Source organism: Pelmatolapia mariae, linkage group LG2 (genome assembly GCF_036321145.2).
Source record: "Pelmatolapia mariae isolate MD_Pm_ZW linkage group LG2, Pm_UMD_F_2, whole genome shotgun sequence".
NCBI lineage: Eukaryota > Metazoa > Chordata > Actinopteri > Cichliformes > Cichlidae > Pelmatolapia > Pelmatolapia mariae.
The window spans coordinates 2,016,663-2,160,841 of record NC_086228.1 but is presented as its reverse complement, the minus strand read 5'-3'; the positions used below and the strand labels follow the sequence as shown (position 1 = coordinate 2,160,841).

Below are 144,179 nucleotides of genomic sequence, written 5' to 3'. Positions count from 1 at the left end.
GTTCTTTATTTTTTTCATGTGGAGCAGAAAAGTAATCTCAAAAAGACTGTTTTCCCGGAGCCTGCCTCTTTGTGCTCCCGTTCTAGGGTCAGCTGCGACCCTGCATTCTCCTGCTCCTGTCCCAGTTCCCCAGGAGAGGAGGGTTGGGGCCCAGTTGATCCCCGTTCTGGTTTCCAGTCCGGTTGAGGCTCTGCCAGCCTCTGTACCTGTATCAGCTCCTCGGGTGAGGACAGCAGCTGCCCGGCCAGAAGCCCGTTTAGCTACCCAGCTGTCCCTAGTTCAATCTCCTGCTGTCCAGTCATTCACTCAATCACCAGCTCCACCTTCACACCAACTGCCACTACAATCTGCAGCGCCACCCACTCCATTTCAGGAGGAGGATAGCCCTAGACAAATTTTTGTTGCTCCTCAAGACCTGGCCAACTTAGAGACCTTTACTCTCTCCAGGGTCTCCCCAGTGACTGAATATCAGCATTCAGTTAACTCTGGACCCCTGGACAGGAAGAAGCAAGCACAACCTGTCTTTCCTGGGGGCTCCACAGGACTGTCTAAGCCAGTGGTTCCCAAACGTTTTTTGCTGGGCCCCCCTTGTTTTACAAGAAAAATGTTCGCGCCCCCCCACCCCTGCGCATGCGTGCGCGCGCGCGCGCGCGCGCGCGCGCAAACACATCCTTCAACCACACACACCAATATTTTGCTCCATTGCGGTTTATTTCACACCTCAAACATTTATTAAACAATTAAGCAAATACAAATAATCTGCAATAAATTACAGGTAGTAAGAAAATAAACTACTAACTCTTTTACGCTCCGTCCGCACCTACACGGGTATTTTTGAACATGCAGCTGTTTCGGCCACATGTAAACGGCGTATCGAATCATCGAGAACGGAGATTTTTTAAAACTCCTTTTTTTTTGCGTTTACGTGTGGACGAGGAATACAGAGTTTGTCACGCAATGTCAAAGGTATGTGCCTTTTTTCACGTCACACTGTGCGCCACGTTATTGTTTACATGGGATAAATTGCAGAATGGCAGATAGAGACAAAATACTGTTAATCTGACTCTGCAGGTTTTACACACTTATATATACAGGCAGTTACTGTCCCTGCATTTAGAAAGGCAGAGGCATCAAGGTGTAATTATTTTACATGTAGTTGTTTTTTGTCCTGTGTAATAATATTCAACATTGCTATCAATACATTTTTCAAAAAATGTCTCTCTGTGCAAAATGGGTTCAAAAACAAACTGTGGGATACTGTTTGTCCGTGATTTGAACAGCCCAGCGCTGCTCCCGACACAGGGAAAACTAATTCTGCAGGGAGACCTACCTCAGCACTTGTGCAGGTGAAACCAAAGGGAAGATCTGCTTCACCATATTTTCTAGTCTTTGGCTTAGAATGAAGTTGGTTTGGAAACATATTCAGCGATGCTTCATCTCCTGCTTTGCGTTTGTGTGGGAGCCCCGTGCTAGCAGTGTCCAAGCGTTGTTTTGTTTTTTTCCCCATTTCATGCCGCGCCCCCCCAGCAATAGCTCTGCGCCCCCCCTAGGGGGCGGGCCCCACACTTTGGGAACGTCTGGTCTAAGCAAATGGTCCCTGCTGACTGCTCAGAGGAGTTAACACTGCCACCCTCGTTCTGCGCTGGAAGCTCTAGTGAGCTCATGCGGCCAGCTAAGGACTGCATCCTGCTGTTACACCCTGAACAGAGCCGCTGTCCTGCGCAGCTCCAACCAGCGTCGTCCCTGCCAGAGGTCCCCTTGACTGCTGGTTCTGTTCTGTACCCGCCAGAGGTCTCTGTGCCTACTGGCCCTGTGCCTGCCTCAGCTGGAGGGTCCAAGGGGCTCGTTCAGCTGCCTGTCTCCGCTGAGGGGCCAGAGGAGCCGCTTCTGCCGTCCATCACCGCTGAGGGGCCAGAGGAGCCGCTTCAGCCATCTGTCATTGATGAAGGAATCGCTCCAGCACCTTGAGTCCGCTGATGCCTCTGATTCCACTCAGCCACCTCCTGTGTTTCCACCTGCGGTTTCCACACCGTCGCCTGCAGTACTTCAAACAGCTGTTAGAACTCTGCTGCCTGCAGTGCCACCACCTGCTCCATCGCCTGTGGCTTCCACACTGTCGCTTGCTCTGCCACCACCTGCAGCTGCCACGCTGCCGTCTGGTTCCACAGCTGCTGCGTCTGGCCTCTACGTCTGGTGCTGCAGTTGCTACACTGCCGTGTGATCTAGCTCGGCGTGGATCACCTCACCTCTGCCAGCCACTTTCCAGGCCTCTAGCTGGACGTCATCGCCATCGCCGCCGGCCCATTGAACGAGGTCCCTGCCGCCATGGCCGCGTGGTCGGCCTCCAGACCCGTTTTGTCTCTGTCACTGGCCTCCGGGTCGGCCACCTGAATTGCTCGGGCTCATGTGCTTTCGACCTCCAGGCCGACCCCCTGACTTTACTTGTTGACTCATGTGATCTAGTTTGTGTTTAATTATTTTGTTGTGTTTTGGACTGATTTGGACCCATGCTCCTGATTTTTTTTTTTTTTTTTTTTTTTTTTGGCTCTCTGTCGTGTTGTATCCTCAACTTGCTGTGTGTTTTGTTATGTCCAGTCCTCCAGCACCTCTGTTTGGAGTCTTATTTTGTTTTGCTTTTGTGAGCTTTATTTTATGAAGACTTTATCCAGCAATAAAGCAGTATTTTCACTTTAAATCCTGTCTCCAAGAATCCTGCATTTTGGGCCCACCACCTGCCTCCCAAACAGCCAACCATGACAGAGCCTTCAGTTTTCAGGCCCCTCTTCTGTGGAACCAGCTTCCAGTTTTGATTCAGGAGACAGACACTATCTCTACTTTGAAGATTAGGCTTCAAACTTTCCTTTTTGCTAAAGCATATAGTTATAGCTGGACCAGGTGACCCTGAATCCTCCCTTAGTTATGCTGCAATAGGAGTAGACTGCTGGGGGGCTCCCTTGAGGCACTGGGTGTTTCTGCTGTGCACAGCAGAGCTCCAGAGTCAGACAGATGTTACCTGTCAACCAGCAGCAGCCCACATTCAGTTCAAACATTGGCATGAAGTCACATTAAATCGGCCTTTAATGGGTTATGAATTCTGTTTCGCTGCTAGGTTTACCTTTTGATGACAGCACAAAGACCGAGGAGGGTGGAGGGTGTTAGGAGGAGTAAGAGCTTGATGAAGACAGCAAAAGGAGAGAAAGCAAAAAGAAACGGGTAAGAGTGGATGTATAGTCAAAGTCAGTGAGTTAGGAGTTATTTTCTCTTTATTTTTACTTCCTGTAGGATCCTCTGACAGGATGAGGCATCTCAGTCCACGTCTTCCAAATGAAATGTCAGCTCACTAAAAGTTTTATCAGAATGTTTAAATGACATTAAAACCTGGACTGCCTTAATTTTCTTTAATGAGAGCGAGGCTGAGGTCCTGATACTCAGACTTAGTTGTTCCCACAATGCTCCAAAATTGGACCTGTGGCCAATCACATCCTTCTGTTAAGCCCAGTGTTTAAAAAAATAAAAAAATAAAAAAAATAAAAAAATTATCATGACGTAACACTGGACAAAGTGAAAAGTCTTAAAAGTTTGAGGTTTGTATCAAATGAAGCTTTTTTTAAAGTTTAAACCCTTCTTATATTTTACTTTTTTAATCAATGCTTTTAATCACAACCTGACTATTGTACTGCCCTTTAGGTTGGTGTAAATCAGGCCTCCCTTTCACATCTTCATTGTTGTCGTTTTAATTATTAATTTTCTGGTTTTACCAGTATTACTGTGAACTGGGTTCAAGCGTCACGTTACCCCAAAATTATAGAAAAGAGCCCCACCTAGTGGTGAAGCCCAAAAACTGCATGCCTGTGCCACAGTGAGGGCAATGAAAGTAAAGATGTTAATGATGCCATAAAAACATAAAGAAGATGACATTTTGAAAGCGTTGTAGAAGAAACAATGAAATACTGACAGCAGCCTGTTTTACTTCTGTCTGGTTTTATTAGATCATAAAAGATATTTTTGTTTTGATGTTTCTGTCACGGCGTGAGCTGTTTGGAGCAGATGGACCCAAAACTGACTCAACACAGACACACAAGATGTACGTGGCAAGAATATATTAGAGTGAGTGAAGAAACGTTAATACACAAGAGTGTCTATATACAGGTGACGTACTATAGTGACTCAGTGCAAGCAGTGAAAATAATGACACTGTGGGAATAACTAGAAGACTAGTGACTGGGAAAATCATGTACAAAGGAGAGGGCAGGAATACATGCTATGAACTAGAACTACTATGGTGGGCACTATATGGCACTTGGCTGAGAAGAGGGCTGAATGATTTCTGCTATCATGTTAACTTGGTGACGTCTGTGACTGTGGCAGGTGCTGGGATACTATGAACACTATGAAACAAGGACCAGAGCCTAACTGGGCCTCTGCAATCACAGGAGAGGAGAGTTATGTTGAGACAGGTGGAGATAGTGGAAATGATTTCTAGAATGTGTTTGTTCAGGCTTACTTGTCAGCAGGTGGAGATTGGTCGGGAAGGAGGCTAGGTCTGGGTGAGTCAGTGAGTGAGTGAATCCAAATTGGTCCATCAGAGAGGCAGGCAGAGTGGAGATGACTCGTACCTGAGAAGCGGTGGGGTGAGTAGCAGGAATAACCAGCGATCTGACTGAGTTGGTTGTGGGCAGGTTGCGAGCGTTGTCTGTGGATTTAACTGGAGACAGAGAATACAGTGAATACACATACCAGCAAAAGCAAGTAACGTAAGCGGCCAAACTAACGGTGATTAGCAGATGTTCAGGCGAAGAGTGATATCCACTACAATCAGCCTGAGAGGTGCGGACCAGAAACACAGCAGACAGGCATGCCACTCACTCGGACCATGACAGTTTCCAAGCAGAGATATTTGGAATGACTAAGAAACCAACAAGAAAACATGCTCAGGAATGTACATTGGTCCATAAATATGTTCATAGCCTCGTTTTCAGTTTAGAGAAAACTGTGAAGCTGACTGGATGAACTTTCAGGAGTTTTGTGTGAACATTAAAAAAAAAAAAATCTCCAGGAGTTGATGTGTTCATCTGGACGTAGCGTTTTGTGGGAGAAATGTTTCATCATCATCCAAGTGACTTCTTCAGTCTCAGCTGACCGCAGGTTTCCCCAACCAAACCAGATCTGGGCCACCAAAGGGCCGTCATTCTTTGCGGTATGTGGGCCATGTGTAAGCACATTGTGTTGGCCAGATCGGGGCCATACCAATTTTGGTATGTGGGTTTATTGTAACTAGAGACACCTGAGAGTCAGGTAATGTTACACCGTGGTTCAGGCTGGAAGCAACGCTTGACGCTGCTTTCTCTCTAATAGCTAAAAGCTGGGAAACAAACTTCCTTTTCTTATCAAGTGAGCACAGTCAGCTCCTCATATGTGGAAAATAAATGAATAAAAACCCACTTATATAGACTGACTTTGTTTTGTTTTTGCTTTTTTTTGTCTTTGTCGTTTGTTTGCATATTTTTTAATATTATTTTTCATTTTAGTTTCAAATGTTTTTAATTCTGCCGTTTTTGGTAAATTCTGTGACACATTTTGTTACTTTGGTTTAAAAGGAATAGAACAGAACAGAAATATATCATTAATATTAATCCTCAGCGTCCTGCTTCTCTGCAAACCTGCCAGTTTTCAGTTTACAGGGTGATTAGCAGCTCTTTATTACACCACACATGAAAACACTTCCTTCTTGTTCTCACACAGATCATTTCTTCTTCTCTTTTCTTTATCAGGTGTTAAATGCTCTGAAACTCAACGACTCACAGTTTCTATGTTGAGCTCACAGGATGTGATCTAATCCTCCGTCAGACAGTAAAAACAGACCAATGGGAAATGAGACATGCTGATATTGTTTTAACACCTGTGGTCACATTCATCATAAATAATATTAACTATGCTGTTCTAAACTTTAAATAAAGAAGGCTGCTGGAATAATAATGAGATAAACAATTACAAAGACAGAGTTGATGGAGATGCTGAAATCATGAATTTATGGATGTGCTGCATGTCAGAGATCCTCTGAAACAATGAAAGAAAGAGAGGAGGAAGGAAATGTGTCTTTATTCATGCCTTCAGCTTTATTAGAAAGTTAGAGAAATATCATTGTTGGTTTTTTAGCACAAATAATTGGAATGAGAAATGAACAAATAAGAAAGCGTGCAGAAATAAGAAAGAATATAATACAGGAGGTGGTGAATCTCTCTGATTGAAGAGAGCAAAATAAAAAGGAATCCTGCAAAATCCTGCAGCAGGAATTACACTGCAGGAATTTGCAGCTTGTAGAAACACTTTGATGGATAACAATGTTTATGTGCGGTCTGTAGAGACAATCAGTAATCTACAAACCATCACAGAGACTGTTTTCATTGTTATATACAGAGAACAGCTGGTTAGAAAGTCCAGTTAATGTTTGTGCCACCTTGTATTGTAACCATGAGAGGGTCGCTCTCATACTGTATATGTGCAGAGTGTGTAACAATTATAGCAAGCTAGCAGAAGCTAAAATATAATGAAATGTAAGAGAAACACTGAAATGATCAGATGGTCTACAGAGACAGCACTGACAGATTTACCATAAACCATCAAAGGTTCTCATCTTGTGCAGACTGACGCCTGTGGTTTCATGACATTTAGAATGATTTCATTGTCTCCTTGATCCACTTCAGTTGTTTCCTTGAGACAAACGAGTAGACTCCAGGTTTTTTAATGACACCACAACCTGCTCCAAAAGAAGTGACTCCAACCAGCGCTCCATCACACAACAGCGGCCCTCCTGAATCCCCCTGCAGCAAGAACAAACACACAACAGTGTTTCAGGTGTTGAGCTGAATGAACATTTACTTCAAACAAGGAAAAATACATGGATTCTTCATACGTACCTGACAGGTATCAGCGACGTTTGTACCATCTGAACCAGCACATATCATGTGTTTGGTGATCTCAGGTCTGTGGTTGTAATAATCACAAGAGTTGCACTTCTGTCTGTTCACCACAGTCACATTGACAGACATGAGGACGTCTGATGTTCGTGTTGTTTCGGTTCATCCCCATCCAGCCACCAGACACCTGCTGCCAGCTGCCGGGTCTCTCACAGTGTTGCCAAACTTGAGCCACTGCACTCAAGTTGAAAACAAATATTGCATATTGATAATGGCAGTCTATATATTAATCTTACTGAGTTGGCCTTAAAGTATTCATGCAGCACTGCTCTAAAGTCACTAATCATTTATTTACATATTTTACTTGGAAAACAAGAAATTAATGCAGCGATATTTTAAAACATAACTATTGATATACAGATATATATTTTATAAGACAAGAAAAACTTAATCACGTGAAGTTTTTGCTCCGCTTGCTATTATCTCCATACCTTGAGCAACATGAGGTCATTGCCCAGCAGATAATGGTAATAGTTGGGATGAGGAAAACTTTTCTCAACTGCTCGGATCAGCTTGGAATACTTTTCCTCCTTCCTGATGGAGTGGGCTCCCAGGACCACCACCCTCATACTGTAATAGGAAAACAATGTTATTTTTTTTAATCGAGTCCAATCTTGGCTCCGTGACAGTGACCAGGATTGGACTCGATTGTTTGTTATTCCAGTATTAATACGTTTCTCTGCAACACCTCTGTGAAGATGTTTCACTTACAACATCGATTATTGCTTTGTGGATTTTAAACAGCTGAACATGTTTAATTATTCTAACGTGTGTTTTTTGACCTTTGAATAGTTTCTGGATATTTTACTGCGTTCTTGTTCCAGTTCTGCTGTGAAGCAAAAGAACCTAAAAAGGATCAGCTGTGTGGTTACTGTTCAAAACCTTTCTGCATGTTTGTGAATATAATGAAAATATGAGCCAGTATCACCGATGCCGATACTTTTCAATAGATAAGGTGGATGCATCATTGAATTGCTAAATCTCAATTAATTTTCATGACTTTAAGTGTTTTTTGTGATGTTTCCTTTTTATTATTAAATAGTTAAAACACAGATCCGATACTGATGCCGACTTGGTATCAATACAATCAATATTTGGGTCGACCCGCCTGCCACTACAGCTCGTGCCTTACAGGCTTTTCCTTAAAACGCTCAAACAGAATCTGAGTGATTTCCAGAACTTTTCAAGGGGATGTTGTTGTTTTTCACACAGTCAGTTGATAAAAGATTTAATTTCAAATTTTAAGAGTAAGCTTCAGATTCTTACCCAGTGCAGTGGGCAGCTGTCAGGACCCACTGTGGATGGATTAATGTCCCCCCACAGGAATATTCACCTGTCACATAAGCCATGAAAGGCAGTGAGTGTGGCACAACTTCTTTCCCGTTAATAATCTCAGAACCATGACCTGAAACAAACAAACAAAAACTATTGAACAGTCACAGAACAAAATCAGCAGATGATGAAGTGAAGAACAGACGAGTGAAACCAACAACCTGCACCAGCCGCTCTGTAACACTGAAGGACATCAGCAGTGTGACTTTACATTATGCTCTTTTACATGAAGGAGAAAATGATCTAGTAGAACAGAAAACATCGCTCACCTGGCTGGACAATGAAGAGGAGCACAGCTGAGATGACACCACTGAAATTCGTCAGGTGGAACATTTTTCCTGCTGTGGAAGATCAGATGTTGAATGCAGTGAAACCCACTGTGATGCTCAGCTTTATGTGCTGAGCTGAGGGGGCGTGGTCTGAATGAGTCAGAACATGGACACATCCACCCAAACCAGTGGTGAAATATATCATTAATACCTCCACCCATGACCACCAAGACACGCACACACATGTGCTAACATGGTATGTAAAGATGCAGCCACGTTGTCACTGAGTGCAGACATGTATGGATGTGACTGAAACTTTATGTTATTCTAAACGCTGTGTTTTAATTTAGAAATCATATTTGCTTGTAAAACAGACACGATGTCTTAATATTTTGTGGGAACAGATGTAGAAACAGTTGTTTCATCAAAATGTTGCAAACCATCCTGAAACATGATTTTTCATTTGCAGTAACCATTTGACCTTAAATTTGATGCTGTTTGTTCTAAGAGTGCAGTGGTGTCCTGTCAAGTACAAAAACATGACCCACAGACACTCGGTGAAGGGAACACATCACTCATCACACTTTCATATTTGCTGCAGAGTCCAACTTGAGCTTTTAGTGATTACTGTCATATCACTGAATGGAACGCTCCACTTTACAACTCCAAAAAGTGTCACCTGAGAATCGCGTCATGTTTCAGGCTCCACACTCGAGGCTTGGAACAAAGGTGGACCATGCTTTGACTCTCTCAGCTGCAACACTGGAACAAACTTCCTTTAACTATGAACACACAATATTAAATTTAGTGTGCTACTAAAATTATTATTATTATTATTATCATTATCATCATCATCATCATCATTATTATTATTATTATTATTATTATTATTATTATTATTATTATTGTTGTTGTTATTATTATTATTCCACAGCTGGTCAGCTCGTCCTCTTCCTCTGCAAACTTGCTCATGTTTAGTTCATATTCTTGTGGACGGCAGCACATCAGCACTTATATTAAACTGTGTTTCTCCACACGTGAGATAAAAATACTTTTCTCAGCAGAACATTTCATCTTATCTCTCTTTCATCAGGTGTTAAAAGCACTGAGCACCAACATGGTGCAAAGCATTTTCTGTTGAGCTCACAGGATGTGATCCAACCACGAGTCAGCAGAAAGAGAGATGGGTGCTGATTTTGTTTTAACACCTGTGGTTTATGTGCAGCTTACAGTACCACTGGGTGTTGTTTGACACTTCATTGCAACACATCATAGAGCCTTGGTGGCCAACAGCTGCAGTCCAGATCTGAACTCAGATGCTCTTCTTGTCAGACCCAGCTTTTGATGTTTCTACTTTACTTTAATATTGTTGAACTGTATTTTCTTTATGTCTTGATGCATTCTTAGTCAGCCAGGTAAGTAAATCTTAAAAGGTTGATTCTATTCATCTGGACGTTTTCAGTGGGAGAAACGTTTCGTCATCATCCAAGTGACTCCTTCAGTCTCAGCTGACTGCAGGTTTCCCCAATCTCATAATCAGGACATCTGCATAATGACTGAAACCAGCCCACTGAAGGAACAATGGGCTGGGAGGTCTTTCACCATCTTACAATGCTGTGATTGCAGCCATTCATCAACACTCTGTAAATGGTACTTATGGCCATTGATCCAACACGTTCTCACTCCCAACTCGTCAAATGTGTGATGCATGGTCAGGCTCCCTCTGCTTCACTTATCGACGCGCAGGGTACCCCCCTGGCGTCGAGAATTGACGTGCAGGGTCCTCCTATTGAATACTATACTGATCCCTAATCGTTGTTTATTGACGACAAGAGATTTCCGCGGAAGACCCTGTTGTTCGTATATTTATACATTTCCAATATCACATTGTAGTGACGAGTACTGAACACAATATATTATATAATGTAAACAACTACCTGAGAAACAGCAGATACAGCAGATAAATTAATTATAGGCTATTACTTTTGTATCGTTAATTGGATTTATGGAGGGAGAGGTGTATGCTGGGTAATGGCACAGCTAGCGACCGGGTGACTTTATTCACTGCTGTTATCAGTCCATACAATGGGCATTATTTGCATACACACCTGCACGGCATCTGCAGATCACGCCAGTGGTGTTAAATCACGGGGAAGCAGGGTTGAAAGGGTTGTTGTGGTGGTGTGACGAATGTAAAAATAAAGATGGCTCAAACCACGGATATGTGGTCCCGTCGTGCCTTAATTCCACCACATTAATCTTTTTAGCCTTTATTGTTACAGGATAATGGAGAGAAGACATGAAAGCATGGAGACACACAGTAAATGGCCCGAGGTTATATATGAACCCAGGCCTCTGCATTAGTCATATGACATATACTTTACCTCTGTACCCTATAAAGCATTTATAAATGAAACTGAAAGGCCAGCAGGACCTTAAGACTCACAATAGAAAAAAAGAAACAGACAAACACAAAGAGATCCAGAACATACAAATATATCAGTGTTATTGTGACAGCAAAGTTTGATTTAATGTAAGTCACAGTCTTTTAACTAAAATGTCATTTACTTTTAATTTAAGCATCTACATTATTTTAGTTTTAGTCGACTAAATATCATAAGATTATCATAGATTACATTTGAAAGTGACTAAAATATAAAGTGTAAACGTTTGTGTTTTTACTGATGAGAGTCGCTCCACACAGTTTACAAAGCGTAAACCTGACATAACCTGGCATCAAAGGTGAAACGTGTCCATATTTCTATTCTTCTCTTCCTTCTAAGGATTAGCATTTTGCTCCGTTTCCATGAGAAACAGGGAGCTGCCTGTTTGCTGGCAGCAGATTAAATATTTACGTCTAACCTTACTGCACAAGATTACTTTTGACTGGATCACTTCCTTATCTCGCCTTTCTACACAACTTAATTAGTATTAATTGAATCCTGTCTGTCCAAAATGAGGTTTTCATCTAGTTTTTATTTGTTGATGAAAGTGTCAGTAAATTTCATCCTAGTTTTTTCCTCGTAAATTAGTTTATATTTAGTTATCATGAGAAAAAAATGGTCGTTGACAAAAATTATTAGTCAGTGAAATTAATGCTGTTTCATAGGTTAGCATTTCATAAGTATTTCATGTATTATTTGTGGTTGTTTGTTTGTCTATGTGTGTATAGGAGTGTTTATGCCGGAATAAAACTGCATTTTTAAAAAGTACTATACAAATACAGTCATTATTGCTGATAATAGTAATACCAGTCAGCAGCAGTGAAACTAAATTTATTACAGAAGCATTCAGGACTGAGGAATATATCAATTCAAACACTTGTGCAAAAACCAGATGTATTTCAAAAATAGACAAAAAAATGACATCACAGCAAAACGTAGTGAAGTTATGATGTGACTAACCTTTTTGGGGGGATTTTTAAGTTTTATTTTGTTTTTTTTCCCCAGCACTCAGGATTCTGCTTCTGGAAGACAACAAGGATGCACTGAAAGAACTTGGTGACTTCATCATACAGCGTAGATATTTTTGTTCCCCATTTGTGGAAAGGAAAAAATGGAAAGGAAAGTCTCTGACAGTTGTAAAAACTCCTGACATCTTTACTCGATGTAAGGAAGAAGTGAAAGAAGAGCTCAAGAGCTGTGTGAGTCTCTGTCCTCCTGGTCCAAATGTTCTACTGATGTTAGTGGAACCTTCTGAATTTACAAAGGAGCGCCAAAAAACTTTCAAGTACATCCAGATGTTTGTTGGCCAAGATTTCTTTAAACATGTAATGATCATCACAACACATGAGGAAAATGAGACAAACAATTATTTTAAAAAGCTTCTAAAAAAATTGTGAAGGAAAACAGTACAACATGATGGAAGACAATCGTCAAAACTTAATGGAGAAGATTGAGGACATTGTAAATGAGAACAAAGGAAACTTCCTCACAGTCACTGAAGAGACCATCAGATCACAGCCTGAACTCATCAAACCATCTTTAAACCTGGTTCTGTGTGGGAGGAGAGCAGCAGGGAAGACGTCAGCAGCCAAGGCCATTTTAGGTCAGACTGAGCTTCATTCAGTCTCCAACTCATCAGAGTGTGTTAAACATCAGGGAGAGGTGTGTGGACGTTGGGTTTCCCTGGTGGAGCTGCCTGCCTTGTATGGAAAACCTCAGGAGGCAGTGATGGAGGAATCACTCAGGTGTATCTCCCTCTGTGATCCTGAGGGTGTCCATGCCTTCATCCTGGTCCTACCTGTGGCTCCCCTCACTGATGAAGACAAGGGAGAGTTAGAGACCATCCAGAACACATTCAGCTCTCGAGTCAATGACTTCACCATGATTCTGTTCACTGTGGACTCAGATCCTACAGATCCAGCTGTTGTTAACATTATAAAGGAAAACAAGGACATCCAGGAGCTCTGTGAGAGATTTGAAGAGAGAGCCATTTTGCTCATCGTCAAGGAGAAACAGGAGATGTCACAGATGTTAGATATTGTAGAAAATATGAATGATGTGGGATCTAAATGCTTTAGAAAGGAAATGTTAATAAATCCTCAGGTTAATGTTCAAACTTTAAGAAAGAGACATAGCAGAGAGCCTCTCAGAATGGTGCTCATTGGAAAGACTGGCTGTGGGAAGAGTGCAACTGGAAACACCATTCTGGGAGAAGAAAAGTTTAAATCACAGACCAGTCCCGTGTCAGTAACAACATCTTGTCAGAAAGCAGAAGGAAAGGTTGATGGACAGCCTGTTGTTGTGATCGACACCCCTGGATTGTTTGACACGACTCTGTCCAATGATGACGTTGAAAAGGAGCTTCTGAATTGTATCGACATGTTGTCTCCTGGACCTCACGTGTTCTTATTGGTGCTTCAAATCGGTCGTTTTACACAGGAGGAAAAAGAGACTGTGGAGCTGATCAAGAAGACCTTTGGTCAGGATTCAGTTGATTTTATCTTTGTTGTGTTTACCAGAGGTGATGACCTGAACAGTCAATCAGCTCAAAGCTTCATTCAAAAAGACTCTCATGGATTTCTCAATAAACTAATTGATGAATGTGGAGGGAGATACCATGTCCTCAACAACAAAGATCAGAAAAACCACCTTCAAGTCACTGAGCTGATGACCAAAATTCAAAAAATGGTCCACAAAAATGGTGACAACCAATGTTCCCTCTAAGCTGCGCACGTGCGCAATTGCGCACTGCTGCCACGGTCTCTGCGCACAGAAAATCTGCCCTGCGCACAAAAAAAAAAATCTAACCTGAATTGAAATTAAAATTAATACTTTAACAATTCTGTTGTGCAGTGTTAGTGACTGGCTGCTCCCGTATGGGATTAGAACGATGCCACCTTATCCCACAGTCCAGCCAATAATGCGATTCACATTCGTATATATGCAGCTAATCAACGTGGTTGACAGGCTATGACAGCGTCCTTATGTGCTGACACCGGTGTTTTAGCTAGCAAAGCGGCGTGGCTGATGTGGAGTGAAGCCACGTTAATGACAACGTGTACAACCATTGGAGATGTGAGCAGGACAGACGGAACAACTGACGTAAAAAGTGTGGACTTTATACCAGTTTTTAAATTGTGTTGATAGGCCACGTAAAACCAGAGTTGTGATTAAAAAAAAATGCAATGTTTGGTTTTCTTCCTGAATACTATCGTTGTTTATATTTACTGCGGGAAGAAACGACTAAAACGGCGTTTTATAAGGAAAACGATCGAAAGCGCTCTCCGCCTGTGAGCAAAAACCAAACCCCCCCGCTCCCCCTTTCCTATTCGTCCAAAAGGTACCATGTCGACCAATTAAAATATGATATGGCAACGTGGCATGTTGTTAAGAAACGGTTGGACGGGGGCTGGGGGGAAGGGGGGGGGGGTAGGAGTGACGGCCGTGTTTTGAGATGTGAGAGATCTGAGACGTTTAGCGCAAATCTTGTGTAGTTAGTGTGTAGTGTAGTCAATAGTTGTGTTGTGTGTGTCAGAACAATGAGGCGACTGCTGAGTGTTACAGGTGTTACAGCAGTGATACATCTCCTGCTGTCAGGCCTGCAGGTATCAGGCTGTTGTTCTCCTTTATCTCATAGTGGACAGAAATTATTTTTTGGAGTGGCACAAATAATTTGTGTGGCATCAAATTTGATACATAACAGCTGATTGTTCTGTAAATAGTTTGAAATGTTTGTTTGGCTGCATTTAAAAAAAAATAGCTCCAAAAAACTTTTTGCTAAACTGAGTTACTTTTTTGAAGAAGTAACTATATAATTAATTGCCCAACATTGGTCATTATATACTGTATTTTGCAGACAGAGAGTTACAGGACTCTCTCCCAGACCACAGACTCACACTCATAATACAAGTCAGAGCTTTATAACAAAAAAAAAGAAAGAAAGAAAGAAAGAAAGCTGTTTTTTGAAATTGGAGTTCAAGTTATTTTTACTTCTAATAGTGTTAACATACTACAGAGGTCAATGACTAGATTTTTTTACATTTTCATTGTAAGTGGGCTAAAGCAGTTTAAAAGTAGTCTAACATAAATGTAAATGCTGTAATTTGATTATTTTAATAAACCATGTAACTTGGATGGATTATATGCTGGCGTGACCACAGTGCACACGTCTGATGTCGCTCACAGTGGTCCAAGGTACCGCTCAGGGAGTTCGTGTGTTCGCTCAGACACGTGAAAAATTAGAGGGAACATTGGTGACAACTACTATAAGATACCGGTAGAATGTAAAGTAAATCTGATTTTGAGTGAGATAAAAGAACTGAAAAGAGAGAAGGATGACCTCATAAGAAAGCATGAAAAGGAAATTACTGATCTGAGAGAAGAAATGGAAGCACGAAAATCTGAAATGGGAGAAGGTTTAAAAGGAAATACTGATAAAATGGAGAAAAAAATGAGCGACCTCAAACAGGAGATTGAGAGGTTGAAGAAAAGTCAAGAGGAGCAGAAAAATCAAAAGAAGTGTGTCGTCTTATAATAATGTAGGTCGTTGTTTAACATCTTCAGAATAGCCAAAGTCCACCAACAGTATAAGTCAGGAGGCCCAGTTTACTGACTCCAGTTAGCAGAGGTGTTCAGGTACAACTCCTATCTCAGGACACATGAGTAAAGTATTCATATGAATTACTTAGACATTAATGTACTGATGATTTAAGGTGAGAGTGGAAAATATTAATAAAGATCAAAACCTTTTCTTTTGTACAGAATGTAAAGATGGCAACTGAAGCATTTTATCATAAATGTGTGACATAGAACGTCTTAATGAGTGTTGGATTTATATATATACATAAATTTATCCAGATTGATTTGGGTTTATTTAGCCTTTGCTGTTCTTAGATTTAGTTTACCTTGTATTGAGTATGTGAATCATTTGTCACCTTCTGCTTCTTGTTTGCTTTGTTTATTTTGTGTTTTGTTAGTTTTTAGAAATGCGTGTGAAATTAAATCTGTGGATCCTGATGGCCTGTCTGCTTCCTTGTCTGCTTCAGATGAATGTTCGACTGTGTCCGTACAGGTTAATTAACAGGATACAGGATAATTAACAACAGGATTAAGAATTTAATGTCCACAATTCAGACTTTAATTGGATGTTGGAAACCCACAGTGGTTCTGATCTGTTATAGATTACAGTCTATAACAGATTAGGCAGATTCTGTTATAGTCACAATAGAATAACTAAAGACTACTAATGAACCAGAACATAACCCATAATACAAAATACCACAAGAACACAAGAAAACAAAATGCTGGGCCAAAAAGACCGAGAACCATCACAGGTGGTGTCTGAGAGGCAGATGCTGTCCAAGATAAGGGCAATGCTGGATAATACCTCCCGCCCACTCCATGACGTGCTGGCTAGTCACAGGAGCAGAGCTCAGTGAGAGACTGAGATTACCCATAATGCACCACTGAACAACACAGGAAATCATTCCTGCCTGTGGATATCTCCCTGTACAACTCCTCTATCTAATGCACAGTGCACACTGCAATAGCAACACCCTTTGCACACACTTTACAGTAAAATAACAAATGACAACATTTTACAGGTTAGAGTAAAATATCAATCATTTAAATTTCACCTATAATACTCGTGATATTTATAATTGAGCTATTTGTATATATTTGTAAACTTTGTAATATATGATATTATTTAGTTCAGCTTGTTATTGTCATGGTCCTGGCCAGTCGACCTGCCATGTCTCTGTTGTGTTTTGTGTTGTTGTCTCCCAGTCCATTGTTTCCTCCTGTACATGTTGGTGTGTGTGTGTGTGTGTGTGGCGGTGTCCAGGCTGGAGCGTTTTTACTGCCATGGAGCCAGCCACACCTGAGGAGTAATCACACTCACCTGTTGCTGATCAACCTCATCAGGAGAGCTACTTAACAGAGTAGCTGAGCTTCAGTCGACGCTGTATCGTTGTGAGAAACTCAGTCAGTCCCAGCTAGTGTAATGAAAGTGTTTTGTGTTTGCTGGTCGTTTCAGTTGTACTAACTGGAAGCGACGGGGGTTGGGTGTGTGTATATATATATTTTTTAAATTCCCCTCTCGCCCCTTACGTTGAAACCAAGCACACCATTGTTTTTCTTGTGACATTACCAATAAGTGTGATGTGTCACATGGCCCTCTTCCTATTGAAAAAACAAAAGTTGTATCCAAGATGGCCGACTTCTAAATGGCCACCATGGTGTTAGAGTGAATTGTTAAATGTTGTCATTTTTATGCTTACCATCCATTTCTACATTGTTTAACTGTAGGATTAAAGGAATTCCACAGACCCCTCCCCAGATTCTCGGGGTTCTGGGTAGGGGGCTGTAATGTTTTATTGCAGATACATCCTATCTGGAGGATCTATTTCTTTTGATGTAAGCTTCATGCGTTTACGACCCTATGGTCAGCAGGAGGTCTCACACACACACACACACACACACACACACACACACACACACACACACACACACACACACACACACACACACACACACACACACACATTCCTACTTACATATAGAAGTTCACACATATACATACAATGCCTTAGAACCATGGGGGCGTTGCTTTGCTGTGTTTTGTGTGAACTGTCTCTCAATAAAAGCCAGCGAGAGGAGGCCATCATCGGGGTCATTGTCGTGCTGGACACAGATGAGAGGCCTCCCTTGCGCAAGTAATCGATCGAACGCTGTTGCCTTGTTTTTCTTTCATGGGAATAAGTCCTGGATACAGCGGGGTCTGAGTTTAGACCCAACATTTATTTGGTCCTTCGAGAGCCGGAGCCTAACACATCGCATCCACCGAGGAGAGGGAGAGGACGCCACCATAGTCTGCTAGCAGCCATCGTCTGGGACGATTGATGAAAGCCCTAGTACTTTGCTTTGTTCTAGGCCGGACAGTTTGCGCCTGAACTCCCCTCGGGATGGATGGCGATTGACGGGAACCAGAGACTCTTCCCATGAACGAAAACAACACGAACAGTGAGTAGAAAAGGCCTTATGCGTCACTGAGACTGCGCGGGCAGACGTGGGTCCAGGGGAGCACTGGTTGCGCGGGTTACACGCAAACCTAAAACAATAGAGAGCGGCTACGTGACCGTGCGGTTTCTCGCAGGTACGGGAGTGCGCCAGCCGTGCGGGAAGGTCGCAGGCTACTAAAGAAACGGCTCCGTAGCTGCGCGGTTTCACGCGAGCACGGGAGTGCGTTGGACTGTGCGTTTAGGACGCAGGTCCATGAGAGCTGTGCGTGCAGATGCAAGCGATAGGCCTATGTTGTGTGTGTGCGGGCCAGACGTGGTCTGCGTGAGTGTGGCTGATTGTTGTCTTGTAATGGAGACTAAACTGTGTAAGTCTGCCTTGAAAGAGGATGAAATACACTGCAAAGTTTTTATTGGGCAGCACGTGGTGTGTGGATCGTTGAAGAATGAAGTGAAATTGTGCTCTAAGCAGAAGTGAGTGTGTCTGACGTCACGGTGTGTGTGAAAAGGTATCCAGCTGGGGCAGATGTGATTCTGCAGGTCACCTGCCCAGCGGACAAAGAAATAACATAGTTGTGTGGTGAATGATAACACGAAGAGTGTTTGGTGTTTCTCAGCCTGAAACAGCTGTAATGCTACTTTCTGTTTTGAGAGAAGGATAGTTTAAGAGAGAGAGATGTGTGTTGTTTTAAGCAGTGATGAGATTAATGAAAATGTGATGAGAGAGGAACACAAAAACATACAGAAAATACATCAACTATACTAACCCTACACGCATATACACAATAAATGATACTCATGAAGACCAGACAGCATCTTAAGCATGAGATTCTGTTTGTCATCTTGTCCAAGTCACTAGTAAGATGAAAGTGATACATAGACTAGTGGACTGAATATTATAGGAGGACAGATGACTGCATCATAGAGGAAAACAGAATGCTGATGAGGGGTCTTAAATGAGTGAGCTGAGTGAGCTGATTGTGAGTTTCTGGTGTGTGAAGAAGTTTTACCATGGCACACATTTGGTTACATGAGAAGAAACTTATTATGTGCTGAGACAACAGGGTTATGCTGTATGTTGTGTGTGGCTGATTGGATGAATGTTTGAGATTGATCTAGTTGTTGTCTTTTGTTATTAAGTTGAGCCTGCCAAATGGGTTGTTACAATTTATCCCCCTGGCATGAAGAACACGTGTCATGACTTAAACAAGGCCTTTCTTTCCTTTGCTTTCCTTTATTTTATTTCCTTTCTTTTTATTTTGTTACTTTCATGGTGCACTGAAGGTTTCGTTTGATGATCTCTGTTTGAGCAGAGATGCACGATTAGAACAGAAGCGTTATACGACTCGTCGTCGAGAAAACTGTTGCAAAAGTGAGCTTCTCCAAAAATTAAAATGGGCTTGGGAGAAAGCCACTTATTTGGGACAATCAGAAAACAAGTCCCTGCCAAAAAGGATTCAGCGACGGAATCCGATCTAAAGTTTTTCTTTTTCTTTTGAAATGACGTCATTGCTGGCAGTAGAAACTTATTGCGTCACGAGAGATTCTACTGTCAGCAAATAAAAAATGAGTGGAAAAACTGACTGACAAAAGCTGACAAGACTGACTGACTTAACACCATTGTGTGAAGTTAACCCCCACCTGACAAAGGTGTGGATGTATCTCTGTGTGTGTCTATTGCAGGAGCAGCAGGAGACCACAGGAGGAAACTTGGGTCACATGACTATGTGAACTCTGCAAATTTAACCTTTTAGTTTAAAATTTTCTGTGTCTGTGAATTTACCATGGGTGTGTTATTCACTACCTTGTGTTGCTTACAGAGATTACTGTGAGAAAGAGTGTATACGAATGCGCAGCGCTTACATTTACCTTTCTTTTTACAGCAGATGGCTAATCATGTGATTTGATCATGTGATTTATAGCAGGACACATCTTAATGATCAAAGAACACTGATCAATGGCCATGATCGTTCCTCCCTGTCCAGGATGTGTACATCCTCATCATGATGAGGATGTACACATCCTGGACAGGGAGGAACGCTGGTTTGAGGGCGGAGTCAAGGAGGCCATTTACGTGAAAAGGGAAAGACCATCTCTGAATCGAGGAGGGGGCCTAAGGGTACATCTGTCACCATCTTACAATGCTGTGATTGCAGCCATTCCCCAACTCTCTGTGAATGGTACTCATGGTTATTGATCAGTGTTCTTTGATCAGTGGTTGTTGATCAATGGTCATGAGAATTTGCATAATAATGATTAAGGAACTGACCTCACAGCCCATTGTTCCTTCAGTGGGCTGGTTTCAGTCATTATGCAAATGTACTGTTTATAAGGTTTGGGGAAACCTGCAGTCAGCTGAGACTGAAGAAGTCACTTGGATGAGTGCTTTTGTGTTTCTGTTCATGGAGTGAAACTGTGGAACAGTTTGAATATGGAATTAAAGCAACGTCCAAACATAAAACAGTTCAAAAAGAGTTATAAAAATATGATCTTCTTGAACTATAAAGAAAGGGAAAATATTGAAATTAGGTGAATGTCTCTAATAAAAAAAAATCATGATGTGATAGTACAGCAAATAGTATACAGTATATTAGAAATCTGTTCACTATTTTTATTACAAATTATATCAATAAAGAAGCTGACTAAATATTAACTGATAATTTATGGCAAAGGGGTGGGATCAAATAAGTGTTTACTTCTTCCCTTTCAACGTGCAAATTAATCAGAACGTTTTTTTTTTTTTTTTGGGGGGGGGGGGGTTGTATGTAATTTGTATAGTATTTTTTTTCTCTCTTATTTTCTTTTCTAAATGTACTTGTATATTGTACACATGTTGAAATAAAATAAATAAATATAAATAAATATATAGAGAGAAATCTCTCTCTCTCTCTCTCTATATATATATATATATAGAGAGAGAGATATTAATTATACCTTCCTTTATCCATACATATATCTGTCTCAACTCTGGGTTTTTCTCTTTAGATTGATTTATGCCTCACTCTTTGAGGAATAACCAGAATGACTTCCTCTCAAATTGCTGGCACACAGGCTGCTCTTTACAGTAGACACTGTCAGATTATTCAACATAAGTTTTCTAACTAAACACTGGTGGTTATCACAGGTATTTTAGATACTTTTTGTTTCCTTTTTTGATATAACTCTGGATAGTTGATCAACACACCATCTACCTCCTGTCCCACATAAAAATCATTGGATTTATATGTTGTTGTTGTTTTTTTCCTTTTCTTTTTCCTGTGTGTTAAATGACTTCAACAAGGTGACTCCTAAAAAAAGCTGCTTATGTACTTCACACTTATTTGATTTCATGTTGTGGTTTCTTATCACATATACTCAATAGAAAACACACTAGGACTGAAACAGTGTTAATATAGTACTGTGTGGAGTAAAGGTCAGGGACAGATCTGTCTCAGATTTCCTGTGAAACTGGTTCTATCACCCTCCGCTCTTAAAGCAAAACATAATCCATGCACCACACCCTCTCACACCTTACCCTTTTCTTCCTTGGACCACAACAGGGTTATTCCCAATGCGTGACTTAATAAACAATGATTTTAAAACCACAGTTGGAACATCAACAATTAAGGATTGTGTTTTTATGTTTCATAGTCAACCATCCCCTTATCTTATCGGCCTTGTTGTGTATCTTAGAAGGCAAATTACACATTAGTCATACTTCCAAAAATATTTTGAATTTCGTTTACAACTCAGATGCAAAGCTGTTATCAGAAATCTTATGCACACCAGGAGCATGTACCCCCACTTTCAAAACCTTAGGGTGTCAAATCCACAACCAAACATGAGGTCATTACACACGAGCCAGAAATGCAAGTCACCCTTTACTGACACACTGTAAATAATACGGGCCGATTGTGGCTCAAGAGTTGGCAGTTCGTCTTGTAATCGGATGGTTGCCGGTTCGAGCCCCGGCTCTGACAGTCTCGGTCGTTGTGTCCTTGGGCAAGACACTTCACCTACAGAGGTCAGAGGGCCCGGTGACGCCAGTGTCCGGCAGCCTCGCCTCTGTCAGTGCAACCCAGGGTGGCTGTGGCTACAATGTAGCTGCTGTCACCAATGTGTGTGTGACTGAATATAGTGTAAAGCGCTTTGGGATCCTTAGGGACTAAGTAAAGCGCTATACAAATACAGGCCATTTACCATAAGTTTAATGCTGGATAACATGGCTAAGAGCCATGCACTCTAAGATTTTCAAAGTATTTGTACAATAGTTTAGCCACAAGCACAATTTCCACTTCTGGATAAAGATCAGTCTATCTTCATGTTTCTCAGGAAATTAAGTATCCTACATCTGTCGCGGTATGTGCTGGCAGGATGTGGGGAAGGAGGATCCAAACTCTTGAGATGAAAGCAGTGCACTTATTTACAGTGTAGTAAAATCATCCACACAGCAAACAAACACGCAACAAATCCCTGTGCACCACTGACTCCCATGCTGTGTCTTCTCCTAGTGTCCGTGCACCTGTGTTTGCTGCCCTCTCGTCTCCACACTCCTGAAGGGAAAACACAGAGGCAAGCTATGGTAAGCTCACACTAACTGACTGCTGACAACTTCAGCGTAGCTTTCAGCCCAATGGTCGCTAAGAAAGTTTTGCACAACTAGCACAAATGCATCCCACACACCGAGTTCAAGCATGTTCCGCATGGACAGCTGGGTCTAGTTTTCAGTTTTCAGTTTTATTTGTCATATGCAAGTTAGCACAGGGTCAACATCGCAATGAAATGTGTTTGACGAGCAGCAGTCTCTCAGCAGCATGATACAGTAGGAAAAAAATATAATAAAATATAATATAATAAAATAAAATAAAAATAGAAAAATAGTAAAGAGCAAAATATTAGAGAGACATGGTAAAAGAGAAAAGGTGACTAAATATATATGTATCTATAAATATAAATATATGTACACTAGTGATTAAATAAGAAAATCTTGAAAAGAAATATGACGGGAGGGCAGATGGGATATTGCACAGGAATGAGCAGCAGAAATTTACAGTATTGCACTTTTTAAATATAAATTACAATAACAATAAAGTGAAGTGACCAGTGCAGATTAATCAGAGTACTTGTGAAGCTGCAGGGTAGCTTCTGAGTCCTGTGTTGTGGTTGAGGTGTCGTATGGCTTGGTGGTAAAAACTGTTTTTAAGTCTTGTAGTCCGAGCAGACAGACTCCTGTAACGTCTGCCAGATGGTAACAAGGAGAACAGCTGATGTGCTGGGTGGCTGTGGTCCTTGATGATGCTGTGTGCTTTACGGAGGCATCGCTGGAGATAAATGTTCTGAATGGCAGGAAGCCTCGTGCCAGTCATGTGCTCTGCTGCCTTCACCACCCTCTGTAGTGATTTACGGCTGCTGGCAGAGCAGCTTCCACAGGTCTACAGATGCTTTTTAAGTAAAGGTTTAACTACAGCCAGCTTGAAGGCCTGTGGTACATAGCCGATTATTAGAGATAGATTGATCATATTTAAGATTGAAGCATTAATTAATGGCAGGACTCCTTTGAGCAGTTTTGTAGGAATGGGGTCTAAAAGACACGTTGATGGTTTGGAGGAAGTAATTATTGAAGTTAACTCAGAAAGATCAATTGGAGAAAAAGAGTTTAAATGAACATCAATGGTACTAAAAGTAGCTGTAGATAATATTACATCTGTGGGATGATTATTGGTAATTTTATCCCCAATGATAAAAATTGTATTTGTGAAGAAGTTCATGAAGTCATTACTAGTTAACGTTAAAGGGATTGTTGGCTCAACAGAGCTCTGACTGTTTGTCAGCCTGGCTACAGCTGAAGAGAAACCTGGGGTTGTTCTTATTTTCTTCAATCAGTGATGAATAGTAAGATGTTCTGGCTTTGCGGAGGGCTTTCTTATAAAACCCCCCAAAACAAAACATTTCAACAATGAATATATAATTTGAATTTATACAATTTAATTCATTCTGGTGTTAGCAATTAAATGTTGTGTATCTAGCACTAAATCACAACAGCGGTCGCCTCAAGACACTTTATGTTGTTGGTTAAAACACAACAATAATACAAAGAAAACCCCAACAATTTAATGACCCTATATGAGCTAACATGAGTGAGAAGGAAAAACTCAATTTGAAATGGTAGAAACATCTGCCAGAACCAGGCTCAAGGAGAGACAGCTACTGTGACTGGCTGAGGTTGATGGGAGGAGACAGGACAACATATACACTGTGCAAGTGAGCAAGAGACACATACTAACTATGATTAAATGCAGAGAGGTGTATAAACACAGAACGAGTGAAGAAGAAAAAATAAATATATCATGGGAATCCCACAGGAGCCTAGGCTTAATGCAGCACAAATAAGGGAAGATTCAGGGTCACCTGATCGATCCTAACTGTATTATTTGTCAAAACAGAAGGTTTTAAGGCTCTCAAAAGCTGAGACAGGTGTTTGTCTACTGAATTAATATTGGGAGCTGGATCCACAAAAGATGAGAGCCTGAGAGCTGAAGACTCTGCCTCCCATTCTACCTTAAAATACTATAGGAACCACAAGTACGCCTGCAGTTTGAAAGAGAGAAGCGGCCATTTAGGGATATGTAGTACTGTGAGAACTTTAACATAAAATAGAGCCTGATTGCTCAAGACCTTGTACGTGAGAAAAATATTCAAAAATTCTAATTTGGATTTCAAAGGGAGTCAGTGAAGACAAGCAAATATGGGTGAAATATGCTGTCGCTTTGTAGTCCCTGTCATGACACTCTCAGCAGCATTTTTGATCCACTAATATTGCACAAATTTTGATGCAGCAGATTGAGGTGAAACCTGGCCCAGAGGTACAGTAGCTGTCCCAGAGGAGAAATGTGTTGAAAATTGGACATCAACTATTAAGGATGATTGTTAATGAATTTTTGATTATGATGCAACCAGGCTGTCCCTATCCAATGTGTGATTGCGCGCGCGTGCGCGTACGATTGGTAAAGAAGGAGGAAAAGGCGCTGCCGTAACAGCTAGTGTAGACGCGCAAGAAAATTTATGCGGCGGATAAGAGGCGGCTGGCTTGACTGCGGCTCACAAATGACGGCTCACTTAACCGCGGTAGTCAGTGTGTTGGCTATAGTGACTGATTTTAATAACTGATGACTGGCAGCACGAGAGGACAAACTTGGAAGACAAATTAGTCTCATGAGTGTCGGGTGAGTTTGTGTTCAAGCCTTTTTTGCTGATAAAACGGTGAATGTGCTGCAAACAGCTTCATTAAACTAAGGGACAGAAAAAGGCTTCTCTCTCACACTGAATTCCAGATTTTAATTAGTTTCTATAACTTCAGGTTTAGTTTGAGTTCCGGTTGAGGACAGACGCGGAAATGGTGTAGAAGAATAGTGCTGTTTGCTCTTTATTTCCAAGGTTACTACTGCACATATTACTCAACCATAACTGAGCAAAGTGATCACGTTTGTCTTAATCTTTCCATTTAATTTATTCAACTTCCTTACTGGAAATTAACCGATATGCCAACAACAACTAGTAACCAGGCCTCACTGCTAGCAACAGCTGTGAAGTGAGAAAGGTAACATTGATGTGGTATCAGAATACATGGTGAACATAATTAGGATGGGATTTTTTTTTAGCCTGTCCTGTTCAGCAGTTGTAGAAGCAGAATTGTGGTCTGAATGCTTTGTTTTGCCAGACATATTTGCTTTCCTATGAGGAGTAATAGACTCTGTACGCTTGTTAATGTTTTTGTTTTATTAATTTACTTTATTTTATTGTTCATGTCATTGTCCAATCGATTATGCTGGAACAGGGAGTGAAGGCCAGATTGGAAAAATATAAGAAAGCAGAGAACAGTGGGGGAAAAAAGTGGTGAGGGGAAAAAATAAGAGAAAAGGGGTGTGTGTGTTGGGCGGGGGGGGGGCTGACCAGCGGTGACCAGTGTGAAGCAGCAGGGAAGGGATGACCTGTTGCTAACAGCTAGCTTTTAATTTAAATATTCTGGGCAGATGCACCTAGGGTGCTGGGATGGACCCCCTCACTACTGAAATACAAGAGGGAGGTGAACCAAGTAAACTGCATTTTCTTTGCCCCTGAACTTTACCTGTAATGCAGGGATTTCATATTTGTCTTTGTGGCACCATCCCTGGGACCTCTGCACTTACATGCCGGTTACAACTTATGGCTCTTATCTGATTTTCATGAGTTCCTTTAATTGCTTTCTCCCTCTAACTTTGATGCCATCTTTCCCCCATTTTTATCTTTATTATATAGCTCCTGTAAGATTTACACCTTAATCTAAGGTACTTCTGATATTTCTGAGTCATGTTTATTTCAGCTTTATTTTACAGTACTCTTATTTGACAACTGAATTTCAGCCAATGTAGCTGTAGAACATTTTCAATGAATGGATTGTGACATACCGGTTTTCACTTGTCAGCTCAAACTAAACAGGATTAACTGCATTCATGTGTGTGTGTGTGTGTGTGTGTGTGTGTGTGTGTGTGTGTTTTCAAATCCTGTGAAAATGGTGAAAAGTTAGAGGACATACCTTTATGATAAGCCATCCAAATCACAGAACACTGACATAAGTAAAAGTTCCCTTATGTTGCTTTAAAGGTTACTAAGTTTCACTAAAGCTTACTCAAACCTACTTCCTTAAACCTGAATGCATGCTTTGGGTGACACTGTCACTTGGTGTTCACTCTCTCTGTGGCACTGAGTGTCACTTCCTATTCCTGTCCTACACAGTGGTGTGTTTGAGTAGCTTATCTGCATAGTAATTTAATTAAAAACTTTTAGATAACTTCTTTTTTCATAGTATAATCTTCACGTCCTTCATCCAGAGCACACTTTCTGTGTATTCACTACTTAATTTATTGCCAAAAGTATTCACTCACTGTCTTTACTGTTTCACTAGCTTAGCTCGTAGCCGACTCGATAGCAGCATGGCCTCTTCACCTGTCCCTCCTGCACTTTCACTTTAACCTGTTCATGTGTCTAACCGTTTTTCCCCACTCGGCGACACACCCGCCGGGGATCAAACTCTGGTAATTGGTGATTCTGTTCTCAGACATATGAAGCTAGACACACCGGCAACCAATGTTCCCTCCAAGCTGCACACGTGCGCAATTGCGCACTGCTGCCACGGTCTCTGCGCACAGAAAATCTGCGTTGCGCACAAAAAAAAAATCTAACCTGAATTGAAATTAAAATAAATATGTTAACAATTCTGTTTTGCAGTGTTAGTCAGTAAGTGACTGGCTGCTCCCGTATGGGATTAGAACGATGCCACCTTATCCCATAGTCCAGTCAATGATGCGATTCACATTCGTATATACGCAGCTAATCAATGTCGTTGACAGGCTATGACAGCGTCCTTATGCGCCGACACTGGAGTTTTAGCGGCGTGGCTGACGTGGAGTGAAGCCACGTTAATGACAACGTGTACAACCATTGGAGATGTGAGCAGGACAGACAAACAATGGAAAAAGTGTGGACTTTATACCAGTTTTTAAATTGTGTTGATAGGCCACGTAAAACCAGAGTTATGATAAAAATATCTGCAATGTTTGGTTTTCTTCCTGAATACTGTCGTTGTTTATATTTACTGCGGAAGAAACGGTAAAAACCGCGTTTTATAAGAAAAAAGGCTCGAAAGCCTGTGAGCAAAAACAACCCCCCACCCCCCTCTCTCTTTCCTATTCGTCAAAAAAAGTACCATGTCGACCAATCAAAAAATTGTATGGCAACGTGGCATCTACACTGTAAAATGTAATATTGTGTTTAATAAAAAATATTAAATAGGCTGAACTCAATTTTTATCAATTTGTTATTAGAACTCAATTTAAATAAGTTACCAGTACTTTTTATGCAAAAACGTTGATAAACTCAATTTATTTGAGTTGTATTAACTTAGAAAAACTAAGTAAGCTGGAAGTTTTGCTTCTCAGTGCGGAAGGATGAAAGATGTGTTTTGAAAATGCCACGTGACTACCGTCCTCCTCCCTCCCGGATCAGTCCGCATGTTCATGGCGCCAGCATTTGTTATGGAATATATTGAGCAAACCTGGAGATATTATTGTTGTCATTGCTGTGGATCTTTACTGACTTGGTGAGTAAATGTTTACTCTTATTCAAACTGATTTTGTGGCTTCTCTTAGTTTAGCACCAGGTTTATAATCTTGCTAGCTAGTTAGTGTTAGCCTAGCGTTGCTGCTGCCGCTGGGCTCATGTTACTTAAAAATTAACACCACAGCCTTAAAAACCTTACATAAAACTATGTCTGTGAAATTTTCTGTTGATTGTTTGAAATAAAAAAAGTGAGATAAGAGCCCAGACAAAATTCTTCGGGAGGTGCAGCCGTTAGGGGTGGGGTGGGGTGTGGGGGATATTTTCAATCCATAGCCATAACTAACTAACTAACTAACTAACTATATATATCATGTTTAACCTGAGTAGTAAAAGACTGCAGGGGGGTTGAAAACAATACGCCAGGAGTTAGCTGTGCTCACGGGCTCTATCGAGCCTTGACCTCCATCGCACTGGTGGATAACAGAGCTCTCCGAAAACGTGGAAGCACTTCTGCAAAAATGTGATATTTTGATAAATTAAGTAGATATTTGAGCATTACACAGCTACATTCTCACCTGAAAATATCTTAAAAGGTTATTTTGTGACCCAGAAAGGGTATTCTGGGGAAAAGGGGGATTTGTTGGCCACAGTTGTGGGAGCCTGTGTAAAGATTACTTTTTCTGGGTCACAAAATAAACTTTTAAGATATTTTCAGGCGAGATTGTAGCTGTGTGAATTTCAAATATCTGCTCGATTTATCAAGACATCACATATTTGCCATAATGCTCCGACGTTTTCAGAGACGTCCATTTTTTTTCATGCTTTGTGGCAGCTTTTGAACATCTGTGGCATCTATTAATGTCAAATCTAGCCTTTATTTAACAACATGAGCAAACTGTAAGTTACAATGATTGCACAGCCATTAAGGATCAAATCAGTTTCTGAAAAATGTTCTGTTTTTTCTCCCTCTGCTTGCTTCTTACTGTCTTTGAGGCTCGGGACCAGCACTCCTGTTGTTGGACAGAAAGACATCAACTCAGTGGTAAGTGTTTTGGTTTTCCAATATATTAGCAACTGTCAGTGACATTTATATTAATCAGGCTGAACTTTAATCATACTTTAGAACAGCCTGTTTTAGTTATTGTTTTATTTGTGCTTTGGTTTGGGGAAGTTGTTTCTTTACTGATCTTTTCCTGTCTTCTGTTATTAGACTTGAGATATGACTGCACTATGCTGTTGCTGTGACTCCAGTTAATTCTACAAGACATGCTGTGTAAGTAAACAAACAACAACAGTTTGGTCTGCATTTCTTCAAACTTAGTTTAGAGGGTCTACACTGTATATAGTGAAGTCTGCAAGTTTTCTAACAGCAAAATTTGTTTTGTGCCCAAATCATTTTGCACATCATTAGAATGAAAGTTATTGGCCATGTTTGCATAGCCCTTTTTAAGATGATGCTTTCATGACATTATTGTGTGTCGGGTGGTGTTCACAGCTATCCAGACTGACAATTGGGACAATCCCTCCCCATCTCCAGTGGGGAGGGAGCCTGAGATTGTCTAAATTGGAGTCTGTTTTATACCAAATGCAGAAAAAAAGTGTTTTAAGAAAGTTATTAAGTTCATGTTCCAAAAATTATGATTGTTTGCTTGCAGGACAACAGGAGAGATGAGTCCTCCATCACAGATGGTGTGGTCAGTGAAGATGGTCGCCTGCAGGTTCAAGCTCATTGCATCTCCAACCCACATCCACTGCCACTGTACTGAAGGGAAGTTAAAGACTTTCTTCTGCACCTACATTTGGATCACCTCGATCCATGATAGTCATTGAGGCAGTAATGCCTGGACTGGAAACAAGCATCCTCAAAATATTACAACACTACAGCTCCTGTGTTGGAATGAAAAACAAATGTGTTGTTTAAATCAGAGACTGCACTTGTGACAGAACAACAAATATTTTATTTTGATTATATTAGTAATGTAAGTACAAAACAAACTTGTGGTAGGCCTAAACTTATTTTCAGAATAATTACATCTGAGACTTTGTTTCATTGTAAGATTATAACAGTGATGGCAATATAATTGTTTGTTGTTCAGCAGAACAGTGTCCAGTATGTTGGCTGTTGTACTTTGTTGTGTTTGAAAATAAAAGTTGGGCTGATTTTAACATCATTACAAAAATTGTTGTTAATTATTTTTAATCATATTCAGGTTACCACAAATTGTTTTTTCATTTAGTTGAACTTGAAATGTTTGTCAGTAGGTAAACAATTAGTATTGTCAGAAAGTCAGAAATATCAAGTTATTCTTAATACTGCCGACTTGCAATGTATAAGTTGTCCTAACAGTCGTCTTAAGTAAGCTTTACTTAGTTTTTTTGAGGCAACGAGTTTCCGCAATTTTTTTGAGTTCTGGGAACTAACAAGGCTGTACAGTGTACTCAAAATGAGTAAGCTGCCCTAACTTGGTCATCTTACGTAAACTTGATCCAATTTTTTTTGAGTTCTGGGAACAAATGAACTTGTACAGAGTACTCAAAATGAATAAGTTGTCCTAACTTAGTCATTTTTAGCTAAGCTTTACTCAATTTTTTTGAGGCAACGAGTTTCCTCAATTTTTCTGAGTTCTGGGAAATAATTAGATTTTACAGTGTAGTTGTTAAGAAACGGGGGAAGTTTTAGGAGTGACGGCGGTGTTTTGATGATGTGAGAGATTTGAGACGTTTAGCACAAATCTTGTGTAGTTAGTGTGTAGTGTAGTCAGTAGTTTTGTTGTGTGTGTCAGAACAATGAGGTGACCAATGTTCCCTCTAAGCTGCGCAATTGCGCACTGCTGGCACGGTCTCTGCGCACAGAAAATCTGCCCTGCGCACAAAAAAAAAAATCTAACCTGAATTGAAATTAAAATTAATACTTTAACAATTCTGTTGTGCAGTGTTAGTGACTGGCTGCTCCCGTATGGGATTAGAACGATGCCACCTTATCCCATAGTCCAGCCAATAATGCGATTCACATTCGTATATACGCAGCCAATCAACGTGGTTGACAGGCTATGACAGCGTCCTTATGTGCTGACACCGGTGTTTTAGCTAGCAAAGCAGCGTGGCTGATGTGGAGTGAAGCCACGTTAATGAAAACGTGTACAACCATTGGAGATGTGAGCAGGACAGACGGAACAACTGACGTAAAAAGTGTGGACTTTATACCAGTTTTTAAATTGTGTTGATAGGCCACGTAAAACCAGAGTTGTGATTAAAAAAAAATGCAATGTTTGGTTTTCTTCCTGAATACTGTCGTTGTTTATATTTACTGCGGGAAGAAACGACTAAAACGGCGTTTTATAAGGAAAACGATCGAAAGCGCTCTCCGCCTGTGAGCAAAAACCAAACCCCCCCGCTCCCCCTTTCCTATTCGTCCAAAAGGTACCATGTCGACCAATTAAAATATGATATGGCAACGTGGCATGTTGTTAAGAAACGGTTGGACGGGGGCTGGGGGGAAGGGGGGGGGGGGTAGGAGTGACGGCCGTGTTTTGAGATGTGAGAGATCTGAGACGTTTAGCGCAAATCTTGTGTAGTTAGTGTGTAGTGTAGTCAATAGTTGTGTTGTGTGTGTCAGAACAATGAGGCGACTGCTGAGTGTTACAGGTGTTACAGCAGTGATACATCTCCTGCTGTCAGGCCTGCAGGTATCAGGCTGTTGTTCTCCTTTATCTCATAGTGGACAGAAATTATTTTTTGGAGTGGCACAAATAATTTGTGTGGCATCAGATTTGATACATAACAGCTGATTGTTCTGTAAATAGTTTGAAATGTTTGTTTGGCTGCATTTAAAAAAAATAGCTCCAAAAAACTTTTTGCTAAACTGAGTTACTTTTTTGAAGAAGTAACTATATAATTAATTGCCCAACATTGGTCATTATATACTGTATTTTGCAGACAGAGAGTTACAGGACTCTCTCCCAGACCACAGACTCACACTCATAATACAAGTCAGAGCTTTATAACCAAAAAAAAGAAAGAAAGAAAGAAAGCTGTTTTTTGAAATTGGAGTTCAAGTTATTTTTACTTCTAATAGTGTTAACATACTACAGAGGTCAATGACTAGATTTTTTTACATTTTCATTGTAAGTGGGCTAAAGCAGTTTAAAAGTAGTCTAACATAAATGTAAATGCTGTAATTTGATTATTTTAATAAACCATGTAACTTGGATGGATTCGATGCTGGCGTGACCACAGTGCACACGTCTGATGTCGCTCACAGTGGTCCAAGGGATCGCTCAGGGAGTTTGTGTGTTCGCTCAGACACGTGAAAAATTAGAGGGAACATTGGAGGCGACTACTGAACATTACAGGTGTTACAGCAGTGATACATCTCCTGTTGTCAGGCCTGCAGGTATCAGGCTGTTGTTCTCCTTTATCTCATAGTGGACAGAAATTATTTTTTGGAGTGGCACAAATAATTTGTGTGGCATCAAATTTGATGCAGAACAGCTGATTGTTCTGTAAATAGTTTGAAATGTTTATTTAAAAAACGCCTTGGCTGCATTTTACTTAAACAGCTGCAAAAAACTTTGTTGTTTGCCAAACTGAGTTACTTTTTTGAGGAATAACTATATAATTAATTGCCCAACATTGGTCATTATATACTGTATTTTGCAGACAGAGAGTTACAGGACTCTCTCCCAGACCACAGACTCATAATACAAGTCAGAGCTTTATAAAAAAAAAAAAGAAAAAGGAAAGTTGTGTTTTTGAAATTGGAGTTCAAGATATTTTTACTTTCAGTAGTGTTAACATACTACACAGGCCAATGGCTAGATTTTTTTTTTACATTTTCATTGTAAATGAGCTAAAGCAGTTTAAAAGTAGTCTAACATAAATGTAAGTGCTGTAATTTGATTATTTTAATAAACCATGTAACTTGGATGGATTGGATGCTGGCGTGACCACAGTGCACACGTCTGATGTCGCTCACAGTGGTCCAAGGGACCGCTCAGGGAGTTTGTGTGTTCGCTCAGACACATGAAAAATTAGAGGGAACATTGCCGGCAACCATAGTCAATTGTCTTCCAGGGGCCAGAGCAGGCGACATTGAAGGAAATTTAAAACTGCTCAATCTACTCAATTTTGAATCGGTGTGTAACTTTGCCAAAACAATGTGGGACTCTGTAGTTTTCTCTGGTCCCCTCCCCAATCAGACCAGGAGTGACATGTTTAGCCGCATGTTCTCCTTAAATTGCTGGCTGTCTGAGTGGTGTCCCAGAAACGATGTGGGCTTCATAGATAATTGGCAAACCTTCTGGAGGAAACCTGGTCTTGTTAGGAGAGACGGCATCCATCCCACTTTGGATGGAGCAGCTCTCATTTCTAGAAATATGGACAAATTTATTAAACCCCCCAAAATATGACTATCCAGAGTTGGGACCAGGAAGCAGAGTTGCAGTCTTACACGCCTCTCTGCAGCTTCTCTCCTCCTGCTACCCCCCCCCCCCCCCCCCCCCAAAAAAAAACCCCATCTCCATTGAGACTGTGTCAGCTCCCAAACAGACAAAAAACAAACTAAAAACCAGCAATAAACAACTTAAACATAAAAAATCACAAAGAAAGAACAATACAGTATCCACATCTGAACCAAAGAGTAAAACAGTGAAATGTGGATAATTAAATATTAGGTCTCTCTCCTCCAAGTCTCTGTTAGTACATGACTTAATAATTGATCAACAAATCGATTTACTCTGCCTTACAGAAACCTGGTTGCAGCAGGATGATTATGTTAGTTTAAATGAATCAACACCCCCGAGTCATTCTAACTACCAGAAACCTCGAAGCACAGGCCGAGGGGGCGGTGTGGCAGCAATTTTTCACACCAGCCTATTAATCAACCAAAGACCCAGACAGACTTCTAATTCATTTGAAAGCCTGATGCTTAGCCTTGTCCACCCCAGCTGTAAAACTCAGAAACCAGTCTTACTTGTTATCATCTATCGTCCACCTGGGCCTTACACAGAGTTTCTCTCTGATTTCTCAGACTTTTTATCTGATTTAGTGCTCAGCTCAGATAAAATAATTATTGTGGGTGATTTTAACATCCATGTAGATGCTAAAAATGACAGCCTCAACATTGCATTTAATCTGTTATTAGACTCAATTGGCTTCTGTCAAAATGTAAAAGAACCCACCCACCACTTTAATCACACTCTAGATCTTGTTTTAACATATGGCATAGAAACTGAACATTTAACAGTGTTTCCTGAAAACCCTCTGCTGTCTGATCATTTCCTGATAACATTTACATTTACAATAATTGATTACACAGCAGTGGAGAGTAGACTTTATCACAGTAGATGTCTTTCTGAAAGCGCTGTAACTAAGTTTAAGAATATAATCCACCCACTGTTATCATCTTCAATGCCCTGTACCAACATAGAGCAGAGCAGCTACCTGAACGCTACTCCAACAGAGGTCAATTATCTTGTTAAAAATTTTACCTCCTCACTACGTACGACTCTGGATACTGTAGCTCCTGTGAAAACTAAGGCCTCAAATCAGAAGTACCTGACTCCGTGGTATAATTCTCAAACGTAGCCTAAAGCAGATAGCTCGTAAGCTGGAGAGGAAATGGTTGTGGCCTTGTAGTCGGAAGGTTGCCAGTTCGAGCCCCGGCTTGGACAGTTTCGGTCGTTGTGTCCTTGGGCAAGACATCTCACCCGTTGCCTACTGGTGGTGGTCAGAGGGCCCGGTGGCGCCAGTGTCCGGCAGCCTCGCCTCTGTCAGTGCAACCCAGGGTGGCTGTGGCTGCAATGTAGCTGCCATCACCTGTGTGTGAATGTGTGTGTGAATGGGTGGACGACTGGATGTGTAAAGCACTTTGGGGTTCTTAGGGACTGAGTAAAGTGCTATACAAATACAGACCATTTACCATTCTTTACTCACTATGTGTTAATAGACCTCTCTGCATTGAATCTTATCTGTTATTAATCTCTGTCTCTCTTCCACAGCATGTCTTTATCCTGTCTTCTTTCTCTGTATGTATTATTGTAGGGTCTACCTTACAATAGAAAGCGCCTTGAGGTGACTGCTGTTCTGATTTGGCGCTGTATAAATAAAATTTAATTATGTTATTAATTATTTTCTTTGTTTTTGTGGAGGTGCAGATCACATCATGGCTACTGTAGGAACTGGTAAGTCCATCCATTCTTTAAAACCTTGTAACAAATTATTATTTAAAAAATAAATTAGACTGAAGGTGGTTGCATAAGATCACATAACATCTGATGATGTACACATGTAAACACTAGTTCTAGAAGGTTATTCCAAAAGATGTATTACTGACATTTATAATGTTGTTTCCAGTTCTCATTTTCACATTAATCTTCTGACTGCACTCCTTTCCTGTTAGTTCATGGATTGGGTATTATATTAGCAAATAGATTAGTTTTGGGATTAACTGTGGGATTAGCTGTAGAATTAGCTAACATATTAATTAGCAGATTAGTTATCCCATTTAACATTTCTGTGACTGCTTCAGTCCTTGGAGAAAAAGCAGTGCATCGAGATGCAATGTAAGGCGTTCTCTGATTGGTTGCAGAGACAAAGGCTGGCTGCTTTATTTTTCCTATGCTGCTGTTTGTGCCAATAACTTTGCACCACTAAGAAGTCTGTGTGCTTTTACATAGGCCATTCTGCCCTGATATTTACACCCTGCCCAACACAGATATATGAATAATATCAAGGGTTTCTGCAATGAAATGCACTGCAGTACATTTTACTATAATTTATTTTACTTCTAACAACAGTTCTAAAAGTTTTTTTTTAATAAAGGTCCGCAAATCAGATGATGTGCTCAGGCTGAAAGAAAAGGAAAACAGATTTAAAAACTTAGACCAATGTTATAAAAAGGGCTTAACATAAAATCTAAACTCACAGTAATGAAATTGTTTCAGTGGCCAAAATTTAATAAAAGTAAAGCAGAGACATAAAGTCTAATTCACATCTGTCTCTGTGCTAAAGAGGGCTCATGAGGTGCTACCAATTACTCATGGTTTCTTTAATGCAATTCTCATTGAAAATAAAATGGTGATCTCTAGAGTTTTGTTTTAGGGCCTTTCCTTTCATGCAGAAAACTCACAGATGACCAGCCTCCAAGTTGGCAAAAAAGTGCAAATTAAACCATAAAAATAAGTACTAGAAAGAGAGAGCAGATTTCTCCTGTTTTGGCTTCCCTTCATTGGCTCCCTGTTAAATCCAGAATTCAAAATCCTGCTCCTCACATACAAGGTCTTAAATAATCAGGCCCCATCTTATCTTAATGACCTTGTAGTACCATATCACCCTATTAGAGCACTTCGCTCTCACTCTGCAGGCCTACTTGTTGTTCCTAGAGTATTTAAAAGTAGAATGGGAGGCAGAGCCTTCAGTTTTCAGGCCCCTCTTCTGTGGAACCAGCTTCCAGTTTGGATTCAGGAGACAGACACTATCTCTACTTTCAAGATTAGGCTTCAAACTTTCCTTTTTGCTAAAGCATATAGTTAGGGCTGGACCAGGTGACCCTGAATCCTCCCTTAGTTATGCTGCAATAGACGTAGGCTGCCGGGGATTCCCATGATGCACTGGGTGTTTCTTCTTCACTCACTACGTGTTAACAGACCTCTCTGTATTGAATCATATCTGTTATTAATCTCTGTCTCTCTTCCACAGCATGTCTTTATCCTGTCTTCCTTCTCTCACCACAACCAATCACAGCAGATGGCCCCGCCCCTCCCTGAGCCTGGTTCTGCTGGAGGTTTCTTCCTGTTAAAAGGGAGTTTTTCCTTCCCACTGTCACCAAAGTGCTTGCTCACAGGGGGTCATATGATTAAGGGGTTTTCTCTGTATGTATTATTGTAGGGTCTACCTTACAATATAAAGCGCCTTGAGGCAACTGTAGAGATGTAGAAATGAAATTATGAATTATTCGATTATAAATTGAATGAAAATAACCTTAGCTACCTTATGTGTAACATTGGAAGTAGCTGTTTTCTGTGTGATTCTATGTGCAAACCCTAAAACACCTATCATCCATGTTAAGTAAAATTAGTGCATTCTTTCACAATTAAAAAAAAAAAAAAAATCATATTCATTAAAATTTGTCATACCGAGCCTTTAAGTACTGCTGCTGCTATTTATTTGATTGTTGACCTAGAAATTTCTAGATCAGCGGTCACTAACAAGGGGGGGCCACAGTCTGGATCTGTATCCACAAGCTGTCCTATACAGACCCATACCTACAACCGAAACCAACGGTTATGGTTTAATACCTAAAGTGGGGCTTCTATTTTAACTGGTGCAGCTTTTCTGGTGTTTATTGTTGTGGTTCAGTGGCTGCAGAATTGCACAGAAGAATTGGATGCGAGTTAAGCGCTCCACTCAGCCAATCAAATTTGTGCATTCTAGACGGTACATACCGGACTCCACTGTGCTAACAGCTGAGTTAGTAAGTTACACATGTAACAACAGCAGAAAGAAGAAAGATATCGATATATGAAAAAGAAAAGTTAGAAATACAAACGACTGCGTCAGAGAAAGCTAAAACAAAAAAGAGACCGGTGACATGGAGAAAAAAAGGAAAAAATAAGGAACAAATGGTGCTGTGCAAAAAGAAAAATGGAAAGTGAAAACAGGGCAATGGGTGAATGCTGGGCCAGATGATCTCTAAGACGATGTGGTCCCCAACTAAGATTTACACGTGTGTCCAATGATTTGCGTGTAACTTCTGAGGACTCACACGCACATGCTTCAGTCCACACACAAATACGAAGGTTAAAAGGTTAAAAATAAATACTAAAGATTCAGTTTTCCGTGTCTTGCCCTTGCATTCACAGATAATATGAAACCACTGACACGCAGTTCCAGTTATGAATGCCTGCCAGATTTCAGTAAGTCTGTGTAAAATTTATAATATTGTGTGATGGGAGGTGTACCAGGTAAAGTGTTTTATTGTTGGTGGTGAAACGACTGTGGAATGAAATACATGCATTTACTTCAAGTTTTATTGATTTTTAATTTCTTAATTTAAGGGGAGAAATAACTTTTTAATTAACACATAATATTTAAGTTTAATTTAAGTCAATTACTTTTCTGATTCTCTTTAGTTGTGTGGAAATAAGTGATTTACTTTTCTTTGCAGTGTCCGAGCTCAGGGTGGTTCTGCTAGGGAACAGCTGGTCAGAGATGAGAGCAGTGGGGAACATGATACTGAGACAGGAGAAGTTCTGTACTGAAAGAGCAGCAGACTGCTGTGTGGAATTCAGTACACCCTTTGAGCAAAAACAAATAGTTGTCATTAACACCCCAGACCTGCTGCTCACCAAAATCTCTCAGGACAAATTGAAGGAACACGTAGGAACCTGTGTGAGGCTCTCTGATCCTGGACCTCATGTGTTCCTGCTGGTTCTACAGCCTGAAGACTTCACTGAGGAGCACAAACAGAGGCTCTGCAGAGTCCTTCAACTCTTCAGTGATCGATCATTTGACCATTCACTAATTTTCATGTCAACATCCAGAGAGGAGAGCTCATTTGAAAACTGTGTGACTCATCCACCGCTAAAAGACATGATCAGACTGTGCAGATACAGATACCTGTGGCAGAAGAGCTTTGAACGTTCAGAGCTGTTAACACGTTTGGTTCAAACAGCAAAGGAGATAAATGAAGATCATCTGAGCTGGGATGTATTTGAGGATGAGGATGGCGGATTATTCATGAGACCAAAGTCTGTTTTAAACCTGGTTCTGTGTGGGAGGAGAGGAGCAGGGAAGACGTCAGCAGCCAAGGCCATTTTAGGTCAGACTGAGCTTCATTCAGTCTCCAACTCATCAGAGTGTGTTAAACATCAGGGAGAGGTGTGTGGACGTTGGGTTTCCCTGGTGGAGCTGCCTGCCTTGTATGGAAAACCTCAGGAGGCAGTGATGGAGGAATCACTCAGGTGTATCTCCCTCTGTGATCCTGAGGGTGTCCATGCCTTCATCCTGGTCCTACCTGCAGGTCACCTCACTGATGAAGACAAGGGAGAGTTAAAGACCATCCAGAAAACATTCAGCTCTCGAGTCAATGACTTCACCATGATTCTGTTCACTGTGGACTCAGATCCTACAGATTCAACTGATGTTAACTTTGTAAAGGAAAACCAGGACATCCAGGAGCTCTGTGAGAGCTGTGGAGGAAGATCAGTTGTTCTCAACATCAAAGAGAAACGGCAGATCCCAGAACTGTTGGAGACTGTGGAAAAGATGACAGTTCGCAAAAACTATACAATAACCATGTTTACACGTGTCTGTGTGGATAAAATCACCACACTTCAGGCGGAGCTGAAAAACTTGAAACCACATGATGTTGGCCTTTGTAAGTACTTTTTTTTAAAAAAAATTCTAAACCATGGGTTTTATAAAACTTTTATAAATCTGCCAAGGTTGAAGATCATGTCTACACACATAAAATCCAGACATTAGAACAGACAGAATTTTCCTTAATCAAACTCCATTTCTCATATTAATTAGACTTATACTTTCATTATATTTTTGATTAAGAATAAATAATATTTGCTATGTGCAAAAGTACATAGAAACTATATTTATCATTTTAAACACAAAAGACTGGACGTCAAGGCTTTATACACTATCTCAGATGTAGTGAGAGGTGATCCAGAGCGTCTTCAGTCTCTTTAAATCCCACCGTTCTCGATAAATTCAGGCTAAATAGTTCAATATTGGTTTCATAAGGCCAGAGAATTTTGTTTCTCATGAGCTTAGTCCTTCAGGTACCTTTATGTTCCGGGTGGGCTGTCATGTGCCTTTTACTGAGGGGTGTCTTCAGTCTGGCTAGTCTACCATATAGGCCTAATTGATGGAGTGCTACATAAATAGTTGTCCCTTTGCAAGGTTCTCCTCTCTCCACAGAGAAATGCTCGAGGTCACTGAGTTCTATGTCACCTCCTTGATTAAGGGCCTTCTGCCCCGATCACTCAGATTGCCTGGGCAGCCTGCTCTAGAAAGAGTCCTAGTGATTCCAAACTTCTTCCATTTGTGATGGAGGCCACTGTACTCAGTGGGACCTTCAATCCTGCAGACATTTTTCTATATTCTTCTTGAGATCGGTGTCTCGAAACAATCCTGACTCAAAATGTACAGACAATTACTCGAACTTCATGGTTTGGTTTATGCTCTGACATGAGCTGTCACCTATGGGACCGTAAATAGAGAGGTGTGCTTTTCATTTTTGTCATTATAAAGTATTATTTGTAGAATTTTAAGATACAAAGGGAATTTAATCCATTTTGGAATAATCTTATAATATGACAAAATGTGGAAAAAGTGAAGCACTGAGAATACTTTCCATATGTAAATCAGGCTGAGGTCTGGACTTTGATAGGACCATTGCAACACTTTGTTTCTCTTCTTTTTCAGCTATTCTGTGGTAGATGTCTGGCTGTGCTTGGAATCATTGTCCTGTTGATGACTCAGTCTGGTCCAAGTTTTAGCTTTGGGGCAGATGGTCTCACATTTTGTATAAGGTGTTTGTGCTGATACACTCAAAAAATGAAATTGGGTGGTTGTCACATTTACAAAATTCAAACTTCAGTTCAGTTCAGTTTCAGTTTTATTTGTCATATGCAAGTTAGCACAGGGTCAACATCGCAATGAAATGTGTTTGACGAGCAGCGGTCTCTCAGCAGCATGATACAGTAGGAAAAAAATATAATAAAATATAATAAAATAAAAATAGAAAAATAGTAAAGAGCAAAATATTAGAGAGACATGGTAAAAGAGAAAAGATGACTAAATATATATGTATCTATAAATATAAATATATGTACACTAGTGATTAAATAAGAAAATCTTGAAAAGAAATATGACGGGAGGGCAGATGGGATATTGCACAGGAATGAGCAGCAGAAATTTACAGTATTGCACTTTTTAAATATAAATTACAATAACAATAAAGTGAAGTGACCAGTGCAGATTAATCAGAGTACTTGTGAAGCTGCAGGGTAGCTTCTGAGTCCTGTGTTGTGTGTGTGTAAGTGTTGTGGTTGAGGTGTCGTATGGCTTGGTGGTAAAAACTGTTTTTAAGTCTTGTAGTCCGAGCAGACAGACTCTGTAACGTCTGCCAGATGGTAACAAGGAGAACAGCTGATGTGCTGGGTGGCTGTGGTCCTTGATGATGCTGTGTGCTTTACGGAGGCATCGCTGGAGATAAATGTTCTGAATGGCAGGAAGCCTCGTGCCAGTGATGTGCTCTGCTGCCTTCACCACCCTCTGTAGTGATTTACGGCTGCTGGCAGAGCAGCTTCCGCACCAAACTGTGATGCAGCTCGTCAGCAAGCTCTCAATTGCACACCTGTAGAAATTTGAGATGATGTTGGCGTTCATGCTAAACTTCCTCAGCCTCCTCAGGAAGTAAAGCCGCTGGCGAGCTTTCCTGATAGCAGTGTCTGTGTGAAGGGTCCAGGAGAAGTCCTCAGTGATGTTGACTCCAAGGAACTTGAAGCTGCTGACCCTTTCGAGCTTGACACCGTTGATGTGGATGGGCTGGTGTTCCCTGACTGGTCATTTCCGGTAGTCCACTATCATTTCTCTAGTGTTGCTGATGTTGAGAGTCAGGTTATTTTCCAGGCACCACTCGTACAGTGCCATCACCTCCTCTCTATAGGCCGTCTCATCGTTGTCTGTGATGAGGCCTATGATGGTTGTGTCATCCGCAAACTTGATGATGATGTTGGACTCATGTTTAGCAACACAGTCGTGTGTGAACAGGGAATATAGGAGGGGGCTAAGCACACAACCCTGTGGCGTACCTGTGTTTAGGATGAGTGATGACTTGTAATGTGAACAATATAATTTCATGTTTCTGTGGTGAACGTAATTAAATCATCTAGATCTGCATGAAATTTAGCAACTTAATTTATTCTTGTTGAGATGGCATGATACAATCTAGTAAGAGTGGTTAGTTGCCTGGACTCACAAAATTCACAAGATCACACAAGACTTCAAACCATGAGTTTTTACCTGTAAAGGACAAAAACGTATAGAAAATTCTATATCAAGCCTTGTAATCATAGCTTCCCTATTTTTTTGAAGTCTAGATTGACAGCTCGGTGGCACAGTGGTTAGCACTGTTGCCTCGCAGCAATAAGGTCTTGGGTTCAAATCTGCAATATGGCCAAGTTTGCAGTGGGTTCTCTCTGGGTACTCTGGTTTCCTGCCACAGTTAAAGTCATGCATTAATTGGGGTTAGGTTAATTGGTCTTTCTAAAGTACCCATGAACATAAGTGCAAATGGTCTAAGGAGCTTGGAAAGAAAAGCGTCTAGACTTCTTTGAGTTGCTTGAAGACGTTTCACCTCTCATCCGAGAAGCTTCTTCAGTTCTTGGGTCAAATGGTGGAGAGTCCCAGATTTAAACCCAGTGGGAGTTTCCCCCCAAAGAGGGACAAAGGACCCCCTGATGATCCTCTACCTAATCACATGAGCCAAGGTGTGAAAGTGGGTGTGGGTCCTAATCAGCCAGGGTTTTGGGTGAGCTCATTGTGAAACCTGGCCCCACCCTATCATGTGATTTCCTGAGGTCAGATGGCCCAGGATGTGAGTGGGCGTTAAGGTGTCTGGGAAGGATCTCAAAACTGGATTATAGATGCCAGACAGTTGGTGTCGTAAACCAGCGCCTCTGTTCAAAGATGGTCGCTCACAGCGGACATAAATGGCCTCTCTGTCCAAAATGTGAACGTTGGCATCTTCGAAAGAGTGACCTTTGTCTTAGATGCTCTTTCGAAGATTGTCCCTCTTTGGGGGGAACTCCCACTGGGTTTAAATCTGGGACTCTCCACCATTTGACCCTTAGAACTGAAGAAGCTTCTCGGATGAGAGGTGAAACGTCTTCAAGCAACTTAAAGAAGTCCAGATGCTTTTCTTTCCAAGCTCCTTAGACTACGATGACCTGGAGGACTGAGAACCTTCACAGACATGTAAGTGCAAATGGTTGTCTGTCTCTCTGTGATAGGCGACCTGTCCTGTACTCTGACTCAGGGTGGCTGTAGCTCAGGTGGTAGAGCAGGTCAGCCACTAATCACAAGGTCGGTGGTTTGATCCCAGGCTGCATGCCAAATATCCTTGGGCAAGATACTAATACCATGTTTGCCTACTGGTGATGGTCAGAGGTCCGGCAGCCTCGCCTCTGTCCTGTCAGTGCGCCCCAGGGTGGCTGTGGCTACAGTGTAGCTTGCCATTGTCAGTATGTGAATTGGTGGATGACTGAATGTAGTGTAAAGCGTTTTGGGGTCCTTAGGGACTAAGTAAAGTGCTATACAAATACAGGCCATTTACCATTCACACCCTTTCACATCTGGGATAGGGTGATAGGCCAGCTACCCTGGTAAAGATAACAGGATGGATGGAGTGGAAGTTATTATAAATCCATTAACATTTTGTTAACCAGACTCTAGACTTTGTTAAACACTCCAAAGAAATAACTCTTTAAATTAACTTAAAATAATCATGGTAAGGATTTCCACATTAATAAATGGCTTTCTATTACGATTAAGCATTTTTGTTGCACTAACGTAATTTGTATGGGTTGGATCAAGTTGGACTCAACTGTAGTAAAACAGTTGATTCATCATTAATTAATCAAGTTATTCCAATTCAAGTACATTAAGTTGGAATAACCGAATTGCATAATGCTAAAATAACGCAATTTAATTACAGGGAAATTCTTTCCGTGATTTTTTTTTTTTATGTTCATTCAAAGAGTCATTTTTTTGAGTTTATGTTGTGTTTGGATTGGAGTTTTGTGCATTATGGCCATACATCTTTGCTTTGGTCACATTGTTCCATAAGTTTTTGGTTTGTTTAGCTGCAACTACTACGTACTACTGTGTTCTTGAAAACAGTCTTAAATATTTTCCACATGTGAATAATGTTTCTCACTCTAGAATGATGTACATTAAATTGTTTGGAAAGGTTCTAAAATCACTTTGCAAATTTATGAGCAGAAAGTCTGAAGTCGATGCTAATGTTTTTCCTCCTCAGCATTGTGTTAACACTCACATGAAGAATTCTAATGACCAGCAAACTGCCAAACCCGCTGCTTTTATAGAGGTGCTCTTACCTGCTGATGATCAAGTCAGTCAAGCACATTTGATTATCAGCAACTGGCTGCTATTTGTCTTCTGAGTTCCTGGGGAAGTGTAAGGGTGTATTTATGAGATCTCGGCACTGAAGTTGGTAAACATTTTGCTGGCAATGCCTCGGTGGATTTTGGCCACAACCTTTTGAAATCCTTTTACATGGTCTTTAATACCGAACCTGACCTGTGAGCTAAAAGGAAAAGAATATGTGTTTTGTTTTTTTCACTTGCTATGTTTCCAAATAGGACAAACAGTGTACGCTTGGCTGACAGTTTTGACTTTGTTCCCTGTCATCACTGAGCCATGTTTTACAGTTTTTATTGTTTAGTTGTTTTTTTTGTAATGGAAAACAATATCAATCAGTGGCAGTATTTGATGTCCTGGTATGAAATGTTTTTGAACATCTAACTGAAATTAGAAGGTACTGAAAGATTATTTCAGTGAGTTAGAATTACCTTTAAATAACTATGTATTCTTAACTTACAGTGGAGGAAGAGAAGCAGAGCTCAGACTGTCTGAGGATTGTGCTGATCGGAAAGACCGGCAGTGGAAAGAGTTCCTCAGGAAACACCATTCTAGGAAGAAAACAGTTCAAAACTGGCGCAAGCCAGACATCTGTTACCAAATGTTGTCAGAAAGCACAGGGTGATGTGGACGGTCGTCCTGTTGTTGTGCTCGACACTCCTGGTCTGTTTGACTCAACTTTGTCACATGAAGAGGTCAGTGAGGAGATGACAAAGTGCATCAGTCTTCTGGCTCCAGGACCACATGTCTTCCTGTTGGTGTTGCAGATTGGCCGACTCACACCAGAGGAGAAAGAGACTCTGAAACTGATCAAGAAAGTCTTTGGAAAGAATTCTGAGAAATTCACCATCATTCTTTTCACAGGAGGAGATACACTCGAACATGAACAGCAGTCTATTGAAGATTACATTAAAGATGCATGTGATGATTCCTTTAAAAGTCTGATCGCTGACTGTGAATCGAGATACCATGTGTTCAATAACCGTGAGAAACAAAGCTGCGCACAAGTCAGTGAGCTGATAACAAAGATTGAAACCATGGTGAAGAAAAATGGAGGAAACTGTTTCACCAATGAGATGTTGCAGGAGGCTGAAGCAGCGATAAAGAAACAAATGGAGAAGCTGCTGAAAGAGAAGGAAGAAGAGATGAAAAGACAAAGGGAAGAACTTGAAAGAAAACACCAGGAAGAAATGAAAACAATGAAAGCAATAATGGAAAAGCAAAGAGAAGAAAATGAACAAAGAGATGAGCAACTCAGACGGTTACAGAACGGCATCCACATTCAGTCTGAAGAGAGAAGGAAAGAACTAGAAACTAGAGAGAAAGAGAGAGAAACAGAAGAACTTAAAAGACGAGGATGGGAACAAAAAATTCAAGAACTGGAGAAAAAACTACGATCAGAGTCAGAATCAAAGGAAATGATTAACAGGGAGCTTGAACAGTACAAAGAAAATATAAGAGAGCAGGATCAACTGAAGGAAAAACAAAATCAAGATGATGAACAGAAAGAGCAGAAACTCAGGGAGCTCCAAGAAGAATACAACCAAGTAAAAGAAAAATATAAACGTGAAAAAGAAAAAGAGGATCAAATCAAAATAGAACAAGAAGAGAAACTAAAAGAGTTAGAGGAGAGCTATAAGAAAGAAATTGAAAACATACAGGAAGACATGGAGAAGTCTAAAGAAGAGGCCAGAAGATCAGCTGAAGAGTTGAATGAATTCAGAGAAAAATATGAAGCTGGGATACTTAAACTCATGGAGGAGGTGGTTGATCTAGAGATGGAAAAGGAGGAATATGAAAGATTAAAGGATCTGTCAGACCACAAAGAAAATAGTCTGAAGCAGGAAATAGCTGTTCTGCAGAGTAAACATAAATCAGAAATGGCCGATTTAGTCCTGATGCTCCTGAGTCAAAAGAAGGAAAACAAGAAAAAAATAAAAAGCATGCAGGAATCGCACAGAAAAGAGGAAGAGAAGCTTAAAAAGGATCTTTCAAAGGAGAACAAGGAAGAAGAGAAGGAAGAAATTGGTAAACTAAAGAAGAAACAAAAGGAAAAAATGAAAGAATTGAGGAAACAGCTTTTGACCCAAAACAAAGAAGACTGGGAAACAGAAAGGGAAGAGCTGTCCAACCAACATGAAAAAGAAATTTGTGATTTGAAGCAAACTTTTTTAACAAAGCTGCAACAAAATCAAAAGAAAAAATTAGTTGAATTAAAGGAAAACCACGAGCAAAAACTGAATGAATTCAAACAAAAGCTTCTGAAAGAAAATGAAAAAAATGAGAAAGAACAAGTTGATGAGCTGCAGAAGAAACAGGAAAAAGAAATGAATGAACTAAAACAGAAACTCGGGACCCAAGATGAAGAAAGTACCAGGAAAGAACTGGAAGTAATGCAGAAAAAACATGAAACAGAAATTAATGAGCTGAAAGAAAAACTTCTGACTACAGACGAGAAACAGCCCTGCTTTGTCTCATGAGCAAAACTGCAGTCTTCAAGAGAGAGACATTCATGTCCTTTAACCTTCTAAGTCTTTCTTTTTGCTATTTGGGCTGATTGGGACCTGATGAATGTGTGTGTGTGTGTGTGTATATCTATCTATCTATCTATATCTATATCTATATATATCTATCTCTATCTCTATCTCTATCTCTCTCTCTCTCTCTCTCTCTCTCTCTCTATATATATATATATATATAGAGAGAGAGAGAGAGAGAGAGAGAGAGAGAGAGAGTGTGAGAGAGAGATATATATATATCTCTCTCTCTCACACTCTCTCTCTCTCTCTCTCTCGCTATATATCTATATATATATATATATATATATATAGATAGATAGATAGATAGATAGATAGATATATATATATATAGATATATATATATATAGATATATATATATATATATATATATATATATATATATATATATATATATATATATATATATATATATATATATATATAGATATATATCGATATCTATCTATCTATCTATATACACATATATATATCTATCTATATATATACACATATATATATCTATATATATATAGATATATATATACATATATATACTGTCAGTGCGTCCCAGGGTGGCTGTGGCTACAATGTAGCTTGCCATCACCAGTGTGTGAATGTGTGTGTGAATGGGTGGATGGATGACTGAATGTAGTGTAAAGCACTTTGAGGTCCATAAGGACTAAGTGCTATACAAATACAGGCCATTTACCGTTTTTTTTATATGGTGGTCCGTTAAAGGGGTTAAGCCGTATATGGGGTGGTGTGAGATGACGCTTTTATGACCAGAGATGTTGTTAATAATAATAATGAATTTATTTATTCATTTATATAGCGCTTTTCTAGGCTTTAAAATTCCACTATTCATTCACACACTGGTGGAGGCAGCAACAGTTGTAGCCACAGCTGCCCTGGGGCAGACTGACAGAAGCGAGGCTGCCATATGGCGCCATCAGCCCCTCTGGCAAACACCAGTAGGCGGTAGGTGAAGTGTCTTGCCCAAGGACACAACAACCAGGACAGAGAGCCCGGTTACAAGACGAACTGCTTGAGCCATGATCGCCCTGTAAATGTTAATTGGTTGTAACCAGGAAGTCACATATATAGAGACACATACACACGCACACATGCACTGACATGGTCGCACACACGCACACGCACGCACACACACACACACACACACACACACACAGTGGCTTAGCTTTCATGACACACCATATGGGTTTTACAATGGGGGGTTGTGTAGCTGTGTTCACTGATTAAAAAGGCTGCGAGGGAAGGCTGGAATTTGAAGTTGTCGGGGATCAGGTGCTGAGCTTACAACTCTGAGATTCCGACTGAGCTTCCCTTGCAAGTCAAAATGGATTGCGCTCTGATTGTCTTGCTTTGTTCATGGGGATAAGTCTCTGAACTACCGAAGCCTGTGAGTGCAGACCTAACACTCATCATCCACTGGAGCACAAACTGGGTGTCATCAGGATGCTACAACACAGAGCAAACACCATGCCCACAGACACAGGAAGCAGAAGAACATCACATCAACAGTAACTGTTGGCTGTTGGCTTCATGAGGGCTTCAAACAACTTTGGCAATTGGTTATATGAAGGTTCCTGATGACCTTGTCTTGGGGCCAAGGGGGTCCAGTGTGTTGTGGTGTGGGCAGCAGTCAGAGGTGGAGTCCTTGGTGGTTTGATCCCCCGCTGCTTTAAATGGGTGTAGGGACATAGAATATCACCTTACTGATGGGAAATTATTTTCTAAAATCACCCTTGGTAAGGCGGTGGGTATACTTTTGTACTTTTGAGTTTTGGAGTAGTTTATGATTGTCATTTTGCAGATATATTGAATATCAGTTTATATAATCTAGTCTTCTTCCCTGGGTAGGGTGTTTTTCCTTTTCACCAAAATGTATATTTTTATTAAGGCTTAATTTATATGAATTCTTGTGATATTTTAGAATACTTAAAGATGATTTGAAATTATGATTTGCATGCAGATTTAACTTTAATTAAATTTAATGATCATTTTGTATGGTTTTCGCCTGCTCCGTTGAATGAGGCGGGAAAAATGTAGTTTGGGCTATTTTCTGCATTGAATCATAATCAAGAAACACTTTAAACCAAATAAGCCATGTATAATGTCCATTTATTGTTGTACCACTTTATAATAACTGCTTTTATTGCTTTTTGCCTGATAAATACTGACTTTGTTTCATTTCTTTTTACACACAATAAAAACAAAGTTAATGTAAACTGAGGATGTTTTTCAGAATGAAAGTAATGAAATTAAAATAAGACATACGGAATATGTTTAACAGAGGCAGAAAAAAAGTTGTGGGTGATTGTGCTCAGCTGAAGAAACACTGTGGAAAGCGTTGTGGGCAGATGTTGTTGCTGATGATAAAATATCTAGGACATTTAAACTTGGAGCTTTTTGTACACTGATCATAGACTGTATATAAAGGATGGACACAGCCACCTTGAGCAATGGGTTTCTGAACTCAAAGGTTTTTTATAACTCACTGGCATTTTTGGCTCCTGCCATGTTGGATTTTTGGATGCGCCAGTGAAGTGCCAAGTTATTAGCAACAGCTGGCAAGCTGTAAAAACTAAAACTAAAATCACACAATTGAATTTGCCTTTGTGGTCACCCGGCACATCCTATCATCTGTCAGGTAATTCCATTAAAAATGGTGAAGGGATTACACAAGGCTGAAATCCTGTTTATTTGAATGAAACATCTGAAAATGGGACTGTGTTGGAATCTTCTCACTTTTGGAGCTGCAGTTTTCTTTCAGGCACTAGTTTTCGTCGCTGCATTCAGGCCTGTGGGACGTTTCTGCTGCTTGTCTCTGGCACAGGGCTCTGACTTTGGCCTCTGACCCATTCTGCACATTTTTAATGTTGTAATGAATGAAATCCTGAAACCAAACTAAAGAGAATAAAACTTGAAAGGTGACAAGTTATCAACATTTTATTGTTCTCAGTGTGTTCATATAATTCTGAATATATAATATCTGACTGTTTCACTAACAGAAAGCTGCAGCTAACTTCAGTATATACCTCAGTAAATTTCTGTGTAGAGTCCCATAAAGAACAACAAGAAGAAGAGAGAGAGAGCAGCACTAAGGAGAAGAAGCTCAAGCTGAATGATATTCATGATGAATGAACTGTAAACTGGTTTTACCGATGGACTCAACACCCTCACTTCCTCTAAATTCACGGCTGTGTTTTCCCTTCTTTCACTTTTATCAGACATGTGTTTTATCTTTTTATTATTTAATATTTTTTATTCGTTTTTTCTGTTTTCACAAATAGTACATAATTACATAACATAATAAAGTGTACAATTCAGAACCAAAAGTAAATTAAAAACAAACAAAAAAAAACAAATAAACAAAACAAAAACAAACAGACTGATAACTAAGCACAGGACACCAGCTCAGTTCCATCTAAAAAATAAATAAATTAAGAGAGAATACAATACCTCCGCGCTTGGACCGTCGTGGTGGTGGTCTGGTCACTGTTCACCGAGACAGTTTCGCTTGCAGGACTATGGACTTTGAGTTTTTCCCCTTCGTTTGAGTCACAACTTCTTAAGGTTGGTTCATCAGATATATTTTATTGTGTTTTAATTTACCGCCCTCCCGGCCCCGCTGGTGTTTTTATTCAAGATTTTACGGACTTTTTATCTTCCATTATTAAACTGGACAAAGTCTTAATGATTGGGAATTTCAACCTGCACATGGATGATCTTAGCTGTAGCATGGCCTCTGACTTTCTATCCATTACAGACTCTTTTAATTTTATTCAGCATGTCTCTGGACCCACCCATGTTAAAGGCCACACCTTGGACCTTGTGTTTTCTCTTGGCTTAGACATAACTAATGTCTGTGTTAACGACGTACAAGTGAGTGACCATTCCTGTGTTACTTTTAGTCTTAGCTTAGCTACACACCACCTTCTAATCTCATGTTCCATAAGCGGTTCACAAATCAGGACGTTGCTTTGAAGTTTTCTAATATGTTGGACCCTCATGTGATCAGTGGCTGCACTGATGCTGATGTTGCTACACAGTGTTTTAACAATCCCTGCTTGGAGATTTAAAATTCAGTGGCACCTATGAAATCTGTCATTGCTGCCTCAAAAAGAGCTCATCCATGGATAAATGATGACGTCAGGAAGGTAAAAAAAATCTGTAGAAAAGTAGAATGCCTTTGGAAATCAACTAAACTCGAAGTTCACAGGCTCAACCTTAGGGAACTTTGGGTTTCCTTACATGAAACCATAAAAACAGCCAGATCAGGATATTTTTCTCAGTTAATCTCATCAAGCAAGAGAAATTCCAATTTTTGACTCCATAAACTCTATTGTTTCCCCCGTGGTCCACCCAGTACCCGTGACCTCTATATCTGAGAGTGATGACTTTCTGAATTTCTTTGTGGATAAAGTTGATAATGTCCGTATGAGCATTGGTTCTTCAATACCATCTGTTTGTGTCTCTGGGACACCTCCCCCTCATTTACTGTCAGTGTTTAGCCCACTGAACATACATGACCTTTCACTCCTGGTGGATAAAATGAAAATTACCACTTGTGCAAATGACATTCTACCTGCTGGGCTTTTCAAAAATGCTCTCTCTGTCATTGGCCCCTCTATTGTAGAGATATGCAATGCCTCTCTTTTAACAGGCGTGGTTCCTAGGTTCTGTAAGCATGCTGTTGTTGAGCCAATATTAAAAAAGAGCAGTTTGGATCAATCTCAGCTTAAGAATTATAGGCCTATCTCTAAGCTTCCATTATTATCAAAAATTCTGGAAAAAGTAGTTGCAGATCAACTTACTGCTGTTTTACAAAAACATGAAATTTATGACAAATTTCAGTCAGGTTTCCGTAAAAGTCACTCAACAGAAACCGCATTACTTAAAGTCTCTAGTGACATTATGATGTCAGCTGACTCCGGAGCATCCTCAGTCATGGTTTTGTTGGACTTGACATCTGCCTTTGACACCATTGACCACACCATCCTGATTAACAGGCTCCGGGACATAGTCGGTGTGTCCGGTCTGGCTCTGGAGTGGTTTCGGTCGTACCTCTCCCAACAGATCTTTTAGTGTTTTTGCGAATCGGTTTATGTCACATTCTAAGGATCTGACATGTGGGGTACTGCAGGGTTCAGTTCTGGGTCCTATTCTTTTTCTTTTTACATGTTACCTCTGGGACTTATAATTAGGCAGTTCCCTGAGGTGTTTTATCACCTCTATGCTGATGATATTCAGCTCTATTGCTCTTTTAAGCCGATGGAAGTCCATAAACTGTCCTCTTTAATTAATTGTTTAGCTTCCATTGAACAGTGGCTTGGTGACAACTACTTACAGTTGAACTCTGAGAAGTCAGAAACATTAATTATTGCCCCCGACAACCAGATATCTCTAATCAAACAGCATCTTGGTTCTCTTGGCTCATCTGTTTACTTGAGCCTCAGATACCTTGGTGTGATCTTTGATTCTGCCATGTCCCTAGAACAACACTCTCGCCAGTTGATTAGGAATTGCCTTTTTCAGCTAAGAAACATCTCCAAACTGCGAACTTTGCTGTCTAAATCTGAGTTAGAAATGGTTATTCATGCTTTTATTTCATCTCAGACGACCCGACTGAGGTACTTGCCACCTGCTGGCATAATAAGGCACAGCAAGAACATAACCTGGAAAATACACTTCATTCTCACCCTAGACTAACGTATGACACATACACATCAACGAAAACTAAACACATTTTCTCTATAAATTCAGTTAATTTTAGTTAGTTTTGTGAACGGTCATTTCAGTTTTAGTTAGTTTTCCTTTTATTGCAAAGTCTCGTTTTTATTTTTATTTCCGTTAACGAAAATGTTTTGTATGCGTTATTTCGTTAGTTTTCGTTAACGATAATAACCTTGGTCAGCGCTCCTGTTGTAATTAAATGTGCTATATAAATAATTAAACTATTAAACTATTAAACTATTAAACCCCTGAGGTGCGTCTCTGACGTTTTGTGTGCGGCGCGGTTTTGCTCTCCTGCATCCATGTTTCCAAGAGTCACGTCTCTATACAACACATCTATGATTGAATGAGCAGTTTCCTCTGACCAACGCATCTGTTGAAATCTGACGAGATGATGCTGAACATGCAATAATCTCATGTGGCTTCATTGTGGAGTTGGACAAGTGCAGTCATGTCACCATCTCAGCCTTTAACCCTTTAAATCTAGTTAATGTGTTTATTTTACACAGTTTGAGGCATCAGTGTTCCCCACTAACAAAATGGAGCATGAAACTACGTGAAACACAGATAAGATTAGATTTCTTTGCACTTCTCATTCTCAGCTTTAGCAGGAGACTCATCCCTGTGCATCAGTGCCAGTATTTCTGTTGTTGGTGTAAGTGATTGGCCATCTCGCCAAGACCTTATTGGCTGTGGCCTGACCAAAGAGAACCCCAAAGTCTTCAATCTTCAAAACACATGGCTACCTGTAGAGGTCCTGGATGGCTGGTTCTGTCAGCCATCCAGGGCCTCGAGGGCCGGTGTCCTGCAGGTTTTAGATCTCACGCTGGATCAACACACCTGAATCAAATGATGAGTTCATTACCAGCCTCTGGAGAACTTCAACACATGATGAGGAGGTCATTTAGCCATTTAGATCAGCTGTGTTGGCTCAAGAACACATCTAAAACCTGCAGCCCTCGAGGCCTGGAGGTCCCCACCCCTGGTTTACACAATCACTGTACACACTGTATGTATGTACCACTACCTCTGCACTACAGCTGCTACAGTATTTTTTAGGAATCTGTATTTATTTATTTTTAGTTTTTATTCATATATGTTATATTTATTTACATAGTTTATCTTATTTTTATCTAAGTGTTACTTATGTGCACTTTTACTTTTCTGTGTGCAATATTGAGCAGGCTGAGTATTTCATTGTTGATGTGCTATTGTTGCCTGTTTATGACAAACAACAACTTGAAACTTGAGCTGATCTCTCAGATAATGGAGAGGATGTAGTGACTCATCTGTGAAATAACATTTGTGCAAAATCTAATAACACTTAGGTGTATTTGTCTAAATGTTAAACAAAGAATAGGGCATTAAAACACCTTCAGCTTCTCTGACAAAATAATTATCTTAACATCAGGCTGTCTGTCCTCTGCTGCTGAACATGATCAAATATATTAGCATACACAGGTGAGAGCAATGATACATTTGTGGTCACATGTAACATTAAAATCAGGAAAGACAAAATCGTAGCAACAATTTCTCAGATGGTAACGATCAACAGACAATTTAGTGTCAACAAATCCAGTCATGTGATCTCATGTGTTGGGTATTAAACCCAACAAGAGCATAAAACATATATTAGAGTAAACGTTGACGCTGAGCTTCTCTGGACTCGTTTGTTAGCTCAGACAGCCTAGCATCTTCTTTTTGAGCTCCAGATGTCAGATTTAGAAACACGCTGACATTTAACTGCACATTCAATCTGAGATATCTTATTATGTGATAAAAAAGTACGAGTTAAACAGCACATGTCAGTGTTTCTACATGATAAATGTGTAATTGCTTTTCTTTTTTTTCTAAACCAAAAAAGGAACTTTTCTATAATTTAATTGTTTATCTTTTACATTACTACTTCAGTGCTGTACGAATGGCTGTGGTTTAGGTCTTTATCAGCAGGAAAAGATGTAAAACTTATAAAAATACAATTAAAAGTCCCAAAATTTGTGCCCTACTTTATATTTTCCATATGTTCACCACACCGACATACATATTCTCATAATTTAAAACAGGTTTGAGTATAGAAATGAGCAGATTGTTCAACGTTTCTAGTATCTCTTGAATATGAAACTTTTACACTGTAACTTAAAAGAAACAAAACACTAGTTTGGCTGTGTGGATGTGCAATCATCAGTGTAGAGGATGAAGAGCAGGGGGGAGCCAGTGGAGGTGAACGGAGACCAGAAAGAGAGTTGCTGACCTGAACTTTCTGAGTCCTGTTGATCAAAAAGTCCAATATCCACAGTATCAGCTGATCATCCAGGTGAAATCGGGAGTGGCCATATCCTGGCCACTAAAAAGTTTAGTGGCCAGGATATGAGGCTGCAGAGTGATGAACGCTGATGAGAAATCAGCAAACAGAAGTCTGGCAGAGGAGTCAGGGAGCTCCAGATGTTTGTGGATGGAGTCCAAGATGAAGATTTTTGCATCATCGGCACCTCTGCGTGCTCGGTAAGCAAACTGAGTGGGTCCATCAGGGGGTCGGTTACTCTTATGATGTGCTGTTTTATGATCTTCTCCATGGCCTTCATCACCAGGGAGGTGAGGGCCACAGGATGAAGATCATTCAGAGACTTTGGGTTGTTTCTTTTGGGGATGGGGATGACTGTGGAGTGTTTCCACAGGTGGGGGACGGTGTGACTGTCAATTGAGTGTTGAAATAGAGTCTGGAACACACTTCCTAGTTGCTCTGCACAGTGCCTCAGAACTCGACTGCTGATGTTGTCAGGGCCGGGTGAGCTCCTCTCCCTGGTCCTCCTGAGGGCTCTCACCACATCCTCAGTCCTGAAGGTGAGTGCAGAGCTGCCAGGTTTGAGTGAGGATCTGGACTCCTCAAGCTGGGTGATATTGTTATGGTCTTAAGCCCACTCCACATATGCCGGATGTTTCAGCTGCTGGCCCTCAGGTCTGATCCCATATGGAACCAGCTTCCAGTTTGGATTCAGGAGACAGACACTATCTCCACTTTCAAGATTAGGCTTCAAACTTTCCTTTTTGCTAAAGCATATAGTTAGGGCTGGACCAGGTGACCCTGAATCCTCCCTTAGTTATGCTGCAATAGACGTAGGCTGCCGGGGATTCCCATGATGCATTGAGTTTTTCCTTTCCAGTCACCTTTCTCACTCACTATGTGTTAATAGACCTCTCTGCATTGAATCATACTTGTTCATCCTATCTTCCTTCTCTCACCCCAACCGGTCGCAGCAGATGCCCCCACCCGTCCCTTAACACACATTAGTTAAGAATCTAGAATGGGATGGCATCGTACTATATCACTGTCATCAGGTGGGGACAAGGCAAAGCAAATGTAGCCTGTGTTTTACCTGATGGGTACAATGTAGCTATTGAGGGGTTTCTGCTGCTTATAGTGCTGGAGGGCAGGGCTGTGTTGATCTGAGACTGTAGACATTAAAAAGTCCATAGGAGAGATGGTAGCTGAATCAACAAGTGTTATGAGATAATAACAAAATGAAAAAATAGGTGACAGCGCTTGGAACCACAAGGCAACAAAAAACTGTGAGAAATACACTCGGCTCTGCCTGTGAATCACTCTTTGCTTCTCTTCCTCCTTCCATCCCCTCATCTCATCTATCACTCTCCACTTGCTGTCAATCTGAGAACAAGGCACAACTTGCTATTGCAATAAACTATTATTTACAACTAACAACTCTTGCACTTAATCGATAATGACATTTTAGACCTTCTTCAGAATACTGTATATACTGCGGGCACAAGTCTGCATCATGGTGCTGATCCAGAATCCTTCCCTTGGTATTTCCTAGTGCCATAATAATAAAGTAAAAAGAATACAAAAATAAATAATAATATAAAATAATGTATGTTTAACTATCCAATCTGTACAGGCAGAAAATTTATTAAATGTTTTAACAATAGAGACACAATAATTTTGTTAATATAATCTGTTTCTTAATGTATGTTCTTTAAAATACAATGTGTGTGTTTAAATATCATAATTATAATAATCCATAATTATGTGGACATGCATATTAGATCGTTTTAGTGAAATATAATCCCCCCAGAAAGGCAGGAAAAGCCCTGTAACTTACTTTAAAACTAAATATGTTCCCTAAAACGGTGACAGAGCTACAGACCCATGACAGCCTTACCCAGTGAGCCAGCAGCTATGACCAGCACTACTTGTGCAGTTAATAAAAGGACAGGTAATGTTTGTCACGCTGTTACACACACAGCATGCTCGTTTGTTTCAGTTCGTCAGTTGCCACAAGACAACTTACCAACGTGTACGTAATAAGCTAATACTCCTGTGTGCTGTAGACTACAGTGTGCGCTGTACACCTACTTACTGGTTGTGTTGCATCAGTCTGTCTCTGAGTTAATTTGTGTTTCTCCTACAGCTCCGGACCGCCCACGGAGCAAAAAATCCTTTTATTTAGCAAATCTGTGATTAATTGTTAAATATTATTGTTGAGGGGCACAGACAGGACTCTGCGAGCACACACATATTTTTTGGTTTTTTTAATTAAAAAAAAATTGCCTCAACAAAATGGCATTTTGGGCACCCATCAGGAAAGGGGTGGGTGCTCAAGTCCCTCCTGCCCCCCCTCCTCTGCACATGTCTGGGCTGTCCTGCTCGGGAACATAATAATAATGGATTGCATTTATATAGCACTTTTCTAGGCACCCAAAGTGCTTTACAATTCCACTATTCATTCACTCTCACATTCACACACTGGTGGAGGCAGCTACAGTTGTAGCCACAGCTGCCCTGGGGCAGACTGACAGAAGCGAGGCTGCCATATCGCACCATCGGCCCCTCTGGCCAACACCAGTAGGCGGTAGGTGAAGTGTCTTGCCCAAGGACACAACAACCAGGACAGAGAGCAGGGGGATCGAACCGGCAACCTTGCGGTTACAGATGAGCTTCCCAATCTCCTGAGCCAGTCGCCCCACATCTGGTCTGAGAGGAGTTCAGTGGGAAACTTCATACTGGGAGAGAACAAATTTAACACAGTGGAAGAACCGACTGTTGTGTGAGAGTCAGTGGACTCATTCAAAGCAAAGAAACATTTCTCATCAACACACCAGATCTGTTTCATTCCAGCATCTCTGAACACAAACTAAGAGGACACGTGGAAACCTGTGTGAGACTCTGATCCTGAACCTCATGTGTTCCTGCTGGTGATACAGCCTGAGGACTTGATACAGGAACACAAACTGAGTCTCTGTGACATCCTGAACATCTTCAGTGATTATTCTTTTGACCATTCACTGGTTCTGACATCAACACCCAGAGCAGATGTAGAGACCTTTACAGGTCTTGATCAGAAGGTGCAGATTTCAGTCTCAGATACAGTACTACAGATACTAACTACAGCATGATCTGTAGTTACTAAATAATATAATTTTTTTATTTGGAAATATCGAGTCAGTGCCAATAACTACACCACCTTCACTGTGACACCCATGTTTCTAACTAGAAATACACAGCACACACACAGAGCTGTTACATAAAAGACACTGTCCACAAAAAGTGTCCAACACTGCTTCATCGCTTCATCTCTTTTCTGAACAAAAGTTAGGATATTGTCTTTTTTAATTAATGGAACTAAAACTGAAACATTTCACCGTTATATGTATACAGTTATAATTGACTGAAAATCCACTAAGTAAACCTTGACAACCTGCTGTCCCAGAACTAACGTCATGTCAAAGAACAAACCTCTTCTCAAACATAATCAGTCTTTGCACTGTGCAGTACAAATCCATCTGTTTTCAACACTGTTCATGTTTTTCCCATCTCATAGATTAGAAAAGCTTCATGACGCAGAGATTAATTTAGTGCTTTAATAGAAAGACATGAAAACATACACAAGAATGACAGAAGCAATCATAGTAAAGGTAAGTAAATGTCATGAACCAAAGCAAAAGTTTATTTATATAGCACTCTTCACAGACAGACAGGTGAAGAAACATCGAGACGCTTGGGATAAAGAAAGAACGGAGATCTGGGAGCGAATACATGAAGAGGATAAACTGAACCAGGAGGAGGTGAAAGCAAGTAACAGAAAGCTGCAGGAGGATGAAACACTGCATCCATTCATGGATTATTCTGCTGCTGTCATTGCTTTCATTTTTATGTAACACACTGATGCAAAGACCACAGAAAAAACCACACGTGAAGTATTAAAACATGCTAAGCATGCATGTGTATATGTATAAAAAGGAAACAAGTGTGTATTTAGGAGGTGAAGAACAAAAATCTAAATCAAAATGTGACGAGTCAGCAGTGACAGCTTGGACACAGGTGCATCACCATGAAGGTGGCCTACCCACTGAATGTAAGCCTTTAACTGTCTAATGTTACTTTAGTTACATCTGTGCTTCAGTGGTGAGACATCATTTTATTGCTGTGATTTTCTAATCTTAGACAAATGTCCTCCTGACATCAGTGCGCTCGTCTGTGGCCTTTTTTATTTCTCCCATCTGTGAGATCAGCTTACAGGAAACAAACACTGAAACAATAAAGCTGCCGTCGTTTAACAAAGTTTAAAACACTTTACTGAAGCACAAAGTGCAGGAAATCCTAAATGTCACCCTGTGAGGACGCGGGAGGTGAAGACGTGTCCTTCCTCTTCTGAGACTAATGTAGCTCTCAGCATCAGACGCTCTGCAGTGCACCATGAAACGGATTCCTAATCCCGTTCCCATGGCGGCAGATCGTAATATTGACCTTATTTTGAAATGTACATGTTGATTTGTGTAAATTACTCAGACGAGGTGGAAAGTTGAGGCTTATAGCAATAAACTCAAACAACCACTCAGTGATTAAGTAAATAAATGATATTTTATTGAAAGACTTTAACAGTTTGTAGAGTTTCATGACAGGTTGTATGACCAGAGAGATGCAGTGGAAATTCTTGACTAACCGTTTGCAACAGCTCAAACTGGACCAGAATTGTTAAGTGCGTTTTAAATGTGGTTGAAGTGAAACGTTTACTGTAACACTAAAACTTGAACCTGATTCGTCGTATTCACAGCATCTTCAGGCGTGTCCATGTGAGACAAACCAGACGCACGTCTAGCTGGGACAGTGGAAGTACGGCGACTCCTGCCAGGGCAGAGGGGGAGGAGCACGGAAGCATTTTAGAAGCACTTGCGGTGAACAATGGCGGGGCCGGACTCATCGTACTCCTGCTTGCTGATCCACATCTGCTGGAAAGTCGAGAGAGAGGCCAGGATGGAGCCACCAATCCAGACGGAGTACTTCCTCTCGGGGGGAGCGATAATCTGGAGACGAGAACAGATTAGACACGAGGCAGGTAAGTACTTAAAGTTGTGGGCCAGTCTAGACTGGCCCACAACTTTAAGTCTAGACTGCCCTCTAGTGTACACTAGAGGGCAGCAAAACTAGCTTCAGATAGATTTATACAGTTGTGCCAAATGCCAGAGGAGGAGGGTGTAAATAACCAGGAAGTTAAATGGCACTGATAAAGGGCAACACCGAGCCTCCCGTCTGGCATGGTCAGAAGTTGATGACAGATTTAAAGTTTGCAGTTTTTAAAGTGCAACACTGCACAAGTTTACAGTTTAAGAGATCCAAGTAACAAACCTTAATTTTCATGGTGGGCGGGGCCAGGGCAGTGATCTCTTTCTGCATGCGGTCGGCGATGCCGGGGTACATGGTGGTGCCACCGGACAGCACAGTGTTGGCGTACAGGTCCTTACGGATGTCCACGTCACACTTCATGATGCTGTTGTAGGTCGTCTCGTGGATACCAGCTGACTCCATACCTGAATGAAGTTTTAGTGCAGAAGTGAGAAATCTGACGTCAAGAGACTTGATGCACCAAAGCTTCAGCCTCTTTCAGAAAAATTCAAACTCCAACAGGCATCTTTGGAGGGTACGGTGAGGGACGGAGAGATTTCGCAGGTCTTTCCTCCCCACTGCTGTCAGACTCCACAACAAAGACTTTTGCAGCTGATTAAACCCTCACACGTGCAATAAGACTGCTATATGTGCAATTCTTCTTCTGACGAAGTTGTACTTTTGTATTTTCTTACTCAGTTGTATATAGCATTTTTATTTCTATTGTATATATTATTCTATTTTATTCTATTGTATATAGTATTTTATTTTATTGCATTCCAGTGTTTTCTAATTTCTGCTACATAAATTTGCACTTTTGCTGTAACAAAACAAATTTCCCACCTGTGGGACTAATAAAGGTCATCTTCTCTTAATTGATGATTTACAAACCAATGAACGAAGGCTGGAAGAGCGCCTCGGGACAGCGGAACCGCTCATTGCCGATGGTGATGACTTGTCCATCAGGAAGCTCGTAGCTCTTCTCCAGGGAGGAAGAGGAAGCTGCTGTCTGCATCTCCTGCTCAAAGTCCAGAGCCACGTAGCAGAGCTTCTCCTTGATGTCACGCACGATCTCACGCTCGGCTGGAGGTCAGAGTTGACAGTTAAATGGACACTTAGACGGACGTACGCATCATGGTTTGTAAATGCAGTAGCTGCAGATTATGGCTTTACGTCAGCATGCTTGAAGGTAAAACTGCACACAGACCAGTGGTGGTGAAGCTGTAGCCTCGCTCCGTCAGGATCTTCATCAGGTAGTCTGTCAGATCTCTGCCAGCCAGATCCAGACGGAGGATGGCGTGAGGCAGAGCGTAGCCCTCGTAAATGGGCACAGTGTGGCTGACACCGTCACCCGAGTCCATCACAATACCTGCAGGACAGAACACTCAGGTCACTGTGGAACCACTCAGCTTTGTGGCTCCTCTAATGGATACAAGCTGCTGCTCTGAGCAGGGACAGAATACTCAGACCCTGCTGCGCCAACCCCCAACTGAAGAAACGAGTCCCAAGCTAAACAGGGAAGTTAATCTGAAGCAGAACTCTGCACAGCAAGATCCTGAAATACTGGAGACCCACCTGTGGTACGACCAGAAGCATACAGCGACAGCACGGCCTGGATGGCCACATACATGGCAGGAGTGTTGAAGGTCTCGAACATAATCTGCACCAGAGAAAGACTATTTAATGTACAAGTACAATAATTACACTATTAGCCTGGAAATTAAAAAAAACATAATGAAGTTAAAGTGCAAAATGCATCTAGGCTAGAAAAACTTCACAGGTACAGGATCAACAGGTTCAGCATATCAGCTGCTTTGACCAGAGATGGTCTTTCACACACCTGTGTCATCTTCTCCCTGTTGGCTTTGGGGTTGAGAGGAGCCTCGGTCAGCAGCACTGGATGCTCCTCAGGAGCAACACGCAGCTCATTGTAGAAGGTGTGATGCCAGATCTGCACGACAAAGGCAGCTTGCAAGTTTAACTACAAGCACGATTAAATCAGAAAGTATTCAGTCTGAACTCTGATTCTTCTCAGGTGATGAAATCAAAGTTGAAAATGGCATCTTTCAGCAGCAAGACAAGAGGAAACCCCCCCCAAAAAAAAAAAAATAAAACTAAAATAAAAAAAAAAAAAAATTAAAACCAGTTTAGCTTGTTGTGATTTCCTGTTGAAACTGGTCAGATTTCATTCAGGGGTTTAAAGAAAACTGTAGTGAAAGACGTCAGCTTTAATGAAGTCCTTCACCTTCTCCATGTCGTCCCAGTTTGTGACGATGCCGTGCTCGATGGGGTACTTCAGGGTCAGGATGCCTCTCTTGCTCTGAGCCTCGTCTCCCACATAGCTGTCCTTCTGTCCCATTCCCACCATCACACCCTGCAGACACAGTTACACACATCAGGCTGATGCACAGGCTTGCAGTCAGATTCCTGAGAGTCAGGTGATGTTCCTACCTGGTGCCTCGGGCGACCGACGATGGAGGGAAAGACGGCACGGGGGGCATCGTCTCCGGCGAAACCCGCTTTGCACATACCGGAGCCATTATCAACAACGAGGGCAGAGATGTCGTCCTCCATGTCTGAAAAAAAGGCAGTCACTGAACTGACTAATATGTTGTTTTCTTCCAGGTCTGACACACAGTAAGATTTTGTGTTTTCCTTAAAAGCACGAGCCTTGAACTATTAAAGAAAAGTTTGAGCGTTTTCCATTTTCCTGTTTCGGGGTTTCTCTTGAAATTAATTTCACCTCAAAATTAAGATTTAAGCTGGTTCAGCTTCAGCCTGCATCACTGATTTGTTTCCCCTCCGGCAACAACATGAACGCTCATGGTGGGTGTGGCTTCTGGCCAAACTGAGTTGTTTTGTCCCCTTTTTCCAGTCGAGAACATTTCAACAAGTTCAGCCAGAACAAACCCTCCTGCTCTGCAAACCCAGATTCTCATCTGGCTCAGTTCATTATGAACAAGGTCTGTAGTTTCTATGCACTTGTCCAGGTCACACTAACAGTCACGCATCTTTTTAAGTTGGCTGAACAGAAAACTACAGCAGCAGGTCTGAGTGAGATTCAGGAGCTCTGATTTTGTAAGAGTTAAAAACAGGAAGCACAGAGGAGCAGCCCTTCCCTCGGGCCATCACTCATCCACTGAAGATGATTCTGACAGTTTTTAAACTTGAATAAACCTCATGCAGTGAGAGTCATGAACATTAAAGAAATGTATCACATTTTTCACTTCAAGTTTCAGAAGAAACATGACCTGCACATATTACAAAACAGTGAAATGTTGGCTGACTTCAGCCTTTTTTCTCTTTAACGTCACTCAGTTTGTATGTTTTCCTCCAGTTTTACTTACAGACCTCAGCATCATAATTCAGTTTTCATCGTGCAGGCTGCTGTACAGACGGTTTCCACCGGCCTCTGTGAGCTCAGTCAGATCAAAGTTAGCGGTTTGAGAACCGGTTTGTTCTTTAGCGCCTCTTTAATGAAACCGCAGCTCTGAGTAACATCCGTGTTTCAGCTGCGACAGCTTTAACTTGAAATCTGAGCTCTTTAATTAAACCGAACTTCAGCCTAATTGTTCCACTTTGACCTCCGAACTACATGAGAAACTGTACTCTGAGTGTTACCTGTGCAGGTGAGTCAGGCGTGTCTGTGGTGAAGTCTCGCGGATGTTTCTCTGGCCCAGCTGTGCGGTTACTGCAGCAACAGTAGCGCGAGCGCACCGGTTTTATCCGCGCTCGCGGGACGGCTGGCGTTTCCCATAAAAGGTAACGTTCTGACAGCTCGCGCTCTGATTGGTCCAGGTGACCAGGACCTCTCAGGTGCTCTCAGCTGGCGCGCTGATTGGCTGTAGGAGGCATCCGTCAAAGGGGAGGGGCCAGTACCAGAGACGGAATCCTGATTTCTCCTCCGCCACAAAAATCCTGCAAAGGTTTTAATCTAATATGGAGTCCGCCTGAGAACGAGGACGCTGATTGGCTAGGAGCACCGGAAGTACGCTCTGGATTAAATGTAGTTTATTCTCTGCATGATGAATATTCAAGAAAGCCCCAATAAACCAAATACATCACACAAATCACCCAGAAGGTTAAACAGGAAGAAATAATAATACAAAAAAACTTTATTTATTTATTCAAGTTCAAATGTTTGGTCACATGATTGCAATCAGGAACCACTGACACGGAAAACTGTGGCTGGAGTGAAGCGAGAGTATGAGGGGTGAAAGCAAACATGCCTTCATCATTCTCCTCTCTGAGACAGAAACGTGAAAGGAAGCAGTTTAGTAGTTGTAGCTGCTCATGAAACAAGAACCTCAGATTCCCAAAATTCCAGGGAACTGTCGAGGAACTCGGTGTGACTTTGTGGCTCTGCAGAGCTGCTATCGACCCAATGATCCACAGGTCTGTGCAGGTACAGATAAACGCTCCACCTGAGGCAAAAATAAGTGTTGACGTCCTGTTCCTGCCTCTGTGACTGAGAGAAACAGGCTGAAAACACTCAGACACACTCAGGTCATGGTCTGAATGTATTTTTCCTCTTCTAACACACATTTTGATCTTTTTCTCTCACAGAGAAGGTCTTTCCAAACTCAAGGTTAGTATTTTAACATTCATGGGAAAAAACTGAGTTTCACAAGCCTGCGAGCTGAATCAGAGCACTGTGGGTGAGAAAAGTGTAGAAGGCCTGAAGTCTAACGTCTTTGTAATCATTCATTCTAAACAGTTAAATTAATCTGACTCTAAACTAACGATCAGTGGCTGTTCTGGGATGTCAGCTGTGCAGCATCTATAAGGCTTATGAGCTGTGAACAAGTATTTAGTGAACTGAGCTTCATGAAATCACTGAGGTTCCCACAGAGACAGAACACTGTGCAGCACCTGCACAAACATCTGTAATCAGATATTTGAAATCTATATTGGATGATACAAATAAGCTGTTTCCAGCTCAGTGTTTTCTGCTGCAGGCTGGACTCTATCAGATGACTCCAGGACATGCAGATTTTTATCACACAGCAGTTTGTCTCACTCCATGCTGGCTATGAATCACTGCGGCGGCACGTTTCTGTAATCGTGCTTCTCTGATGTTGTTTTGTGCGGGTAAAAGCAGTTCATGTTAAAAGTCCATCCGACCATGGAGCGACCGGCCGGGGTCCCTGCACAAGAATAATTTACTGCAGTAAGCAAATATAACAGCAAATTAAAAACCACAACAATCTGTATTTCTTCTCAAAGCATCGTTTGTTATGGACTATGTAAAATAAATATTACATATTCATAATGTAAATAAACAATTTTTTTAATCTAAAGAAAACAGATGTGATGCTCTGACTCTGGTATCACAGAGTTTACAGTCATTTATGTAAACATTACATGTGTTTTATTTATATGATCAAACCAGTCAGAGTCAGTTTTACCCCGATAATAAACAACCAGGCAGCTCAGAGATGGACTGTCAGTGTGAGCTGGCTCTGAGGGCGTCCTGCTCCTGCCTGACCCACCTCAGCAGCTCCTCCACCCTCTCTCTAGGGAAGAGACGGACACGGGACACAAGAAGCTCATTTCTGTTGTTTGTATCCATGATTCACTCCACAGAGGTCGTAACCACAGGTGACCTATAAATGAACTGCTTCAGGGTCAGCTCTATCTTCACCACAACACACCTGTACAGCATCCACATCACTGCAGAAGCTGCACTAGTCTGTCTATCAGGCTCTCCTCCCCTCAATCATGAGGAAGACCTCGAGACACTGGAGAAACTCTTCCACTCGGGGAGCCAGTTGTCCCACAGTGGCTCTCTAGCTCCGGACCTGGACCTTTTCCACCTGAGACCACGGCCTTGACTAAGAGCAGCTGATTATTGGGGGTTTTCTGCCTTTGATGCATGTGTAAAGTCATCATGTGAGAGATGATGAGTGGAGAGAGAATTTCACACAGATGCAGATTTCTAAAAGTTTCTGATCTGATGTAAAAGAAAATGAGTTTTGGTTTTGTGTTAGTTTCAGTCTGAATGAGAGGTGGCTGTGAGTTTACAAGAACAAAGTCACGCTCGCTGTCATCTACATCCTCTTCTGCTGCGCTTTCTTTCCCTTTGTAAATCTAATGAAACTGTGCAGTGTGTTTTTTAAAAGTTATCACAGATTGAACACTTGAAAATGTTTGACTGAACATCAAAAAATTTTCAAATTATTTTGACAAATTTTGGTGGAAAAAAATCAAATCATAAGATCAACAAATGTATTTTGTGCACAGTATAAGGAATAGTATTCTAAGATATGTATATTTTCATTCATACACTCTAACATTATAAATGTATTCAGCATATGAAACAAACAGAAACCTGAGAACTGTGCAAAGCAGAAATGCTAAAAGCTGCAGTTCCTCTAACGTCCACAAGGGGCACCAGCACAGAACCAGTCCCCATAGACTCCCATGTATAAACTTCACGGTAGAAATAAACAAGCTTACATCCTGATACAAAAACAGTTTTGGTCTCTGTACCTAATCTCCCCCGTCACATCATACATCTGTATGGGAGGTTTTTATTTTTATTATTAACTCATTTGTTTAAATTGCCTAGCTTAAAGTTGGGGGTGTGGCCTCTTTGACTGACAGGTAGAAGGTGACACAGTCCCTGTAGTCCCTGAACCCGACGTCTGGACTTTGCTTCTTCTGTTCGTGACTTTTGGAGAATTGGAATCCAGTTTTATGACAAATGATACGATTTCTGTGCCGTTAGCTGCTGTTAATTGTTAAATGTGCCCCGAGGTGACTGTTGCTGTGATGTGGTGCCGTATAAATAAAACTGAACTGAAATGCTGTGCATTATAAAAAGTAGTCATACCTTTGATGTAAGTAAACACAGTATTCACTGTTTTCTCTCTCAGCCACAGCATGACATTTTTACATGGAAAACAAGCTGATATGTTTCTGTTGTTACCAAATCTAAAGATTTGTTTACTCGATTTCTGATCACAGAATAAAATAAAATGTGCAAAACTGAAATCTTTGTAAGTTTGACTTTTTCAGATCATCTCAGTCAGCTGAGAAACAGAAATCCAAACTTCACTAGGATTGTGTGACATCATGAACATGTTGTATAAATCCCACTAACACAGCTGCTTTGCTCGTTCAGGTTCATCATGCTGAGTCCTTTTCTGTTTGAATGTGTGCACGTTCACAGACCCTCACAGTGCAGTGAAGCAGTCTTAGAGCAGCTGATGCAGCTGAGTCAGATCACTGGTTCAAAAATCAAACAAACAAGCATGAATGTGCATCTTTCCTGCACTGAACTGAGTTCATTATCACACAGAGTCATGCAGCTTCCAGATGAATTTGTCCTCATTTGCAGCTTCCAGTTTCACAGCAGCACAATGAGTTAAACTGTGAAGGTGGATCTGTGACTGATCCACAGCAGCAGAATCACACTGAATCAAAGTCAGGTCTTATCTGTGTTCACAGCTTCACACGCTCTCATTTTTTAACTAGACAAACTTTCTGTAGAAGAAAACCTTTGTTCACACTGACAGTTTCCTGCAGGTGAAATGTCCCTGCAGCTGCATCAGAGACGCTGAACACTGTCAGCTGTTGTTAGTTGTTGTAAATTCATATTTCAGATGATTTTTCACAGAAAGGTGAAGTTTTTGTGGTTTCAGTGTTGTCTTCATGCCTCTCACGTTTTAATGTTCAGTCCAGCCTTCATCCTCATCCTCTTCCTCTCAGTCCTCTGAATCAGTGACGTGTCCATTAGAACTACACACAGTACTGGACCTGTGCTCTCGTGGTGCACACAGGTCAACATCGCCACTGAAGTCAGTTTATTACTGTTTTTTTTTGGGGGGGGGGTTGTTATTTTTTTACATTTGATTTCAATCTTGATTTTTTTTCTGTTTTCCTCGTGTCGTACTTCACAGTTCAGTAAAGCTGCTGTTGTGCAGAGTTCATCATTTATTGTCTTTCACTGTGTGAGGAAGCACCCGTCTGTGCTCATATCCTTTTTTAATGCAGTCAAAACAAAGGCTGAACGTTTCTGCTTCACAGTTGCTGCACATTTGTATGTTTTAGCTGCACAGACGTGTTCCTGTTTCTGTGACGCGCCCTGAACCTGCACAGACGTGTCTGTGCGTTCAACCGCAAAATAAAACAATTAAAAAGCTTCATGCATTTATTTATGTTTGTGAGAAACTCTGAGTCTCTTCTTATTTTACATTTCAGGATGTGATTTACAGGATTCCTGGGTGATACATGAGAGTCTGTCCTCCCCCAGGTATCTCTGGGGGAGGACCCCCCCCCCCCACACACACACACACACCCCATCTGTCACTCAGTCTGTCCTTGTATGGACTTCACTACAGCTGAATCCTCCAGCTGACACACCTACTGCAGAGAGGAGGGAGGATGTTTTACAACATGTAGCGTTTCATAATTTCACAGATTTATCTAATTTATCTGAACGGTGAAGAAACTTTATTTAAACACATGCAGGACTCACAGCAGAGATTCAGAACCTGAGATTCAAATATTTAAATATTTAGAGACAGAATATTTCAAAGCTTTATTGATCATTGAACACAGTATTGTACACATCTGTTAACTCTGAGGTTTGCTGCTTCCTTATATGGACGTACCTGACAGCAGAGCAGCTCGACTCTGCTGTCAGGTACGTCACCGTGCAGGAACACAGGACGTTTCACAGAGTTTAAGTTTCACTGAGAAAATAAATGTGAAGCTGACAGCCTGTGAAGCAGAAAGATCATCTGTGGTGAAAATCAAAAATGCCTGTTTTTGTTGTTTCACACTCATACTGCCCATAAATATTCATACACATCATTCTGACTGTAGCGAGTTTGTAGATTCAGTCACACTTAAATCAAATGAACACATTCTTTTTATCACCACAGATTTTACACCATAACCAGATCATCCAATGTCAAGAGACTCCACGAGATTTGGGGAGACTAAAAAGGAAGTGATCCACCTTGCAGTAAAATAAGGGGAAGAGTTTAATTCTTCCTCCCTGTTACTGTTCTGATCGTGTCACCTGGCTGCAGAGCACCGATCTCTCTGCAGGGAGGCGACGCACCGGTCTGCCTCGGCACGCTGATTTAGATCTCCGGTGTGCGTGTCGCCCTGCAGTCAGGCAGAGCCGACATTGTCCACATTCTCTGGCTGGTTCGGGCCTGTTCAGGGAGACGGGGGCGTGTCGGCCCGTCTGTGAAACCAGGCACGCTCCTCCCTCTCAAACTGATTGACATGGAACCACACAGAGACCAAAAAAGGCCTGAAAGCTGCAGCAGAAACTTCCTGGACTGGTTGGATAGCATCTCAGTGTCCCTGAGAGTCATGCGTGTTCTTCATGAAGCCAAACTGCTTTTCATGAAACTCGGCATGCAGAGACTTGAAGATCTTTCCACACAGTGTCTGTTTCTCTGTGAGAGACGCAGCTCCGTCCTGTGCATCAGAGAATTAGCCATGACGAAATGAAGACATGCTGACTGACAGGAATTATTACTTCAAGGCTCTGCAGGCTGATTGCAGTTAAGTCTTAAGTATTGACAAGAGTGCATCTAAAAACATTGTTAGTTAAAATTCATTAAATGATTAATTAATATTTTAATGTCATTCTGTAAGTAGAACGGGTCATCAGCAGATGGAGCATCTCTTTTTGGTTTTCTCCTTAAAATGTCATGATCCTGGGCCATGTTGGCCCAGCATTCTTAGTTTTCGTGTATTTTTGTATTTTGTTCTTTATTTAGGCCATGGTTCCTGGGTTGCTCTGTTAAGTTGTTCCTTATTTGATTTCCCCTTGTGACTGTTACCCCCTGTGTGCCCCTCTGTGTATCTGTGAGCCCTCATCTCCCCTCGTGTTTTATTCCATGTTTCCCCAGCCCGCTATGCCTGTGCTCTCTCTCTCTCTCTCTCTCTCTCTCCTCCTGTCTGCACATCTGTACTTCCTGTTTTACTTTGACAGTCTCCCGTCAGTGTTGTGTTTACTCCTGTCGTGTCTCGTTATGATTATCTGTGTCAGCTGTGTTCCCCGTGCGCTCCCACTTCCCTCGTTAACCCTCTGTGTATTTATGTCCACGTCTCCCTCAGTTCAGTGTTGTGTCGTCAATGTTTCCTCCCCGAACCTGTGTGCCTTTCTGTGTTCCCTCGGTTAGCATTCCCAGTTTAGTTCTGTTTCTTTGTGAAGCCTGCAATAAAGCAGTGATTTTGAGTTCAGCTTTTTGTCTCCGTGAGTTTGCGTTTGGGTCCTCATCTGCCTCCACACAGCTAGTTCATGACATAAAAGCCTTCATTTCTCTGTCATGTCTGATTTCTAAGTCCTTCGGCGTACTCAGTACACTTTTTCTCTTCTTTCATGAGGTTTCGTCTAACAGTTTGTACTTTTTGCTGTTCCTTCAGAGCTTTGAGCTCCTCGTCATGTTTTTCCATCAGAGCTTCAAAGCGTTTCCTATATTTTTCTTTAAATTCTTCAGTTTTTTTTCCTGCCTTTTATAATATGAAGAGGGGGTTAAACCCTCTTCATATTTCTGTCTCATCACTTTATTTTCTTCTTTTTTCTTCTCTTCTCATTTGTCTCTTTCCTTTTCATATTCTTCTTGAATCTTTCTAAGTTTTTCTTCATCTTCCTGTCGTCATTTTCTCCCACCTTTCTTTTTGTCTCTTCTCTCAGGCTTCTTGTCCTTTTTTTTATATTTTCTGGTCTGTTCCAGCTTTCAGGGATTTTCTTTTCTCCTGAATCTGACTTGATTTTTTTCTCCAGAGCTTCTTGTTCTTGTTCCTACTGCTCTTGTTGATGTTGTTCCTGGTCTTTTGTTTTCCCGTCTCCATCTTCTCTGAGTTTTTGCTTTTTCTTTCTCTGCTCTCACTCTTTTTCATTATTTCCTCCATTTCTTTGAGTTGTTTCATTCTTTGTTTTCTCTCCTGTTCAATTTTCTCATTTTTCTCTTTTTTTTGATTCTCTTTTCATTGCTTCCATTTCTTCTTTGTGCTTCCTTTAAAGTTCTTCCTTCCTTCATTTCCTCTTCCCTTTCCTTCAGGATCTTCTATTCTTTCAATCTAATTTTAGTTATAGAGCACTTTAAAACAGCCACAACCGGTTTGTGCTTCACCCCGCTGCAATAGTTCGGCCCAAACAGACTCCTCGACTCTGCGTTGTGTTGTGTTTTTAAGAAGACAAGGAATCTCTGATCCATCATTGCCACTTTGTTTTCTGAATGGAAACAACGGTGTTGTAATAGTCCAAAGGGCTCGCCACACACCACTAGTGATGTGTCGGTCGCGAATGAAACGGCTCTTAGAGCCGACTCTTTGAAGTGAACGACGCGAGCCGGCTCCCGTGGGTTTCTTTTCTTTCTCTCACCCTCTCTCTTGCACTTTTTTCCCGCTTCACTCCACATACGAGCCTTGTGCTTTGCGCTGGGCAGAGGGGGGAGGGGCGGTGGTTACACTCGCAGTAGCACAGGAACAGAGCGGGAGGGAGAGAGAGAGAAAGAGAGCCAGGGACAACAACGTCACATTAGAAAGGTATAGTAATCATCCACAACTATTTTCAGTTGCGGATGATAAAGGATTCAGAAAGTTCAGAAAGTTTATTCATGCAGGCCCATATGACAGAGAATATGCATCTTCTTTTTGTTTTCATATTTTAATTTATATTTAATTGTGTTGTGGTTTGCAGTGTTTTGTGTTGTTTCACTTTAAATTTGTTTAAAAGGAAAAAGCTGAAAATTTAAATAGTTAAAAGTTGAAATGTGAATAGTTGGTTTTTGTATTATATGATTTATTTATTACATTTTATGTGGAGTGACTAAATAAAAGTATATTTACGGTGGCTTTCAATTGTGTAATTTAAGTGATCTAGGTAGCTGTTTTGGAAGTTCAGTTAATGCTAGAAATGTGTTTTGGAGTTTGTACGTGCTTTGTCTCTAGGGGCCACCGTATATATTTATATATAAACATATATAAATAAAAACACGTTGTCGTTTTTTTTACATTAGTAATTCCTTTTGTGCATAATTTTATATTGTTGTTAATAATAAATTAATTAAAGCAACAAAACAACCTGAAGAGCCGGTTCGGAGCCGAAAGAGCCGGCTCTCTAAAAAGAGACGGAAATCCCATCACTACACACCACTCTGCACAGCACACTATGGCAGAACATCCCATTAGCATTCCGATGTAGCATACAGTTTTACACAATAATAAACAAATGAAAAGTACATAAAATTACATAAGTACATAAGTTTTATGTGTCTGTACTACTTAGCTACATTGTGTGTGGAACAATACAACTCACCTCTCGTATGGCTACGGCAGACTGGCAGCGATTACTGCAGCCAGCCTCACCTAACCAGCCACACCGAGAGGGCGGGCGCTGTTTCTCCATTGCACTAACATTTGAGGCAAGTTGAATAATACGACATAAACGCTGTTACACCAGCACAGGACCAAAGTGCTGTACAGTAAATAAGCTAGGAACAATAGATAAAACGAAACAGCAAAAAATATAAACTAAATAAAACAGCTAATATATAAATGTTATAACAGCCATATATTAAAATAATACAAAACAAGCTAAAATCAACTAAAAACAAAAAATAATAATAATATAAAATAAAAAAAAGCACAAAAGGTCCAACTGTAGGTAACATCTCTTTTAAGAGTTGAGGAGGGACAGCATCATTTGTAGACCCTGCAGGCTTAAAACGGCCAACAGTCTCCTTTAAAGAGGACAGAGTCCCAGGCTCAAACCTGTCAAAGACAGCAGAGCAGGAAACAGAGACTGAGAGGTCACGAGCACAAGGAGACATGTGAGCCCTGGTGGAGGAGACCTTCTCAGTAAAAAAGTGTAAAAAATTTTCACAGGCTTCACACGAGGGCTCGATACAGTCAGTATATGGTACACTAAGAACAGAGTTAATAGTTTTAAATAAAACACGTGGGTTGTGACAGTTTGACAGAATAATGTCAGATAAGTTTTCTGTTGGCATCTTTTACAGTCTTTTGATACTGACACCAACAGTCCTTTAGCATCTGAAATGACACTTGTAGTTTGTGCTTTTTCCACTTGCGCTCAGCTGGATGGCACTCACGTCTGACAGCTCGGGTCGTGTCATTCAGCCAGGGCTCGGCCTCCTGGAAAACATCTTACTGTAGAAGCAGCTGCGTCCATTCTTCTTTACCATGTTATCTGCCTTTGTCAGCAGCTCTGTGACTTGTGTGCGATCTGTCTGACTGTTGCTGTTGAAGACCTGATGTCTCCCTACACAGTTGTGTAGCAGTTTCTTCACAAAGTCATCATTCTTCTATGTAACTTTCAATTATTTCCCTTTCTAAATCATCTCCTCTGGTGAGAAAATGAAAATGAAATCTTCAGATTTTTTGCCAAAGTATTTCTTCATCAGCTCCACAGAGATCTTTTCCTCCTGTGTAAATCTGCAGCACCAGTGAGATCACATGAGGTCCATGAGACAACAAGCTGTTGCATCTAACGAGTTCTTGAACATTTTTGTTGGACAGACTGTATCAAACAGGGCGCGGGTATCGACCACAACAACAGGACGTCCATCGACCTCTCCTTCTGCTTTCTCACAGAGCTTTGTGTCACGGCCCTGTGGATCAGCAGGTAGCTGATCAGTAGTGTTATTGTTTCTCTCTTGCTCTCTCGTCGGGGTTCAAGCCCTCAGCCCACGCACCTGTGAGGAGTAAACACCTGTGCCTCATTATCGTTGTCAACATTTAAGCCGGAGGATGGCAGCTACTCATCGCTGGATTGTTGTGTAACTCGCATCAGTGTAGCCCTGACTCTCAAAGCATAGTTTATAGCTCTTGCTGGTTCTGTGCCTGTGCACTAACGTGTATATTCTGTGCATAGATTCCCTGGACCAGTCCCTGTGTTTCCCAAGAGGATTCTTGTCGTGAGCGGTCGGAGAGCGGCTAGCAGCGAGCAGAGTGTGACCGAAGAGGAGTGAGAGTGTTTTTCCCCTACCCCCCTGATTTCTCGGAGCCCTTACCTCTGTCATTGTTGTATATAGCACTATTTCCTGCACTGTTTGTACATACACCTGGTGAAGTGTTTAATAGATTCCACTGTGTTCATCTCAAGCATCGGAGTCCTGTGTGTGAGTCCTCAGTGATCTGTGACACTTTGACTTCGAGCTGCCTTTAGATTTAAAATGTTGTTTTTACACAGAATCGTGTTTCCAATTGCACTCTGGTCATTTCCCATTCAGCCAATCAGCACCAGCCTGAGAGGCTCTCTGCTCTGATTCTATCACTACCTTGTCACTCTTCATTTTTACATCTTGGTGTGTTATGGTAGGTTTAGTAAAATTTTCTGTCACAGCTTTGGTGAACATGTTCTTTGTGAAATATGGGTCCCTAAACTATAACATTTCCCCACAGTATCAAACATCTCTGGGATCTGCTCTTTGTCCTTGATATTGAGAACAACAGATCTTCCTCCACAGCTCTTACAGAGCTTCTGCATGTCCTTCTCTTCCTTAACAAAGTTAAGAACAGTTGGATCTTTAGGATCTGAGTCCACAGTGAACAGAATCATGGTGAAGTCATTGACCCGAGAGCTGAATGTGTTCTGGATGAAGAAAGATGAAAAACATTAACTCACCGAAATCCACCAATTTTAATGACAAGAAAAAGTCTGACAGCCACTCCTACGGGGTTAGTCATATTAGAAGATCTGACTCTTAAGGTGGCATGAACAGAGTTTTCTCTGAATAAGTCTATAAGAACAGTGTTGGAAGTGAAAACGTATGTTGTGCCTACTGCTTAAAACAATACTTCATATGTTTTTGTGATCTGAGCTTGCAGACACTACAGAACATTACTTTTCAGATTGGAAATAGTACACCATCTTACTGGAACCGGCAGCAGTCACACCATAAAGGTTTTGGTTTATAATGGAGCACTGTAACAAAAAAATAATTTCCCCCTGGGATCAATAAAGTATTCTGATTTAATCTGAACTTCTAGTTTATTTTCTTTGTACCTTTTCTACTACAGTTGAGCTGTCAGTGTTTTTAGAAGATGTGTCAGAATCTACCGCAGGTTCTTTTAGTTTTTTTGTTGACGTTTATAATATAACACAATAGGATAATCAGACTTTAACAATACAAGTTCAGCTGTATCTGTCCCTCAACACTTAGAGAATATATTTCTCTTTCTTTATTTTTGGTAGAATCTACTCACCTGAAATAGTAAGCATGTCTTTGTACCTCCACACGCAGAGAGGACGGTACTTCTGAGATCACAATCACACAGTTGATCATAGAGAAGGAAGGAAGCGTGTCAGGAAAAAACATGGAACCTGATTGGATAGCATAACTGTGTACCCAGAGCCCTGCCCCCCTCAAAAAACTCCAGAGAAAAAGCAGGCTCAGACCTTTAGTTAGTGAGTGATTAAATTGGGTTAAATTAAACTGCTGACTGAGAAACAAAAGTAGTCACGTTAAACCAATCATATGACCAATTTAAAATGACATAGCAACCCTGACTCTCCATTTTTTGTTGAAAGTGGGGACTTCAAAGTATATACCAGTTTTTAAATTGTGTTCAAAATATATGCAATGGGTTTTTTTCCCCCCCTGAATACTACATTGCTAAGGACAGCAATAACAAGCACTCTCTGGTTGTGACCGAAAAGAAAAGAAAAAACAGCCCTTTCCTGTTGCTGGCAAAACGTACCATGACGACCAATCAAAAAAATGATATGGCAACATGACATTTGGTTGTTTAGGAAGAGGGGGAAGTTTTAGGAGTGATGGCAGTGAGTGAGAGAGACAGAGAGAGAGACAGAGACCAAATTTTGAGATGTGAGAAATTTGTGACGTTTAGTATGTTTGGAGTGTGTAGTGGATAGTTTTGTTGTGTGTGTCAGAACAGTGAGGCGACTGCTGAATGTCAGCCATTTATGTCCACTGTGAGTGATCATCTTTGAACACAGACGGCGGTTTACGACACCAACTGTCTGCCATCTATAATCCAGTTTTGAGATCCTTTCCAGACACCTTAACGCCCACTCACATCCTGGGCCATCTGACCTCAGGAAATCACATGATAGGGTGGGGCCAGGTTTCACAATGAGCTCACCTGAAACCCTGGCTGATTGGGACCCACACCTGTTTTCACACCTTGGCTCATGTGATTAGGTAGAGGATCATCAGGGGGTCCGTGACCCTCTCGGTGGGACACTCCCACAGAGCTTAAATCTGGGACTCGCCACCATTTGACCTTAGAACTGAAGAAGCTTCTCAGATGAGAGGTGAAACATCTTCAAGCAACTTAAAGAAGTCCAGACGCTTTTCTTTCCAAGTGTCACGGCGGTGGAACGGACTTAGGCGCAGACTGAGAAAGCACGGTTCAGTTCTTTATTAATCACACTGGTGCGCTATATACACGTGAAGGGGGGGAAACACCAGGGTCCCGGGGGTCAACAGGTTGGGGAAACACACATCTTTGTACTCACTCCGCTCCTCGTCCAAACAATCTCCACACAAGCAGCTCACTTTCACTCACGGGGTCAAGGGGTCACAAAGAGGGCAGATCCAGAGAAACCTATTTACAGAGACGAGGATTAATCCAAGGCAAGCACGGGAACAACAGAATCGCTATAGAGCCGGGCAATACTAACGAGAGTTACTCAATATTCCAGCGATGAGTAGCTCAGAGCCCCCGCCTCAAGAAGAGTCAGAGATCAAATTGCAAATCACCGGTGATCAGCTGCAGGCGCGTAGGCCAAGGGCGGGAGTCCAATCTGAGCTCCGCCCAGGCAGACAGACAAGAGAGAGAGAGAGAGCAAAAAAACAAGCATTCGTGGCCACACTGGGACGGCGTTCCATAGTAGGCCCGGGGAGGCACAGGGACCATGACACCAAGCTCCTTAGACTCCCATGCACAAGGCGACCGCGAAAACGGCAGACAAATAAACGTCACCACATCGATGCTGTTCACAAGACGGAAAGATATATGGAGCCCCAGAAGTGACAAAATGAATGAATTATTTATTTATTTTAAATTTTATTTAATTAATTACACATTAATTCAATCTATATTTAATTAATTAATAATTGACACAATTACTTATTTATTTCACATTTTAATTAATTGACATGTTTAATTAATGATTTAATGGTGTATTTATTGAATTCATTTTTCGGAGTCCTGAGCCTGCGGCTGTAATTAAGTGTTAGACTTCATGGTTTGTAAAAAAAAAAAAGAAAGAAAAAAAAAGAAGAAGTTTTCATATAATTAGTTTAAATCCGCTTCATGAATGTAAAGGAACAAAACATATTTTGTAATACAGATAGAAAAACAGAGGAAAGAAAAATAAAAGCGTCACAGTTTCCTAATCATTAATGATAACCTCATCTACATGAATAAAATGAGCCAACTTAACTATTCATAAATCATCAGTTTTTTAGTCTCCTCGTGTCAGTGTGTGTTTCCAGTTACAGAGGCTTGTTACAGGATCGCGCAGGTTTTAGGAAAGTCTTCAGCTGCTGGTTGTAAAGGAACAGCTCCGCTGTATTTCTTTATGAATTCACTGAATTCTTCAGCTTTCCTTCTCGCTTCCTCTTCATATTTCCTCTTAATGTCTTCCATCTCTCTCTTGTACTTTACCTCTAATTCTTTTTTCTCTTTTCTGTATAGTTTTTTCCTCATTTTATATTTTCTCCTCTCCTGTTTATACTCTTCTTGAAGCTTTTTATGTCTCCTTTCCTCCTCTTGACGTCTCTGTTCATTTTCTTCGTGTCGTTTTTCCCACCACTCCTTTCTTTCCCTCTCCCAGGATTCGCGTTTTTCTTCCATTTCTTTTCTAATTTGTTCCAGTTTCTGATCAGTTGCCGGCCTGTTCGTTGATGACCGGATTCGTTCCTTCAAAGCTTCCCGTTCTTGTTCCCATTTCTTTTGTTGATGTTTTTCCTCCTCTTTCTTTTTCCTCTCCTCTTCTTCTCTCATTTCATTTTCTTTCTTTCTCTGTGGATCATCTTTTTTAATCTTCCCCTTCATTTCACGAAGTTGTTTTTCTGTTAATTCTGTGTCATTTACAGTTTCTGTCTTTATTTCTTCTTCATGTTTTCTTTCAAGCTCCTGCATTTCTCTCTTCATCGCTTCTTCGTTCTCTTTCAGGATCGTCTCCTGTTGTTTCTGTATCGCTGCTTCAGCCTCCTGCAGCATCTCATTGGTGAAGCAGCTGCCTCCATTTTCTTTCACCATGGTGTCAATCTTTGTTATCAGCTCACTGATTTGTGTTTGGCTTTCTTTATCATAGTTATTGAACACATGGTATCTTCCTCCACAGTTTGAGATCAGATTCTTAAAATAATCATCACATCCCTTTTCAATGTACTCTTCAATGGACTGCTCTTCATGTTCCAGTGTATCTCCTCCTGTGAAGAGAAAGATGGTGAACTTCTCAGAATCTTTTCCAAAGAATTTCTTGATCAGCTCTAATGTCTCCTTCTCCTCTGGTGTGAATCTGCCAATCTGCATCACCAAAAGGAAGACATGTGGTCCTGGAGCCAGGAGACTGATGCATTTCACCAACTCCTTATGAACTTCATCATGAGACAAAGTTGAGTCAAACAGTCCAGGAGTGTCGACCACAGCAACAGGACGACCGTCCACTTCACCGTATGCTTTCTGACAGCATTTGGTGAGTGACATCTGGATTGCTTTGGCTTCAAAGGCCTTTCTTCCTAGAATGACATTTCCTGTAGAGCTCTTTCCACTGCCCGTCTTCCCAATCAGCACAATCCTGAGAGGATCTCTGCTCTGTTTATCCTCATCTACAAAATAACAACAGCTGGATTTAGAAGCTAGTTTTAAAGAAGAAAGAAAAAAACAGAACATTATAATATAAGTAAATCATTATATATGGCATAAACAGATATTTAGTCTAAGTGTACTTACAGGATTTAAGTTCAGCTTTTAGTGCTTTATTCTCCTTCTGCGCAGTTATAATTTGAGCTATTGTGGCATGTCCAAAAGTTTCTTTTGTATAGCAGCTTGATTTATCTTTACGCAGTCTCATCTTTTCTGCAGTCTCCAACAATTCTGGGATCTTGTCTTTGTCCTTCATGTTGAGAACAAAATACCGTCCCCCACAGTTCTCACAGAGCTCCTGGATGTCCTTGTTTTCTTTTAGAAAGTTAAGAACAGCTGGATCAGTAAAATCTGACAGGACAGTGAACAGAATCATGGTGAAGTCATTGACTCGAGAGCTGAATGTGTTCTGGAAGGTCTTCAACTCTTCCTTGTCTTCATCGGTGAGGTGACCTGCAGGTAGGACCAGGATGAAGGCATGGACACCCTCAGGATCACAGAGGGAGATACACCTGAGTGATTCCTCCATCACTGCCTCCTGAGGTTTTCCATACAAGGCAGGCAGCTCCACCAGGGAAACCCAACGTCCACACACCTCTCCCTGATGTTTAACACACTCTGATGAGTTGGAGACTGAATGAAGCTCAGTCTGACCTAAAATGGCCTTGGCTGCTGACGTCTTCCCTGCTCCTCTCCTCCCACACAGAACCAGGTTTAAAGACGGTTCTCGTTTTTGCCGGGGAGGTTCACTGGATTCATTTATCATCTTTTGAATCTTCTTCATTAATGATCTACAGTTATCTTCGTACATGTTGTAGCGTCTTCCTCCACATTCTCTAAGGAGTTCATTTACAGATTTGCTATTTTCATCCCTGTTGGTTATGACGGCAATAAAGTGTTTAAAGGAATCTTCACCAAACAAACTCAAGATGAACTTCAGAGTTTTTCTGTTCTCCTCAGTGAAATCAGAAGGTTTCACTAACAGCAGCAGAACGTTTGGTCCAGGAGGACAGAGACTCACACAGCTCTTCACTTCTCGTCTTATTTTCTCCTCAGACAGACCGAACATGTCGGGAGTTTTCACCACTCTTAATGATTTTCCTCTCCACTCTCCACAGGAGGCCACACATTGCATTTTTAGGGATTGTTTTTGGTATTGAAAACTTTCACAACCAGTAATGATGTTACCAAGTTTGGTCTTCTTGTCCTCACTTTTCCCCAACAACACAATCCTGAACACAGACACTGTGACAGAACAGAGAGAAAGAAAAGTAAAACACATGCATGGGAGGCTGACGTCATCTGTGTTTTCATACTTTGGTTAAAATGTGATTATTTAATTATTTGTGATATAAATTGTGTTCATATACAGCTGAATATAAAAATTATATTTCCTCGATCTGGAAAAGTGGATATGGAGGATGGTGTGGTGGATTTTTCTGAGAAACTGGTGGCACAACAGATTCAAACTGAACAGGTTTAAGATTTAAATGTCTCCTAACAGCTGTTCCTCAGCAGAACAACCTTCAACTCAGGCTTAGAAACACAGCTAAACACATATTAAATATATTCAGGCATTTCAGTTTCCTATAGTGTATCAACTAAATAGCACAACCTCTAGAACAGGGGTGTCAAACTCAATTGCACAGGGGGCCAAAACTCAAGGCACACTTTAGGTCGCGGGCCAAACAAGATAAACATTTATTGAACACACTAAAACAATGTTTTTTAAACATAAATATGAATAAAAACAGACAGGAATATTATTCCAGATTAAATAAACTTAAAAAAATAAACTTTAACTTTAAATATTTTGCTCTTTATAAAACTATATCCTGTCAAAATTATGCAAGTTAGAAATATGAACATGCTGCCAAAAACCCCAGAAAAAATAAATGAAAGCATATACAAGGTTGGAGCCGCATGTAGACGGAGCTGGGCATTGCTTCAGAAATGGAACTAATAAACTGTGCGGGCCATTCAGTGTCGTACTTTCCCTTGAGTGTATCATTACACTGCAGCTCCATCTGAATCTGCACAGGTGCAGTTCAGCAAAGTCCGCTGACTTGGTTCAACATTACTTGGCAACAGGGAAAGTGAGGCAGGTTGCACTGGTGCATTTGTGACAGCTTCACTTGAAATGCCTTCACCGCATCATACATGCCATGTCCATGAACTGACAGATTTCCTTGCTGAGCTCAAAAACTCGATTGAGAATTTTTATCCCAACTCAGCCAACGGAACTCTGTATGATGTGGAATGTCGGCAAACTCTGAATCTATTTCCCACATAAAAGACTGAAATTGACGGTGATTTAAACTTTTAGCTCAGATAAAATTTACGGTTTGCGTTACGGTGATCATTACATGCTCCATTTTTAGGACTTTACCACACAGCCTTTCCTGGTGTATGATGCAGTGATATGCTGTTAACTCACCGGTACAGTTCTCCTCCTGCATCTTTACTCGCATCCTGCTGACTAGTCCGCTTTTTTCACCGCACAACACCGCCGCTCCATCTGTTGTAAGTCCAACAAGTTTGTCCCAGGGCAGTTTCATGTCGGTTACACTTTGACATACATTTTAAAAAATGTCTTTTCCTGTCGTTGTCCTGTGCATCGATTTAATATTCAATATTTCCTCTCCATGGATGAAGATGGCCAGCTGTGCAATGTCCATCATGCCTATACTTTCATCCACAGCAAGAGAGTATGCAAGAAAGTTTTTGCTTCTTTCACACAACTGTGTTCTTAAATCAGTGGCCATCTCACAAACCCGATCAGCAATCGTATTTCTCCTCAGGCTCACATTTGCCAAAATCTGCGTTTTGTCTGGACACGACGTCGCACAGCTTCATCATGCAGCTCTTCAGAGTGGTACCGGGCTGATTTGGCTTTCTCCTCTGCTACAATAAAATTTGCTTTCACAACAGCTTCACTTTGAGATTTTGCTCTGGTGAAACACGTCTGCTGAAATGTCAGATTCTTCTTTAGACTTCTACTTTCTGTAGTTTCTGCTCTGCATTTAGGTTTTTCAGCTTATCCTGACGTTTTGTCTCGTAGTGCCGTCTTGAATTAAAATCCTTAATTACAGCCACATTAGCTCCACTAATAAGACACACGGGTTTACCGGCAATGTCTGTAAACATATATTCAGTCACCCACTGGCGCTGAAAGGCTCTGCTTTCAGAATCAACTTTTCTCTCCACCATTGTGAGCGGCTAGCTTCGCAATAACAGAAGTTTGACTTGATTGATGCGGGAATGTTCCCAGTTAGCCTAGCGTTCAGCAAGGAGGCTGCAGCGCTGCATTATGGGATCTGTAGTTTGTATATTATTAGCGCCTCACATCGCCGGGCCATGCATAACAATAATAATACATCTATATAAAATGATCTCGCGGGCCAGATATAAATGTACGCCGGGCCGGATGTGGCCCGCGGGCCTTGACTTTGACACATGTGCTCTAGAATAACAGTTTGACTCACACTCTGGTGGAATGAAATCAAAGCTACTGCTGCGTCCCCGGGGAGGATGAGTATCTGAGAAGATAAAGATGAACAAATTTAAACAGCATTAACTGGCATATTTACATGTAATCTGAACATTGCTGGTCTTTAGGCACAGCCTACTACTTTTCTTGCAATTCTCAAAACAGCACAGAACAAAAACAGTTTCTAAACACTGACACAGAGTATGCAGGGAATTTGTATAATAAGTTATTGAATAATATTTATCAAACATGCAGTACACACTATCCAGTTCAGTCCACATTTTCAGTGTCGGAGTTTACGCTTCTTTCCAAAACCTGAGAATTTGTCTGATACAAGCCTCTAAAGCAGCCATCAGTACTCCCATTACAGACTTATTCAGCTACAGTAGGACCCAAGGAGACACAGTTCCCACTTAATAACAACCCGAGGTTTCTCTTCAGCACTGTAGCCAGGCTGAAAAAAAGTCAGAGCAATGTTGAGTCAACCATCCCTTTAACGTTAACTAGTAATGACTTCATGAACTTCTTCACAAATAAAATTTTAAGCATTAGAGAAAAAAATTACTTATAATATACCACAGGCCTTCAAGCTGGCTGTAGTTAAACCTTTACTCAAAAAGCATCTCTAGACCCAGCTGTCTTAGCTAATTATAGGCCAATCTCCAACCTTCCTTTCATATCAAACATCCTTGAAAGAGTAGTTGTCAAACAGCTAACAGATCATCTGCAGAGGAATGGCTTATTTGAAGAGTTTCAGTCAGGTTTCAGAGCTCATCACAGCACAGAAACAGCTTTAGTGAAGGTTACAAATGATCTTCTTATGGCCTCTGACAGTGGACTCATCTCTGTGCTTGTCCTGCTAGACCTCAGTGCAGCGTTCGATACTGTTGACCATAATATCCTATTAGCGCAATTAGAGCACGCTGTAGGTATTACAGGTACTGCACTGCAGTGGTTTGTATCATATCTATCTAATAGACTCCAGTTTGTTCATGTAAATGGAGAGTCCTCTTCACACACTGAGGTTAATTATGGAGTTCCACAGGGTTCAGTGCTAGGACCAATTCTGTTTACATTATACATGCTTCCCCGAAGCAGCATCATTAGAAGACATAGCATACATTTACACTGCTATGCAGATGACACCCAGCTCTATCTCTCCATGAAGCCAGGTAACACACACCAATGAGTTAAACTGCAGGAATGTCTTAAAGACATAAAGACCTGGATGGCCGCTAACTTTCTGCTTCTTAATTCAGATAAAACTGAGGTTATTGTACTCAGCCCTGAAAATCTTAGAAATATGGTATCTAACCAGATTCTTACTCTGGATGGCATTACCTTGGCCTCCAGTAACACTGTGAGGAACCTTGGAGTCATTTTTGACCAGGACATGTCCTTCAACGCACATATTAAACAAATATGTAAGACTGCTTTCTTCTATTTGTGCAACATCTCTAAAATTAGAAATATCCTGTCTCAGAGTGATGCTGAAAAACTAGTTCATGCATTTATTACTTCCAGGCTGGACTACTGTAATTCTTTATTATCAGGATGTCCTAAAAACTCCCTGAAAAGCCTTCAGTTAATCCAAAATGTCTTGGTCATTGTGTCCTTGGGCAAGACACTTCACCCGTTGCCTACTGGTGGTGGTCAGAGGGCCAGTGTCCGGCAGCCTCGCCTCTGTCAGTGCGCCCCAGGGCAGCTGTGGCTACAATGTAGCTTGCCTTCACCAGTGTGTGAATGTGTGTGTGAATGGGTGGATGACTGGATGTGTAAAGCGCTTTGGGGTCCTTAGGGACTAGTAAAGCGCTATACAAATACAGGCCATTTACCATTTAGTTTCACAAGTATCATTTTATGTTTCGTGATTTAAGCAGTTTTGTAAAAAGAAAAAACCTTCACATTTTAACAATTTTGACTCTACATTAGGCCTACATTTTTGGAGTACTCTTCCTAAAGTCAGTAAGGTTTTGATTTAAAAAAAAAAATTCATGTTTTGACAAATGTGAAAAAGGTTTTGATTGTTGGAGTGTCATTTGCACAGGTGAGTCTGTGATATAAAAAATGCCTTGACTGTTTTCGAGAACTGCATTAAGATTTGTGACCATGACATTCCTGCTATGAGAACTGCACCGAAGCAGTCAAGAAAAAACAAATTCGGTGATGCAGTAGCTCACCTGGCTCATGTTGCAGTTCACAGGATATTGTAATGCGTGAAATATAGAAAGTAAATCTCCAAAAGTTGAATCTGTTCATCTGGACGTAGCGTTTTGTGGGAGAAACGTTTCATCATCATCCAAGTGACTTCTTCAGTCTCAGCTGACTGCAGGTTTCAATCTTATAAACAGGATATTTGCATAATGACTGAAACCAGCCCACTGAAGGAACAATGGGCTGGGAGGTCAGTTCCTTAATCATAATTATGCAAATTCTCATGACCATTGATCAACAACCACTGACCAAAACCCACTGACCAAAACCCACTGATCAATGGCCATGAGTACCATTCACAGAGAGTTGGGGAATGGCTGCAATCACAGCATTGTAAGATGGTGACAGATGTACCCTTAGGCCCCCTCCTCGATTCAGAGATGGTCTTTCCCTTTTCACGTAAATGGCCTCCTTGACTCCGCCCTCAAACCAGCGTTCCTCCCTGTCCAGGATGTGTACATCCTCATCATTGAAAGAGTGTCCACTGGCCTGTAGGTGTAAATAGACTGCAGAGTCCTGGCCTGACGAGGTAGCTCTTCTGTGTTGTGCCATCCGCTCCTGGCACTTAACAGCGTACACTATGTTACTCTGTTTGTGTCGGGGGACCCGATCCTTGGGGTGGACCAGTTTTTGGCGCAGCGTGTTTTGGGGTTTAAAAGCCACAGAAACCCGGTGTTTAGAAAAAATGCGTCTCAACTGTTCCGATACTCCTGACACATACGGGATCACTACAGGTTTTCGCTTGGGCAGCGGTTGTCCTTCTCTCCTGGATCAGCTGAAGCTTTCTTTAGGTGCCTTTCCAGCTTTGACAAAAGTCCAGCTGGGATAACCACATTTACTCAGGGCCTTCTTGATGTGCTGTTCTTCTGCCTCCCTGGCCGCTGTGTCAGTGGGGATGGTGTTCGCTCTGTGTTGTAGCGTCCTGATGACACCCAGTTTGTGCTCCAGTGGATGATGAGAGTCAAACCTTAGATACTGATCCGTATGTGTAGGTTTACGGTACACGTCAGCTTTTAGATGTCCCCCATTACTGATGGAAATCTCACAGTCTAAGAAGGCTAACCTGCCACTTTTCATATCCTCCCTGGTGAATTTGATGTGTCGGTCCACCAAGTTAATGTGATCCGTGAAATGTAGTACGTCCTGAGATTTGATTTTCACCCAGGTGTCATCCACATATCTGAACCAATGGCTTGGTGGTGTTCCAGGGTAGGATAGCAAAGCCCTCTTTTCCACTTCTTCCATGTACAAATTGGCCACGATGGGTGAAACTGGGGAGCCCATGGCACACCCATGTTTCTGCCTGTAGAACTGACCCTTGTATGTGAAGTAGGTGGAATGAAGACACAGTTCAAACACACTTGGTCGATGCTGAGAGCGGTCCTGTTGCTGAGGTTGGTGTCATCCTGTAATCTCTTACGGACTACGTCCAACGCTTCTGTGACTGGGATGCAAGTGAAGAGAGATGTAACGTCATACGAGACCATGGTTTCATCTGCCTCCATAATGACATCTCTTTGATCAGGGCTTTGAAATGTACTGTTTATAAGGTTTGGGGAAACCTGCAGTCAGCTGAGACTGAAGAAGTCACTTGGATGAGTGACGAAACGTTTCTCCCACAAAATGCTACGTCCAGATGAACAGAATCAACTTTTGGAGATTTGCTTATCTGGATGATTGAGCATGCATCAAGACATAGAAAGTGATACATTTCCAGACTTCTCTAAATGTGAAGTTATGGCAAAAACAAAAAAAAATTTAATTGTGAAGTTATATATTTAGTAAACACAGGCCACAAAAATACTCTCTATGCTAATTATATCAACAGTGTGAAGAGACAGGATTTTATTCAGAGTAATAGAATTTGCTCACCAGATGCTGCAGTTGCCATAGTGTCACTCAACTGGAAACATCAGAGACACTACAGGCAGAAGATACAGAAGTCTCATTGCCTTGAAATATTCACTATTTGAAATAACATCCACTTATGGCCATTTAGGTAACATAACATGTTATATTATCTATAGGCATTTACATATAAATTGCACATATGCATGCATATGAATCTCATTTTGACTGTGGTTGTCTTGGCTGAAATTTAGTTTTAGATTTGTTAAATCTAAAACAAATATCTAAGTTTACTTTTCTGAATGCTCCAATCCGGTTTCCATGATGTCTTTGAAAAGTTGCAGATTTCTTTTTTAAATATTAAAAACTAAAATAAAAATAAATAAATAAAAAAAAACTATGTTATTCCTGATCTGTCCTCTGGGTGTCTCACTATCCTATTAAAAGTATCAAGCTCGTTGAAGCTATAGAAACACATGCAGCTTGAAAGTCAAGTGCATGGTGCTTTTCATGGAAACCTTTTATAAACATCTTCATCAAAAAGGAGAAAAGTGAACGAGTGTTGAGTATTTAAACAAAAATGGACCAGTTCCTATTTATTCTCAGAGGTAAATGGGAAGCCTGTGTGTTTGGTGTGTTCACAGAACAGAAAAAATATAATATTAAGCAGCACTATAAGATTTATCATAGTACAAGACAATACAATATAACAAAAGAACAGCTGAGAACAGAGAAGATAAACGAGTTGCTGGTAGGTTTGAGGAAACAACAATCACTTTTTACTCATAGCTGAGAGATCTGTGAAGCAGCAGTGAAAGCTATTTACTCGATTGTTAGCGAAACAGCATCAGGTTCAAAGCCGTGCTTTGATGGTGAGTTTGAAGATGTGCTTGCTGTGTAGAACTTGGGTGCTCCGACAAGCCACAGGCTTTTGCAAACATCAGCCTGTGGCAGATAGGATTTCAGATCTTGCTGAAGATTTGGTCATCAAATTAAGCACAAAGTCATTAGTTGCATTTTCAGTTGCGATTGATGAGCACACAGATATTACAGATGTTGCTTAACTTGCCATATTCATTCGTGATGTTGACGAGACACTGACTGTCACAGAGGAATTCATTGAGTTGGTGCCTATGACATTTATAACTGTCTTAACTGGACAAGGTCGGGGTGGACTGGGCCCGTGCTATCTCTTACCATACTACCCCAAAATGACAGGCTTGTTGCATTTTTGGAACTAATTCCCTTTGTGAGCAAGCCTTTTCTGTAATGAACAGCAACAAAACAAATATGTGTTCCAGGCTCACACAAAAACACCTAAATGAAATTCTGAAACTGGCAACTGCACAGGATTTGACTCCTAATGTCACGGGCTGTTGTGTCAGACCGTGTGTGAGGACCCAGGCGTGGGCACAGACGAAACTGAGTTTAAACGAAAGGCTAGCCTTTATTATGGCTGATGTCATTGAGTTTAAACAAGGCAAAAGCACAGTGGCGAAACAAACTATAACTAAACTGGGAAACCAATACTGAGATACAAGTATAAAAACAAGTATGAAAACTATGACTATGAATACAAAGACTAAGACTGTGACAACTATGACCGTGAAGACAGACTGAATGAAACACAAAGACTAAATACCCACAGGGATGATTAAGGGAAGTGACCACACATGGAAGCTTACACGCATGAACCTAATAACAGGACAGGGGAAGTGAAACCAAATACAATGAACAAAGAACACTGGACTCTTTCAAAATAAAACAGGAAACATGGAGACGTAGACAAGACACAAGGGGAACCTGATAAACCATGAACTAAACTGCAAACTAGGCCTGACCAAATAACTAGATAACTGAAAAGAAACTGGAATACAGATGGAATAAAAAAGTAACATGAAACACTGGGTCGCATGACCCAGGACCATGACACCTAATACTACTAAAAAGTTTCCAGGTTTCAGGAGCAGTGAGTACTGTTTCAGTGTATTCTTCCCCCAATCAGAAGATTTAGTAAATATGTGTGTCAGCCTTTTTAAAATTCTTTACAAATTGTTTGTAAAGCACAAATAACCAAAGTTGTTCGTACATTTCACTTTAATTGTTATGGCATGATGATGACAGTTATTGAGTTAATAAATAAATGAACTTTTTCATTTTCAAAATACTGTAAACTATGAACATTTTGTGGAATTGAAGCTCTACTGGGATCTATAAATTGTATGTAATGCCAGTAGACTGAGTAAAACCTGAGGTATCGTAAAAACTGCACATTTTTCTGAAGATATGCTGTTTGATAACTGGTTTGCAAAAGCACAGTGAAATTTCTTTACATCAAAGCAAAAGAAAAGTCTAGAGGCACTGGTTTTCATATGGTCCTTATGGTTTCAGTATTCAGGCCGTCTTGATCTCAGATTAGCCTGTATGCGGCCCGAAAGTTAAAATTATTTTGACACCCCTGGTTTAGAGTCTGAATTCATAAATCAGTGAAAATCAGCTACAACATGTTTATGTTGAAAAGCTAATTTTGGAGTAAATAATTAAATGATCTTGCAACACAGAATAGTTTTTCCTCCAGTAATTAGAGCATTTAATTTCCCTGATATTCATGCTATTTTTATGCTATTAATGCTATTTTTTACTATTATTATTTGACATCCATTTGACATCCATAGAAAAGGTGAGCTACAGTTAAACCATTCAGTGTTTATCAGTTCATGTTGAGCTGTAGATTAACTGTGGGAAAGAAATTCTGTCAATATCGATAATGTCACTGCTGGAAACAGCAAGTACTAAAGCAGGCAAAGACAAAGCCAACACTCAAAAAAACATAAACATAGAAAAGTGTAAAACTAAATTCCAGTTGTCCAAACAGCGAGTCATTGTTCCATAAAGCCAACCTTTAACCTGCAGTTCACTTTTTTTTATTGTGATACTGATGTATCGTATAAAAACTGTCAGTTATCGTCAATTATTTACTCATAATATAACCAGAGATCCACACGATCTAGATTTAAAATCCTTTAGTAATTTAAGTATGATACAAGGTTCAGTGCTTAAATCCAAGGTGCTGTGGTAGAGGCCCCTAGAAGAAGGGGAAGTTTTTTTTTTCATTTTACCACAAAGATTTCAACATATTCTGTGGGCACATCAAAGTCAGCAGCTACAAGTAGAGAAACTGTGGTTACATGTAATTTGTATCACTTGGTCCTGATCACAATACATCTTTATAAATACTTTAGACTTTGGAACAGTGAAATTATTGATCATATCAAACTGATTCATTAGTAGGTTATTAGCAAGACTCTGTAGAACTTGACTGCATGCTGAGGTGGGAACCTCTAATCCTACTCAAGTAAATTTAAATAAATGTAAGTGTTTGGAAAAAAGTACTTCCAAAAGTACTTTTATTGCACCATGTTCATTCAGTCATGTGCTGCTGTAACATGAATCAAATGGCTGTATTGCCACCTCAGCATGCAGTCAAGTTCTATAGAGTCTTGCTAATGACCTACTGATGTTATTCAGGTGTGCTGCAGCAGGGACACATGGAAAAGTTTAGGACACCGGCCATCGAGGACTGGAGTTTGACCCCATGCACTAGAGGATTGAAGAGTTGAAGCTTTCAGAATAATATAACATAATCATAGTTTAAAAGTGCAAATATGTAGCACAATAATCATAATAAAACTTTCCCTTATAAACCTACAAATCCGCTTCTTTTGTGTTAGACTTTGTGGTTTTGTCCTTACAACTGAGCAATATTTACTGTTATATATTATGAAAATATTTGAAACACCGCTGATAGCACAAACACAGAATTATGTAAGCGAACAAAATCATCAAAAACTTAACATTAAAGAAGGGATCATAACTGTAGTGTCATTCTGACACAGTCATTTTTCTTTCAGTGCATTTTTGGTTGAGTCTGCCTACCTGACATTGGGCGACGGTGGCTCAGGGGGTTGGGAAGCGCATCTGTAACTGGAAGGTCGCTGGTTCAATCCCCGGGCTCTCTGTCCTGGTCGTTGTGTCCTTGGGCAAGACACTTCAGCTACTGGTGTTGGCCAGAGGGGCCGATGGCGCGATGTGGCAGCCTCGCTTCTGTCAGTCTGCCCCAGGGCAGCTGTGGCTACAACTGTAGCTGCCTCCACCAGTGTGTGAATGTGAGAGTGAATGAATAGTGGATTTGTAAAGCGCTATATAAATGCAATCCATTATTATTATTATTACCTCGCCAGGTTACCTCCACACTCAGAAGGAAAGTTCAGACTTCACAGGGATCACTGACTCACTGAGAACAAAGTTCATGCATGTAAAAAAAAGAAGGTGTGTCAGGAGAAAGTAAAGAACCTGATTGGACAAAATAACCAGGTCACTTCACATGGACACAGTCACTTCCCTCAGGTATGTGGAAGGTGTAAACCTTAGATGACCTTTTTTATTATGAAAACATGAACAGTTTAGCCTGTGGCCCTTAAATCATCACAAGATCATCACATATGAGATACAAAATCATATACTTCAAGTTGTCTGCATGTACACACCTTCTCAATGAAATTTTGCCTAAAATAGAAAAAAAAATGAATATTGTCCAACTTCTGAGAAGTGTAGTCCTTTGGTAATTAATTAATTATTTAAGTCTCTATTTCAAAGAATCACCCAATGGTCATTCAGAGTGGACATGGCACAGTGGACATACTAGAAGGCCTCCTCTTTAACACCACCCATCTTCTTGGTCAAAAATGCTCCACCTATCTGCACTGTGAACGACCATCCTTGAACAGAGGGGGTGGCTTACAATACCAACTATCTGCCACCTACAATCCAGTTTTGAGATCCTTCCCAGACCCCTAAACCCCCACTTACATCTTGCGTCAAGTGACCTCAATAGGTCATATGATGGGGTGAGGGAAGGTCTCACAATGGTTTCACCCAAAACCTCTGCTGATAATGACCCGAACCTTTCTTCACACCTTGGCTCATGTGATGAGGCACAATAGTGGGTCTATGACCTTCTTAAGGGACAATTCCCAGTGGGATTTAAATACATGGAATTCTTCACCATTTGGTTTTAGAACTGAAGAAAACTCTCAAATGAGAAGTGAAACATTTTCAAGAAACCTAAAGAAGTCCAGTCGCCTTGTTTCCAAGCTCCTTAGACATACGTAGTCTACATAGAAATTATTACTACTTTTTTCCCCTCACAATGCCTACACTCTGCTGTGTGGTTTGGTGCAGCAATCATCAATGATGGAAAGAATCTTTTTTTAATCACTTTCCTGTTGTTTCAAAAGAATACGAAAAGAACCCAATTAACAGATTAACGGGGATCAGATAAATAGTATAACAATTATAAGTTACTTAAAATTTTAAAACCAATCATTTTTTACATTTTTATTTTCATTATCGCTTTCTACTTTTTTCTTTCTCATCTTCTTCATCTAGTTGACAGAGAAGCATCAACTACTCTCACCTTCTCATCTTCATCTCATCCTCTTCCTCCTCACCTTAAGCCTCACTTCTGAACTGAAGTTAGGGTTCTAACATAATAAATCCTACATGAACATATTTAATTTAATCTTGATATTATTGCAAATAGTCATGATCAGCAAATCAGACATGCTGAGAAGAGATGGCTAAACAACAACAAAAAAGAAAACATTTTGCCAGGTAAGATTAGATGCTAGCATCCCAAACATTTAAACTTCTTTTCCTCTGATCAACAGTTTGATTACATTCTAACATATCAACAGTTTATTTGCTAAGTGCGAGTCCACCAACCTTAGATCCACTTCAAAAAAAGTTTCAGTAACAGCTGCGAATAGCAGGACCAGGAGCTAACAGCAGCTAACAGAGGCAAAAACAGCAGCGCTTACTGATGGAAAATTACAGATATCCTTAACAACTCACCTCCAAAAAGTTGATTCTGTTCATCTGGACGTAGCGTTTTGTGGGAGAAACGTTTCGTCACTCATCCAAGTGACTTCTTCAGTCTCAGCTGACTGCAGGTTTCCCCAATCTTATAAACAGTACATTTGCATAATGACTGAAACCAGCCCACTGAAGGAACAATGGGCTGGGAGGTCAGTTCCTTCATCTTAATTATGAAAATTCTCATGACCATTGATCAACAACCACTGATCAAAGACCACTGATCAATGTCCATGAGTACCATTCACAGAGAGTTGGGGAATGGCTGCAATCACAGCATTGTAAGATGGTGACAGATGTACCCTTAGGCCCCCTCCTCCATTCAGAGATGGTCTTTCCCTTTTCACGTAAATGGCCTCCTTGACTCCGCCCTCAAACCAGCGTTCCTCTCTGTCCAGGATGTGTACATCCTCATCATTGAAAGAGTGTCCACTGGCCTGTAGGTGTAAATATTCACCTCAATATACTTTTTGGAGATTTACTTTCCTGGATGATTGAGAATGCATCAAGACTTAACAACTCACCTGTATCACTGTCATTAATTACAAATGAGCTACGTTAACTTCTGACTCAAGCTGTTGGGGAATTGTGTATGTTGCCCCCCTGGTGTGACAGGTACCTGGGAGGGGTGCGATCCTAGATCCCGCGGCTGTGTATTGAAATAAAGAGGCACAGATCATGAACTTGAACTGCAGGATTTATTCTGCAGATTTGCCTCTCAGGGGGGTTTACGCTCCTCCTGAGCGCTATGCGCCACCTAGTGGTATTTTTAAGGAATGCCATGGAAGATGTAAAGTGTAATGGGAAAATACTGAATCAACAGTTAAAGATATAACCAAGACCAAAAATATAACTGGGGAGTTCCCTTTTTTTCTTGTATGAAGGCATGAACTGAACTAACATCCCCATAAGTCTTTTTATCTCTTAACTTTTTAACTATTGGTTTAATCCAGATTTATCAGGCACACATTTCAACTTAAACACATATGTAAACCTTTTACACTCTCCGCATTTTTTTCATGTTAAGGGATGCGGTTGTTCCCAGATTTATTCCCTGTTTGATACGCCTGGGCAAAGCGTGTGCAAAGCAAAGTGGACGACAAGAACAAGAATGTACTCATAGCCCTGACTTTGCTCTAGGTGTAGGTAGTCAATACAAAGCAACTCAAGAGGACTGCTGGTGGTTATATGTTCCATAGGAGCTTTTTGGGGAAGATTAGGACGTTTCTGTTTAATACAGACACACCTTTTGTTTACATAGTCCTCTATGTCATCCTGCATGTTGGGCCAATAAAACCGTTCACGGGCAAGGTGTGTTACATTATCGGCGCCAACATGACCCATGTCATTATGAAGTGTTTTTAGCACCAGGGGCTTTAGCTTTTCAGGAAGCACAAGTTGTTGATGCTGACGATTCAGTCGATATAGTATTGCTTTCTCCACCACTAGCTTCTTCCATTCATAAAGCAGTCTTTTTGTTTGTTTGCTCATTTTTCTCTTATCTCTTTCATAAGGAGTCCAGTTTCCGAGCTTTAGAGAAACCTCTTTATGGGTGGATCATCCTGCTGTGCCGCCTGAATATCTGCAGATGTAATATTGGAAATACTCAGGTGGCACAGTGTCTGCATTTCCCCTATTCACCTGTAAAGCTGCTGCCTCAGGCACCTCATCTTCCTGCCTTGCTTTGCTTCCTTGCCATGCTGCGGACACAACCTCTGATGACATAGTCTCTGTGTGATCTGCAATTCTGTCTTGGAGTTTTACTGGGTACCTTGACAGTGTGTCTGCATCTATATTCAGCTTCCCTGGTCTGTATTTGATGTCAAAGTGGAAGTCAGCTAGTTCACCAACCCACCTATGCCCAACGGCGTTTAGTCTGGCAGTGCTCAGAATGTATGTCAAGGGGTTGTTATCAGTGTAGACTGTGAATGTCGGAGCATAATACAAGTAGTCTCGAAACTTATCACAGATGGCCCACTTGAATGCCAAGAACTCAAGCTTACCAGAGTGAAGGTGATAGTTTCTCTCAGCCGATGTTAGTGTTCTTGAGCCATATCCGATGACACGCAACTTGTTTTCCTGACGCTGGTACAGCACTGCACCTAACCCTTCACCTGATGCGTCTGTGTGTAGAATGAATGGAAAGTTGAAGTTTGGGTATGCTAGGGTGGGTGGAGTCGTCAGCACATCCAAAACTTTAGCCAAAACACCCTGGTGCTCTGCTGCCCATATTATGGGTGTTTTTGATGGCAGCTGTCCTTTTTCTTCCTTCTTAGCTCCCCATATGGAAAATATATATATAAATCTTATAAAGTTTGTATCTGTCTTGTGTGAAACTTGTATGAAAAGCATACAAGAGTGAAAACAGATATAAGATCCCTTGAAAAATTATATAATGAAACTTGTATGTTTTGGATACTTACTAAAACAATATATGAAAGTAATGAGAAAGTGGCCACTTTCATGAGTAAATCTTGTAAGCCTTATATGATTTACTCATGAAAGTGGCCACTTTCATGAGTAAATCATATAAGTTTTTACTATTTCTTTTCCATCTGCTTTTGTTTCCATTTGTCTCATGTTGATTGTTGTTTTTACCTTTGTCAGCATTGCTAGGTTTCTGGGGAAGTTCAAACAGCAGCTTGGCCAACCGGGAAAAGTCTTGAATGAAGGAGCGATAGTACCCCAGGAATCCCAGCAAGGACTTAACATCTCCAACAGTGTGAGGCACTTTATCTTTGTAGGTCATCTTCCACCTCATCCTTGATGGTGTCTACAAGCTTGTACAACACCTCTGTCTTAGCTAGGGATGGGTATCGAAACCCGGTTCTTGTTGAGAACCGGTTCCCACTGTTTCAATTCCTTGGAATTGTTTGCCATTTTTGCAAACGATTCCCTTATCGATTCCAGTCGCCCCGAATGATGTCACCATGTTGCGGAGCGTCATTTACCTGGCAGGAAACATGGCGGCTCAAACGCTCAAAAGTTTGGTTATACTTTATGAGAACGGATGACAACAGGGCAACTTGCACTACTTGCAAAGTAGATATTTCATTTAAGGGAGGAAACACTACGAATATGCAAAAGCATTTGCTCACAAAACACGCGATGACCTTAAATGAATGTCGTGTTTTTAATTCCGCTCTGGACTCGTGAATCTCAACCCAGCAGCAGCGGTAACATTTGCACGTCCTCTCCCGTTAATGCGGCAGGTAAATAATCAACTAACAGTGCATATTATGTTAGCGCGATCTGCCTTATTACAAAACCTGCCATTACTGTGCATTTAGGTGACCATGATGAGAGACACAGACCGAGTCTGGCTGGCTCAGATGCTGGCAGTTTTCGCTGCAGTCTACCGTTAGCGTCTCCTTTCAGGCCAGGATAGACGAACGTCACCGAGCAGTGACTAAGTTTGTGGTCAAAGCCTTGCACCCATTTGCCACAGCAGATGCCCGATTTTCAGTAAGTGAATGTGTTTAATTGTAGGCAGGGACATTACTGGATATTCTTGTGTAATTGCTACAGAATAATTTATGTTATACTTTGTTATTGCTACAGAAGAATATTTATTTTATTATTTTACATTTACAATTTTTTTCCCCGGGGACCCTGTGACACTTCATTGAAGAGCCGTAGGCTGTGGATCTCTTAAGATCTCACTGTTGGGTTTGTAAGGCCTTGTTACTCCTAAATTTCTATCTTGTTCAAAGAGAAGATATAAAACAAAGTTCTAAGCTAATCGACCTTAGTGTTCTCCTTTTTTAAAAATAAGAATCGATAAGAGAATCGATAAAGAATCGAATCGTTAAACAGAATCGAAAACGGAATCGGAATCGTGAAAATCTTATCAATACCCATCCCTACTCTTAGCAGCGTTAATAAGCTCATGAAGCTTTCTCTGTATTCCTTGTCGCAGCTCCTGCAAAGCCGCCATTCTGGTACCTCAGATGGAGCAGGCGTAGCACGTTGGTCCAGGACGTTAGTCTTAGTTTATGATTTATGATTAGCTGCCGTCAACAGGAGGCACTAATCCCGGACGAGCCCCCACGATTGTTGCCCCCCTGGTGTGACAGGTACCTGGGAGGGGTGCAATCCTAGATCCCGTGACTGTGTATTGAAATAAAGAGGCACAGATCATGAACTTGTTTACGATTCAACTGCAGGATTTATTCTGCAGATTTGCCTCCCAGGGGGGTTTACGCTCCTCCTGAGCGCTATGCGCCACCTAGTGGTATTTTTAAGGAATGCCATGGAAGATGTAAAGTGTAATGGGAAAATACTGAATCAACAGTTAAAGATATAATCAAGACCAAAAATATAACTGTATTTGTTGATGAGTGCTGACCTTTTATAAAGCAAGTTTGGTCAGGATTAATTAAGAGGGGGGTTATTTTCTCTAATCTCTTTGAGAGAGTTTTGCAGATTATTTTAAGGTCTACATTTATAAGGGATATTGGACGATAGCTTGTGGGAAATAAAGGGTCTTTGCCTGGTTTTAGCAGGAGACTAATGTTGGCAGAATTCATATTTGTCAGGATTCCTGGGTCATTGACCCAGTATTTTCAGTTCATGTCCACTTCCTGTTTTGTGTTAGCGTTACTCTGTGTGCATTATGTTCTAGTTCTTATTCCATGTATAGTTCGTTCAATTATGTTCAGCTGCTCACTCACCTGTCACCTATCAGTCATTATTCAGCCAGTATATTTAAGTCCTCAGTTCTCTCCTGGTCTTTGTCGTGTCATTGATATCGTCATTGTTGTCGTTCCTGCCTATGTTCAGCCAGTCTCTCAGTCAGTTAGTCAGTCCTGCCGTTCCTGCTCTGTTCATTCTCTCTAGCCAATAAATCTGCATCGTTTTTCACCGTGAGTCCTGCGTTTGGGTCATCTCTTCCTCGCCTCCACACACGACACGCCTGACAATATTTCATGGTAGTCTGCCATTTTCCTTGATTTCCTTCAACATTCTGTGAAATACTCATGCCAGACTTGTACAAAATTCTTTGTAGAATTCTGCAGAAAGCCGTCTGGACCTGGAGCCTTATTTTTGGGCATACTTATCAGAGCTTCCTGGAGTTCACCTGGCGTCAGTGGCGAATCCAGTGCCATTGCTTAACTGCAGTAATTTTGGATGAGTTACATTGTCAAGAAACTGATCAATTTCACTTTTAGACGGGTTTATTTGTGGTGAATATAAAGTTTCATAGAAATCCCTAAAAATGATGTTTAGTCTTTCAGGGTCACATATTGTGTTCCTATATATTGTGTTTTCTTTATTTATTTTTATTTATTAAAAAGAAACGTAAAAAAAAAAGATTTTGTCTTCAGTTAGCAGAGCAGGTACCATGGTTTCAGGTTTTTGGTCATATGTCCACACAGTGTTACGGAATAAATATATATTCATAGTGCTTATTTTCTATTTATATTCATTTATGTAGGTCAGCAGATCAAAGACGCTACTTTTCAGTTAAAAAGTGTGTGAAAGGTCACAAGTGGTGAGCAAGACTGAAATACTGTGCAAAAACAGGAAACTGTGCAGAGGACAGGACACATGCAGGGAGAAAAGCAGAACTAAGTAACACACACATCAAGTCAGGCCAGAAGAAGTTATTTGAAACTATGTGTGACATTAACAGAATATATCATCCACACCCAGCTTAATGCTTCAGATCTGCAGAGGGTTTAGCCTGCTGCACATCCCTTTCCGGAAGTAATGATTGAATAAAATAATTATAAATAATTGACCACACTAGTCGTGTTTTCTCTGTCCAGTAAAAGAATAAAAGAATCGGATTTGATAACAGAGGTCTGCTTGTCTTTTCTCAGCATTGTGCACACAGAGCAACCTTCATGTGTTTTTCTCATTTTCTTTGATAGGTGGTATTACATAAGTCCATCATAATGCAGCTAAATGGGTCTGTGTTATTGTGTTAAATCACTGTCAGAATGTTACAGTATATAATACTGCATATTCATCCATCGTACTGATTACTTAATTATTCTGTACTTTTCATGACACAGGTAGTATTATGGAGGTAATTAATCTTACCTTATTACATCTTTATTTAATATTCATTATCTTAGAGTGAACAATTGATGTTCTATATATTTTTTACCAATATAAATGTGATACAAACTCTTCTGCTTTATTAACCTACAAGAAAACTAAATAAAAACACAAAATTTGCATTTGCATGTGTATGTAACTTTATAATTATGGAGCCAAGTGTAACTTGTTAACTTTTTCTAACTTTAATATAAGTTACAAAAGAAGTGTACGGAGCAAATACCCACATAGCAAAATTGGTATGGCCCCGATCAGGCCCACACAATGTGCTTACACATGGCCCACATACCGCAAGGAATGACGGCCCTTTGGTGGCCCAGATCAGGTTTGCCAGCAGAGGTGGCCCACACATGGGCCAGTTGCAGACACACTGCTGGCCCAGAACAGTTTCAGCTCTGGCCCCAGATGTCAGCCTAATGTGTACCTTAATCAAGCCATGTGATAACAACATGTGCAAAAGCAACATGACAAAACTGTTGAGAGAGTGAACAGACTGATTCTTACATAGCGCTTTTCTACTCTCCCGGATTACTCACAGTGCTCTATACAACATGCCACATTCACACACTTTCTCTAAACTGAGTGCTTCTTAACTACATTCATTCAGGGATCAAGCCACTAACCTTCCAATCAGTAGGTGACCTGCTCTACCTCCTGAGCTACAGCCACCCAGTGGTAAACATGAGTAAACCTTCACCAGGTTTTGGATAAAGTGTACACTCACAAACTTGTCAAACCTGCATTTGAAACGTTGGCTACCATAGCAGTATAGTATTGCAACATGGCATTTGGGTCTTCTTACTAAAATAGGAAAATAGGAACATAAACAGTGCCATCTACGCCAGGCCTGGCCCACATCTGGATGACATATCACTTACCATGCCAGAAGTCAGCCAACAGTGCCGGCTTGACACCAGATCCAGGCCAGATCTGTCTGCTATGTGGGTAATGTGTCCTTTCCTGTAAAAGACCTCGAAGTTATATGGGTATTTTAAATCTCTATAATATGGACCCTGAAAAATGCAGTGTACTAAGGTAGAACCTCAAATTCCCATCCTTTCGTGGTCCTCGGGACCAAAAATGGTCCCGCACCAAAAAGTGCTCTAAAAATGTTATATATCAATATTTTTTTCTACTTTAAATTAGTCAGTCTTTTAAAACTACTTCTTCTTAAAATATCCATATCAAGTTTTAATTATGTTTTCATTGTTTTAACACTTTAAATCCCAGTTTAGGTACATGAGCACCCTGTTTTTTAACAGAAAAAAAAATAAAAAAATTAATATTTTCCATAAAATACATTTGAAGTAATATTTGATTGTTATTATAATTACGCCTTTAGATGGTCCAAAGATTGGCACCAACATTCATTTTGATCCATTATTATTTTTTCTGCAAGAGCACATTTTAAAAAATCCATCCTTTCGTGGTCCTCGGGACCAAAAATGGTCCCGCCCCAAAAAGTGCTCTAAAAATGTTATATATTAATATTTTTTTCCACTTTAAATGAGTCAGTCTTTTAAAACTACTTCTGCTTAAAATATTCATATCAAGTTTTAATTATATTTTCATTGTTTTAACCCTTTAAATCCCAGTTTGGGTACATGAGCGCCCTGTTTTTTTAACAGAAAAAAACTAAAAACTTAAATATTTTCCATAAAAAACATTTGAAGTAATATTTGATTGTTATTATAATTAGGCCTTTAGATGGTCCAAACATTGGCACCAACATTCATTCTGATCAAATACTATTTTTTTTGCAGAAGCACACTAAATGTCATATAGTGCCATATCAGGTTTATCATTTTTTGCTTACACCAAATGCTTACTACCTTGTTTTGTTCTAAAATAAAATAAAAAAAATGTCTAAATAACAATACAAGATCACTTTGAACCAGAAAAACATTTATTTTAGAAGGATGAACATGAACATTTATGTTACTGGGAATCGGAGAATGTTGTGTCCCGGGGGCCTTGCGAAAAGCTCCAGCGGCCGCCACCAGCAGCACCATTGCCCGCTGCCAGTAGATGGGGTTTGGGTCTTGGTGTCAGTGTCCCCAGCACGACACGTCCGATACCACGTGAAAACAAATATAATTTCTTTTTGTAGCCCTCAAACTGAATGTAACGATACAAATTTTTGACTCGTTTTGCTTCTCGCGAAACAAAGACACTACTTCGTGCATCCCAAACCAGCGGAAATATGTGCAGTCTAATTTGGCACGACATAGCACATGTGAATAGTAAGATTCAAGATTCTTTTTTTGTCACATGCATAGTTACACAAGTACAACACGCAGTGAAATGTATCAAAAAAGTTCCTTACGCTTTCCCCCAGGGCGCTTCTCTGTTATGCGCCCGGGTTGAGTAGCGGCCTGGCTTGCGCTGCGCGCCCGCGCCGTGGGGACAACAATGGTCGGGCAGCCGATCAGGCTGGGTCGGGTTTCAAAGTGTCCAAGATTACATGCGCAACCTTATCACCAACGTTTAGAAGTGATCTGCTGTCGTAGACAATAAAACTAGAGGATTTTGGGATGTAAAAAAAGAGCAAAACATAAGTAAACAAATAAAAACGCGCATAGTAAACAAATAAAAAAAGGCGCATAGACCGGAAGGACGTCACGGCCATAGTAACATTTAAAAATATAATTTTCTGTTGTAACCTTCAAACTAAATGGTAATGTAACAATACTTACTTTTCACTTTTCACGAAAAAATCAGCATTTTTCGTACTTCCGACTGCGAGCGGGGTCTTTATTCCCGAGACTTCGCCAGTTGGCACGGAGTCTGACCTGTGCACGCCGAGTACGGTGCCCAGCCTCGCCATTGTCCGTCAGTTTTTCGAAATTCTACTGTGACTGTTCCCTTGGATCTCCTCTTCGCTCACAATTTGCAGATAGTTGTGTCGCTACCCGATTTGTGACCGTTGGAGTTAAAAAAACCGCGTCCCTCTTCCATGCGTCTGTTCCAGGCGCACTGTTTACAAACGCACAAAATGGCTTTCCGTCAGTGACTACTTCCGGGTCAAAGGTGATTTAACCGCAGCAGTTTTTATAAATTGTATTTGAAGGGAAAAATAAACTCTAATTTGGTTTTGGTCCTTGCTTTAATTTAAATTGTTTATATTGCAGTGTGGCCATCTGAGAGAAAATACTTTTGAAAGAAAAAGTGTGTTTGTGTGTCTTTTTTTTTCTTTTTTAGACATAAAGGCCTTTATATTTTTTAAAAAAGCACAGTTACTATTATCCAACATCATTATTCAACACTGATAGTGGCACACAACACCAATTTTTTTCACTTTTTGTTGCAGAACAACACGCTCAAAATCTGTAATTTTGGCTGAAGTTTGTTCATTGTTTGAAATATGAAAAAATGGCGCCACCTGGTGAATAAATGAAAAAATTACAATTTTAAGGCCCACACTGCAAAATGCCACCGTCACTCAGACAATTAGATTAACCGTAGTTAAAATAATGGTGCACTGAAAAATAGCGTTTATAATGGGTTTCAATGGGGCAGAAATCGGCCACGAGGTTCTTTAGAGGATGTATGTCTGTAGCTCAGCCATTTAAGCTCATTTAAGAAACTCAGACTGAAATTTTAAAATAAAATGAAAGAAAAAATACATTTTTGAAAATTTGGCTATATTCCATTAAACACAGTGAAAATGGCGTGGAATTAAAAAGCGCAAAGGCCACGAAATGGTCCGAGGTTCTACCATGTGAGATGGTCAAATATTGCTGGTTTTCCATGAAATTACACACTAGTTCAAACTACTTACACATTACTTACATTATTTCTTTGTTTCCTGTAAAAACCTGACTTGTTACCCCCTTTCTTTCTTTCTTTTTTTTACTGTGGATACCTCTAAGTATTTGTGGGTAAATATAAATAGTTTTTTATTTCAAATAAAATACACTTTACTCTACGCCTTTAGTTTTGCCGATATTTTGTCGTGTTAGGAAATATACTAACAATCAGAGATTTTCTTTACAAAGTGTGTGATTTTATTTCAAAGTTGAGGATTTCTGAACACTGAAACAAATTTTCCATAATCAATTTCAGAAAGAATATCAGCTGATATTCCTGCTGGAGCTTCATAAACCTTTCTTGCTCCTCTTGACGTCTCTGTTAATCTTCTGGATATTGTTTCTCTTACCTTTCTTTCCTTCTCGCAGGACTCTCGTTGCTTCTCTGTTCTGTTCCAGCTCTGTGTCGCTTTTCCTTTGATTTTGTTTTTTTTCTCAGGAGATTTCAGTTTTTCTTCCCACTCATGCTGTTGGACTTCTCCTTCATTTTTCCTTTTCCTGTCTTCTTCTTGTTCTCTCATTTTCTGCTCTTTCTTTCTCTGCTCATGGTTTTTTAATGTTTTCTTCCTTTTCTTTGAGTTTTTATAATCTGTTTTCTCTCCTGTTTAGTTTCCTTTTTTTCTCTTTCAATTCTTCTTTTCATTACTTCCATTTCTTCCTTGTGCTTTCTTTGAAATTCTTCCTCCTTCCTCTTCATCTCTTCTTCCTTCTCCTTCGGGATCTTCTGCACTTCCTTCTGTCAGGATCCAGCGTCTCTCAACCCAGTGTTTTGAGTTTCTTGTGTCTCAGTGATTTTGTATAATGATTTATGTTCTAAGTTCACTTGGTTACCCTAGTTTACAGAGTCTAGTGCCCCAGTTTCAGTTTCTTGTATTCTCTGTTTAGTTTTCAGGGTATTTAGTAGTCCCCCCCTCCCCCCCATGTAGCTGCCCTCTGTGTCTCCCTCTGTGGGACTTTGTATATAGTGATGTGGGTTATTATGCTTTGCTCCCACTGCTTGTGTTCCGTGTTTTCCTCATCCCATCGTGTGCTCCTTCATGTTCTCTCTCTCCAGGCTGTCTCTGTGTACTGTCTGTGATATGTTAAAGTCTGCGTCTTGATGTCAGCATTTTCAATTTCGTGTCCTCCCCGTCCTGTCATGTGTAATTGCCCTCATTACCTTCTGTGTATTTATGTCAGAGTCTCCTTCTGTTCCGTGTTGCGTCGTCCCTCAGTGTTGTGTGCGCATCCCGTGTTTTCCCTGTTTTTCTTTGTGAGGTTAGCTTTTCCCAGTTTTGTAAATCCTTATTTTGAGTTTTTCCCCGTTTGTGGTTAGTCCTGTGTTTGGGTCCACTCCTGCCTGCACACAGCTGCTCCCTGACACCTTCTGTATCGCTGCCTTGGCCTCTTGGCACATCTCCCTGTTGAGGCATCTGCCTCCATTCTCCTTCACTATGCTATCAGCCTTTGTCAGCAGCTCTCTGACCTTGATCTGTCTGATTGTTGCCATTAAAGACCTGATATCTCTCTCCACAGTCATGTAGCAGTTTCTTCACAAAGTCATCAGAGTCTTCTATCTAACTCTCAGTTGTTTCATTTTCTGTGGAAAAGTTCTTCAACAGCTCAGTAAGCTTCAAACAGAATTCCCTTCCAAACATATTTTTTAAACCAGCTTTCTCACTCTGATTGTGTTTAAGCATTAATATTCAAGGGGTTTATTCTATATATTCACACTTTCATTCAATATTTTCAAGGTTCACTCTAAAAATTCAAGGCTCATTCCACACATTTGAGTTTTATTCAATGTGATCAAGAACTTTTGAACTCATGAACCTCCCACCACTAGTAGGAGCTGTGATGCCAATGTTTAGGCTGTTATTTAATCAGTGACATCACCAGACAGAAACTGGCAGTAGAGAGACAGAGCCAAAGATTTTTCACCTGCTGTGTTATGGATTGAATCGTTTTGGAGTTTGTCAACTCTGAGTTTGTTTACATGAAAGAAATATTAAATCATATTTGAAACAGTGGACATCTTTTGTTGCTTTTGGTCATTTCATTTCATTGCGTGTGTGGAGACAAATGCTCTGCTGTGACAACCTCAAACTGGCAGATAACTATGTCATTACACTCGGTGTTTATCAGCCTTTAAAGCTCATTTTATTTGTTGAGACTTTATTCCTCCAGCATCAGGCTCATCCTCTCTTGGCTGACAAATACTTCTTTTATAAAGATAAGGGATAGAAAGGATGATCCTTTTCAATTGCCTAGATAGAACAACAATAACATATGGAAAAATAAATTTCCACAGTTTTTTTAATCATCAAGAAGAACAGCATAAAGGATATTCATATATATTTACTACTGAATATTTATAAAATTACAACAAATGTCCAAAAATCTACTAACCAGCTGAAGCTTCTTCTATTGTTTAATATGGTACTACATGAAAATAATCAACATAAAATATACCAAAAAATTAAACAAAGTTTCAAAATGTTCCATAACCTGAAAAGTTGCATGGCAGTAATTCATACTACACATGTTATTTACTCAAAAAGAAACAAAATGGAACGCAATCCTGAAAATAAGAATTTATAAGATAAATTGAGAATTCTGTCTGTAATCTGTAACTGTAAAATGTTCACAAATTGACCATAAAATTTATGAATTTGTATCTGATCAATTAGAAAATCATAAGCAGTTTAATCTGGATTCTGTTGCGCTCGATTAAGTACATTCAGATCTATAAGCATCAGCACACACTCTGGCATTCTCATCTCAACATTTAACTAAATGTACAGAAAATCTTTTATTCATGGAGCTCTGTCACCGAAACACAAAAAAATCCCCTCATAAAATGCTGCAGGAAGATGTTGTGTCATCCAGAAGTTTTTGTATTAGTTCACTTATTTCTGTTTCATGGATTTTCTGCAGGTTTTCTTTTTCCTCCTGGTTTTTTGCAATCTTCATTTGATCCTCATGTTTTGCCAGCAACTCTTTGATTTTTTTCACGTTTCCTCTCTTCTTGGAAAGACATTTTATCACATCTTTGATTTCTGCTTGATGCTTTTCTCTCTTTTGTTTTTCAGTGTGCTCAGCCAGAGCCTTTAACAGGTCATACTTCTCATCTTTGTCTTTAAGTTTCTTCTCGTGCTCCTCCTTCTGAGCTGCAAATTCTTTGTTTTTGTTCACTTTGAAATCATTGAACTCTTCAGCTTTCTTTCTGGCCTCATCTTCATACATCTTCTTCAGATTTTCCACACGTATTTTATAGTTTTCTTCCAGCTGATTTCGTTCTTTCTTCTCCTCTTCTCTCCTCTTTTGATCTTCTTCTTTTCTTTTCTTTTCATTTTTTTCTATTTCCTGCTTGTACATTTCTTCAAGGTTTTCAAGTTTTATTTGCTCTTTTTCTTGTCTCTGTTCATCTTCTTGTCTTCGTTTCTCCCACCATTCACTTTGTTCTTTCTCCCAGGCTTCTTGTTTTCTCCTCATCTCTTCTCTGTTCTCTTCCAGCTCTTTGTTCACACTTTTCTTTTCCTCTTTTTCTGACTGAATTTGTTTGTCCAACGTTTCAAGTTGTGTTTTCAAATTCTGTCTGTGTAATTGTTCCTCATTTTTCCATTTCCTGTTCTCTTCTTCTCTCATTTCCTGTTCCTTCTTTCTCTCTTCACACTCCTTTATATTTTCTTCCATCTCCTTGAGTTTCTGGTCTCTTTCCTGCTGAAGTTTTTTCTTCTCTTCTTCCATTCTTTTTGTCATTGCTTTCATTTCTTCCTCATGTTTTCTTTCAAACTCCTCTCTCAGTCTCTTCATCTCTTCTTCCTTCTCCTTCAGGATTCTCTCCACTTCTTTCTGTATCGCTGCTTCAGCCTCTTGCAGCATCTCATTGGTGAAGCAGTTTCCTCCATTGTCCTTCACCATGGTGTCAATCATTGCTATCAGCTCACTGACCTGTGTGCGGTTTTGCTTATCATAGTTATTGAACACATGCACCCTTCCTCCACAGTCAGAGATCAGCTTCTTGAAGGAATCTTCAGAGTTTTCAATGTATTCTTCAACAGACACATTTTCATGTTTCAGTGTGTCTCCTTTTGTTTAAAGAATGATGGTGAACTTTTCTGAATTCTTCCCAAAACCTTTCCTGATCAGTTCCAGTGTCTCCTTCTCCTCTGGGGTGAATCTGCCAATCTGTAACACCAACAGGAAGACATGTGGTCCTGGAGCCAGGAGGCTGATGCATTTCACCATCTCCTCATTGATCTCTTCATGTGATAAACTGTTGTCAAACAGTCCAGGAGTGTCGACCACAACAACAGGATGGCCGTTCACGTCACCCTGTTCTTTCTGACAACGTTTGGTGACCGACTTTTGGAAAGGCTTAGATAAAAATGTATCTCGTCCTAGAATTGTGTTTCCTGAAGAACTCTTTGCACAGCCACTCTTACCTATCAGCACAATCCTGAGACACCCCGCGCTCTGCATCTCTTCATTACCTGCATACAATGTCAACAATCAGTACAGTCTACATCAAACATGGGTTAGAGGGAGAAAAAAGAAGAAGAAAGTACTTACAAGCAGCAGTGCTTCTGTTCTGTGCAAGTTGGGTGATGAATTTCTCTTGTTGTAACATCTTCTCTAGTTGGGCTTGTCCAAATGTGTACATTGTGTAGCAGTATGATTTGTCTTTGTGGACACTGATTTTTTCCACAGTTTCCAACAGCTGTGGGATCTGCTGTTTGTCTTTGATGTTGAGAATGACAGATCTTCCTCCACAGCTCTCACAGAGCTCCTGGATATCTCTGCTTTCCTCAACAAAGTTACCAACAGCTGGATGTGTAGGATCTGAGTCCACAGTGAACAGAATCATGGTGAAGTCATTGACTCGAGAGCTGAATGTGTTCTGGATGGTCTCTAACTCTCCCTTGTCTTCATCAGTGAGGGGAGCCACAGGTAGGACCAGGATGAAGGCATGGACACCCTCAGGATCACAGATGGCTGCTAGGGTGCAGATGCATAGCTTGGTAGGCCCTGTGCTTTTGCCAAGGAGATCACCTAAAAAAAACCCCATCTAAAAACCCCTAGATCTTGACATCAACTTTTTGTTTTTATACATTTTTATCTTTTGTGGAGTCTGACATGTCCTAGAAAAGTGGACAAGAATATCATTCTCCCAGCTAAATGGAGTCACCATCTCTTGTTCACAAGATTCTTGGATTTTGGGCATGCTAGACCACCCCCAGGTAAACATGAACAATTAAATGCTTCACAATTGTCCCTGGAGATTTTGAGACTTGCTTTGATGCTGCTCTTGGTTGTGATGTTGAGCTAAATCCTGGACCTAATTCAGGCACTAGTGATTTGGACTGGCTACAGCTAATTAGCCTAGTTAGCCTATGGGCACAGCTATCTCTGCATTGTTTTCCATCTCAACTAACGGTGTTCCAACCACTGTCTCAGTTAGTGGGGCTGGAACTGCAACTGGTGGTGTTTGCGCCCCTGTTGTCCAGACCTCCGCTTCTGCCATTTGGGATTCCACTTCAGCTGCCTGGGCCTTCGTTTCAGCTGCCTGGGCCTCCACCTCGGCTGCCTGGGTTTCCACTGCAGCCACCTGGGCCTACGCCTCAGCTCATTGGGCCTCCACTTCAGCTGCCAGGGCCTCCATTTCAGCTGTTTGGGCCTCCACCTCGGCTGCCTGGGTCTCCACTTCAGTTGCCTGGGCCCCCACCTGCTGTGCCTCAATCACGGTCTCTGGTAAAGGGTTTCCCATCATTAAATGCTCATGGCATTGTCAGCAAAAGAACAAGAAATTGTCATGGTCCTGAGTATGAGGACTCAGTGTTTTGTGTTTCTTTATATGTTCTTGTTTATTCTGTTATGTCTTTTGTTTAGGTTTGCTATGTGTTAGTTTTGTTTTATGCCTGCCTGTGTTCCCTCTGTCTGTCCACGGTGTCACTGTGTCTGCTTGTGAGTCTGTCTATCAAGTTCAGTCTGTTAGTTTCCTGTTTTATTTTGAAGGTCCTTGTCTCATGTGAGTGTGTGCAGTTTACGTTTCCCCTGTCCCGTCAGCTGTGATTTCTCCCAGGTGTGTTCCCCTCCTGTCTCTCATCCCTTGATTGCTGCTGTATTTAAGCCCTGTGTGTTCTCCTGCCTGTTGCTGGTCCGTCTGCGTTATATGGTGTTTTCTGGTCAGTGTTATCTCCCTTTGTCATCTCCTCCATCATCATGAGTGGTTTCCCTGCGCCTGTCTGCGTCTCTCTGTCCCTTTCCCCGTTCTGCTATCATTTCAGGTTTTCTCTTTAGTTTTCCCAGTTTAGGTTACTCAGTTCTGTTTTTTGCCACCCTCACCTTGTGTATTTGTTCCACCTCCATTAATAAAGCATCCTCATATCTGAAGTGCCTGCGTTTTGGGTCCTTAAAAAATTCCACACAGCTCATCCTACGAGCCGTGATGGAAATCCTGCTATTAAAAGTTACAGAGGAACAAAGATCTGCAAGACATTTAATCAGGCTAAAGTAATTTGGGACATTAAAAATAAACCAAAGGGACTTCTATGTGGACACATTAACATTCGCAGTATGTTACCAAAGCATTAGGAACTGGAACATATTTTAAGCGATTCCAATATTTCTATTTTGGGTCTCTCTGAATCTTGCCTCACAAGCTCTTCTCACGAGTTTGCGGTTGTCTTTCCAGAGTACACAGTATTCAGAAGGGATAGAGTTGGAACAAGAGGAGGAGGAGTACTTGTGTATGTAAAAAAAACCCAAACATCTGGACTGCTGTTTACTTAGTTCACCAAAAGAAGCTGAAATAGAACATATTTCTGTTAAAATCAGTGTTTCCCCAGAAATGTCACTGATCTGTTTATATCCCCCCCCCTCAACAAAAAATATTTTTTATGAACAACTGCAGATATTACTTAAATATCATACTATAAATAATAAGTCTAATGAAATAATTGTAATGGGAGATTTTAATGTCAACTGGGACTGTGAAAAGGACAGAAAAACACTCAAGGATATAATGGAGACTTTAAACTATTCTCAACACATTGAACAACCCACGAGAATAACGAGACACTCTAGAACTAACATAGATCTGGTTTTCAGTAAAAAGCCTTGGCCTTGGCTGCTGAAGTCTTCCCTGCTGCTCTCCTCCCACACAGAACCAGGTTTAAAACAGACCTGGGTTTTATCATCTCTTCAGTAAAAGTGAGGAATGCTTCTTTGTTTTCTTGCAGCATGTCTTCAATCTTCTCCATTAACACTCTGTGCTCATTGGTAAACATGTTGTAGTGTCTTCCATCACAGTCCTGAAGGATCTTGTTCACAGAGACGCTTGTTTCTTTCCACTGATGTCTGTACGTGCTGATGATCATCGAGTGTTTAAAGGAATCTTCTCCAAACAAACTCAGGATGAACTTCAGAGTTTGTCTGTTCTCCTCAGTGAAATCAGAAGGTTTGACTAACAGCAGCAGAACGTTTGGTCCAGGAGGACAGAGACTCACACAGCTCTTCATCTCCTCTCTCAGTCTCTCCACAGACAGACTGAACTTGCCGGGTGTTTTCACAGCTGTCAGTGATTTTTCTTTGTGATTAGGTTCCCAAGTGTTGTCTTTTCTTTGTTTTTCCCAAACAGCACAATCCTGAGTCCACGAGCTGCCAAACAAGGAATAAGAAGAGTTTAATGATGCTCTCATCTGCCGCTGAATATGATACATCTGAATATTTCTAATTCATCAATCGTCAGATAGTTTTGAACATTGAAATTAGGGATGATTCACTTGTAAACTTTAAACATTGGGGTGGCAGATTAATAAACGCATAAATTAGGAATTTTCACCCATAGTATTGTAACAATTGTTAAAGGTTATTTTGCTGTGGCAGGTCGAAAATCTCTGTGAACTGTTGTTGTTTCTTTAAGAGACATCTTCGGTTGTGCTGCAGTAAAATTCAGTGAGTGTGTACGGGAAGGGGACGGGGTTCTTGTTGTATATGTGAACATTACAGTATGGTGAAAATATGACAAAAATGGAGCATCAATACTTAAGTTCAAACTGTACAACAGGGTCATAAACTCTTTACTGTAGCAACATTTTAGTCCAGTGCGCTGCTCAAAATGATATTAGTAACGTGCATAAAAGAGGATTCACTTTTTCTGATTTTGAGCACATCTGTTGTGTAAATATCAACACTCCACCGAGTTCTTTTGATTCCTCAGAGGCGTCCGACAGAAGACAAAACACTGCTCAGTAGAAGATTTAACACTTTATTACTTCTAGAAGGGAGAAGCATCCTGCTGCCGCGGATCTCAAAACGAAATCAAAATATTCCTCAGAAAGTTCTTCTCATATCTGTTGCAGAAGTTCCCATAAATGTGGACCTTGTAGGTTGAAGGATCTAGGACACAGCTCATCACTGTGTTGGTAGATCTTCACAGACTGACCCCAATCAGTGAGGGTGGGGAAACATGTCTCCTTCTCCATTTCACTCTGTATTGCAGTGCCTCAGGGCTGTGTGTTAAGCCTCCTGCTGTACTCACTGCACACGTATGACTGTGTAGCCAAATCAGACACCACCTTTTTTTTTTACTTTGCTGACGACACTGTTGTGGTGGGCCTGATCTCTGACAACACCGAGAAGGCCAACCAAGGGGAGATTAGGAACATGGAGAACTGGTGCCAAGAGAACAACCTCCTCCTGAACGTCAGCAAGACTAAGGAGCTGATCGTGGACTTCACTACAAAGCAGGCCAGGAATTATGAGCACACCAACGAGTGGACAGTTTCCGGTCAGTGTGTCCGCATCCCTCAGAACCTGTCATGTACACCCTGGTTAGGAAAGCCTGTCACCGTCTCTCCTTCCTCAGAAGACTTAGATACTTCCATCTGCTGCTAAGGGTGCTCAAGAACGTTTACTCCTGCACCATCGAGAGCATCCTGACGGGAAACATCTGCACCTGGTTTGGGAACAGCACCAAGCAGGACAGACAAGATGTTGAAAGAGTGGTGCGCCCCACCGAAAGCATAATTCATCAGAGCTTCCTGACCTGCTGTCCATCTACACAAAGCAGTGCAACACCGAAGCCCAGAAGATCAAGATGGACCTCTCCCTTCCCAGCAAAGGACTCTTCTCACTGTTGAGGTTTGGGAAGTGCTCCCAAGGCCAAAACAGAGAGAATGAGGAGGAGCTTCTTCCCCCGGGTTATTTGGGCCCTGAACCAGGTGTAGGACTGGACTCTCATACATCACATTACTGCACACACACTTTTTATTTGCACACTTCTTATAATGTCTTTTGTAAATCGTTATTTGCACATTCGTTTTACTGTAAATTTCTAAGTAAAAATCTGTAAATCTTACTTACAATAAGCATTTCACTATGCCCCACTGTGTATAATTGTGTGTATGTGTGTGACAAATAAAATTTGAATTTGAAAATTATTTGTTTTTACATTCATCAGGTCCCAATCAGCCCAAATGGCAAAGAGAAGTTAAAAATGCATACAGTGAAAGAGTTCTTAGGAGGTTAAGTATAAAAGGGTCCATTCTACAACTTCTTGTTTTGTTTTTTTTAGGTTGTTGAATATAAACATTATGTTGTGCTGATATTGCACATCCCTTTTTTTAGAACCAAAGAGATTTTGAAATCTGCATAAAATTGTATTTTAAATTACTTGTGAATATTACTTTAAATACTTAGATATAAAGTTCTGCTTAAAATAAAAAAAAAGATCAGTATTGTTGAACTGTGAAATATTTTGGGTTTATTTTTTTCATACAAGTGTAATAGAATAGCTTTAGTGTTTTTAAAAAAATACATTTTAGTATGAACCTATACCAAATGCAGCAAGATATTTAAAAAGTTTTATTAATTATTGAATACGCTATATCAGATTCATATTGGTATCGGCAGATATCCAAATTTATGGTATCGGATATTTTAAAAAGTGGTATCGTGCCATCTCTTGTTTTTGTTTTTTTTAACCTCTGGCAGTTCACCATTTACCTTTGCTCCATTTTGTCAACAGATTTTATTATGTTTATGCTTAAAAGTACATTTCATTATAAGATGTGTTTGCTCTTTTAGTATTCAGTTTAAATAGAGAAGTTACGCTATCCGTTATGACACTAGCTGTGCAAGCTCAACAGGAAGCCTGGACCAGCACAGTTCTGTATTTTTCTTTTCCTGTACGTTTCTGAGAAAACATGTTACGCAAATATGCTTGAGTATAAATAAAGGCTGACAACTGCTGCGGGGTGTGAGTCTCCCTTGAGCTCTCACCCGTGTACACGTTAAACTTGCAAACCTGTCTGAGTGTCATTTATTCTGACCTGAGTTGCATTACAGGAAAACTCCTGACATTTCTTGGTCCTTCGAGCTGGATGGGACACCACTTTTGTGTAATCCCACAGGAAAACCTCATCGAGTCCTGACGTCGTGAGAAGCCCGCGCTGAAGTCTGTCGACAGCTCCTCTCCAGGTAGAGAATAAAGACCAGAGACGTGAATTCGGGTTCTGGCCAGCGTTCTTATAAGTGGTCCACGACGGTGGGGGTCGATGAGGGGGACCTGACAACCCGGCAATAAGTCAGCAAACAGGTGAATATTGACACTCTGAGACACCTCGCGTAAAACGTATAAGCTCGCCTGAAAAAGGGTTGGTAGCGTTTCTAAAGAATAAAGGCTCGCCTGAAAAAGGGCTGGTAGCATCTTTAGATAGATTCTAAAAGTAAAGGCTCGCCTGAAAAAGGGCTGGTAGCATTTTTAGAATAAAATAAAGCTCGTCTGAAATAGGACTGGTAGCTCACAAACGTAGAACGCGTTGGAAATTTGCTCTTGTTCATTTTTGTGTTGGTGGAATAAGTTGATTTTACAGCACAATAAGGAGGCTGAACTATTCCACTAATTTGTTTACTGTTGGTCACCCAAGTACTGGTGAAGAGAGAAAAAGGTCGTGTTTCATCACGTAAAGCTGACACCGCTTTTAAGAATAGCTTGAAAGTAGAAGGCCGTGTCAACTACCTCTCTCGATTCTCGTGCCAGAGAAGGTGCCACAGTTGTAAAGGATTAAAATGGGTAATGAAGCTTCAAAACTCACGGCTGACGAGCAGTGGTTAGAGAAAAAATGTCCAGGCGCCGGACAAATTAGTGCATGTAGATGGAGAAATCCAAAAAAATTAAATGTCCCACATGGGAGGGAAAATGTAGCCCCTCCGCACTGACTAAATTAAAATAAACCCTCCAAGCAGAAATAAATACTGAAAAGAATCCTAAAAAGAAAACAAAACGTATTCAAGAGTTGCAGTATTTTAAAGTATGGACAGAGGAACGAAGTGGAATAACAAAAGATTAAATTAAATTAGAGCTTATCTAATGTATTCAAACTAATGATAGGAAGGATAACAACCTGTAAACTGGTATTAACAATGAAATATAGTTGGCATGACGACCGTGCCTAGAATGAATAGAATGCATGAACACAGATAATTCACACGAAAATATATCAAATAAAAAAGAGAGATGCATAAGGTATATTGAGGCTGTGTCATTATTCAGCCAAGGAAAGTGTGTCTCCAGCTTGGGAGGGGGTGAAACTGCAGATCACCCCCAGCCCTGGATGGATACATAGTGAAATATTGTAAAATACTATTGCTGTTATAAAAAACAAAAACAATAATAACATTAATAATGACATAATATTAATAATAAGAGGCACCTGAGTCAGTTATGATGTGAGGTGGATAATTGTTAAAAGTAGTCTAAATCAAGCTTAAGGTTTGCTCAAACTCAGTACAATGATATATGAGATGAAGAAAATAAGGAAAATACCAAATCTAATCAAGTGCATAGAGACACTTGACCTGCTTGTAAACCTGTCATCTTAGATGAGACTTTGTTAAGATGAAGAGCAAACCTATACTAACAACTAATGAGCCAAACCCTGTATACAACAGCTAAAGCTACAAGATTGAGAAGCTGAATAAAAATATGTGGACACTACCAAGCTAATGAGCAAGTTATTTTTTGTATTTTTAGTATTTTCTTTAGCACTATTTATATTATTTATATTACTATTACTGCTGCTACAGTCTTATGCTGCATTAAAACAAAAACACTTACCAACCACAACCTGGGACTACGTCAAGTGAACTAGTACACTACTTTCCAGGGCGCACTGTGGAACACTTTATTATATGTTATATGTTATGTGTAGGTCCTGTCTTGTTATATCCTGTATGTTACCTAAATGTTGTGCATCTGCACTTTATTGTTGTCTATGTCTACGCATGGGACAGTGTGAAACGTAATTTCAATTCCTTTGTATGGCAAGTACATTTGAAGAAATTGACAAATAAAACTGACTTTGACTTTGACTTTGACTTTGAAGTTACACACTCTTTATTTTGTATTAATTTTTTTTGTTTTTCAGAGCAGAAGCTGCATGATATTAAAGCTCATACATGCAGCTGTCTGTGAGCTCAGTTTTTTCCTCACACTTCTAATTTGTTTCTGACCGCAGCTTTTTCTTTTTCTTTTTGTGTCCCAACTCATGTGTGTAAAGCGTTCATGCCATCAGCAACTTGTTTTTGTTTTTGTTTGATTATTTTGTTGGTTTGGGAACAAATTTGTGATCATACTTGTGGACCACAGTGATACATAATGTTTAGGCATATGATTTACTAATGTCTAGTTTTCGAGCTGTGAGCAATGCATCCACATAGAGATTAGAAGCCTGATGCATAATGTATATGAAGCTGCTATAGGAAGAATGGAACCTTGTGGGAAAAGTTGACATAAAGAAGTTTTTTTTTTAAAAAATAATAAAAAAAATAAAAATAAAAAATCCTAACTTAAAAGTTTGAAATATGTAAGATGTGTGAGATGTATGAATTATTAAAAAAAAAAAAAAAAAGACCTAAATGCCTTAGGTCGAAATATACTCTTGCATCTACAACGGCATAAAACAGAAGAAGCATTCAGTAACTTGAAACTAGCATTGCAGATGAATATAGTTTACTTAGTGACTTCAGTTTTAATCTAAGCAAATTTGTCTTATCTCACACATGCTAGACAACTTTCCTATGTAGGCATTTTGCTTTCACAGTCACACATCAGAATTGGGAAGTGTGGACAGTTAAAAACCCGAGCACACTTCTCCCTACTCTGCAAGATGGTGACGCACACTGCTGTATAAAGAAGCTAGATGAGGAAACAAAACCACGCGCTGACATTTACAGCACACCACAAGCTGGTTTCGTTAACATTTTTGTAGACGGCTCAGCATCTAAAATAGCCTAGGACGAAACTGCGTCGGCTATGCCGTATCTACAGGAAACAGGGTCATAGAAGTGAAATCGCTCAGAGTGCAGAACTCAAGCAGTTATACGTGCCTGTTAATTGCACGCAGGCCGATACATAAATATATACTGACAGTCAGTATGTTTTTTAAGCAGTGCACCACTTTGAAAAATTTGGCAGAACAGAGGAGTGATTACATCTACTGGACATCCAGTACAGCATGCAAATCTTCTGAAAACACTATTAGAAGTGATTACATTGCCAAAACAGTTAGCATTATGTAAATGTGCTGCACATCAGAAAGATGAGTCAGAAATAACTAAAGGTAACAACTTTGCAGATCAAGCAGCTAAGTTAGCCTCACAACAAACTGTAGACACATTAATGTCTGCATCCTGTATGCAAATACCACTTGATGTACTTAAAGATGAACAAAAAGCAGCACCAACCACTGAACAGGAGAAATGGTTAAAGTTTGGAGCACAACTAGAATATGATCTGATGACTTGTGAAGCTAATCCAATACTTTCCAAATCCCTTGTCAGAACAGCAGCATTAGTGACCCATGGGGTTACCCATGGGTCATCGGCAGGGATGATACAGATGATACACACTTTTATACTCTAAATTTTGAAACTCACAAGGCAATCTGAGGACATTACCCCACACCACCTCATCCATTTTACACCATTCACATGGACTTTATTGAACTAAGTGAAAGTCAAGGCTCAAAATACGCTCTAGTGATTATAGACGTATTCTCAAAATGGCCAGAGATTTATCCAGTGAGAAAAAAGCAGATGCAGTCTCAGTTGCAAAAAGTGAACCTTTAGACAAATCTGTCAGAGAAGCAGCTCTGGCAGAATGGATGGCAAAACTACTAGAAAATAAGGATATTGTTTTGAACAATAAACTGCGGTAAGACTCTTCTCCAGTGTCTTGCAGGTTGAAACCAGGTGATTGGATCCTGATCAAAGTACTCCAAAGGAAAAATTGGAGCACACCAACTGCCTGCAAAATAGCAGAAAGACCGTCCTGGATTCATCAAAGCCACTGTAAAAAAGTGAGTGACAACATAGACTAAGAGACGCCGACGCCCCTGCCTGTAGGTGATCTAGGAAGGTGGAGAGAGGGCTGTTTGGGTAGAATCCCGCCCTGTTCTTCTCGCCCCTAGTCTACTCACCTATAGGACTTGGTGCGTCTGGTCATCATGAAGACGCTCGTCCCTCTAGTGGCTAGTATTGCACTCCTGGTGAGTTTATTAACACTCACCCGAAAGAAAGAAGATGAACAACACCACCTGCAGACAAGATGGACACATGACACAAGACCACATTCACCCATGGATGAACAACGCATGGCATCGATATATACATGACAGCACACCCAGGAAAGACTGCTACGTTTGCTCCTATATGCCACCTTGTACGCGAAGGCAATGAATATAACTCAGGCAAAGTGTGCCGCAAGTTACGCCAGCCTTGGGTATCAATACCAGGGAATTGTGATCAACCATGAGGAACCTCTCCAGATAGGACTACAAGATGGCACATGTGACGAATGGTTCTGGGTTGACCTGAAAGTGAAGCACAGGAGTAAGGCTGGATCATTCCCAGTCTTTCTCGAAAACAATGGAAATTTGACCCACACCCTATGCTACCGCCAACGGATCGGATCCACGCCAATGGGAAACACCACCAACTGCAAAGCAGTACAGATACACGCTCCTGGAGGACCAGTGAAGAACAGCAAGATCTCGAATGGCACCTATTGGGTGCAAGGAATGGCCTGGCTCTGTGGCCAACGAGCCTATTTTATCCTTCCTAGGAATTGGACAGGTCAGTGCTCTCCCATTTTCATATCTGACCACACTTTCAAGATATCCATGGACGCCACGTCAACAACAAGTAAAAGACAAAGCACCCCAGACCTCAAGCAGCATGATTCCATGTGGGGTTCTGATGTCCCAGAGGAATTTAAACTTTGGACTGAAACACAAAAGGTTGCTCACGCACTCTTCCCATGGGTGGGGGTAGGAAAACACGCTTTAAGAATAGAGACTCTGAATTACCGTTTTGGACTTTTTCTGAATGCTTCATGTAAAATCAACGACGAACAGAATCAAGAAATTGACGCTCTGCGCATTGCAGTAATGCAACACAGGGTAGCATTGGACATGATTCTCGCTGAAAAAGGAGGACTATGTGTCCTCTTTAACAACACATGCTGCACATACATTCCAGATAATGTACACTCATCCAACATGACTGATGCTCTGAACACACTCAGACAACTCAGGGATGCACAACAACAAGACTATGTCACAAACACAGAAGACTGGCTCACGAGGTTTTTAAGTGGTTCTTGGAAGTCCCTGCTGATTAAAGGACTTGTTTTTCTTGGTGTTCTGCTACTGTTATTATGTCTATTCTCTTCCTGCGTCATACCTTGTTTGAAGAACATGGTGTCAAAAATGGTAACTGCTTCAATTGATGCTTACATCACCCTACCACAGAATGAAGAAGATGATAATGAGATAGACATTTGGATATAACATACTCACAAAACCCACTATTTAATGATGTCTTGGCTAAAAATGTTTTACAAGTGGCCATAGACTGATACAGTGTTAGTGAGTTGCTATGTACATATATAGAAGAAAAGATCAAACAACAGGGGGGAATGTCAAAAGATTTTATTATGTTTATGCTTAAAAGTACATTTCATTATAAGATGTGTTTGCTCTTTTAGTATTCAGTTTAAATAGAGAAGTTACGCTATCCGTTATGACACTAGCTGTGCAAGCTCAACAGGAAGCCTGGACCAGCACAGTTCTGTATTTTTCTTTTCCTGTACGTTTCTGAGAAAACATGTTACGCAAATATGCTTGAGTATAAATAAAGGCTGACACCTGCTGCGGGGTGTGAGTCTCCCTTGAGCTCTCACCCGTGTACACGTTAAACTTGCAAACCTGTCTGAGTGTCATTTATTCTGACCTGAGTTGCATTACAGGAAAACTCCTGACACATTTCAAGCTCTTCTTTGGACTTGACTTGAACTGCAATAAATAACTGGAACAATTGGAGTGTGTATGTGACAACCCTAACTTCAAAAATGCAACATTGAATAAAATGTAAGTAAAAAAAGAATGCAATGATTGTATAAACCCATATTTTATTCATGATAGAGCATAGAAAACATATCAGATGGTTAAAATTAGACATTTTGCTGTTTTATAAAAAATATGAGCACATTTTGAATTTGATGACAGCAATATGTCTCAAAAACGAAAGGCTGGAGAAAGAAGTGGTACTGAAAAAGGAAGAGCTGGCTGAAATTCAACAGGTATAAAGAGAAGCAGAGGTTTCCCAACCTCCCCAAAAGCTGCATCTACAAATTTTAAAACAACTTCAGAAAATAGTTTTCAAAAATTGTGAACACTTTTTACATTGAACACACTCATCTACAGAACATAATATCGTCAAAACTGACTGAACTGGCACATCTGGAAAAGCTCCATCAGTGCTGAAAGGTATCTACATGTTTCTTTTTCAGGGAGGGCTTTCATATTCCTGCAGGAAGATGCTAAACCACATTCTGCAGGTAGTCCAGCAGCACGGCTAGAAGGGTCTAGGTGTTGAAATGGCCTGCCTGCAGTCCAGATCTTTCACCAGCTGGGAACATCTGGAGCATCATGTATTTAAAAACAGGTCAAAAAAGAGCCAGCAGTGCTGAGCAACCAGAATCCTCTATCAGACAAGAATGGGAAAAAAATCCTCTCCCAAAGTCCAGCAGCTGCTCACATCAGGCTACAGACATTTAAAGACTGATGTTAAAGAAGGGAGGAAAATGAGTTTGTTAATTATGAGGTTATTTTTTGTTTTCAAGACCTATTTCATCTATCAATAAAATATTTACAACATTTTCTCTTATATCATCAAACCTTCTCTACTTTCCATAAAAATGTGGGCAGACACTGTGCGATCTTTTCAGTCGCGTTATTCAGCTCCTGCTCAAACTGCACGATTGACTCGCCGGGGTTAGAAGTTCGTAGGTCACGATGCAGGGTCTCACACTATACGGCCCGATGCTCTGATGCGACCCGAGTGCTCACACTGTGCCTCCATAAAATGAAGGTTATAACAGAAAATCTGTCGCTCGCTCTCCCTCTCTGTCTTTCACTCACACAGACACACACCACCACCATCAACTTTGCTAAATTGCTAATAAAAAACATTGATCACGCAGCTGTGATTGAGCAGCAGTGTAGATCCAACTATTTTCATGGTTGAGCCTCCATCGCTTGTGTCCAGATCACACGCTGCACAGCCGTGCTGCTCCGTCTTTTTCACCGACGTATATGTGTTTGCGCGTGCGCAGTGTGAGCGGCTACAGTGACACCCTAACGACGGTCGTGAGGATTTCAAACTGATGATCGTGAGTTGGTCGTGAGGTGTTAATTGCTTCTCGTTACTCCACGTATACTACACGATGCACGACACGCGATGAAGGCCAAACTTGGGCCGATCACCAAATCGGTCGCAAAACTCAAAATGGGCTCAAAATGGGCCAAAAATCGCAGTTTGGACACACATAATAAAACTTTGATATTTTAGCTTTATATCAAATACTCTTCAAGCTATATATATTTTTTAAAAAAGGTCAGTTGACCTTCATTTTTTCAAACATTAGTTCTATTCTATTAATTATTCTATTTTACTTATAAATTAGAAAATAATTTTGCGAAATATACACATTGTGTGTGAATGGGTGGATGACTGAACGTGTAAAGTGCTTTGGAGTCCTTAGGGACTAGTAAAGCGCTATACAAATACAGGCCATTTACATGTTTTGCCATGTTTAGGATATTTTAACCTGAATTATCAGACTTCCTTGGCAGTATGGTTTCAAAGTAGATAGATAGGTAGAGCAGGTCTTGAAAATTAAAAATATGCAAATATTTAACCAAATTATTTTCTCTGTTCTCTGTAATTTGAGTTCCATCTGGAAAAACAGAATTTTGGTCTGTTCCGCTTAGACCATCTACTGATATTTGTCATAAGCTGTGGTCCAGTTTATGACATTTACTTAAACAAACATGAAATGTGAATGAAAATAGAATTGTCTTCTTTTCTGACTAAGAATTGAGGCTTGAGGAGTGTTTTGTGTTTTGTTTACGCACTTTTATGTTTTTTTTCCTACATTTAAATAGCCAATGCATGATTTTTTTTTAATTATCTGTCCCAAATTAAAGATTCTGATTCATTTTGATGATAATTTGATAACAATTTCAGACTTTTAGCTTTAGGTCTCTGATATATTATTGTTCCAACATTGCCTTAGATTTCAATATGCAAGAAAGGCCTGAAAGTTGATCGATGGACCATTTTTCAGAACATTATACTGTGAATGTTGAAAGTATATGATACATAAAGCTAAAATTTCACAGCAACCAATAGAAATTTATTTCTATTGGTTTATACCATAAGCTTTTTATCCAAATCAGAGCAGAACTGAATGACCCATAAATAAGTCTCAAGTTGTTTAGTTTAATCCTGGAAAAGAAATCATTTGTGGAAAATGCTGTTTAGCTCAGAGCACAGAGAGACCCAACAGACATTTAAAAAGCAATAAAATGTTTTCCTGAACTAACACGCAGCCTAAGCAGGATCCATGTTTGCAGGCACTGACGTCTGATGTTTCAGGGTGTGATGAGAACCATCTGCTCCAGGAAATCACAGCTCACATCTTCTTCATTGTTCTCTGTAACAATCTGACATAAACGTGTTCAGGTTCAATATCTTTCTGTTTTAAATATCTGTATCTGCACATAGTGACCAGGTGCTTCAGTGCTGGATGCTGCTTATAGTTTTCTGTGTAAGGTATTGTTCCTTTGCAGGTGTTGATATCAGGACCAGTGAGTGTTCAAATGACTGATCACCAAAGTCTTCCAAGACTGTTTGTAGCCTCAGTCTTTGCTCCTCAGTGAAGTCCTCAGGCTGTAGAACTGGCATCAAAACACAACGACAACAGGAAGTCAACAAAACAGAGCCAGGGTCACTCTAAGATGTTTATTGTTTATTATTAAAATCATGTTTGTTGATCATCACAGAGGAAATATATGATAAATATTTTGAGGAGTCTTCTCCAGAAAAACCATGAAACCCATAAAATATACAGCATTTTATGGATTTAACCAACAGGTAAGTGACTTCCATAGCAAAAATCATGCCAACTATATTTATAAAGTATAATTCATTGCATGTAAACTTCATATGCTTCACATAAAAGATGAAAACATAAAAACCCATATAAGTCAACAGTGCTTTGAGGCAATTTAAAAATAATTTATAATTAAAGTTAACATACACAGGAGTTTGCATGTTCTCTCCGTGTTTGCGTGGCTTCCCTCCGGGTACTCCGTCCAAAGACATGCAGTTTATGGGGATAGCTTAATTGATTAATCCGAATTGCCCATAGGTGGGAATATGATTGTGAATGGTTGTCTGTCCCTGTGTGTCAGCCCTGCGACAGACTGGCGACCTGTCCAGGGTGTACCCTGCCTCTCGCCCTATGACAGCTGGGATAGGCTCCAGAGCCCCCCGCGACCCTGAAAAGGATAAGCGGAAGGCAAGGGCGTAGATTTGGTTTTGTCATTGGTGGGGACGGATGATTCAACCACTGAACCCTGCCCTGTTTCTTTTTTTTTTTCCCCCTTTTTGTCTTTGCTTCTTGATAAAAAAAGGAGAAATATACTTGCCTACAAATGCTATTCTACCCGCTTTAAACCGTTTAAAATTACAATTCATAGTTTTATATTTGAATTATATACAGGTCCTTCTCAAAAAATTAGCATATTGTGATAAAGTTCATTATTTCCTGTAATATACTGATAAACATTAGACTTTCATATATTTTAGATTCATTACACACAACTGAAGTAGTTCGAGCCTTTGACTGTTTTGATATTGATGATTTTGGCATACATAACTCATGAAAACCCAAAATTGCTATCTCAAAAAATTAGCATATTTCATCCGACCAATAAAAGAAAAGTGTTTTTAATACAAAAAAAAGTCAACCTTCAAATAATTATGTTCAGTTATGCACTCAATACTTGGTCGGGAATCCTTTTGCAGAAATGACTGCTTCAATGCGGCGTGGCATGGAGGCAATCAGCCTGTGGCACTGCTGAGGTGTTATGGAGGCCCAGGATGCTTCGATAGCGGCCTTAAGCTCATCCAGAGTGTTGGGTCTTGCGTCTCTCAACTTTCTCTTCACAATATCCCACAGATTCTCTATGGGGTTCAGGTCAGGAGAGTTGGCAGGCCAATTGAGCACAGTAATACCATGGTCAGTAAACCATTTACCAGTGGTTTTGGCACTGTGAGCAGGTGCCAGGTCGTGCTGAAAAATGAAATCTTCATCTCCATAAAGCTTTTCAGCAGATGGAAGCATGAAGTGCTCCAAAATCTCCTGATAGCTAGCTGCATTGACCCTGCCCTTGATAAAACACAGTGGACCAACACCAGCAGCTGACATGGCACCCCAGACCATCACTGACTGTGGGTACTTGACACTGGACTTCAGGCATTTTGGCATTTCCCTCTCCCCAGTCTTCCTCCAGACTCTGGCACCTTGATTTCCGAATGACATGCAAAAGTTGCTTTCATCCGAAAAAAGTACTTTGGACCACTGAGCAACAGTCCAGTGCTGCTTCTCTGTAGCCCAGGTCAGGCGCTTCTGCCGCTGCTTCTGGTTCAAAAGTGGCTTGACCTGGGGAATGCGGCACCTGTAGTCCATTTCCTGCACACGCCTGTACACGGTGGCTCTGGATGTTTCTACTCCAGACTCAGTCCACTTCTTCCGCAGGTCCCCCAAGGTCTGGAATTGGTTCTTCTCCACAATCTTCCTCAGGGTCCGGTCACGTCTTCTCGCTGTGCAGCGTTTTCTGCCCCACTTTTTCCTTCCCACAGACTTCCCACTGAGGTGCCTTGATACAGCACTCTGGGAACAGCCTATTCATTCAGAAATTTCTTTCTGTGTCTTACCCTCTTGCTTGAGGGTGTCAATGATGGTCTTCTGGACAGCAGTCAGGTCGGCAGTCTTACCCATGATTACAGTTTTGAATAATGAACCAGGCTGGGAGTTTTTAAAAGCCTCAGGAATCTTTTGCAGGTGTTTAGAGTTAATTCGTTGATTCAGATGGTTAGGTTAATAGCTCGTTTAGAGAACCTTTTCATGATATGCTAATTTTTTGAGATAGGAATTTTGGGTTTTCATGAGTTATGTATGCCAAAATCATCAATATTAAAACAATGAAAGGCTTGAACTACTTCAGTTGTGTGTAATGAATCTAAAATATATGAAAGTCTAATGTTTATCAGTACATTACAGGAAATAATGAACTTTATCACAATATGCTAATTTTTGAGGACCTGTAGTGTTATATAACTATTAAACAAATGACTAAGTATTTTAGACTTTAGTTTACTTCAGCCATATTCCATATAAATCAGGTATCATACAAACATAAAAATAGCTTCAAATACAGTCATGACAATAAAAGAATATGACTTTAAGGACTTAACAACATTAGTTCAGTTATAGTACACCAGCATCTCTGATACATTAGCACTAAGGCAACACTGAATGACCTGGTGGTTTTTGTCCATAAAACTACTCATCTAAAATGACCACAAAGTAAAAGATCTCTCAGCAACATTATACAACATTTTAGGCACTATTGCCCCGATCAACTCAGTGAGCTGGGATTTTTTATTCTAAACATGAACTACTGTTACAGCAACAGACATAGACTACTGGTGCCCCACACAACAACCAATGTCCACTATGTGAAGCAGCCAATGCCACATGTCTTCTCCTCTCGTTAACTGAGATAAACTGCTGGCATATGTGTTTTACATCTATACTGTCCAGTCTCTCCTGGTGGACATACAGCAGCATTGTTTAATCTCATTTAAGTCATTGTTGACCGTAGCCATCTTTTTAGTTTTCTGAGAGCACTGAAGCTTCTTTCAGCCTCAGTACCTGCGTTTTATCCACAGATTAAAATTATTATTCTGTGCTTGATGTGCCTCACCTTTGGCCCTGGCTCTTCCCCTCTGACTGCACCAGGACATATTGCCACCTGATAAAATAACACATTGATTTGTGCCATATAAAAAGTGAGACATGTCCATTCAGATTCTTTGTCAAATATAAACTGATGAATCAATTTACATCAGCAGCCTAACAACTGTCATGATAATAAATACTAGTTAATCTATAGCAGCAAAACATCAGTCAGGCACCAGTGACCTCGCCTCTTCACCTCTGTCCGAGCTACAACATGGCAGAGCTGCCTCTGTCACCTGATAAATAACAGTGAGACATTCCAAATACATCCAGTCACACATAGTGTCTGTAGTGTTTTTTTTAAATAGTAGTTTGTTTGACCTTTTTTTTTAGCTTTATTTGATAGATGAAGTAAAGAAAGGACACAAGAGCAGGGGGAGAGACGGGGGAAGACATGCGGCCATGGGTTGGACTCGAACCCAGACCGGTCGCTCTCAGCCGTTCGGCAGTTGGTCGCTCACTGTTCGCTGTCTGGGTTTGAGCTCTCTTACTGTCCGTAAACTTAAAACTAAAATCATCCATAAAACAAACTTTATTATTCTCAGACACAGTTTCATTCATGGATTACTGAAGGTTTTTACACAAATAAGAGCTTTTTCCTGCCTCAGAATGAACCCACTGTGTTATAAAATATTTATTTCATCTCCAAAAGAACAAAAATGCAGTGCAGAGCGTGTGGTGTCATCTGTCGTGGTCGCCCTCCCTCCAGTGCTGACCTGACAACACCTCTATATTTTGTCTCCTGTCTGTGTGTGTTTGTCTACTTTTGTGTGTTTTCAGAGTTTTGGTTTCCTCCTGGTTTCCCACAGTTTTTTATTTTTTATTTTGGAGATGGTGGGTTTCCCACATTTTCAATCAGTAACATGCAGCAATAAAACTTTGGCTCCAACTCGCTGCCTGATTGTTCTGCCGGTGGTTTTCTAGTTGCCTCTGTTTCTCATGTTTTGCCCTCAGTTGGACTTTGTTGGTCTTTTTCTCAGTCTCAGAGATCATCTGCTAGCTTGCCATCGCTCTCTCACTGGATTTCTTTGTTGGAAAATGGACTCATGGCTCTGTTCTGTGGTGAAATATTGATGCTTACAGATCACCTTCAGCTCTGGCTGTGTGTTTTCTCTCTGCTTCGTCTTCTATGCAAATAGAAAATCTGAAAAAAAAAACTGTGTTAATCGTTTGTAGGTTTCTTTTGTATTTCAATAGTCACACAAAAAACAGTGAATTATTATCAGACGGTATTTATTCATAAATCACTGAAAGCTTTTATACACAGGTGTATCATATTCTGACATGTTGTCAATATTAAATTTTGATGACAAGTTCTTTTAAAATTAAGATAAAGCATTTGGGGAATCATGTACCTGATCATCAGTTAACCTATTGTGGTGCAGCTGCATTCAGCCTCATTTTTCTTTGATTTAAGGTCAAACATTTGTTTACAGCCTTGATTTTTGACACTTATCTAGTCTCACTGACCTCAAAACACTAACAAGTCATGTTTTAATCATACATTGATACAGCATTTTATTCTATACGCTTCAACTATTTAATTCGTCTTCTTCTTTTGGTAGACAAACAGAAGCAGACGGCCATAGTGGTAGATGTAGCAGTTCTGAATGACAGCAACATCAGGAAGAAGGAACACGAGAAGCTCGAGAAATACCAAGGGCTCAGAGAAGAGCTGGAGAAGATGTGGAGGGTGAAGGTAACAGTGGTCCCAGTGGTAATCGGAGCACTAGGTGCGGTGACTCCCAAGCTAGGTGAGTGGCTCCAGCAGATCCCGGGAACAACATCGGAGATCTCTGTCCAGAAGAGCCCAGTCCTAGGAGCAGCTAACAGCTATGTGTGTGTGTGTGTTTTTGTAAAACAGCAGCTCCAGACTGTTCAAAATGATTTGTTTAAAATGAATGAACAGCAGGCATCACGATCAGTAGGGGAAGTCAAAATGAGCTGGGTCCATTTCTAGATGCCAAAGAGCCACGTACTGCCAGACCGATAACGCCTGCACCACCCACGACTCCGAGTGCTGCTTTTTCCACCTGCAGGAGGAAAAACGTCTTTTAGTTTTTCTGCAGGAACATTATGAGCAGAATATTATAATCAGTCATCACTGAAATTTTCAACAACTCTGAGATATTAGTAAAAACACATGAACACGTAAATGAGCATTGTCAGCTGTTGGCAGTGTTGGGAAGGTTACTTTTAAAATGTATTCCATTACAGAATACCGAATACATGCCCCAAAATGTATTCTGTAACGTATTCCGTTACGTTACTCAATGAGAGTAACGTATTCTGAATACTTTGGATTACTTAATATATTATCATGCTGTTTACAACAACGTGAATGTACTATTGCTGTGATTTATTACTGTTACTGAAGGTCCGCGGCTCCGAACCGTAGTAAAGGGACCTCTGGCTAATACGGTGGGTTCCGTGTCGGGCTGGTAGCCGAAAAATAGCTTTACTTTGTTGTCTGGGTCACTTTGCTTGCCAGAGACAGAGAGAGGCGTTGAAAGGCTGCTCCAACGGAGCTTATTTTTTCCGGAGGAAAACACGAACACAGTGTGCAGTCGAGTCTTAATAGCTTACTTACAACTGGGCTCGTCAGGCACTCTTCTTGGCTGCAGTGGTTATTATTATATTTACATGCTTCCAGCTCCCGTTTTTGCTCCGTGACAGCTCGGACTTTTCCTTTCTCTCCCTCCCTCGCTCACAGACACATAACGAGTATGGTAGTCCATTCTCCCTGCAGCACGGACTACATTGCCCATCAGGCTACATTCTTTAGAGCTATGCCTGTAGAATTCTGCCTTTTAGCTTAGCACAAAAACAACAAAAAAGCGCTCTCTCACCCAGGAAACACGCAGAGAGAGAGCGTCACCCTGTAACCATGGCAACCGTAACGCTGCCGCCTGGAACAACAGAACATAGCTGTCAAACAAAACCCAAACAGTCCGGACCCACGACAATATAAAACAGGGAAGTACCGCCGTGTATTCCATTTATTTCAACAAAGTAACTGTATTCTGAATACCACCTTTTTAAACGGTAACTGTAACGGAATACAGTTACTCATATTTTGTATTCTAAATACGTAACGGCGGTACATGTATTCCGTTACTCCCCAACACTGGCTGTTGGTCATGCCGATCATTTTCATGGTGCATTACTATGACTATGGGAATTTTTATTTCTTTAAATTATTATGCCATCAATAATTCTGGTCACCAGTCAGAAACTTTTTAATTCAAAATTGTCAAAACAACTGAAATCTTAGTAGCAGCCCCTCACAGCTCTGCTGGTTATCAGCTTATAACTGCAGTAAATCCATTTCTCTGTGTGCTTCACCCTCATGTGTCTAAATATTATAACTAATTGCCATCAGTGTCATGTATGATCTGGTTTTAGTTGACAAAATATCACACACCACAATGATTGTGTTATTGGTTTTGTTACTTGTCCTAATAATGAAATAATAATGTAAAGCTGCTTCTTCCATGAGCACCAGCCTAACATTGGTGCCTTTTTATTTCATTTTTTCACAGCAGCTTCATAAAGACTGTTTCCTGAAATGCAGTAACACGGTTTAACCCACCTGCAGTGATTCGGCCACACCGTACCGCAGCTCCTTGACAAAGTGCTCACAGTTATATGAGACAAGGTGGTATCGCAGTTCTTTGCCCACCATTGCTTTAGCATCCTTCACAATAACATTAGCTGGGCGTGGCTTATATTGCCTGTCCATGCTGTTGTTGATTTTCCAGTCGTCTTTTCCCACCACATCCCATAACTTCTCCTTCCGCACAGTGCCATTTTCAGCTTGGACAGGGTTGTCGCTGGAGACTCCAGCTTTCAGGACAAAACAGAGGAAAATAAAAACGGATTATAAAGAGTTTCTACACTGAATGCAAATCTATTAATTTCTGGTAAGTGGATCATTGTAACAGTCTAGTCTAAAAAGATATTGTTTGTGGTCTGAAAACTACACAGTGAATGAATGTGGGCTGTTAGATCAGCTGATATTTGGTACATGGTAGCAGGCCAGGATTGAAACTTACAGTGATTTACAAAGTGAACAACAAAGCCAGCACCAACGTATACAGCCCAGTGCTGATAGATGTCACGGAAGATCTCAATCAAGTCCCCGAGCTCTGGCTCCCTGTCATCCTGGGATTAGAAAATAAGGAAAACAAATTAAATTCTGCAATTAAATAATTAAATTATTTTTACAACCAGTCTCAGTAACATGTCACAGTCTTCATGTCTGACTGGTCTGACTTACCTGATTCCCTCCAGAATCTGCAAAAACAAAAAAACCAAAACCATTTTAGTACAGATCATCAGAAAGAGAGAAAATGTTTGCTTTTTATTTTATTGGATTAATTGAACCATATTTTGGCAAAAAGTAGTTTCCTCTGCCTTTTTCAAAAATCATGAAAGTAAATTGTGGCAAATGAGAAATGACAACATCCTAAGAAAACTAAGAAACAATTACAGACTCACAAGACGACGATGATGATCCCATGATGTCTCCGAACTTAGAAACAAACGATGAACTGAACTGTTTAATGGACCTGGTGAAACAAAGAACATTTTGAGTTTAACTGTAACAGTTTTACACACGTTCGCACACAAAAACACAATTAGCTCAGTAGGTAGAGTGGTCGCTCCATGATCGGAAGGTTGGGGGTTCGAATCCACTGAGGTACCTCTAAGCAAGGTACCGTGCTCCCCCGGCACTACCTTGGTGACTGCCCGCTGCTTCACTGAGTGAATGGGTCAAATGCAGAGGACTAATTTGCCTACAGGGATTAATGAAGTATGCATTACATTACACACACTTCATTAGCATCCCTGTCAGTGCCAGTAGAAACATCTCAAATGTCTGCCTCATCACACTGTGATTTAAGGACAAATAATTCAGAGCTGAGTTTGAAATGACCCAGTGTGGACTTCATTTATTCACCAGCTGAAATTCTGAAGTCAAAACTGATGCATTCAAGAATGAAACAGGAAGTTAATAATTCTAAAGTTTAAAAAAAAAAAAAAAGAAAGAAAGAAAGTTTTCCCTCCCACCGAACATTGTTTTCTCACAGTGAAAACAGTGCTTTATCATGTTCATGGTAATGTTTTTTATTTAAGCAGCGAAATCTTATAACTTTGACTTGAAACTTGAAAGTTGGTGATCTGAAGTAAAACCAAATATTCACTAATGCATGTGTTTGTGTGATGTGCATAGATAAGTCTGAGTTTCATTCCACTCACCTGCTGAAGTCAGTGCTGCAGAGAGAAGTGCTCTGTCCTCAGAGTGAAGCGCTATATATACACATGGACCAGCCCATCATCACAGTCAGTGTAAAAGTGAAATTAAAAGTTTGCAGCAGAACAAAACTGAAAGACATACCAGTGTACTTAATGTGTTTCTCATGTTTTCCTTATGAGCAACACTTTAACTCATGCAGCACATCATCCACACAATGAACCTTTATTTTTTGTAATGCACCGTTTTTAACTTTGGTAAAACATACAAAAAACATCTTTTATCAATCACTAATTTTTTTTTATTTCTAATGTGAATTTTAACTCACATTAATCCAATATTCTTTATTTTAACTGCTGGACTGGTTTGTGCTTGGATCCAGGTAACACTCATGTTCATGCACCAGATGTGATATTTTGGGTGATTTTCATATTTAAAGAAATCTTCTCATGTTTCAGTAATGGGATTTATGTCAATGGTTATTTACTAGTCACTTGCTGTGAGTCTATAGTTTGTGTTTGGTGATGTAAATGTTTGCATAAGTGGATGAAATGCTGGTTTACTGTGGCCAAAGTGAACAGATATTGTCATAATGGTGACTGTGAACATTCATGGTCATGAGATTCACTCTGTGGTGCTTCAGTTGTCATGTTAGTGAAGTTATTCATGCACTTTGTGACAGTGTATCAACATCTGCCATGCTGGTTATCATTGGAAGTGATTGATGAGTTTGTGTTGGCGTGTTCATAAATCCTGCAGTTAGAGCTGTAAACAAGCTTGTGTGCCTCTTTATTTTAATGCACAGTTGCAGCATTTAGGATCGCACCCCTCCCAGACACCCACCATGTCGGCGGGGCCAACATCTATATTTGCTTACGGTTTTGAAAAGGAAAAATGAAACTGGATACACAATCTGCTCTGCACGGTTTATTTTTGGAAGGTGTCAGAGTTGCTGTAAAAGCATGTGATCATACAGCAGTTCACAGTACCCAAGTGGGGGGGGGAGGGGGGGGAAGAAAAAAACAAAACAAAAAAAAAAAAAACAAACAAAGAAAAAAAAAAAACACACACACACACACACACACACACACACACACACACACACACACACACACACACACACACACACACACACACACACACACACACACACACACACACACACACACACACACACACACACACACACACAGTAAGAATAGTTTCACTTCCAGTTTTCCATGAGTGACGAGGACCCACTGAAAGGAAAAGAAGGAAGAATGAAGTGCAGTGCCAGAAGTGATTGCAGTGGGTTAAATGCAGCAGGTTTGAAGTCGTGTTTTAAAAGAATTCCAAACAAACTGAAGCAAAGTACAAATCACAACTTACAGTTTGTCTTGATGCGTGCTCAATCAAGGTAAGGAAATCTCAAAAAGCTGATTCTGTTCAGAACAGATTTAACTTTTTGGGATTTCCTTAGTGTAATTTGTTATTAATGCTGGATTAAGATTAAAGAAATGATCTTCACTTAAGGCCTGCTACTGTCATATGCACTGTGCCACAGCACACATTGAATAATATTTAATGAAACACAATATTATGTTCACAGTGATGAGATCATCTGCACACGCCACAGAAGCCCAGAGTTACTGTTAATATCAAAAATATAATGCTGTCCTTTGAGATTTTAACATAAGACTGTGAGTGTAATGGATCTGAAACTGTTTAAATCTTCAGAGCCCTCTACAGCCTGGTAACATGGAAACTTTAAAAACAGCAGCAGAACGTTTCAGTAGTGTGGTCTAATTTGTTCTTTTCATTTAATAATAGAGTCCATATTATATCAACAGCTACAGTCACCCTGGAGAGACACTAGTGAGGGAGACCATCAGGACCAAGCTGGGTTTCCTGGGTCTAGAGGTTTGGAGAAACTTCTTCCCTTTCTTTCATCACAGCTGTCCTGTGCCAGAAGTTCTGTTGACCCACTGAGAGGGGCTTCATTTAAGAAACAACAGGAACACTGGTGGGTGCAGGGGGGCTCAGCCCCAGTGCAGGGGACCTCTGGTGCACCGGCCCAACTAGGGGGCTCTCTAACTGGTGGGGAGGCTGTTATATCTTTGCAGGTGGTCTCCTCTCTACAGGAGCTCACCTTGCAGGTGGGGGAGGGATATAGGAGAGGTAGAGAATGAACTCAACCTGGGCGTCTATTGTCTTGTGTAGTTTGGGAGATGATTGGATGATGGGGTGGGTGCAGTTTTCTCTGCGGTGGAGTCGGGTGGGCTGCCCCGGACTCTGTAGGGCTGGGCGGTGCTGCTGCTGTGGGCCCCAGTCCGGATGGGCCTGGGCCCCTTGCCCTGGTGGGTTCCAGAGTGTGGGGGTGCCTACTGGGGTCAGCGGGGGAGCTGGCCGCAGGGAGGGGCCGCTTGCCCCTCCCTTTCTTCCCTCCCCATCCTCAGCTACCTCCCTCTTCCCCCTCTACCACACCCACCCACACACGCAGGGCTTGGGGTGCAGATATGTCACCAGGGTGCAGGGGAGGCACTCCCCCTCTGTCCCCTTCTGGCCGCCTGTGCCTCAATTTTATTCTGCAACCTAGACATCCACATTACTCACACTCTCACATAACACATACATATAGGGCCTTGGGGGTGGGCACGTTTTACAGCATCCAGAGGATGGTTGGTGTATTCCAACCCACCTCTGGCGCTGGTGCCCTACCCTCAATTTTAATGCATATAGACACTGAGGGTTTTCGGGAGGAGCCGTGCTGCTCTCTGGCAGGAAGCACCATGCCCTCCTGTGTTTTAAATGCACTTTAGAACAGCACACAGCAACACTACATATGAGCGGGCAGAGGGAGGTTTGGGGTCTTCACTCACCCCGGTTCTGTTAGCCGTCAGGGCTGGGAGGAGGTGCTGGCCGTCAGATTGGGGTCTGGGATGCGGGGCCTCCCTGCTACTGCAGATAAGGAGGCGGTCCGCTTGCCTCCACCCCAGAGAGAAGGGTTACACCTCCTGGGTCTAGGTGCAGCTTGCCCCTCCGGGGGCGGGGGTGCCTGTACCTGGGATATAGAGTATGTTTGGGGAGTGTGATTGTCTGTGCAGTGTCTATTTGTGTCTGTCTACACGTTGGGTAAGTGCCGAGTATTTGTTTGTGTATATGGGGGTGGGAATACACGTTTGTGTCTGCGTGCGCCTGTGTCTATATGTCAGGTTGGGCCTTAGACTCCACCTCTCTGGGAACATCTCAGGCCCTCCAAAGTACGGAGGCCTATCTCCCTTCACCACACTCCCTGCCGGTGGCTGACGCCCTCAGACGTTGGTGAGCTGGTGGTTCTTGTCAACTGGGGCTGGGCGCTCATGTATGTACCGGCTCACTCCTGGTGGCCGATTGGCGGGGCCTGGCGCCTGTGGCCCGGCTGGGCCCCTTCCCGGGGGTGGGGTGCCCTCAGGCCTCTGGGCCTGAAGCTCGGTCCTCTCTGGCGCAGCTGGCTGCCGGCAGAGCCCGCAGGCACGCCACTGCAACCCCCTCTGGCCTCTGCTCCGTGGCTGCTGGGTGACCTCTCGCTTGGGGCTCTACTCAGCTCTTCCCAGGAGGGTGGCACGGTTGCCCCCCTTTGGTGGTCCTCCTTGGGTCCTCGTACTCTGGGGCCTCTGGATGTCTGGGGCCTGGATCTCCTCCATACCTGCTTCATGCCCTGGGGGACGGGGCTATGGCTCCCCTCACTCCCTAGCAGATCGTTACATGGAGAAACCTTTGGAATACAAGCATGCTTATCCACACAGGTGTACACACGGGTGTTCACAGACACAAACTACACCTTTCTTGGCTGCTACCTCAAAGCACATTGTGCGCTGTCTATCTTGCGTGCTGAACAATAACATTTAATATCTAGTATCTACTGTTATCTACTGCTAGCTAGTTTATTGTGATGGTGCTGTATTTATTATGTTGCTCTTTTTTTGTTTGTTTGTTTTCTCTTCTGTTTTTTTTCTCCATACAGGTGATCCAGGTGTTTTGTTTGTTTTTTCTTTCTTTCTTCTCCCCTCTATTTTTCTCTCTCTCCCTCTCTTTCTTTCTCCCTGTCCTATCCCCCAGTCATGTCTGTCCCGACTGTAACAACTGAAAATAAAATAAATACATAATTATAATAAAGGTCAATCAAATGGACCAATATGGCAAGGCCATGATGATCCACTTGGTAAAGTAAATCCGCTTGGCATCTCTCTTGGCCTTAAGACAACAATTCTGATGGCTAAAGATCCAAACGGGACAGGGGAAAAAAAAAAAAAAAAAAAAAAAAAAAAAAAAGAAACAACAGGAAGACTAAAGCTCATCGCATTGATCAAGCAGGACTCATGATCTTCACCAGCAGCTCCCTCACAGGGAAATCTTCAGAGCTCCTCCGTAGCCCCGCCCCAGGAGATGGATAAACCCAGCATTTCATGAACACTGTGATGGAGACCTTTGGTTTGTGTAATGTTATAAATACTCGGATACTCCCCAGAGGATCCAAACTTTTACATAAAGGTATTATATTCAGTCCTGTAGAAAGTTATATATTTAAAAATATATGATCCTCTCTGGTTACTCTGGTATGAATAACTCTGAATTACTTTATGGTAAATAACACACTATATGCAAAAAAGTGTGAAAGAATTCCAGATGACAAGTTTGTAGTTCAATGTAACACAAAGTTATTTAAGGGCTAGTTTTATTGCAATGGGTGAGTTTACTGACTGACGCGCAGAAGAAATAGTTCTTTATGGAGCCTAGATGGTGTGAATGACGAGACCAAAGACTGCAATATCTTGTACCAAAAATATATTGAATAAATGGAGGAAAGGGGAAATGGAACAAAATAATTAATACAACACACAACATAAATAAATGCCCACAATTAAATAATAAATCAATGCTGTGATTTTTCTGTGCAAGAGTCCTTTTGGTCCTTTGTTAAAGTTCCTTTTTTTAAAGTTCACTTTTTTTAAGGAATTCCTCCTTAGGGTCCAGCTTCAAGTAATGGGGAAATATGTCCGTAATCCAAAGACGGCAAAGTGGGGGAAAAGAGGGGAAAAAAAAAACACACACACACACACACACACACACACACACACACACACACACACACACACACACACACACACAACAAAGAATGGTCCTACCGGCTCGCCACTTCAATATGAAGAAGATCAATTCAAAGGGGGGAAAAAAACCTGACCTGTAGGCCAGAAAAATGTCCATTAGCACATCAAGTTCAATTCAGTTTACCGGTAAACAAATACATTTTTCTGCAAGTCTATGTAACAATGCGAATCATTAATCATCATCATTATCATCAACAAATGTACAACAGTTAAATTATTAATCATCTTGGCTACGTAGCTTAATCCATACATTCCAGTAGCGTTCACTACAAATACAAAAACAACAATAAAGAAAACAACTGTCTAACAGACAGCATAGCCGAATTCAAGGAAACACATAACAATAATCATTCAATTGCACTTTGTTTCAAAGTAAGCCCATTAAAGTGCTTAAGTAAATAAAAGTGTTCAAAAACAGCTGTTTTTGAACCGGAGTTCTGCTCGCGGTGGGAACGCCGCCGAACAAAGTCATTTTTTAATCGCGGAAACGATCGACTAATTATTGACAACTAAAAGGTTGTTATTGGTAGATGTTAAGGACACTTACCGCTGAGGTGATACGATTTTATAGATGAACTGAGGGGAGAAAACGCTTTGTTTCCAACGCCGTTCTAAACGCCATAAGCTTACAGCCACAGCAGGAGTCGAACCCGGAAGTATCCCTCCACAGCCGGTTTTCATAGTTGCCGCGACGTGGAAGGAGCCAATCAGGAGAGGGACCGCAAATCAGCTGACGTGGGTCATGTGACAAGGTGTAGTTGATATGGGTTACAGCAACATACAAGTGATGACCTTTGACCTTCATCAGGTTTTATTTAATTGTGTTAGAGAAAATCTCATATGCTCTTCATGCAGCTGAGTACATCAAGTGTTTAAAACGGAAGCTGTGCAGGTCTGAGATCAGCAGCTTTGTGAAACACCAAACTGAGGTCCTGTTAATGCTAATATATAGTGACACTGTTACATGAGTGATTAATCCTTTTGATTTTTTGTCTTTAACTTTATCAATAAAGCTGCAGCTTTCACTACAGCACATGTGGTACTTTAACCTTTGTGCTGTTTTCATCAGTTCATTTTGCAGTTAACATGTGAACATGTTGGATGATCTGTCTGCTGTCACTGGGTGGTGCTGAGGTCTGAATCTGAGGGCAGCTCCTGTAATCACAAAGACAACAGAACCATCAAACTCAAATATAAATTTTATCCCCTCAAAATTGAAATAAAGCTGATTCTTCTGTCCTCACACACTCAGGATCTGAAGTTCTTCTCTTACATTTTTTTCAGTATTTCAGTACACTACAGTACTTTAATCCATAGTTCCTGATTAATGAGGAGTTACTGAACTAAAAGCTTTAAAAAAAAAAAGATGTTACTGTCTTTACAGATGTGGCAAGAGACTGAAAACATGCTGTTGTTTGCACATATTTAATATTTAGCTCTGCACAGGAGCTGCAGCAGAGTGCAGCCTGTTGCTTTTACAGTATAATACTTGTAATAAACGTACAGTAACAGTAATTAGTGACTGAGTAGCCCGGGGCGTTTCTCTTGATTTCTTTAGTCAGGGTAAATTCATTCACCTGCACAGATTAGCTAAACGAACCCTGACAGCCGAGTGCTCATTTTAGCTAGCTAGGTCTCAGGACCTAGCTAAGGACGGTAGTTACGGATTAGCTTACAAACACGTTTAACTTACCGAAAAAGTGCAGCGGGGCCTCGGGTCCTTCTGTCGGGTAGTCCAGTTTACTGAAGAACACTCGGTCGTCAGGTTAAAACACTCGGTCGTGTTTTCGTAGCGTAAACGCTGGCCGTCCTCTCAGAGCCTACGCTCTATCTGCTATTCCCGAACAGAGATACGCAAGTTTCTCCGTGACTGCAGCTGCCAGTCAAAGCTGTTATGATGACGTTTCACCCCAATTTAACATCACCCGCGGTAGGAATTAGAATCAAACTTATGGGAAAGGAGACCCCTTGGACATCAATCAGCATGATGAGAACTATTGATAACAAAAGAAAGAATGTTTGGAAAAAAATTATCTGAGGAGATAACATGGAGGAGGCGGGGTTTATGACCCATACTGCAGCCAGACACCAGGGGGCGATAGAGACGTTTTGGCTTCATTTTTGGGGTGCTGTCACGTCGTCCATCTTTTATAGAGTCGCTGATTAAGACACTCCGGCTCCCCCGGCCACACCCCACAGCTTACGTATAAAACAACTGTGCAGACGTGACACCGGCGATTGTTTGATTTCCACTTGAGCATTGTGCGTGTGACTGACTTACCTGTGAGAGTTCTTTGTGTGCGTGCGTCCGTCTGGAGCCTGTTTTGGCAGCCTTACTGGGCGCTGCCTCTCCCCTGTCATTTATTAGCAGCCCCGGTTCCCCTTAGCTGGTCCCTCGGCCCTGGTCTCCCTTAGTTGGTCTCCCGTGGCCCGGTTCCTCCGCCAATCGAGCTGGCGTCTGTGTGATGCCAGGCTGTGTTCCCTCAGCGTCTTGCCTGCTTTGCGGGCTTACGCGCCGCTAGGACCTCGCTGTGCTTTGGCCACCAAGTGAGCATTCTCCGGTCTGTTAGCCTGTCTGGCGTTTGCCTGCAGCTCGGGTTAACGCAGCCAGCAGGACTCCGCTCGTAGCTCAGGCTTCAGTGGGAAATGGTGTCAGAGTTCCAACGGCTACCTGTTAGCTACTTCCTGGTTAGCGTGTGGCCCCGCCCCCTTGCTTGATAGCAGAAGTATGGCAGCCCACACGTCCCAAACTTGTCTGTGTATGGCATTCTCTACCTTCTGAAGATGGGCACGAGCAGTGTTGCTTTGCCTGGGGCACTTTCATGAATGTATTTGCCAGCACAAACTAGGGAGACCGTGCATGGTTTCCTGCATTAAACGGCCTACCACTCCCCCATTTCATGCCTCTCAGACTAGAATGGGGAAAATGGCTGCCACTGGTGGTGGAGACCGGGACCCATGGGCTGGGTCCCCTCCCCTGTTGCTATTTACCGGGCCCCTCCCATGGCTCCCTCCCACAGCCTTGCCTCTGGGCCTTGCCTCTGAGGACGTTGACACTGTGTCCATCCTCTCCTCTGGCGGCTCTCACCTGTCCCCGGGACAACCCCCTGCTGGCTGCCCAGGCACAGTGTCTGGCCGGTTGAGTTTATCAGCTCTTGGTTAGAGCATGCCGGGTACTGGGACTGGCCCTTCCTGAGGTCTAAGGAGCTTGGAAAGAAAAGCTTCTGGACTTCTTTAAGTTGCTTGAAGACATTTCACCTCTCCTCCGAGAAGCTTCTTCAGTTCTAGGGTCAAATGGTGGAGAGTCCCAGATTTAAGCTCTGTGGGAGATGAAAGGTGAAACATGACCTCCAGGAAAAACATGTACAATAAAGCTAGCAATTTCACCTGCAGTACTCGTAAGAGGGCACCCATCATTGCTATGAAACAGAACTATAAGCAATGCCCCTGAATCTCCCAAGAGGGGGGAAGGATGAGCAACTCAATGGGACAGTTGCAACAGTAATGGCTACAGCAAGTACACTCTACAAGTACACAAACTCTGTGTAAACAATTTTGGTATCAGAATAAAGCCGACACTCGTTAGATTTAATCAAGGTGTAAATATTACAGCAGATATTACTGTGTCAAAGTAACTAAGGGTGGAACATGGAAAAACAAGACTTTTTTCCTCCTTGCCTATTTTTTTTAATTTTTAATTTTAATTGATTTAGGGTGGCATCCCAGTCTTCTCTGCTTGTCTGCACACAAGCATCCTCAGCCAGTTGATCCAAAAGACCAAGAAGAGCCTTTCTACGTCTCAGTCTCGCTCTGCTCAATTTATGACACCCATAGTGCAGGTTATATGTGGGGAGACAGGAACAATGATGCACATTCTGGCAAGACTGCTCTCAGCCAGGGAAGATGAAGCCATGACAAGATCCTTAGAGTACCGCCTGACATTTTGGATAGCAGAGACAGAGAAGACATCAAGTTCAAGCAAGACCAATGCTATCCATCCAGTTCATCAGGGAAGGAGAGAAACCTCCATTCTCCAAGAAGACCAGGAAGCGTTTGCTGTGGTTATCATAAGAGATGAGGATGGATGTGGGAAGGAGACTTCATTTTTCTTACAGTGGCTTGCAAAAGTATTCGGCCCCCTTGACCTTTCCCACATTTTGTCACATTACAGCCACAAAGGTGTTTATTGGTTTTCCTCTCTGCATCTTCAGCACATCCATCCTCCAACGAGACAGTCAGTTCTGTCAGGATGATCTTCTTAGCCTCCTATAACCAGTTAACCATGTTAGGTCTCAGGGAGGTTTGCACAACCTACAGTGGCTTGCAAAAGTATTCGGCCCCCTTGAACTTTTCCACATTTTGTCACATTACAGCCACAAACATGAATCAACTTTATTGGAAGTCCATGTGAAAGACCAATACAAAGTGGTGTACACGTGAGAAGTGGAACGAAAATCATAAATGATTCCAAACATTTTTTACAAATAAATAACTGAAAAGTGGGGTTTTTTCTAGGAACCCAAAGCGCTTTACAATTCCACTATTCATTCACTCTCACATTCACACACTGGTGGAGGCAAGCTACAGGTGTAGCTACAGCTGCCCTGGGGCATACTGACAGATAGGCTGCTATATCGTGCCATCGGCCCTCTGGCCATCACCAGTAGGCAGTAGGTAAAGTGTCTTGTCCAAGGACACAACGACCAGGACAGAGAGAGCAGGGGGATTGAACCAGCAACCTTCCGGTTACACATGAGCTTCCCAATCCCCTGAGCCACGGTCACCCAATAACAGGTATGATTCAATGCAGAGAGGTCTATTAACACATAGTGAGTGAAGGAGAAAAACTCAGTGCATCATGGGAATCCCTCAGCAGTCTACTCCTATTGCAGCATACAGTAGTCAGAGGGAGTGTTCGCCCAGGGCGCCAAACAGGCTAGGACCGCCACTGGCAGCATAACTAAGGGAGGATTCAGGGTCACCTGGTCCAGCCCTAACTATATGCTTTAGCAAAAAGGAAAGTTTGAAGCCTAATCTTAAAAGTAGAGATAGTGTCTGTCTCCTGAATCCAAACTGGAAGCTGGTTCCACAGAAGAGGGGCCTGAAAACTGAAGGCTCTGCCTCCCATTCTACTTTTAAATACTCTAGGAGTGGCTAGAGTGTGCAGGCAGGTATTAGAGGATAAATAAAAGGATACCGTTAACTGGCTCCATGCTCACCTGACCTAAATCCAACTGAACAACTCTGGGACATGTCTTGAAGCTTGAGGCTAACCCTCTGAAAAAGATGGCGCGGCCACGTCCAGATGCCTTCCTGACCGCTCCGCTCCGACTATCCACTTTTCTCGTTTTTTACTTATTTTTTGCTCTGGTTTACATTCCAAAATCCTCTAGTTTTATAGTATACGACAGCAGATCACTTTTAAACATCGGTGACAAGGTTGCACATCTAATCTTGGACACTTTTAAACCCGACCCATCCTGGCCGCCAGAGATTCTCCGCGGCACGGAGAACAACAAAGGACGGGCCGCTCATCCGAGGCGTAGAACAAAGAAGCGCCGGGGGAAACGCGCTGGCATTAGGAACAGACTGAGACAGCAGGCGCATCGCGCACCACTGCCCAGTATCCTACTGGCCAACGTACAATCCATGGAGAACAAGCTCGATGACCTAAGAGCAAGAGTCACCTTCCAACGTGACATGAGGGACTGCAACATTCTGTGCTTCACGGAGACATGGCTGACCCCCACCGTGCCGGACCAGGCCGTAACTCCGTCGGATTCATTCTTTGTGCTCCGCACGGACAGAACGGCAGAATCGAACAAAACCAAAGGTGGAGGAGTGTGTTTCATGGTAAACAGAAAGTGGTGTGATGCCAGGAGCATTTCTACTCTTTCCAGCGGCTGCTCGCCACATCTGGAATTCCTGAGCATTAAGTGCCGCCCTTTCTATCTGCCCCGTGAGTTCACCTCGGTCATCGCCACGGTGGTCTACATCCCACCCCAAGCGGACACAGGTATGGCTTTGTCCGAATTACATGATGTGCTGAGTTCGCTCCAAAACAATGACCCGGGCGCAGCCCTCATTGTAGCAGGAGACTTTAATAAAGCGAACCTCGGACAAGTCATGCCAAACTTTTACCGGCATGTCTCGTGTCCAACGAGGGGGGATCGAATTTTGGATCACTGCTACACGCCATACAAGCAGGGCTACAAAGCTGTCTCACACCCGGCTTTTGGGAAGTCTGACCACAACGCCATCTTCCTCATTCCCCAGTATAAACAAAACATACGGAGGGAAGAAGTAACCACGAGGGAGGTGAAACGGTGGTCTGCCCAATCAGAAGCTACGCTACAGGACGCACTCAACGACGTCGACTGGGACATGTTCAGAGCATGCGCAGTCGACATCAACGAGTTTACGGAAGTAGCAGTATGCTTCGTCAATATGCTAGCGGAGGAGATTATCCCCACTGCGAGAGTCACCACATTCCCAAACCAGAAACCGTGGATGGACAGATCGATCCGCACTGCAGTGAACGCCAGGACAGCCACCTACAACGCGGGTCTCGCCACTGGCGATATGAGCGCCTACAAAGCGGCCTCATCCCATCTTCAACGAGTCCCTGGCGAAGTCTGTGGTCCCCACATGCTTCAAAAGATCCACCATCATCCCTGTGCCCAAGAACAGCAAACCCTCATCCCTGAACGATTACCGGCCAGTTGCACTGACCTCGGTAGTAATCAGAATCAGAATCAGAAAGGGTTTTATTGCCAAATGTTGAGCAGGTTTACAACATTAGGAAATTGCTGCGGTACTTAGTGCAAACATACTGTCATATAACGCTTAAATAGACATAAAAATAAGAATTAAAAGTGCTAAGTAGATAGATATATACATGAGTGCAGGTGGTGATCAGTGCCAAACATGGAATGATGCAGTGAACACAGCGTAGGGTCATGTGTTAGTGGTGGGAACAATCATATGGTTATTGTTCATGAGTCCAACAGCAGAGGGGAAGAAACTGTTCTTGTGGCGAGAGGTTCTGGTGCGAATGGACCGGAGCCTCCTGCCTGAGGGGAGCAGGTCAAACAGACTGTGTCCAGGGTGAGAAGGGTCAGCTGTGATCCGAGCTGCACGCCCCAGTGTCCTTGAGGTGTACAGGTCCTGCAGAGATGGGAGTCTGCAGCCAATCACCTTCTCAGCAGAGCGCACAACACGCTGCAGTCTCTGCTTGTCCTTGATAGTGGCTCCAGCGTACCACACGGTGATGGAGGAGGTGAGGATGGACTCGATGATTGCAGTGTAGAATTGCATCATCGTCCGTGTTGGCAGGTTGAATTTCTTCAGCTACCTCAGGAAGTACATCCTCTGCTGGGCTTTCTTTATGACGGAGGTGATGGTGGACTCCCACTTCAGGTCCTGGGTGATGGTGGTACCCAGGAAGCGGAATGAGTCCACAGAGGTGATGAGGGTGTCAGTCAGGATGATGGGGGGGGGAGTGGGGCTGTGTGCTTCCTGAAGTCCACAATAATCTCCACTGTCTTCTGGGCATTCAGCACCAGGTTGTTGTGGCTGCACCAGGACACCAGACGTTCAACCTCCCTCCTGTAGGCAGACTCATCCCCGTCCGAGATGAGTCCAATAACGGTGGTATCATCTGCAAACTTGATTAGCTTGACAGACTGGTGGGTGGAGGTGCAGCAGTTGGTGTACAGGGAGAAGAGCAGAGGAGAAAGAACACAGCCCTGAGGGGAGCCAGTGCTGATGGTCCGGGAGTCCGAGACATTCTTTCCCAGCCTCACATGCTGCTTCCTGTCCGTCAGGAAGTCAGTGATCCACCGGCAGATGGGATCAGGCACATTCATCTGGGAAAGCTTGCCTTGGAGATGGTCTGGAAGGATGGTGTTGAAGGCAGAGCTGAAGTCCACAAACAGGATCCTGGCATAGGTTCCTGGGGAGTCCAGATGCTGCAGAATGAGGTGTAGAGCCATGTTGATAGCGTCGTCTACAGACCTGTTGGCTCTGTATGCAAACTGCAGGGGGTCCAGGAGGGGGGCCGTGAGGGTCTTGAGGTAGGAGAGAACCAGGCGCTCAAATGACTTCATGACCACAGATGTCAGAGCCACAGGTCTGTAGTCATTTAGTCCAGTGATCCTAGGTTTCTTGGGGACAGGGATTATGGTAGAGGACTTGAAGCAGGCAGGCATATGACATGCCTGCAGTGAGGAGTTGAAAATGCCAGAAAACACTGGGGCCAGCTCGTTTGCACAGTGTCTGAGGGTGGCAGGAGACACACCATCTGGGCCAGAAGCTTTTCGAGCATTCAGGCTCTTAAACTGCTTCCTCACATCTGCTTCATGAATATGAAGTGTTGTGGTGGGAGAAGGTGGTGTGAAATCCTCCTTGGTGTGGGGTGTGGAGGGAGGTGTTGTAGGTGAAGTGTTTGATGGTGGTGATGGCTCTGTGGAGGGGGGAGAGGTGGGGGAATGAGTGTCCAAAGTGACTCTATTGTTGGGGCCGTTGGAGGTGTGAAGGCTGCTTGATGGCTCGTCAAAACGGCAGTAAAAGTCGTTAAGGGTGTTGGCCAAGAGCAAGTCATCAGTGGAGTGGGGGGTTTTAGGCTTGTAGTTGGTGATATTCCTAAAACTTTTCCACACAGAGGCCGAGTCATTCTCTGAGATCTGCTGCTGCATCTTCTCAGAGTGCTGATGTTTAGCAATGTCCACTTCTTTAGTGAACCTGTACTTGGCCTCTCTGTAGCAGTCCCTGTCTCCGCTTCTGAACGCCTTTCTCTTTTCCAGCCACAGCTTTTTGAGTTTAGGAGTAAACCAGGGTTTGTCATTGTTATAACTCACCCTGGTGCGTGATGGCACAATGCTGTCCTCACAGAAGTGGATATAGGAGGTGACAGTGTCCGTAAACTCGTCCAAGCTGTTAGAAGCAGCCTTCATTGTGTCCCAGTCTGTAGACTCCAAACACGTGCGAAGCTCCTCCACAGCCTCGTTGCTCCACAGTTTTTTAGTCCTCACGACAGGTTTGGAGAGCTTCAGCCTCTGTCTGTACGCAGGGATCAGGTGGATCATGACGTGGTCAGAAAGTCCGAGTGAAGCGCGGGGCACCGCGCGATAGGCCCCGCTGATCGTGCTGTAGCAGTGGTCCAATGTCCTCTCCTCTCTGGTCGGGCATTTAATATACTGCTTGT

The 144,179-nt window shown here is 41.3% G+C and overlaps 4 protein-coding genes, 1 long non-coding RNA gene and 3 pseudogenes across 5 annotated transcripts; 3 read left to right on the top strand and 5 right to left on the bottom strand.

Annotated features, from left to right (window-relative positions):
* Positions 1-6,668: 6,668 nt before the first annotated feature.
* LOC134634656 (granzyme K-like) lies at positions 6,669-8,642 on the bottom strand (annotated as a pseudogene).
* A 1,592-nt stretch (positions 8,643-10,234) lies between these two features.
* Positions 10,235-13,746, top strand: LOC134638049 (GTPase IMAP family member 8-like; annotated as a pseudogene).
* Positions 13,747-29,050: 15,304 nt separating this feature from the next.
* On the top strand, positions 29,051-29,928 carry LOC134634652 (uncharacterized). Its single transcript, XR_010094860.1, has 3 exons — positions 29,051-29,157; positions 29,326-29,388; positions 29,771-29,928. It is a non-coding gene; the product is annotated as an uncharacterized LOC134634652 (long non-coding RNA).
* Positions 29,929-38,342: 8,414 nt separating this feature from the next.
* Positions 38,343-51,923, top strand: LOC134638038 (GTPase IMAP family member 8-like). The gene is made up of 3 exons (XM_063488680.1): positions 38,343-39,492; positions 44,757-46,445; positions 51,763-51,923. Exons 1-3 carry the CDS (start codon positions 38,343-38,345, stop codon positions 51,921-51,923), a joined length of 3,000 nt encoding a protein of 999 aa, XP_063344750.1.
* A 7,546-nt stretch (positions 51,924-59,469) lies between these two features.
* Positions 59,470-63,655, bottom strand: LOC134639001 (actin, cytoplasmic 1-like). The gene is made up of 9 exons (XM_063489993.1): positions 63,592-63,655; positions 62,422-62,546; positions 62,216-62,344; positions 61,811-61,921; positions 61,546-61,630; positions 61,178-61,339; positions 60,862-61,053; positions 60,214-60,395; positions 59,470-59,891 (listed from the first exon to the last, which is right to left on the bottom strand). The coding sequence occupies exons 2-9, from the start codon at positions 62,542-62,544 to the stop codon at positions 59,748-59,750; spliced, it is 1,128 nt and encodes a 375-aa protein (XP_063346063.1). The 5' UTR covers positions 62,545-62,546; positions 63,592-63,655; the 3' UTR covers positions 59,470-59,747.
* Positions 63,656-77,445: 13,790 nt separating this feature from the next.
* On the bottom strand, positions 77,446-95,045 carry LOC134638034 (GTPase IMAP family member 8-like). Its single transcript, XM_063488667.1, has 3 exons — positions 94,895-95,045; positions 78,898-80,055; positions 77,446-78,773 (listed from the first exon to the last, which is right to left on the bottom strand). Exons 1-3 carry the CDS (start codon positions 95,043-95,045, stop codon positions 77,446-77,448), a joined length of 2,637 nt encoding a protein of 878 aa, XP_063344737.1.
* Positions 95,046-105,003: 9,958 nt separating this feature from the next.
* LOC134638025 (golgin subfamily A member 6-like protein 22) lies at positions 105,004-107,221 on the bottom strand (annotated as a pseudogene).
* Positions 107,222-126,512: 19,291 nt separating this feature from the next.
* LOC134638020 (phospholipase A and acyltransferase 1-like) lies at positions 126,513-135,655 on the bottom strand. Its single transcript, XM_063488642.2, has 7 exons — positions 135,625-135,655; positions 131,977-132,181; positions 129,092-129,162; positions 128,871-128,887; positions 128,647-128,755; positions 128,209-128,437; positions 126,513-126,624 (listed from the first exon to the last, which is right to left on the bottom strand). The coding sequence occupies exons 1-7, from the start codon at positions 135,653-135,655 to the stop codon at positions 126,513-126,515; spliced, it is 774 nt and encodes a 257-aa protein (XP_063344712.2).
* Between the last annotated feature and the right edge of the window lie 8,524 nt (positions 135,656-144,179).

What these genes read in the sequence shown, in the direction of transcription:
- LOC134639001 (XM_063489993.1), bottom strand. Translation starts at nt 62,544, where the DNA reads ATGGAGGACGACATCTCTGCCCTCGTTGTTGATAATGGCTCCGGTATG. An exon ending in TGCTTCTGGTCGTACCACAG is followed by an intron (nt 61,340 to 61,545) that starts GTGGGTCTCCAG and finishes TCTGTCCTGCAG; the next exon opens with GTATTGTGATGGACTCGGGT. An exon ending in CTACAGCTTCACCACCACTG is followed by an intron (nt 61,054 to 61,177) that starts GTCTGTGTGCAG and finishes TCTGACCTCCAG; the next exon opens with CCGAGCGTGAGATCGTGCGT.
- LOC134638020 (XM_063488642.2), bottom strand. Translation starts at nt 135,655, where the DNA reads ATGAAAACCGGCTGTGGAGGGATACTTCCGG. An exon ending in CTGTGGAGGGATACTTCCGG is followed by an intron (nt 132,182 to 135,624) that starts GTTCGACTCCTG and finishes GGAACCCACCAG; the next exon opens with GGCAAGGGGCCCAGGCCCAT. An exon ending in TGTTCACTTTGTAAATCACT is followed by an intron (nt 128,438 to 128,646) that starts GTAAGTTTCAAT and finishes TTGTCCTGAAAG; the next exon opens with CTGGAGTCTCCAGCGACAAC.
- LOC134638034 (XM_063488667.1), bottom strand. Translation starts at nt 95,045, where the DNA reads ATGACCTACAAAGATAAAGTGCCTCACACTGTTGGAGATGTTAAGTCC. An exon ending in ACCTAGCAATGCTGACAAAG is followed by an intron (nt 80,056 to 94,894) that starts GTAAAAACAACA and finishes GTTCTGTCACAG; the next exon opens with TGTCTGTGTTCAGGATTGTG. An exon ending in AAAAGCTGAACTTAAATCCT is followed by an intron (nt 78,774 to 78,897) that starts GTAAGTACACTT and finishes GTTATTTTGTAG; the next exon opens with ATGAGGATAAACAGAGCAGA.
- LOC134638038 (XM_063488680.1), top strand. Translation starts at nt 38,343, where the DNA reads ATGATACTGAGACAGGAGAAGTTCTGTACTGAAAGAGCAGCAGACTGC. An exon ending in ACCACATGATGTTGGCCTTT is followed by an intron (nt 39,493 to 44,756) that starts GTAAGTACTTTT and finishes CTTAACTTACAG; the next exon opens with TGGAGGAAGAGAAGCAGAGC. An exon ending in CCAACATGAAAAAGAAATTT is followed by an intron (nt 46,446 to 51,762) that starts GTGATTTGAAGC and finishes TTATGATGTCAG; the next exon opens with CTGACTCCGGAGCATCCTCA.